This window comes from Magnolia sinica, chromosome 16 (genome assembly GCF_029962835.1).
Source record: "Magnolia sinica isolate HGM2019 chromosome 16, MsV1, whole genome shotgun sequence".
Lineage (NCBI taxonomy): Eukaryota > Viridiplantae > Streptophyta > Magnoliopsida > Magnoliales > Magnoliaceae > Magnolia > Magnolia sinica.
Window position 1 is genome coordinate 21,085,716 of NC_080588.1, and position 144,179 is coordinate 21,229,894.

At 40.7% G+C, this 144,179-nt stretch overlaps 2 protein-coding genes and 1 long non-coding RNA gene across 3 annotated transcripts; 2 read left to right on the forward strand and 1 right to left on the reverse strand.

Moving 5' to 3' along the window:
- The first annotated feature begins 49,255 nt into the window (after positions 1-49,255).
- Positions 49,256-99,909, forward strand: LOC131228951 (uncharacterized). The gene is made up of 5 exons (XM_058224785.1): positions 49,256-49,439; positions 95,166-95,221; positions 95,291-95,359; positions 98,209-98,608; positions 99,665-99,909. The coding sequence occupies exons 2-4, from the start codon at positions 95,193-95,195 to the stop codon at positions 98,411-98,413; spliced, it is 303 nt and encodes a 100-aa protein (XP_058080768.1). The 5' UTR covers positions 49,256-49,439; positions 95,166-95,192; the 3' UTR covers positions 98,414-98,608; positions 99,665-99,909.
- Positions 99,910-99,975: 66 nt separating this feature from the next.
- On the forward strand, positions 99,976-101,049 carry LOC131228952 (uncharacterized). The gene is made up of 3 exons (XR_009163106.1): positions 99,976-100,032; positions 100,711-100,816; positions 100,954-101,049. It is a non-coding gene; the product is annotated as an uncharacterized LOC131228952 (long non-coding RNA).
- A 10,635-nt stretch (positions 101,050-111,684) lies between these two features.
- LOC131229572 (ethylene-responsive transcription factor ERN2-like) lies at positions 111,685-113,137 on the reverse strand. The gene has a single exon (XM_058225575.1). The coding sequence runs from the start codon at positions 112,997-112,999 to the stop codon at positions 111,722-111,724; it is 1,278 nt and encodes a 425-aa protein (XP_058081558.1). The 5' UTR covers positions 113,000-113,137; the 3' UTR covers positions 111,685-111,721.
- Between the last annotated feature and the right edge of the window lie 31,042 nt (positions 113,138-144,179).

Consider the following 144,179-nt stretch of genomic DNA (forward strand, 5'->3'; position numbering starts at 1 on the left):
TTATAAGTAAGTAATCATTCTTTCTTCCTTGGCCTGGTACTTGCTAGCAACCTAGTTAACAATGAGTTGCAAATCACTATGGACTTTTAGAATCTGATCCCCCATTGTTATCGCTAGCCTGAGCCCAATGAGTAATGCTTCATACTCTGCCATGTTATTTAATGTGTGGAATCTAAATCCTAAGGCATATTGTCTGCATGTCTGGTTGGGAGCCTAAAGGACTACTCCGGCCCCGCTGCCTTTAGAATTGGATGAGTCATCGATGTATAATGTACAGGTCGGTGGATCAGGCTTGACTACCTGATCAACTTTGGCTTGTTGGTCAGTTTCGCTGCTCGGACCAGCTTCCAAGTTTTAGCCGCTGATGAGCTCGACAATGAAATTAGCTACTGCTTAACGTTTAATGGCGGTCTGAGGCTAATATTTAATGTTGATTACGCTGATTTCGATTGCCCATTTTGTGAGTCTCCTCGATACCTCAGGCTTTTAGAGTACTTGGCAGAGGGGTTGATTGGTCAGGATTGTGATGTATGGGCCTGGAAGTATGGTCGGAGGCGATGAGATGACATGACCAGAGATAGGGCAAGCTTCTCGATGTTTGGGTACCTAGTCTCGACCGGGACCAAGGCGTTCCTGACATAGTACACTAAGAGTTGCTTTCCCCTTGTTCCTGGATAAGGGCCGAGCTGACCGCTACGGTCGAGACTGCTAGGTAGAGTAGTAGTGGCTCCCTTTGCTCGGGCTTGGAAAGTAATGGAGGTGATACTAGGTACTATTTGAGTTGTTGGAAGGCCAACTCACAATCCTCGGTCCATTCTACCTTCTATTTTCCCTTCAACTGTTTGAAGAAAGGGACGCACTTATTAGTGGCTCGAGAGACAAAGTGATTGAGGGCAGCTATCCTTCCAGTGAGGCACTGAATTTCTTCTGTCGTCCTGGGAAAGCTCATATATAGTAGAGATCGAATCTTGTCTGGATTTGCCTCAATCCCTCTTTGGTTGACCGGAAAGCTAAGGAATTTTTTCGAGCTGATGCCAAAGGTGCACTTGCTTATTCAGCTTCATCTGATATTTTCACAGGATTGTGAACATCTCCTTGAGGTCAGCGGTATGATCTGTAGATTTGACGCTCTTAGCGAGCATGTCGTCAACGTAAATCTCCATGGAGTGTCCGATATGCTGAGCAAAACATCTTATTGACCAGCCACCGGTATGTAGCCCAAACATTCTTTAGTTTGAAAGGCATCACTTTGTAGCAGTAGAGGCCCTTGTTGGTGATAAAAGTGGTCTTATGATTATCATGTGGGTGCATGAAAATTTGATTGTAACCCGAGTACACATCCATGAAGCTCAAGAGCTCATGCCCTGTGGTGCTGTCGACCAACTGGTCAATCCTTGGAAGAGGAAAACTATCCTTGGGACAGGCTTGTTTAGGTTTGTGTAGTCAACATAGACTCGCCATTTCCTATTGGATTTTTTTCACTAAGACAACATTGGCGATCCAGTCAAGATAATAGATCTCCTCGATGAATCCAGCTTCTAGGAGCTTGCCAACCTCCTCTCTAATGATGACATATCATTCTAGTTTGAATGCTCGTCGCTTCTGCCTCACTGGTCGGTGGTTGGGATCAAATTCAACTTGTGGACCATTATTTTTGGGCTGATGCAGGGCATGTCTCGGTGGGACCAGGTGAATACGTCGGTGTGGCGTCAAAGGAGGTCTATGATCTCGTCCCGCAGGCCTAGAGCTAGCGACGAGCCAACCTATATAGTGTGGGTCAAGTTGGACTCACTAAGAGGGATAACTACGAGGTCTTCCATTAGAGAAACCCTCTCGACCGACTCTTCCCAGGGATCAAGAGAAGTAATGGCCATCGTGCAGTGTTACATTATTAAAGCTATGGAGTAGCACTATCGAGTTTACTATTGATCTCCTCTGACCTACCCGACACCGTTCTCGGTCAGGAACTTCATTGTAAGGTGGTATGTTAATACTACCACTCGCATGGCGTTGAGGGACGGTTGTCCAAGAATAACATTGTAAATGGAATGACATTCGAGCACAAGGAAGTTGACCATCGTTGTCGTCTTATTTTGTCCCTCTCCTGTTGTGATAGAAAGCTATATGGATCCCTCAGAGGTGACTTTATCCCCTACGAATCTAAGTAGAGGAGTTTTAATAAGTTAGAGTTGGGACCTTCCGACCCCCATTTTATCGAAGGCATCAGTAAAGAGAATGTCAGCCTAGCTGCCAATGTCCACCAGAATTTAAAAAACTTTACGGTTAGCTATGATCATGGCTACCACTAATGCATCGTCATGGGGATAGTGGATTCCTTGAGCGTCCTCCTCGATGAATGTCAGGTCGTAGGGGATTACCTTCTGCTCCTTTAGAGGTCTGTAGGTGAGGTGGACTTAATGTTCTGAATTGTCACGGCTGATGCTCCAAATATGGGCTTTGCGTGCTCGGTTCGAGTCTCCTCCTCCTGTAGGCCCACCAAAGATGGTATGAATTTCTCCCGCAGCCTTGTTGTTGTTTTCATTGCTGGTTTGCTCATTCTTTCGATCCGACCTTTCTTCCCTCTTATTGACATACTCCCATAAATATCAATTGTGAATGAGGGTCTCGATCCCTTCTTTAAGGTCAAAGCAATCACTGGTGGAATGACCATGGTCGTGGTGGAAGTGGTAGTACTTTTGTTTATTTGACTTGTCGGCGTCGATCTTTATCCGGTTTGGCCATTTGAGGAGTTATTTGTCACGAACTTCCATGATGACTTGCTCGGGCGTAGCGTTGAGGGGAGTATAAGAGTGGAATCTTCTCTCAGGTTGTCTGCTCGGACATTGACCCCTGGTCAGATCATCATCTCTTTTATGATTGTTGCTAGGAGCCGATGCTTGTTCCTCTTTAGGCTGTTTCTCCCTACTCGAGCTCCCTCCACTCCTAGTGGCTTTTCGCGAGCTAAAAAGCTTATTGGCATTGGAGTACTTCTGAGCTTGGTTAAGGAGATCGGCCAATGTCATTGGGGGATTCTTGCCAAGCAAGAAGAGGAATCTCCCCTCCTTCAGGCCGGCCATCATAGCAACTAGGGCGATCTGATCTGAGTAGCCCTCCACTTGCATTGCTTCCAAGTTGAAGTGTTTGATATAATCCTTCAACTGCTCATCTTCCTTCTGAGTGATGGTGGGGAGATGAGTCATTGGCTTTTGCCTTTCTTTTTATCTGATGAAGTTAGTAATGAAGGCCTTATTGAGTTGTGTGAATGAACTGATGGACTGTGGTTTCAAAAGTCGAAACCATTTTCGAGCTGCTCCCGACAGAGTTAAGGAGAATGCTTGGCACATCACCGCGGTCAAGACACTATGAAGCTTCATCCATGCCCTAAAAGATTTTAAATGCTCGGCCGGGTCGGTGGACCCGGAATAAGGAGTAATCTGCGGCATCCTAAATTTGGGCGGGAGCTTATAAGTACTTATAATTAAAGCACATATTAGTTTATCAAATTTCGTAGTCCAGTTACGATCGCAAGCTCGACTGAATACAAGCTATCAACTCAATCAAGTACCTGAAAAGAAGATTCAACATCTCAAAGCAAGATAAAAGTAATGGTTCAAAGTTCAGAACACTTCGTATGAGTCAACCTATATGTGGTATAAACCTAGTTTGACCATAGGTTAGTTGTGTTTTACTCATGCATATCTTGAACCACATTTTCTGTTAAATACACTCTAATTAGGCCAGCCCAAAGTCTAGTTCGACCAGCCTAACTACTTGGATCAACTATGCAACATTCGGATAAAAATCAGATCTCATAAGATCAGAATTTGCGGTAGGTTCGGCCAGCCCAAGATGGGTCTCGACTAGCTGAACCTGACTTCGGCCAGCCCAAGCTAGTTCTGTCAAGTTTCCAGTAATGGAACGATTTCAGAATCCAGGCTACTTAGGCCAGTCAAACTGGGTGATCGGCCAACCGAACCTGGACTTAGGCCAGCCAAAGTTTGAAAGATTTTATCCCGCGATTTTTAGATTCTGATTGGAACATAATCTTTGAAGTTAGGACATATATAGGGGCTTTCTCTTACATTCTAAATCATGAAAATTCATATTCTTTTATTTTGTTGTAGAAAAAGATCCTTCAAGCCTCTTTAAGCTATCTGTGTTATAATTTATATTTTATTATTAGTTTATTCTATTCTCCTTTTCAAAGTTAGATTAAATCGTTTTGATAAGAGTAATCTATACTCTACTTTGAGAAGAAGGAGAATCGAATATGCAGCAATAGGGTTTCATTCATTACATTAAAAATCTATTTGATCCCTTTGCATCTTTTTAGGTTGAACTCATACATCGGCTTCATCAAATATCCCAAGAAGAAGATTGCTGCACTGAAGCTACAGATACGACTTCGACTCGCCAAATCGAAGATAAGTACTATTTGTTTTAATTACTTAAGTTTTGGGTTTTTCTGAGATAGCCTAGAAATCTCAGCAGGTTTGTTTGTGGTGATCTCATAAAATCACAAAGCGGGTTTGTTTGTGGTGACCTCGTAAAATCACAAAGTGGGTTTGATTGTAATAGCCCGTGAAAATCACAATAACTGTATAAGGTTGTTAAGGTGAACCTGGAAAACCTTGAAATAGTGAAAAGCTAAAAGTGCGAGGGTAGTAATTTTGGGAGTGGAGTAGGTTGCATTGAGGCACTGAACCACTATAACTCTTTTGTGTATTGTGGCGATTGGATATTATTATTTGTGATATTGTGCTTTTCTTATTCTTTGCATTAGTTTGATACTTTGATTTCAAAAACATCGTGAAATCAGGTTGTCTTACCTAAATCTTTTAGGTGAAAGGTTGTCTTACGATCTATTTGGTATCAAGGATTAAATACTTTGCTATATTGTATTTAATTGATTCATTATTCCACATTGTATCAAATTATTTGGCATTGTCCTATTTACCCCCCCTCTAAGACATCTATAACTTGTCCTTTCAGATCTAAACTTACATGATATCATTGGTGAACGATGGATCAATTTTCTTTAACATGGCTTCTATCGAGGTCGGAGAGTGCGCGCGATAGGCCCGTCATACATCACCGATCAGGCCTCGTAGCTCATTAAGTTCGTTCTCCCAGGGATCCTTGTTCTCGGCCACCGTATCGGTAGCGGCCACTATCTTGGGAGCCTTACCACGCCTCTTCTTCTCTAATACATGACAAAGGTCGGAGGTAGCTAGTGTGATAGTGCCCGAAACATGGGAGGGTGCGCATCTCGGTGTTTTACAGGCCTGTTTGTTCCTCTAGGAGCCAACGGGTGCTTGAGATGGTGCAAAAACTTTAGTGGCTGCCCGAGCAACAGCCTCCTTGGCCCCCTGGTCAGGAGGAGGGTTTTGTCTTTCCAACATTCTCCTTATCTAATCGATGTTACTAGTCAGTGCTTCGACTTGATGCACTAGGGAAACAAGGCAACCACCCCAGTTCCGAGACTGCTGCACTGGGTCTGTAGGCACAGAATCAACTTGAAGCTGGGAATGTGAATCGCGATGGTCCACAGACTGCTCTGCAAGTGCAAGGTTGGGTGCAGTAGTAGTGGTCTGACTTTTCTTTCTCCTTTATGCCATAGTTGGATCACTGTTGATGATGGGAACGACTTTCAATGTCATTCCCATAGACAGTGTCAAACTGTTGATGTAGAAATCTGGACATCCTCCTTAGACCACTTAATACTTACAAGAGAAGACAGATGGAGACCCTGTCGGCAACGGGGGACCCTCTGATGCCAAAGTTGGACAGGAAAGCTAGGTTTAGTAGAACATAGGGTTTTTGGGAGTGATTCGTACGTTTGATTGTGTATACCTTTCACCATTAGAGATGCTCTTATTTATTGTTGAAAGGGGCGGTGGCATAGATGATGATCTCCCTGTTTAGTAGGTGCGTATTGTAGAGGGAATCGTATCTCGAGCATGTCACGGTGATCTTCTGAGATCTTCGGCTGAGATTTTGGTCAGATCGGTGTTGGGGTTATCTTCCAAGATCTTCGGCTGAAATCTCGGACATTTCTTTCTTATAAGATTTGAGTAGTCAGAATCTGAGGAAACACGTAGTAAGAGGCTGAGGTTGATCATCCAAGGTGGCCTACACAGTCATCCCGAGGAGCAGTTATCGACCTAGATTCTCTAAACACATATGCACTTGACATCGGGAAAAGAAGCATGGGACATCCTGAAAATCACCCATGAAGGAACTATCATGGTAAAAAGATCGAAGCTTCAGCTCTTAGCAACTAAATTTAAAAATATTAAGATGGAAGAGTCTAAAACTTTCATAGAATTCTACTATAAACTGAATGATATTTATAATGCCATGTGGGGTTTAAGAGAGGGGATTCCGAAAGGACGCATTTGTAAGAAAATTCTTAGATCATTGTCGAATAGGTTCACTCCCAAGATAACCTTAATAGAAGGATGTATGAACATATATGAGATGGAAGTAGAAGAACTTATAGGTTCACTACAAGCATTTTAACTATACTTTAAGGCCCCCTCTAAAGGAAAGAAATTATTCGTCCTCAAATCATCATATAGGCATTGTATAAGTGCTTATATGTTTAACACACATAAGGTTGTCAAATTTTGTTAGCCAAAAGTGATACTGGTCAGATCGCAAGTATGGTTAGATCGCAACTACTCTGCATGTCTAAAGATCAGCTCAAGATCGGCTTATCATCTCAAGAAGACGTCGCTCAGTTTCAAGACTAGTTGAACTCTGTATTTGCTAAACAACATGAGATATAAACCTAGAAAGACCTTAGATGAGGTACTTTAAAAAATTCATTCATTTTGGGTTATCTATAGTATATTTGCTCTGGAGTTCAGCCAGCCTAACTCCAGGTTTGGGCTAAAAATCAAAATCTGTTGAAAATTCGGCTAGCCTAACTTTTGGTTCGACCAGCCTAAACTTGAAATTCGGCCAGCCTAAGTGAAGTTCGGATTAAATTCCAGCAATGTAAACTTTTGTAATTCGTGAGAATTCGGCCAGTTGATTGGCAAATTCAGCCTGCCGAATTTCACCTCGGGCTAGTTGAATTTTGGATAAATCTTATCCCACGTAATCTGATAGCCATTGGAACGAATTTGGTGGAATCCAGCCCTCCAAACCTATTTTTAGGCTAGCCAAATTTTCAAACTCTTTGTCTATAAATAAGGACCTTCTCTCATTCTAAATAACAATGAAAAATCACTCTAAACCTTCTACAAGTAAGAGAGAAGCTCAGGTCCTCGTTAAGCTAATTGTGTGGTATTTATATATTTATTTTATGCTTATTCAATTTTCTTTCTCAAGTTAATCTCAATCGTATTCTAAAGAGTAGTCTATACTCCACTTGAGAATTACGAGAATTGGATCTGTAGTAGTAGGGTTTTTAATTTTCTAAAATACTTTATGAAAAGGCCGAGCTCTAAGTCCTAGAGGGGGTAACATTTAGCACCACACATACATCACAACCATCATTCAAACTCCAGGAAGTATAGTGGTTCGTGTGTGTACACCAACTGTTCACAAAAAGCCACACAATTACTCCACTCCTAATATCTACACCCACAGGATATTGGCTTTCAGTAAGAAATAAGGTTTTCCAAAGTTCACCTTAAAACATTCACAATTGTTTTTCAAATAGTTATCACAATTAAAAAAACCCCATGCACTGAGATTTTCTAGCTATCTCAGTCAAAACCACAAATAGAGATTTTCCTGGTTGAATCTCACAAACTAAAATTACAGAAAATTGAAATATAATACTTATCTGAAGATTCTTCTTCCGATGTAACCCGGTAGAACCAATTTGATGTAGACGTAGATGTTCAATGCCCAATCTCACAAATGAAAATATTCTAAGTCTAAATGATTTTTAAATTAAATTAACCTAAGCTAGCTTGATTTGATTTTGATCTTAAAAGGGTAAAATAAAGCTCCCTTTCTAATACAATAGATTGAATAAAGAGATCTCAAAATTAAATACAAAAAAGCTATAACAAGAATTTAAAATTAATAAGCAATAGCTTCACAATAGCAGGAACTTATCTCTCAGAATGATGGCTTGAGTAGGCTTGGAATGAATGGATAATTCTGAGAAACGTTCTCTATTTATAGGTAAAAATTCTGTCCTCTCGACTGGTTTAAGGGTCAGTTCAACTCGTCGAAGAACCAACTAATATTCAAAAATTCTGGCACGATAAGATAATAAACCCATTACTTGACCGATCAAGTGGCCTGCTCGACTGGTCAAGCATAGCACTCGACTGGTCATGTGGGTAAAAATCTCCTTGTTGGAGTTCAAGTCAAGCCCTGTTTGACTGGTTGAGACTGTTCACTCGACTAGTCGAGCAGTGTGCATGACTGGTCGAGCCACAACCAAAAATTTCTAAAAATTCTCAACAAATCTTGGACTGATCGAGAAACTCCTTGGACTGGTCAAGCCAGTGCCTGGACTAGTCAAACAATAACTAGGACTAGTCAAAGAAAAGCCTATAAACTTATACATTGACCCAAATTCAATATGACCTAACTTATGGTCAATCTAGGGTCATCCATACCTTGAATGTGAGTTTTAAACATCGAAACATTGATCGCTTTGGTAACTCGTTTATCTTGAAGAACGTGAAGCTTGACCTTTTAGTCTTGAACTTGAGCAGGAGCTAGTGCTTGTGTTCTTGAGACTTAAGGTGATGATCTTGAACTTTAAGTTGAGCTTTGAATTTTTGTTCTTATACTTGAGCTTCTGCTCGATCTTTGGCAATGTTCTTCAACTTGGAAATGTAGAAGAGTTGACAATGACTTGAAGGCGAACTTTTCATCTTATCATAACAAGATACTGACTCCAAGCGGTTTGGCACAACAAAATTTGAAAATACCATGTGCTCGAATTACAACATATCACTTACACTTTAGAATCCTATACTCTTTCTAGTTGGGCAATTATTACCTCATCTACATACAAGAAAGAAGATCATTGTTACAAGCTTCGACTCTTCGAATTTACATTTGAAGATAAGTACTTTATTGTTTTTATTTCATTTAGATTTTTTTGAAATCTCATGTGAAAATCTCAGTGGGTTGATTTGTGATAGCCCGTGAAAATCATAAAGTGGGTTTTTATTTGTGATAGCTCGTGAAAATCACAAAATGGGTTTTATTGTGGTGAGCCCGTGAAAATCACAAGGGATTGTATAAGGTTGTTAAGTTGAACTTGTGAAAACCTTAAAATAGTGAAAGCTAAAATTACGAGGGTAGTAATTTTGGGAGTTGAGTAGGTGTGGTTTTTAAAGCACCGAACCACTATAAGCCCTTGTGCCTTGTGGTGAATGCTTATTTTTTTTTTTGTGGCAAATTTTATTTATTTCATTCTTGTGGTGAATGCTGTAATTATTCTATCTTTTCTTGCTAGTTTGAAAGATTGATTTTAAAGTCATTCTTGAAATAAGGTTGTTCTGCCTAATATTTTAGGTGAAGGTTGTCATACGTATTATTTAGAATCAATGTTTCAATACTTGGACGATCAAGATTTTATATTCATTATATATTCCGCTTTTATTTTGATTATTTGACATTGTCCTATTCACCCCCTCTAGGACATCGATAGCTCACCTTTTCACATTCATATAAGCATAAAGAAGTAAAATCTAAAAGTGATAGTGTTGAGGAGGATGAGGAGGAGGAATTTGCTAAAACATTCAAGAAATTTCTCAAATTTTCTAAAGGAAAGAGTTATGATAAGAAAGACAAGAAGGTGGACAAGCATAAAGGAAAATTCACCAAACCATCTAAAAAGGTCCAATGTTACAACTGTGGAGATTATGGACATTTTTCCCCTGATTACCCTTGTAAACAAAATCTAAAGGCAAGGCAATGGCAGCAACATGGGATGATACGGAGGAGTCCGAATCCACTCAAGATGACTCCTCTAGTGTAGAAGATAAGAGTCACATGTGCATTTTGTTAGCTCACATCCCACCATCCCTCCCAAGAATTTTGGGAGATCATAACTCCACAAGGAGGTGACCTTAGTGATCTATTTGAGCTGAAATGGTAAATAGAGGATCAAGCCTCCTATTTTGAGCTCTATTGTTGAATTTGAGGATTTCAGCCTCATACTTAAATATATAGTTAAATCAAAGGATTCTAACATCATTCTTCTGCTTAAATGTAAAATTTGAGGGTTTAGCCTCATTTATATTTGATAATTTAAGCTTTAAATTTGTTGAAATGGATATCACATGTTTTTATCTTAGATCGTATGTGGTCATTCCTATTTTCATTGGTATATCCCTTGAATAACCTTTAATAGCATGCTCCATGAATTTCATGTTTATATGTATTCCTAAACCTTGTTAGTATAAGCTTTACTATTGTAAATCTTTGATTTCTAGAGTTGGTTCATATATGATTTTATTGGTATATATTTTTTGGACTAACCCTTTATCAAATAATAACAAAAAGGGAGAGAAAGATCAAATCCCACCAAAACAATGCATTCTTTAGTGTAGGGTTTGTTTATTATGTTGTAGGTTTGATTGGGGAAGAAATTATGGGGGAGCAATGCAAGTCTTACATGTCTTAGTGTATCAAGTTGTAAATCATTTATATTTGACATGTAATATCTTTAGTTATTTTAGTATGTCATTGGTATGGACCATGACATTGTCTTAGGTTAGATTTTTGTCACGTAATTGACAAAGGAGGAGATTTAACTAGTGCATTGATTTTTTCACCCTATTCATCAATCACGTGAGTCGTTGTGTCAAGTAGTTGGTTGAGCCTTTGGAAAGTGAAGACCAAGGACACAAGCGAAGCTGAAGCATCAAGAAAGTAACAATAGGAAAAATGGGTGCCTTGGGATCCTAACCCTTGACCTAAAACAACCCTTTCACCTCTAGATGATCTTGACCTAATAAGAATACATAATTGATCATCCCTTAGTCTTAGGAGTCCAAGAAAAACATGATAAATAAGGCTAGAACTGGTTTGGAGATGCCGTGTAAAAGTTAGCCTAAAACAACAGATTATGGGACATGTTCGATGGCATTAAGCTACCATCAAACAAGTCATCGATGACATCAAAGACCTAGCTAATGACATCGATCGAGAGTCATGGATGTTCAGCAACCAAACTGAATTTTTGGTTAGAATTCTCAATGGCATTGAGGACCCTTTGATGGCATTGGAACTTAAGTTTCGATGGCATCGATTGAGATCCATAAATGTCCAGCAAGGATTTTGGATTTTTCCTTGATTCTCTTGATGGCATCGAAGCTACTTCGATGACATTGAAGCATGATGTTCGATAACATTAAAGCATGTTGTTTGATGACATCGAAGATTGGGTCGATGACATCAAAGTAGGTCCAGATTTGTCCAGTAAGTAAACATCATTTTTGTCTGAAATTCTCAATAGCATTGGGGAACCCTTTGATGACATCGAAGACCCTTCGATGGCATCAATAGAGCCATTTTCTGTCTATTTTTTTACCATTGGAGCTTGAACCTTTTATAAACATGAATCGGATCTTGGACATGTGGATGGGTTTTTGGAGCAACCAGAGATAGGGTGATTCCATATGCATATCTCTCATCCTTAGCCTCTATTCATTGGGTTCTAAGCTATATCCTTTGAGATTACAACTCTAATGAGGATTCTAACCTTAATGTTGAGATGTGCTTGAATTAAACTCTTTCATTTCCTAGAGATTGGACTAAAGCAATCTTGGCAAACCATTATCCAAATCTTCCAAGAGACCCTTCTAGTTAAATCCCCTAGGATAAACTACTACTCATGAGTTGTTGGAGATTCAACCCACTCCCATCACTTTAGTTATCTTGAAGAAGTATCAAATGAAAAGAGATTGATCGTGGAGCTGAAGCCTTGGCGAAGCAGTGACAACATGATCGGGGGAGCATCGGGAAGCTGATTGAAGCACGGGAGAGAGGAGATCAAGCAACCCAAGAGGAGCTATAAAAGGGACTCAATCCGATAAGTAAATGTCATGTGTAAGAGTACTCCATGTTTGTACTCCTTCCTTGTGTAAGTTGGAGTGCAAAAGTTTGTGTTCAAACTCACCTAAGTTCTTTCGTAGGACCTTAGATCTTTCGTATTACCTAAATTCCGTGGTTCTTATGTAGTACCAAGGTTGTTGGTTAGCCTTGTAAGTGCTATAGTGTAAATCTAGCACTTGAAGAGTTGTTAAATTTTGTTGTGCCAAACCATTTAGAATTTGTATCATGCTTTAAGTTGAAGTGATTAGGTTCGTGCTTTTTAAAGTTGTCTGCATCTTTGTCGAACTTGCCTACATCTTCAAGTTGAAGAGAAGATTGTTGAAGTTCAAGGTTTCAAGCTGTAATTCAAGAACTAAGGTTCAAGAACTCAAGTTCAAGTTTGAAGTTCAAATACTGTGCGCAAAAGATTCAAAAACTCAAGCGTAACTCAAGCATCAAGTTCAAGAGATTGAACTCAAGCTTCACATATCACAAGTAATCAAGATTCTGAAGTAAATGATGTTTCCATTGTTCCAACTCACAAACAAGGTATGAATGACCCTAGATTGGCCATAGGTTGTGTTATATTCATTGCATTTTGTATGTGGGTCATTTCATAAGTTTATAGGTCATTTTCTCGACTAGTCTTAGTCCTTGTTCAACTAGTCCAAGTATTGGCTCGATCAGTAAAAGAGTTTTTTCGACCATTCCAAGGTTTGTTGTGAATTTTTAAAATTTTCTGTTGGACCCTCGACCAGTTCAGGAGACTGCTCGACCATTCGAGTGAACAGTGCTCGACCAGTAGCGCAGGCTCGACTCAAAGTCCAACAAGCTTTTCTAGTCCCACTTGACCAGTCGAGTGCAGTGCTCGACCATTCAAGCATGCCGCTCGACCAGTCGAGTAACGATCTTATTTTATCGTGCCAAAAAATTTGAAATTTTATTCATCCTTCGACAAGTCGAACCGACCCTTAGACCAGTCGAGTGAACAATATTTTCACCTATAAATAGAAAATGAATTTCAAAGTTTTTTCATTCATTCTAAGCTAAATCAAGACACTACTCTGAGAGATAAGTTTGTAATTTTATTAAGTTATATTGTGCTCATTTTAGATTCTCTTTAATTAGCTTTTGTAATTTGATTTTGAGATCTTTATTCCAATCTTACTTTAAGAAGGGATTTATGTTTTCCCCTTTCTTGAGATCAAAATCAAATCAAGCTAGCCTAAGTTGATTTAATTTAAAAATCATTTAGAACTAGAACCTTTTCATCTGTAAGACTGGACATTGAACATCTTCGCCTACATCGGATTGGTTCTACCGGGCTTCTTCAAAAGAAGAAATTCCAGATAAGTACATTTACATTTTAGTATATCTGTTTTTGATTTTTAAGGTTATGCCAGAAAAATCTCTTTTTAGTTTTATTTGAAGTGATTCAGAAATCTCAGAGTGTGGGGTTTTTGTAATTGTGTAAGCCCATCTAAAAACACAATTGTGAAGGTTTTAAGGTGAACCTTAGAAAACCTTTTTTCATAGTGAATGATAATATCTCTAGGTAGTGGATATTAGGAGTGGAGTAGTTGTGTGGCTATTTTCTAGCAGTTGGTGTACACACAAGCGAACCACTATAATTCTTGGAGTTGTGGTGATTGATTGAATGTGCTTATGTGTGTGAATGTTGTAATTTACTTTAAGCATTTGTGGTTAATGGTGTAATTTATTTTATGCACTTGTGGGAATGTTGTAATCACTTAGTTTATTTCCTTTGGTATTTCCTTTGCCTCTTTATTGGTTTAGGTTTTTGATATTTACAAACATTCTAGTAAGGTTGTCTTACCATAAGCCTTTGGTTTTTGGTGTTAGGTTGTCCTTAGAACTAAGTTTGTATCAACCTCTCAAGACTAGTACATTTGAGGTTGCTATTTACTTGTGCTTCTTTAATTTTTGACTGTGATATATTTCTTTCAATTTCGCATTTATTTTTTAATTTGGCATATTCCTATTCCCCCTCACTCTAGGACATTTAGCTTGGCCTTTTCAAGTGGTATAAGAGCCTAATAGCTCTTTTTATTTGGTTTTATTTCCTGAGCTAACGGATCTGAGCTTATAAGATGTCAAATTTTGATAGCCTCTCAATCACTAGGCTTCCACCGTTTGATGGCTCCAATTATGCATATTGGAAAGCCTAAATGAGGATATTTTTAAGGTCCATAGATGAGAGTGTGTGGCAGGCCACAGTGACTAGATGGACCCCTCCTACCACTGAAGTGACTGGCACTGATGGATCCAAATCTATAAAGGTTGCTCCATATTTTTCTTGGACTACACTTTAGAAAAAATGAGAGTAGTGTCAATGTAAAGGCTTTAAATGCAATTACTTGCACACTATCATCGGATGAATTCAAAAGAATTATATCCTGTGATATTGTAAAGCAAGCCTGGGACATTCTACAAATGACACACGAGGGTACGACTATGGTCAAGAAATCTAAACTTCAAATCCTCACCACTCGGTTTGAGGAGATACGTATGGAAGAAAGTGAAACTTTCATGAACTTCTATACTAAGTTAAATGACATAGTCAACTCTATGTGGTGTCTTGGTGATAGCATCCCAGAAAGCAAAGTTTGTACAAAGATACTGCACTCATTGCCTGATAGGTTCAATTCTAAGGTGATCGCGATCCAGAAACTTCGTGATACAGATAATATGAGGGTTAAAGAGCTGGTTGGTTCTTTATAAACCTACGAGTTAAACTTTAAGGCTCCTAAAGGTAAGTCCATCGCCCTTAAGTCTCCTAAAAATATTTCTCACGATAAAGCTAGTAATTCTGATTATGAGAATTCTGAAGATGATATGGCATTATTAGCCAAAAAGTTTTATAAAATTTTCAAAAGCAAAAAGAGAGTAGATTTTCAAAAACCTTCTGAAAAGAAAAAGACTAGACCTAAAACTTGAAAATCTATTAAAGACAGCCAATGTTTCCACTGCCATGTAACGACCCTGAAATTTTTAGTTTAAGTTTCAACCTGAAAAGGGTATAAACCACCTCACTTAAAACTAACAATCCAACTAGGGGCAATTACCTGGCGTGGAACACCTCGTGGCACTAACTAACACAATGAAACGAAGACTAACCGTCTAACTAAAATAATCAATGCTAAACCTCTTAGTGCGAGTCCTTACAAGAGTAGGAGCGGACTGATCTCCAGTCCCGAGCAATTCATAACCTTATAAGATAAATGGACCACTCTAGATCCATCCACAAACAATCAGAACCTAGGATAATCTACTACTAAAAGAATCTTAAGACCTAAAAAAAAAAGTAAACATTTAACCACTTAAACCTACCAACTTTTAAATTGTAACCATTGAAGGATCGTCTAAAACCAATGGACGGTATTGATCGATCTGGATCATGGTGTGGGCCCCACATTTCATTCATGCGTGTACATAGATAAGGTACACTCGTCGTGCACAAAATCTAGAGAATGGGTCAAACACACATTGACTCGATAGGAATTGAAATTCCTGTATTTCAAACAAAAATTCCCACTCGTCTCGCATTTAAACAGACCGATCGTCTGTTGCTGATGATAGCCCACTATCAGGGACCCTTTCCCACGATCTGGACCGTCCATCGAGATTGTGGTGGCCCACCGACCAACACCATGTTCGGCTTACTCATAATGGTGCACGTGCTCGTGCACAACAACTCACACCAGACAACATAGCGTCGTGACTCCCTCTTTAAACGTGGCAATCCACATCAGCAACCTCGCTGGAAAAATTCGATTGTTTGGTTGCGTGTGTCACCGTCCACACAATACCCAAAATCCTCGTCAGCCCTACAATTTCTAAAAATGTCATCCTACTCGGTAAAAGTCAGAAAAAATCTTTCCTTATTGAGGAAAGATGGATCGTAGCCACCCAAACATCTATAGGAACTTTTGAAAATGCATCTGGGGCGTCGGCTTTAGGGCATCCCTCGCCCATGATCACTTCCAACGAGAACCGGTGTGATATCTCGCCAACTGCCGTAAAAATCGAGTCGAGACATAATATCTCGCTCATCTCTAGTATATGAAGCACAAACTGTCAATTAAGGGCCCCTACAATGATCGTTAAACTGATCCAGACCGTTTACATGTGGTGGATCATAAGATAAACCCTTCACTTACATTTCACCATTAATGAAGGAGTCATCTCCTCCGTTCGTCCGAGAAACCCAGGACCTAGTGATGGGACCCATCCTCTGATCAGGGTCATCCATCTGGAAGACCTTAATGCCAGAAAATCATTTGTGACCTCTGATTAAAGCCATACAGGCTTGATTCAATTTCATGGCCATAAAAACATCATAGACTAAACAACCAAAACCGCAGCTAATTGGCTGATTAGGAGCTGATCCTTTTGGATCTCCTCAAGGATATAAATATCCTCTTTTCTTTTAGGGCAAGAGATGAAAAAAGAGAGAAAAAAGAAAAAGGGCGCCGCTATGATGTTGCACTAAGTCGGTTCACCCGAGCGTCGAGTCCTGGTTGAGTCGAGATTCTCCCCTGTCCAAGGAGAGTAGAAAGGAAGGAAAGGAAGAAGAAAGTAAGAGAAGATAAAGGAGAAAATGAGAGGAAAGGGAGGGTGTGGGTGCGCCTCTGTTACACAGTGTGTGGGGACTCGCTGACGAGTCGAACCGAGTTCGGCTAAGTCCAGCTACTGGGCGTTAACTGCAGATAGGAGAAGGAGAAGAAGAGAAACATGAGAAAGAGAAAAGAGACGTCAGAGAGGAAGAAGAAGGATGAAGAGCAAACCTGGTTCAAGTTAGCCCTTACATCAGATCTAGTTGGGTCGGACTCACTGCCGCACTCGCGCTTGAGTCTAGCCGCATCCTAGTTCAAGCCGGCGGGTCTGGTCATGGGTGAAGTCGTGCATGGCCACCAACTCAAATTGAGTTGAGTCTAGAATGAGTCAAGATGGTTTGAAGGCCATTTCTAGATATTCTCCAACAACTAGGGAGGTAGAGAAGTAGAAATGAAGGAAAAAGATGAGGAAAAGAAGATATGGGAGAAGATCAGATAGAGAGAGTGGGAGTGGGTGAGTTCACCACTTGAAGCCACACCGAGCCGAACTGAGTTGTGCTGCATCAGGCTGCTGGAGCAGGCCTAGCTCGTTGCTGAGTCAAGAGAGAGAGAGAGAGAGAGAGAGAGAGAGAGAGAGAGAGAGAGGGTCATACTCTTTCTCTCGGTTGTGTCGCTGACTCGTTCAGTTAATGAGTTATCGACTTGTTGAACCTAAATTGAGTCCAGACCATGTATAAGGCCTAGAGAAATAAAGGAAGAGAATGGGAGTGGGAAAGAAAGAATAGAAGAAGGAACGAGAGTCAAGAGCTGGAGTAAAGATCACATGACTCACTTTAGTCGAGTCGCCGAGTCACCAATCGAGTTTGGTACCGAGTTGCGCTGGGAACTAACTTATGTGAATCGCCATGCGTAGAATACAATATAAGCAAATAAATTCGACTTGAAAGGTGAGGGATATCCTACATGGCTTCATCATTTCATGGAATTCTAAAATAATTGTAGAAAGATATTATAATTGTGCAAATAGTAGTTGTGTTCCTTTAACTTTGAATTGACATGAATAAACATGTGGGACTGCCTCAATTTATATTACCCCAACATATCTTATGAGAATTGCTTTAAGATCACCATGCCATATTGAGAATTGCTTGTGTACACGTACATTCCTACTTGTTGCACATTCATCATGCCACATTTGAAATTACATATATACATCTTCTAGTTGCATTAAATGTAAGAGTCCTTACTTCCACTACAATAATAAGCTTGCTCCATTTCTCATTATATGGGTTAGAATTGTTATAGTTTGATATAAACGAATATCTCTCTTCTTAAGATGTGTAGTAATTGTGTTACTATCCAAATGTGTTTGAAATGTCATATTTGGGCCCTCCTTTTGACCTTAGGAAAGTAAATGAATTTATACTAAGTTCATATTTGAATGCTGGATATCCTATTAAAGGACTACAAGTCTTGATCATGCTTATGAGAGTAATCTTGTTAATCATATGGAATGTGCATGAGCATCATGGTACATGACATATGAGCTTTTTCGGGTGCTCAATGTAAGCCACATTCTGTTTGATTTATTAAAAGTTCCAATAGTTTAACTCACAGAACCTATACATTTGGGTAACTTTGGGTGCTCTTTCTTTTTATGAGGCTTTTCCAGGATTAGACACTCCTCGGGTGTACCCCGTGTGTTTTTTCAGGAGATATCCTTGGGCGCACTTACTTACATGACTTTTTCCAGGTAAATAATTTACCGCGGGTAGTCTGCATGGTCTTTTCCGGGCGACTAGTTCTCCTTGGACGTATCTATGAGTATTTTTTCGAGTGACTAGTTCGCCTTGGGTGACCCTTTATTTTGACAGCTGGATGTGCATCCCCAGATCAGTGACTTGAGCATACATTCATACACCCATACATTCATTTATAACTTCATGATTAGTTTCCTTGTAAATTTGAATATGTTGATTTAAACTGTTTAGAATGACATGGTATGCATGAATCCTTGCGGGAAATTCCCACTGAGTTTTCACTCATCCAATAGTGTGGTTGCACCAAATAGACACAGGTATGATGAACATGTGAAGACCCCTACGATGGGATTACAGGGACAGCTGAGATGGAGTTTGACAAGGAAAAACTCTATGTGAATGTTGTTGAGCCGTTGGAGCTCAACTGACATTTTAGGATTTACTTGCTTTTGTACTTCAGATTTTGTATTTTGCTTGAATTGTAATAATAATTCCCTACAGTGAGATTTCATTTTTCTTTCCATTACTTGTATTGAACTCCCTTGTTGTTTCTCATAATGTCCTTAGCTTACGTAGCAGTTACCTCACTTTGTGTCATGGGAATTACCATTTATTAGTTGTATGATAGTCCATTTTCTAATGTAATACTCGGGTTCTCAATGAGGAGCAGTTATCATTGGGTTTTGGGAACCAGCGTGTTACATGCCATGAATACGGGCATCTAGCAAACAAATGTCCAAAGAGGGATAAATCTAAAAAGAAAGGCATGTTGGCTACATGGGATGAATCATCTTGCTCTAAAACCTCTTCTGAGTCAAAAGATTTTGAACCCAAGTCTGCTAATGAGGTTAAAGCTTTAATGACTCTAACCAAAGTCACTTACTCAGATAGTTGTGATTCAACTAGTGATAAAAATCTGAGAAGTGATCCCGAAAATGATGAGGATTTACAAGATGCCTATGATGTCCTATACAGGGAAAGTTGCAAGATAGCTATAAAACTAAAACTTCAAAAGGAAAAGTTTTTGAAACTAAAAGAAAATTTTGATAATCTAGTTTTAGAAAAATCACACCTTTCAGATTGTTTTAAAAAATCAAGTGTGATTTAGATTTCAAAACTTCCTAAGTTGAAAACCTAAAATCTGAAAATGAAAAACTGAAACTAGAAGTTTCTTCTCTCTTGAGTATGAAGGATACTTGGAGGTATGCCCAGGGTGATCCTAACCTAGAAAGACTGTTAACCGGATCAAGGAAATGCGGCGATAGATCTAGTTTGGGCTACGATAAGTATACGCCTCCTAAATATAAGAATACTCCTCCAAAATTTGTTAAAGGTTAGTCCTCTAACTCAAAAGGGAAAAGTCTGAATCAAAATACTTTCAAAAATCCTAAAACCTTTCAGGCTATGAAACCTAAAAGCAATTATATCAAGTATAGAAATCAGAATCATAACCCCTTAGCTGAGAAAATTTGAATTTACTCAAGGAGCTTCTAAAATCTAACTCAAATGGTAGAATATACAACAACTACAAGCAAAGAAAAACCAACTATACTCCAAAACCCAAAACTTTAATGAAATGGGTCCCTAAGGTTGCTTGTCTAGTTGCCCACACTGCTTTCAAGGCTACGAGTCAATCAAAGTGGTACCTAGACAGTGGTTACTCTAGACACATAACAAGTGACAATGATTTGTTCACGAATCTTAAAGATATGGTTGATGGCTTAGTCACATTTGGTGATACTAACAACTGCAGAATTGTTGGCCAAGGTACAATTCAACTCTTTAATCTTCCTCCATTTGAGAATGTTTTGTATGTAAAGGGCCTTAAGTATAATCTCTTAAGCATTTCTCAAATTTGTGATAATAAACATTGTGTAAAATTCACCAACCTAGGGTGTGAAATTTCTAATGAGAATGGTTCTGTGATAATAACTGGTCGCAGAATATCTGAGAACTGCTATATAGTCAGTGATTCAAGCTCGTCTAATACATGGTCCAAACCTATGAGACCGAACTATGGCATAAATGCCTAGGACATGTACACTACCGTAGTCTTTATAGATTGAGTAAAGGTGAAGTAATAAGAGGTCTACCCAAGATTAAGAAATTGGATAAAATCTATGGCGAATGTCAGATTGGAAAATAAACTAGGAGTGCTCACAAGAAAGTGAACTCCAATGCCACATCCAAACCCCTTGAACTCCTCCACATGGATCTCGTTGGACCGACTAGAATGGAGAGTCGAGGTGGTAAGAAATATATTTTGATTATATTTGATGACTTTACCAGATATACATGGGTAGTTTTCATGAGAGAGAAATTTTAAACTCTCGTGAAGTGAAAAGGGTACTCAAGCATATCCAAACTGAGAAGGAAACACGTCTTTAAAATCCGTAGTAATCATGGTTCCGAATTTGATAATAGTAGTTTTGAGAAGTTCTCTAGCGATTACAGAATATCGCATGAGCATTCTACACCCAAGACACCTCAATAGAATGGTGTAGTTAAAAGAAAAAATCGAGTTCTTCAAGAAATGGCTAATGTGATGTTAAATAATATAAAACTTTCTAAAAATCTTTGGGCTGAAGCAGTGAACATGGCTTGTTATATCATTAACCATGTTTATACTAGAAAGTCCAATAATAAGACTACTTATGAATTGTGGTTTGATAAGAAGCCTACTGTCAAATACTTTCGAGTTTTTGGCAGCAAATACTATATTCTACGTGACCGAAAAAATCTGAAAAAATTCGACACTAAAAGTGACAAGGGTATTTTCCTAGGATATGCGCTAAATAGTCAAGCATATCTTGTTCTCAACAAGAGGACTAGTGTAATTCAAGAGTCCATTAATTTGATTATTGATGATCACTTGAATATACCTATCTCAAGTTCATAAGATGATGAAGTCTCTTTATTTGATAAACTAGACTCTTCATCTAGTCAAAATGACACTAAACTGTGGTCAGTTAAAGACCATCCAACTGATCAAATTCTTGGAAATCCTCTCACTGGTGTACGCACTCGTAGACAATTATAAAATATTTATAATTATGCATGCTTCACATCCAGATTGAGCCAGCCAACGTAAAAGAAGCGCTTGCTGATGAAAACTGGATAGTAACAATGCAAGAAGAACTTAATCAATTCGTAAGGAATGATGTATTGTACTTAGTTCCTAAACCTAATGATAAACACATTATTAGAACTAAATGGATCTTTAAAAATAAGTCTGATGAACTTGGTAATATTATAAGAAACAAGGCTAGACTTGTTGTACAAGGGTACACTCAAATAGAAGGCATCGATTATGATGAAACCTTTGCCCCAGTAGCTCGTCTTGAATCTATCAAACTGTTTATATCCATTGCTTGTTACATAAAATTCAAAATTTATCAAATGGATGTTAAGAGTGCTTTCTTGAATGGTGATCTATATGAAGAAGTATATGTAGAACAGCCTATTGGTTTTGAAGACCCTAAACATACTAATCATGTTTATTGCCTAAAAAAGGTACTCTATGAATTAAAACAAGCTCCCAGGGTATGGTACGAGAAATTGACTAAGTTTTTACTAAGTCATAATTTTATAATGGGGAGTGTTGATAAAACACTTTTTATAAAGAAACACAATGATCACATACTAATAGTACAGATATATGTTGATGACATTATCTATGGATCTACCTGTTCTAACATGACTGTTGAGTTTGCAGATTTAATTAAGTCAAATTTGAAATGAGCATGGTTGGAAAACTGAAATATTTCTTAGGTTTGCAAGTAAAACAGCTTACTGTCTTTATCTCGCAAACCAAATATGCTCTAAACTTGGTGAAAAAGTTTGGTTTTGAGAGTGGTAAAAATTTTGATACTCCTATGAGTACGACTCTGAAACTCTCTAAGGATTCGACAGGTAAATGTGTAGATCCTAAGTTGTATTGCGGCATGATAAGTAGTTTATTATATTTAATTGTGAGCTGACTTGATATTGCATTCAGCGTAGGAATCTATGCTAGATATCAATTGGACCCTAAAGAGTCTCACCTGATTGCTGTAAAGTACATTTTGAGATATGTCGCAAGTTCGGCCAAACTCGATCTTTGGTATCCTCATGATACTAATGTTCAATTAGCCGGTTATTCAGATGCTGATTAGGTTGGTAATATTGATGACCGTAAGTCCACCAGCGGTGGATGCTTTTATGTCAGGAACTATCTAGTTTCTTAGCATAGTAAGAAACAAAGTTCCATATTACTTTTCATAGCTGAGGCTGAGTTGCAGCCAGTAATGCATGCACCTAGCTTGTGTAGATGACAAGGATGTTAAGTGATTACGGATTTACGCAAGATTATATGATGTTGTATTGTGACAATTCTAGCACAATTGACATTTCTAAAAATCCTATTCAACATTCACGAACTAAGCATATTGACATTAGATATCATTATATTCGTGAATTAGTAGAAGATAAGATTATTTCTGTGGATTATATTCAGACTGAAAATCAACTTGCGGACATATTTACAAAATCGCTTGACAGAAACAGGTTTGCTAAGTTGAAATTGGATATTGGTATGTGCAATATGATCTAAATTGCATGTGCTTATTTGTACTATATTGCATATTTTTATTTTTGTAAATTTTTAAATATAAAAAATAGTGAAAAATATAAAAATTTTGAGGTGCACGACCAGTCGAGTACACACGTAACCAGTCGTGGCACGACCGGTCGAGTATGTACTCGACCAATCAAGCCACTTGGGTTTGGGGCTTTTTATTGTGCAAAAAATACTTTTTGTTCATTTATTTCTTCCCCAACCAGCCTTACCACGACCAGTCAAACCCACCTTTGATTCCTTCATGGTTTGTGCATCTTTTTCATTTTTCTTGTGGATTTAGGTTCTTTGTACTTCCATTTTCTTAATTTTATTGTTTATTTCAAGGTCTTTGGTGGTTTATTAGGGTTTCTAGCATAAAATCTAATTTACTTGAAAATTATCTTACCTTTCTTGCATTGCTTGTGTTTCTTGTATTCCTTGTTGCCATGGAAGGTAGAAATAAGAAGAGATCCTCTCGTGGTCCCTCTTCTTCTCGTTCCGCTTCAATCACGGTGCATTATCGTTCACCCAAAGAAGATCCCAAATATGTGCCGGATACACATCTCTACAACGTGATTGTTGAATGAACTGTCAACTCAAATCATTTAGAACCATTCGGCAATGTTCCCCTCCTTCAAATTGTAGGATGGGCTAACATATTAAATTGGGGTAGTCCTGCATACCGTTCCATTGCGCAGGCCATGTTTGCTTGCATAAGTGACTTTTCTACTGAAAATTTAACTTTTACTATTGCAACAAGAGAAGGTCCTATTGATGTAGACCGTCACTTAATATCTGGATTGATGGATCTTCCAGTTAATGAGGACGAAATTCCTATTTCTACTTTAGTGGCAAGATCTTCTGAGTCTGAAAAAAGAATGCTCACTAGAGTGTTATGCAACATGAATGCGGAATGGAATTCTGAAAATGCACTCAGTTTCAAATTTATGTTACCCAGATACAGGATTCTCCATCGTATTTTCATCTCTAATGTCTATCCTAGGTCTGGTAACAAGACTGAGCTCACTACTTTCATGGCTCACATCCTTCACTCTATTGTCACTGGTGTTTCTGTATGTCATCTATCTCTTATCTGTTACATTATCATTCAGTTTCGTCTCCATCTGGGTCATAGTGATATTCCATTTGCCTATCTTAAGACTGTCTTAGCCACCCATAGTCTTGTGGCTATGCCTGTTGGAGAAGCTCCTATTAACCATCTTCCCTTCAACAACTCAAACATTAATAAGATGAATCTGAGGTTGGCTCCTAGCCAAGTTGATGTGGGTGCTAGAGGAGCTGCTGAAGCAACTAAAGAGGAGGATGCTTTACCTCCTGATGATGTTAATATGGATGACTTATTTGATGAGATTGATGAGTCAGACTCTGCGGCTGATCCAAACTTTCAACCTTCTGACTTTGATGAGCGATTGCGATCCCTTGAGGAGAAGGTAGAGGGTCTGCATGTGTCCCAGAAAAATCAATTCAAATACATGCGCAAATATCTTAGGCGGATTAATAAGGGACTACATCAGATGGATCCTTCTATTCCTGCTCCATCATCTGGATCTGATCAGATTTTTATTTTATTCTGGACATGTATTAATACTTTCTACTCTTTGTGTGTTGGGATATTTCTTGGTCTTTTACTTCTCGATATGTGGACATGATATTATGCCTTAAGTAGATAGTATGATTATCATGGTGATGCTCTTTCCTTTCTTATTTCATTTACTTCTCTTATCTTTATATGACATTCCTTTGTCATATTATGACAAAGGGGGGAGAAATTATGGAGATGATTGTGTGATTGTGGAATATGAATTGTGGAATATGGACTGTAAGGTCATTTTTTTACAGGTTCTGCAATAGGTTCTGCAATTCAACTCTCCTGGATTAAGGGCGAGTAATGGAATGAGGGGGAGTTGAGTCTATTGATCATTTATTGCTCATATGGTGCATGATTATTTATTGTGCATATAATTGATGCATGATTCTTATTTGGTTTTGTCACAAATTTGACAAAGGGGGAGATTGTAAGTGCAATAGTGTAAATCTAGCACCCAAAGAGTTATCAAATTATGTTGTGCCAAACCATTTAGAATTTGTATCATGCTTTAAGTTGAAGTGATCAGGTTCGTGCTTTTTAAAGTTGTCTGCATCTTCATCGAACTTGCCTACATCTTCAAGTTGAAGAGAAGATTGTTGAAGTTCATGGTTTCAAGCTCAAATTCAAGAACTCAAGTTCAAGTTTGAAGTTCAAATACTGTACGTTAAAGATTCAAGAACTTAAGCGTAACTCAAGCTTCACGTATCACAAGTAATCAAGATTCTGAAGCAAATGATGTTTCAATTGTTCCAACTCACAAACAAGGTATGGACGACCCTAGATTGACCATAGGTTGTGTCATATTCATTACATATTGTATGTGGGTCATTTCATAAGTTTATAAGTCATTTTCTCGACTAGTCTTAGTCCTTGTTTGACTAGTCCAAGTACTAGCTCGACCAGTCTAAGAGTTTTCTCGACCAGTCCAAGGTTTGTTGTGAAATTTCAGAATTTTCTGTTGGACCCTCGACCAATCCAGGAGACTGCTCGACCATTCGAGTGAACAGTGCTTGGCCAGTCATGCAGTCTCGACTTAAAATCCAGCAAGCTTTTTTCATCCCACTCGACCAGTCGAGTGTAGTGCTCGACCAGTCGAGCCGGCCACTCGACCAGTCGAGTAAACGATCTTATCTTATCGCGCCAGAGAATTTGAAATTTTGTTGGTCCTTTGACCAGTCGAACCAACCCTTAGACCAGTCGAGTGAACAGTATTTTCACCTATAAATAGAGCACGAATTTCAGAGTTTTTTCATTCATTCTAAGCTAAATCAAGACACCACTCTGAGAGATAAGTTTGTGATTTTATTAAGCTATATTGTGCTCATTTTAGATTATCTTTAATTAGTTTTTGTAATTTGATTTTGAGATCTTTATTCTAATCTTACTTTAAGAAGGGATTTATGTTTTCCCCTTTCTTAAGATCAAAATCAAATCAAGCTAGCCCAGGTTGATTTAATTTAAAAATCATTTAAAACTACAACCTTTTCATCCATGAGACTAGACATTGAATATTTTCGTCTACATTGAATTGGTTCTACCGGGCTTCTTCAAAAGGAGAAATTCCAGATAAGTACATTTACATTTTGTATATCTGTTTTTGGTTTTTGAGGTTGTGCTAAAAAAATCCCTTTTTGGTTTTGTCTAAGGTGATCCAGAAAATCTTAGAGTGTAGGGTTTTTGTAATTGTGTAAGCCCATCTAAAGACATAATTGTGAAGGTTTTAAGGTGAACCTTGGAAAACCTTTTTTCATAGGGAACATTAATATCCCAATGGAGTGGATATTAGGAGTGGAGTAGTTGCGTGGCTGTTTTCTAAGAGTTTGTGTACCTACAAGCGAACCACTATAATTCTTGGAGTTGTGATGATTGATTGAATGTGCTTATGTGTGTGAATATTGTAATTTACTTTAAGCATTTGCTTTGCCTCTTTATTGATTTCGGTTTTTGATACTTACAAACGTTCTAGTAAGGTTGTCCTGCCATAAACATTTGGTTTTTAGTGTTAGGTTGTCCTTAGAACTAAGTTTGTATCAACCTTTCAAGACTAGTACATTTGAGGTTGCTATTTACTTATGCTTCTTTAATTTTTTATTGTGTTATCTTTCTTTCAATTCCGCATTTATTTCTTAATTTGGCATAGTACTATTCACCCTCCCCCCCTCCTAGGACGTTTAGCTCGGCCTTTTCAAGCTTGGAAAAACCAGCTAATGTCCTTTCGTAGGCCTCCAACATGAGAATACGTGTCGGATTCGGGAGTAGTACCATCGCTCTTGTATGGGGCATAAATTTTAGGTTCCGGAGTAGGACCTTAGCTCTTGTGTGGGGCATAAATCTTTAGGTTCTTGTATAGAACCTTGGCTTGAGAGTAGATCCTAAAATGTTGGGTTTGGAAGTAGGACCCTTGCTCTTGTGTAAGGCATAAAATTAGAGTCATTATGTAAGGCTGTAAAGGTTAGAGGTTAACCTGATTTAAAACCATTGATAGTAAAATCCGACACACTCATGGGTTGAGTGCATCCTCCAAGAGTGGAGTAGGTAAGTAGTCAAACCACTATATATGCTTATATTTGAGATTGTTATTTGTGCACTTGTTTAATTATGCATATATGTTTGAATGTTTAATTATACATGCATGATTAGATGAATATTTAATGATTGAATAGTTAGCACATCCCACACACACATGTACACTATCTATATAGATTAGTTACTTTTTTGCATATCATTTATAGTCTATATGATTGGACCCTTTATTGGCTTGAAAGCCTTAGAGTTATATTGTCTTACTAAGTTTAAATTGCGTATTAGTTTAAGTTAGATAATTTTTGTTTTTAATTGGCATAATTTTTAAATAGGTCATAATCACCCCCCTCTAGGACATAGCCTTCTTTCTCTAAATCCGTCATACTTCCGCACTTAAACACATAAGTGGTTTATCCGTAATTTCAAGCACATCCCATACACACATATACACTATCTTGTTATAGACTAGTTGTCTTACTTGCATATCTGTTGTAGTCTATGTGATTGAACCCTCTATTGTCTTGGAAGCCTTAAAGTTATTTTGCCTTGCTTTGTTTAATTGTTAATTAGTTTAAGTTAGGCAATTATCATAAATTTTAAATTGGTCTTAATCACCTCCCTTCTAGAACATAGCGTTCATTCTATAACTTCGCCAAGCTTTCACACTTAACGCATTGCCGTAAAAATCGTAATTTCAAAGGCAGCAGAACAAGGTATTTAATGCACTTAGCCACCATGCCTCACTACTTGTTATGATGAACAATGAGGTGGTCGACTTCAACTATCTTAAGAAGTTGTATGCTGAGGACGAAGACTTTAAGGATGCATGATGAGATGACAAGAAGGTCATCCCAGTGACCTATATATGCAAGACGGTTTTCTCTTCAATGGAAATCAACTATGTATCCCCTAAAGTTCTCTGAGGGAGCAGATTATCCAAGAGTTACATGAAGGTGGCCTTGGTAGACACCTTGGGTGAGATAAGACATGGGCTCTTATTGAGGAATGGTATTACTGGACATAATTAGTACGTAACATGGGTAAAACAGTGCAATGCTATCATATTTGTTAAACATCCAAGGGGTAGTAAAAAAAAATATGAGCCTTTACACCCCGTTACCTATGCCTGATGACTATTGGGAAGACTTATCTATGGACTTCGTACTTGTTCTCCCATGAACACAGGGTGGCATGGATTCGGTGTTCGTAGTGGTAGATTATTTTTCAAAGATGACACACTTTATCCCATATAAGAAGACCTTCAATGCAACACATGTAGCGAATTTATTCTTTAGAGAGGTCGTGCAGCTACACGGGGTTCCCAAGACTATTACTTCTAACCATGACACAAAGTTCATTAGCCACTTCTGACAGACTTCATGGAACCGGTTTGGTACGTGACTTCAGTTCAGTAGTGCTTACCACCCACAGACCAATGGAAAGACTGAAGTTATGAATCACACATTAGGAAACCTCCTCTAGTGTATTTTAGCTACTAAACCAAAGTAGTGGGATTTGACTTTATCTCAAGGAGAGTTTGCATTCAATAATATGGTGAACCACTTAATAAGGAATTCTCCATTCCTGATTATTTATGGTTGAGTGCCTCATCACACACTTAACTTGGTCTCTTTGCCCAAGTTCCCAGGTATGAGCATTGTGGTAGAACAAATAGCAGACCAAATCATGAGCATTCATGTGGATATGCCAGCCAAGTTGCAAGCTTTAAACGACAAGTATAAGGAGCAAACCAACAAGCATCGATAGCAAAAGATGTTTGAGGTGGGCGACTATATTATGGTGCATCTATGCAAGGAGAGATTTTCGACCGAGACCTACAACAAATTAAACAACAAGAAGATTGGACTGGTACCGATTCTCCGAAAAGATCAATGACAACGCTTATGTTATTGATCTTCTGCATGACATGGAGATCTCCCATACTTTCAATGTTGCAGACCTAACTGAGTATCATGAACTGAAGCCGGATGAGAACTCGAGGTTGAGTTCTTTTGAAGTGGAGGAGACTGATGTAGAATGGGTCACAAACACTTTCATGGCAAAGATGGACCACAAAAGCCCCGATCGGAGGCAAAAGTGATTTAAACTGTCAGAACCTTAAAACAATCATATCTCGCAAACCATGATGAGTTTTTGGACATCTCGTATAAGATTTTGGGGTAGGAGAAGCTACTTTAGCGAACCAACCCGCTATGCCAGATTGCCCACACCGGATTTGCGAGATTCCATCAGATCGATGGTCAAAAGTCCCATTTAATTTCATTTTATTATAAATAGTAAGTTTTAGTTTGAGTATAACTTTTGATCCTTTAAGTTGGACGAGTCTGCCCAACATGAAAAGGGCTTAGAAAAGTTAGGAGAATAACGTAGTTCGGCCAAATTGGACACTTACTATTTTGGCCAAAAACTATGTAGTTTAGTAGGAATGGAGACCGTCTACTATAGAAAGTTTACTATTTATAGTAAGTTACGTTTTTAGGGTGTTCGAGTTTGAGTTTGAGTCTAAAACTTTGCCTTAGATTTCAGCTTATTATTTAAAAGGGTTGTAATTTTAGTTTTTTTTTAATTGGTCAATTTATTTTGAATTTATTAGAAATTAATTTTACTTTTATCTCTTGTGGATTCGAGGAAGCTCTCCAAGGAGTCTAGAGAGTTCCGTGGATTTAAAGCAGATATCGCATGAGGAAGATGATGATCGACCTCATCACGTCCCCCCTGCGTTAGTTGGGCTCATATGTTTTTTGTTGGCTCATCTTCTGTATGCAAGGTTAAAATAAGGCTTGTCACCTAATGGATAGAATGAATTTCACATGTACAAGAGAGCTTGGCTGTCTCAGGGGCTAACTTCAAATACGGATGTAACACCCTAAAAATTGGGGGTCGAGCACAAACTCGACTCCCGAGTTCCAACGCATCACTTATGCAATATAAATAATGATGATTAAATGTTGTCCATATTAGTGCATTAAACATGAATGAGATTATACTAAAATAGCATATCATACTCCAGAGACAAGTGAATTTTGCAAGCGGAAGACTGTATTAGATATATAAGATATATGAACTGTAGTAAGTCTCCGAAGTATGATCAGGTTACTAGGTTAAACATGTATATGTATACCCACAAAATGTACAAAATAAATATATATGTGTGCTCCAAAATACAATCATAACGAGTGTAATGATATCTAGTCAGCATCCCTGTAACCCCGTCGGTCAGAACATGGTCTACATAGATCCGCCTAATAGCTGCATATAGGAGAAACCCTTCTCATCATTATAAAAGCCCAGCTCCACCTCATACGCATCGCCATCATCTGAAACTAAAATAGGGTCTGGTGGGTGTTTAAAACACCGTCCCGTAACATGGGAGTGAGTGGTAAACTCAGAGGAACCATAAAGCAAAGGTTAACATGTTATCAATTCAGTCAAGCAGTAATGATAAAGCAGACATATCACACATTCCTAGATACTCTTATTAACGCAAGGATGAAATGTAAGCATGATGCATGCCCTCGCCTACACTCCTTCGTGCGACACCATCTTACGGTCGCGGTATGCTTTCTTCCCTCTGTGCTCTTCAACCCGGGGCACATGCAGTATGATGTAATGAGCGTGATTACTGAGTTATTATTAGCCCCTTTCATACAACAGGATTGGGAATCTAAGGTACCTCCCTTATATCAATTCCCAAACAATGATCCATTTTAGGGTCGTCAGTCCTAGCAATTCTCATACGATATTGTGGTTTCTAGGTCGCTGCAAAGGGCTCGTCACCTTATCAGTGTAGGCCTAGTGTACTCTTGTTGCTACGTAAGGGCTCGTCGCCTCTACGCAGTCTTAACGTACGCTCGAGGTCACTACAAAGGGCTCGTCACCTTATCAGTGTAGGCCGACAGCTCGAATACAGTGTCCCATACCACCGTATTCGGCTCACGAGTCTGGGTTGCTCACTGGTCACTACGGGGAGGCTCGTCACCCTAGCGTAGGCCGACAGCTCGACCATGGTGTCCCATACCACCATGCCCGGCTCATGAGTCTTAGCGGATCGAGGTACCAAGGTTTAAAAGGATTTTCACTGGTGAGTTTGGTACCTTAGATTCAAGCAGTAGTGTCCATACATGGTGAACATATATCGGGTCAATCGGGTTACTTGACGAGCTCGACTAGTACGAGCGCACGTTGAGTTAATCGACATGAAGTGCGTAAGCACTCCTTGTGGCCTAACCACTGCCAACATCCCAAGTACGGCTCGGATTCATCGATCACGTCCTATGTGGCGGAGCAACCTCAGCCACCTATTCAAAGCCTGTTACCGATTGCCTGGACTATTCCATAGTCCCAAACACATTCAATGATAACAGATAATCATACAAGCTAATCAGAACAGTAATGGATCAACAATTCCAATCATACAAGCATGTGAGCATTTGATGGATTTCAAGTTAAACATGAATTTACACATAGGCATTGTCTAAGTAAAACAGACAAAGAATATAAGTTACATGGAGGAAATCATACACATCGCCAAGATAGTTGACAATCTCTTCTCAATGCCCATATAACGTATAATTTATTACACACTTGTTCATTCAGACATTTCTACAAACACTTAGACTACACATTCCAACATACATGACGTATGTTGGTGATAGCACGTCTTAAGGCAAATCCTTTCGCCAATGAGTTGTTACACATACAACTAGCATAAACATACGACAATTAATCATGGCAAACACATGTTCAAATTCCATATGTATACGATACTTTTTACATATACATGGAATACACTAAACTCAATATAGTTCATATATATCAGAACCGCGATACAAACATCGCATTTGACATGTGAAATTGCACCCACATCAATAATAAACCATTAACCGACATTGAAAGCCTTGAAAACCATAACCTATACGTTTATAGTCCGCACCTTTCGCCGGTAGACTTGTAACGAACTCAGTTTTAAAGCTAAGTCTTTGTCTACGGTAGATTGACAACCTATACCATAAATTTGGTTAGCTATTTCATAACTTACACTATCTGAAACCCTAAAACAGATTAGGGTTAGATTTTCTTACCTAAGAATGGGATTGGTATCGTCCGTATAGCGACACAGGAGTGGTGGCTAAGCACGTGGAGCGTCAGGGAAAGATCTCAACATTTATCTCTCACTCTCTCTCTCTCTCTCTTCCTCACTTTCTTCTTCTCTTTTCTCTCTTCTTTCCCTTAGGGTTTGCAAAATTCGTATGACATATGAGAGGGAGTGATTAAGGTCCACACTAGGTGGGCCCATGACGGTTGAAGGATAAACAACATTGCGGTGGGCCCTAGAAAAGTTTCAACGGAGGGCATCATTTTCCCCACTGTTCAAAAGGTGTGGCCCACTATCTATATGTTGCAGCTCACTTGAAATTTAAATGTCCCATTATAAGGCTCATGACCCAAAATGAACCTATCCAAATGGATGGGCATCATGTTTACAACACATACATCATGATGGACCCCACAACCTGGGACATGCGCTATGTAGACAGCATTCTTACACATGATGTTTCCATAGAGTGGCCCACCGTTGTGTGCCCGACAAATCACCACGGTGGCCTAAGGAAGGTTGTAATAGGTGGGTGCCCAAACAAAATTATTTCAGGTGGTGTGGTCCACCCGAGCTTCGGGTCTACCCCATGTTTAGATTGATGCACTAACATGAGCTGACAAAACATATAAACGGCCTGAATATACAATAATACATCAGCCACCTCAGCGAGCCACACCCGCTGGACCAGCAAGGTGCGCCCCCTAGCCAGCAGCATAGGTAAGACATATTAATCACGGCGGACCTCTAAGGATGATGGCCTGGATAAAACATATACATCATGGAGTGGACCACAGCGGGCCCTACTTTCCGGACAGCACAACTAATAACAAGATGGGCCGAGAAGGTGGAGGTGGCAAGTGATTCAAGTTGTGTCGTCTCCGCCATCTCCAAGCAATCCCGTCCCTCATGGTCCATGTGGTATTGGATGGTTAGGATCATGGATACCAGAGCAACATGGATGTTCGCCTCGGCCATACCTTTAGGAGGCCAACTTGGTTGCAGATGGCCTAGCCTATTTAGGGAGCAATGAGCAACAACACCGGATCTTCAATTCCTTGGGAGATCTCCCCTCCATTCGCGGCCGCTCACTGTTCCTGGACAGAGTGGGCCTGGGCAACCTTCGGGAAGCCTAACTCTTTTGTTTTTCAGCTTTCTTTCTAGCTTTACGGTAGATGGGCCTGGTTCTTTTTGTCAGCGGGCCTGCCCGGAATTTCCCTGCTGTATATGTTTATTCTTGCAATGGAAAGTTTTCTTGAAAAAAAAAAATAAAATGGGCCAAGAAGGTTTCAATGGCAGGCGTTCAAGCAGAACAGTTTCCTACAGTACTGTTTAGCTGAGCTTTGGGTCTGCTAATGCAATGGGTGGGCTGGAACAAAGGATAGACGGTGTGGATTTCTCACAAACAACGTGGGCGCTCCACTGGACAGTGAGCCCACTCAACAAAAGATGTAAAAACAGATGGCCATCGTGGGTGTCGCAAGCAGCAGGGTATTGCCCCGAGAGGTTTGCAACAGTAGTATCATTATCACAGTTGCTCGCTAGAGTGGAGACCACCTGGGTCTCAGATCTACCTCACATGTGGGCCCCACACGTCCAGAACTAACTGACCTTGTCATCAGGTTGGATGATAAATTAGCATCATAGTACACCCCAGGAAGTTTTCTAACGACAGCAGCCCAGGAAGGTTTCCACGTACAGCAGGTGTGTGGAGCGAAAACGGCTGGGAAACCAGCTGACATTTGTGTACTCCTTTCATCTAGGTCTGCATGACCTTTTGTACAGGTTGGTTGGTAAATAAGGACCACGATGGCCCCTGGAGTTTTCAACGGTAGGAGATCAATCTCCACAGCTTCAAGTATAAGGCCCACTTGAAATTGGTTGAGCTTCACCCAAAGGTGCTGGAAAAAATGGATGAGAGGTGTGGATTTCTCCCAACATCCTATGGGCCCCACTGTTCAGTGGGCCGACTCTAAAATGGGCTAAAGCAAAAATGTATGAACTGCATGGATAAAATGCAGATATCACGTTGGAGCCAAGGAGGTTCCAACGGTGGCATTTAGCCTCCACTGCTTCAGTGATGGGGCCCTCAAGTGTTCTGGGTCACGCTGATATCTAGGTGGGCCCCTCGGCCAGGACCACATGACCTGTCAACAGGTTAGATGGCAGCAAACATCATGGATGGGCCCGATGAAGGCTTTGACAGTGGACGTCATTGTCCCCATTACTTTCAGTGGTGTGGTCTACCTGAGATCTGGATCTTGGTCATTTTTGGGCCCCTGAACTAAAATTATCTGGAAAAATGGATAGATGGTGTGGATTTAATACACACATCAAGGTGGGCCCCATGCTTTGCGCCCAGCTGGGTAGCGTGTGCAAGCACGCTGCCGGCAGCGGGTCCCTTATGTTAGACCCCGGAGCTAGATCAAACTGCTATTTGTGTTTTCCCTGCAGCCAGGTCCATAGGACCTTCGCTCAGGTCTGGATGGCGAGTTACATACCATGAGGGCCTCAGCAAGGTTTCAACGGTAGGCATCATAGTCACCGTTTTTTTCTATAGTGTGGTCCACCTGTGATCTGGATCTGCCTCATTCATGGGCTATAAGCCTAAAATGATATTTCAACTTCGATGGACGGTTGGATAACACACATACAACAGGGTGGTTCCCACGAGGTGGGCTATGCAGTGTGCCCGAGCCCGCTACAGGTAGTGTGGTCCGCAATCGTGGCCCCGTGGCACCCAGAAAGGTTTGGATCAAGCTGACATTTGTGTTTTCCATTCATCCAGGTCGTGTATGACCTTATCGGATAGGTTAGATGGAAATCAACATCATGGTGGGCCTTAGGAATGTTTCAACAGTGGACATTAATCCCCGCTGTTTTTGTTAGTGTGGTCTACCTGAGATCTGTATCAGCCTCATTTTTGGACCTTGGACGTAAAATGACTTAGAGATATGGATGAAATGTCGAGATGAAAAAAATACATCATGGTGGGCCCCAAGAGGTGGGCCACAGCTTGCACGCTGCCACACTACAACAACACGGGGTATTGCCAACGGATTGTTAAATGTGTTTTTGCGGGTGCTCCAAACATAGCGCCGCCAAATGTTGATAATATAATACCGATTCTTTCTCTCTCCCTCTCTCGGCACCCTCTCTCTCTCTCTCTCTCTCTCTCTCTCTCTCTCCCCGCCCCGATTCCCTTCCCTATCTCACAAACCCCAAAAAAAAATCCTAGATCTCTCCTTCCCTTCTCCTCTTCCCAATCTTCTCTTCTCAAGCTGATTCAACAAACCCCTCTGCCTGTGGACCCACTGTGATTTATCCTTGGTACACCATCATTCATTTTCTTCCTCCCCAAACCTGACTCTCCTTCCTTAGATCCCCTCCGCAATCTGACACACCTCACTGAAGGCTACGCCTCGGATGATCCCGTGCATGCCTCTTGTTTGTCGAATTGCCACAACGAGCGTAAGAAAGGTGGAAGGATCTTTCACCTCTTTTTTTTCCTCAATTATGTTTTGTTATGAATTTTAGTTTAACTTGATTTTTTTTTTCTTGTTTTTGTTTTGGCTTTTGGTGATATTTCTTTGTTTTTCGATTTTTTCAGGTTGTGGATTTGATTTCAATTTTGATTTTTTTTTTTTTTTTTTTTGTGGAGTTTTTTCTTATGGATTTTCTATGCTTTTTGGAAATTGCCACAGTCAAGCAATGGACTTTGGGCTTCATATGATGGACCCTGAAGTTAATTAGTTTGATTGCTATTTAACCCTAAAAAACTGTATGAATATTTACTGGGTCGCACTATTGATTGGTTCGAACACTGCATGAACTCTTACAGATCAATCAGTGCACTAAAGGATCTGTTGACTATCCAATTGTTGAATAAAAGTCACTTGTCTTGAATTCTCTCTATATAATCTAGCAGCTAGTCAGATTAATTAGGCTTCTTCGTTAGCAATTTAAACTCCAAGTTTGGTTCAATTTATTTGTACTTTTTGGATCCAAGTTTGTCACCAGTAGTTAGAGATTAAGTTATACTTGATTACTAGTAGTTTAGCTTTATATACAAAGTTGGGAATCATTAGTCCTACATGTATATATGTATACAGAAATGAACCACTTTGTTGAACTTCTATGATTAAAACTTTGAGTGGTTTCTCACAAGCAGGTGAGAATCCACAGAAAAGTTCAGAGAGGTTCTGTTACTGGGTCCTCGATAGGTGGTGAAACTCCACTGAAAATCTGCCTTAGAAAGATTCCTAGGCAGAACTTTTGAAATGATCCCCTGACACATAATTGCTGACAGTGCCTTCTTACAAAAAAATTAAATTTTTTTTTATCAAGTACCTTATAATTTTGTTATATGCTTGCATCAGCAACTTTCAGTTTCTAATAGAGATGAGGCCGCTGTTGTCCACACATGTACACCATAACTTGGACAGTTTCTTAACCTATGTTGCTCAATCACCTTGGATACAGAGTGGGAAAATCGAAGATTATTAGACATCAAGATCTCTCATAAATAATCACTATTAACTAAAATGAGACGAACTTGTTTTTAGGTGTCCACCAAACAGGGCCTTTGCAAACGTTAACATTCAGTTATTTACATAAATTATGTGATATGGAGTTCAATACTGTGTATTTGCATGCTCCTATAATCCAATGTATGTAGTTCAAACTGTTCATCCACCTGACAGATGGCCCCTTGAGTTCTGTATTTGCTTGACTTGTAGTGATTATGACGAGATGCTCTTCTTGTATTGGCATGTCTAGACATTATGACAATGTTGGAGCAAGTTCTAGCTTAAGCCTGAATAATAGCCTACAAGATATAGAGGATGACAGGATTATTGCCAATATCCTATAAGAGGAACATGTCGGAGAGGATAGGAGACTTGGGAAACATCTATCTCATTTAGATTCCATCTCAGTAAGACCCAAGCTCATACTTTCTTGTAATGTTTCACATACGCCGATTTAATGAATTGCCGCGTCTTACCTTTTTTCCTTTTTTTTTTTTGGTTTGATGTCCCTTTGTGTGAGAAAGCTTTCGCTGTGACTAGTAAGTGGTTGTAAACAAGAGAATGCCTGAAAAGTTTATTTATGCTTGACTTCTATTCTGTTCCATTATACGTTGATTCTATAGATCATGAGAAGGGTGATTTCTATGAACCTTTAAGAGGTCTACTTGGGAATCTGGTTTCTAACCAAAATGTATAAAATACACATGAAACTACTAATCTGGAATGTATCACTAGCTGTCTACTCTTTCCTGCCTAGAGTGGGTCCTTTGTAACGATAAAAAACTGTAGAATGGGAAGAGTCATCCGCCACTATGGTAAGATCATTAGGAAGGGTAAGTAGGAAATGCCCAAATTATCTCCAAACTGATATGTACAACTTCTAATAGAGCTTTGAATCAGGTTTTGATCAGATTTTTTTTTTTTTTTCCTTGCTTTTTACCCTTTGTTTCAGGTTGAGAAGTTTCTAGAGATTTTAGAGGATAATGCTAGTTGATGCTTCAGTTGTTTTAGTATTTCCAAAACAGCTAAAAGAAATAGGTAAAGTAATCATCAGTCTTAATTTCCAACTTGTATTGCTGTGTTTGCATAAGATTAGAGTATTTTCCATGTTTGCACCCAACATGAAGCTTGTAGTTGGCTATAAAATAACGATAATGAATAGAGTAATAGAATGCAAAGATCCACTTGCCTCTAGAGACATAGCAGTTGTCCTGCTTCCATATCATTGCACACATGTGGCATACACCGACGAGAATGGAACAGTTTATTCAGGAAAAAAACTAAATATTCGTTGTACTTGAATTCCCTAGAATAGTGATAATCTCTACACAAGATGGCCCTAAAAATGTACACAATCAGACTGATCAGATTGGTTGGCGGCCCATAGGTATGGTTGGGGCCTATCAGGTGTATAATCCGCAGATGGATCCCAAACATGTGGCTCATAAGTGCATTCCTCAAAGAACTGTCCATGCCATCTATGGACCCCACATACCTATCCATACGATCTGTACAAAATCACTAAATCTGTGTAGGAGAATACCCACTGTATTCGAAAACAGGTTATACACAATTCATGAATCTGATTGTCCTTCTGCAAAAGCCAAGTCATGTCACGTAGCTGAACCATGTACAACATCATAACCACCCATCAAGGGCCCTTCACTATATATGATGGCACCTTAAATTCAAATGATGCACTTGGGAGTCCTATATTCAATTCAATCCATCCAACTTCTGTTAGTTGGGATAATATAGGCTTAGATGGAACTTCTCACCTCTGCCCAGGTGAGCAGGTGGCGGGTCACATGATTTTGCTTTGTGTTTCTTAATAGAAGGAGCTGCTTGATGCACATGTATGAGATGTGGCTGAGGTTGTAGCTGTCATTGCAGCCGTCCATTTTCTTCAGCTGTGGTGAGGGAAGATTCATCGAATTCCTAATGTACCACAACAAAATTATAAACATGGTGAACAGCCTAGATCCCGCTTGTAGGTTTGGAAAAGGGGAGCCACCTGTCATTGGCGCCTATGTTCACTATAAGAAAATAGGCCTTTAGCAACAATTTTTTAGCCTCAGTTGAAAAAATGGAGGCTAACTATGTTTTCTAGCCTCGGTTGCTAAGGAACTGAGGCTAAAAGTTCATTTTTCGCCTCAGTTACTAAGGAATTGAGGCTAAAAGTCTACTTTTTAGCCTTAGTTCATAGGAACCGAGGTGAAAAGTCTACTTTTTAGCCTCAGTTGCATAGGAACCGAGGCCAAAAGTCTATTTTTTAGCCTCAGTTGTATAGGAATCGAGGCCAAAAGTCTACTTTTTAGCCTCAGTTGCATAGGAACTGTTGAGATGTGGAGCTATATCTAGACAAGGCCGCTCGACCAGTCGAGTGGGCTGCTCAACCAGTCGAGTGGCCCACTCAACCAGTCGAGGGTTCGCTTAACTCAAAGTCCAGCGAGCTGCAATTTTTGGTGTCCAAGGTGCTCGACTAGTCGAGGCCCATGCTCAACCAGTCAAGGGTCCGCTCGACCAGTCGAGGAGCCTGCCAGACCAGTCGAGGTTACGCAGATTCGTTTGTGGATTTGAGGCGGACTGCGTAAATTTGAGGCGGTTTCGCAAGAGTTCGGAAGGGAAGTTGCCTAAACTATAAATAGGGGTCCTAAGGTTATTCTAGGGTATGGAAAAGGGTTTTCTAAACAAGGCTAAGGGTTTTCTCTATGCATGGGAGCATCGAGAAGGTTATTATATTGATTGTAATCTCAGTTTTTCTTCATAATGGAGGTTTGCACCCATGGTTTTTTACCCTTGTTGGGGTTTCTCCACATATATTGTCTTGTGGTTTGTTGGTATACTTTGATTCTACTTCTATATTATATTTCTTCTTGTTTATCGTTTGTGGGTAAGACTAGAGATTGGATCTTGATTCACTAGCATTGTTAGCATGCTGTGCAACAACTGGTATTAAAGCTACTGGTTTAGTTCAAGTGGGAGTGATGACGGAAGAAGGGAAGACTAGAATTGAGAAGTTTGATGGTTCAAACTTTGCCTTCTAAAAGATACAGATAGAAGATTATCTATATCAGAAGGACCTCTATATTCCTCTAGGAGGAAAAGAGAAGAAACTAAAAAAGATGACAGATGATAAATGGTCTTTATTGGATCGGAAGGCTTTAGGAACGATCTGACTCTCTTCGTCTAAGAGCGTCACCTTCAATATATCTAAGGTGAAGACCACAAAAGAATTAATGGAAGCCCTAGCTACGATGTATGAGAAACCCTCAGCGTCCAACAAGGTTCATCTTATGAAACTACTATTCAATATGAAGATGTTAGATGGTGGGTGCATAGCTGAATATTTAAACGAGTTCAATATAGTCACGAGCCAATTGAAATCCGTTGGCATTATTTTTGAAGATGAGGTTAGGGCGTTATTGATCTTATCCAGTTTGCCAGATAGTTGGGATGGTTTGGTGATTGCTGTGAGCAATTCTTCAGGGTCGACAAAGCTGAAATTTGATGATGTGGCCGGTCTAATTCTCAACGAAGAATCTAGAAGAAAGGCATTAGGAGTTTCAGGGGATTCAGGGAATGCTCTAAACGTTGAAGGAAGAGGAAGATCACTGAACAAAGGAGGCAATAAACATGGATGTTCTAAGTCAAGGAAGAAGTACAAGGGATCAAAAGATAAAAACGGGTGTTGGCATTGCGGGAAGAAGGGGCACATGAAACGTGATTGCAGGGCGCTTAAGAAACAAGAAGGAAGCTCTTAAGGCGGGAAGGATTCAGTGAATCTATCTGAGGAGAGTGACACAGAGGCATTGATCTTGTCTCTTGATGCGAGGAATGAGTCTTGGGTCATAGACTCGGGTGCTTCGTTTTATGTAAGTTCTGCGTGATTATGTTAGGTGACTCCGGAAGAGTCTACTTGTTTGATGATTAGCCATGTAGTATTATTGGAAAGGGAGATGTTCATATAAGTCAGAAAGATGGAACGACTTTGAAATTGAAGGATGTCGGACATGTACCGAGTTTGAAACGAAATTTGATCTCAGTGGGGCAATTGGCCGATACCGTTTATGTGACGACATTCATTTCTGATTCCTGGAATATCACAAAAGGTGCCTTGGTGATATCTCGAGGCAAAAAGAAAGGTACTTTGTATGTGACTTTAAGATCGTATAGTTCACTCTCAATTGCATCAACTGGAGTGAATGGACAGTTATGGCATCAGAGGTTGGGACATATGAGTGAGAAAAGGATAAAAGTGCTATTGTCAAAAGGGAAGCTAGCAGGGCTGAAGTCTATTGACTTGAAATTCTGGGATGACTGCGTGTATGGCAAGCAGAAGAGGGTAAGTTTCAAGAAGACGGGATGCGCTCCAAAGACGCATCTGTTGGAGCTTGTACACACTAATGTGTGGGGACTGGCACAGATATTATCTCTTGATAGCTCACGTTATTTTGTTTCCTTTATTGATGATGTTAGTAGAAAACTGTGGATCTATTTCTTAAAGCATAAATATGATGTATTTGATGTATTTAAGAAGTGAAAAGTTATGGTAGAAAACGAAACAGGTAAAACAGTAAAATATCTCAGATCTGATAATGAAGGAGAGTACTGTGATAAGAGGTTTGAGGAGTATTGTACAATAAATGGAATCAAACATCAGAAAACGATTCCAGGGACACTACAGTAGAACGGTGTGGCTGAGCGCATTAACATGACCATCCTTAAGCGCGCTAGGAGCATGAAGTTACATGTAGGGTTGCCCAAGATGTTTTGGGGAGATGTTGTGAATACCACCGCATATCTCATCAATAAAAGTCCCTCAGCACCATTGGATAGTGGGCTACCAGAAGAAATGTAGACTGAGAAAGAAGTGAACCTTTCACATCTCAGAGTGTTCGGTTGCACTTCATATGTACACATTGATGCAAAGCACAGAAACAATGTGGATGCGAAATCCAGGAGGTACACATTTATAGGATACGGGCAGCATGATTTTGGTTACAGGTTTTGGGATGCAGAAGACATGAAAATCATCAGAAGTAAAGACGTAGTCTTCAATGAAAAAGTGATATATAAGGACAGTGTGCAAGGAAATAAGGCCGAGGAAAATGAATACGTAGAGTTGGAAGAGTTATCGGACACGGGTGTTACAGCGCCACGGGATGATCATGCACGGGAGCATTATGAGGCAGAGCCACATACACCGAGTGTGAGGAGGTCTACTTGGAAGAGGAGATCCACGGTCCGATACTTACCTTCCTTACATTATCTACTGCTGATAGACAATGGTGAACCGGAGTGTTTTGAAGAGGCATTATAGTCGGATACACGGGTTAAGTGGAAGCAGGCCATGGATGAGGAGATGGACTCTCTTGAGTCTAATTGTACATGGGAGCTAGTCACTCTACCCAAGGGTAAGAAAGCTCTTCATAACAAGTGGGTTTACAGACTGAAGGAGGAGCACGATGGTTCGAAACGGTACAAGGCCAGATTGGTTGTGAAAGGGTTTCAACAAAAGGTAGGTATCGATTTCACTGAAATATTTTCACCTGTGGTGAAAATGTCTACGATTCATATGGTCTTGAGTATAGTGACTATAGAAGACTTACATCTAAAGCAGCTAGATGTTAAGACAGCCTTTCTTCATGGGGACCTTGAACATGAGATATATATGCGTCAACCGACAGGATACGTGACACTAAGAAAGGAGAACAAGGTATGTAGACTGAAAAAGAATCTATATGGCCTGAAGTAGGCCCCAAGGCAGTGGTACAAGAAGTTTGATAGTTTCATGTCAGGAAACGGTTTTAGGAAATGTCATGCAGACCACTATTGTTATTTAAAGAAGTTTAATACGTCATACATCATCCTTCTTTTATACGTTGATGATATGCTTGTGGCCGAATCCAGCATGAAGGACATCTCAGATCTCAAAAGACAATTGTCTAGAGAATTTGCCATGAAGGATTTAAGAGCTGCAAAATAAATCCTAGACATGAGGATAAAGCGTGACATGGAAAACAAGAAACTGATTTTGTCACAGACAGAGTTCATAGCCAAGGTACTTGATCGATTTAACAGGGGAGGTGCTAAGACATGACTACTATACGCCCTAGCGACATCAAGGTCGTGGCCTCCACAGGCACATCGTGGATGGCCAGATTGGATATCGAAAATACTAGTTCTAGCACTGTGGGCAGATACGATGTCTTTGGGTGAGTGTAATGTCCCAAATTTTTTCCAACTTGGAGTTAGACGTCCTTAGGCAATGGGTCGATCAAAACACCTTATTGACATTCCAAAACTCAATCCTAAAGTCTCAAATCCCTTTTCAACCAATTTCCTTCAAAAATCTTACCTTTCACCACCTTATTCTTCAACTTTTTCTAAGTACTTTTATATTAGACGCAATCCTAAAGTTTAAATGATGAAGAACACTAATGAAACTAAAATTTATTATAAATAGTGAATATATAAATAAAATAAGTTTTTGACCATTAACCTAATGGAATCTCACAAATTAAATAAGTTATTTAGATAGATCATCTTCTCCTACCCCAAATTCATATCTGACACGTCGCATAACTCATTCTAGAGTGGAAGATACGCCCATTTCAAGAAAATGAGTGACAAAACCATCACCAAAGGGCTGTGGTGGCACCGCCCAGACTGCGGTGCACCACTGATGCACCAAGTTTTGGTGGACCCTTGTTGCAGTTTTCTAAGTTTTCAACCGACTTCAAAAAGTCATATCTCCCTCGTTATAACTCTGATTTAGGTGATTCAAAAGTCAAATTGAAGCTTGATAAGTCTAGTTTTATATAAAAATAAGTAAAAAATATAATAAAGATTTTAATATATTTAAATATAGGCCGTTGTGACAACTATCCGAAAATCATTAATATGGACAACTGCTACTTCTAGAATTTTTAGAATTTTTAGAATTTTTTTTACAACACAGAATCTAATGAAATTTGGTAGAGATGAAGTAGACTTAATGAAAAACTACTAAAAAAATAATTAAAATAATATACTAACTAAAAGTGTCAAAAAGTGGCATAAAACTACCCTAGGACTTTATTCTGTCATAATTAGGGTAGAATTTATTTAAGTACTAAACTAAATAATTGATGGATTTGGCTTAAACCACTTTGTTTACGAACTGCAAGACCCAAAACCATTAGAATCGCTAACCCAATATTACCTAGAAATCTAGGATCAATCTCAAAACCCAGTTGCTCTCATGAGCATCTTGAAACTTCATATCAGAGCTAGACCGCGCGTCGAAAGTCTGATTACCGCAAAACTATACAGTTATGACCGCCTTATTGGGCTTGAACACCATCACAGGAATTAAGTCCAAATAGTATCCAAAAATACACAACTTGAGCCTGGAGCGAAGTGTGTGGGAAGCGCGAATATCTTTAGAAAATGAAATCAAACTTAAGTGAATTGGGCCGTTCGCTTGCAGAACAAATTCAAGGTTTCAGATCGTCAAATTCTGACCTAACTATACCTTCAGATCAGGAAAAATTTTCAACACATGTCAGTGTACTTGTGGCCTTGATCGAGTAACGATGACCGTTAAACTGAAACAGGTCCTTCACGGTCGATCCACTAATCCGATCAGACCGAAATCTTAACCTGACCTATATCCGATGTCAGGGGACTTTTCCCAGATCGTATGCAGGAAATGGGCCTCCAGATGAGTCCTGTTAGTCCGAAACACTCTTTTTGGTTATAACTCAAGTATACTATGGCCCTGGGGCCATTGAGATCAGTTCTGGGCCTATATAAGGGCCTAAACCCACCCCATTTCTATTCCATACGATTTTCTCCAAACCCTAGGAGAGAGAAGAGAGAAAAGGGGAGAAAGAAGTGGAGATTAAAGGAAGATCCTTGGAGTTTGCTGCCGTGGTTCCTTCCTGCTACTCCACATATTGAATCGCCTCTACATGTAGCTACACTGTCGAATCCAACTTCGATTTGGGTAAGAAATCCTAACCCTAATTTTATTTTAGGAATCCAATAGAGGAATCAATGAAATAGCTAACCTATTTCATAATTTAGGTAATTGTTGTGCTGTAGACGGTGACGTAGTGTACGAACTGAGTTCGTAACGAGCATACCGGCGAAAGGTGCGGACTATAATTTTTAAGGCTTTCAATGTCAGTTAATGATTTATGACTGACTTGATTACTATCACATGTGCTTAGATATGATGTTTTCCGTATATTATGCATATATATAAACCATGTTGATTATAATGCGTTCCATGTGTTTGTTAAAATGTTTGAATGAATATGGAATTTGGATTTATGCTTACCATGATTATGAATTGTAAATATATGATTATTGTATGTGTGACAACTCCTTTATAAAAGGACTCATCATAATATATGTTATAACTAATTTATTACATGTATGTTGACATATGTAGTCTAACTGTTTGATAAAATGCTTGAGTGAGAAAATGTTAGTTGAAATATGTTTAAGGAGGGTATTGAGATAGGATTCTCAATTACCTTATCTTTAGTTACACTTTCCTTCCTGTAACCTATCTTACTACTACGTGCTTTATGGATGAAATGCTACGTATGATAACATGTGTGCTATGTGCTTGTCAAAATGCTCAAATAAGATTTATATTTGAATTGTTTGTCACATGCTATTTTGAATATCACATATGAATGCCTAAAGTGTTTGAGTATGATTGGGACTACTGTGTAGTCCAGGCAATCGGTAATGATTTTCGAATGAGTGGCCGAACTAGTCTTGCCACATTGGATAAGTTCGATGAATCTGAGTCGTACGATGATTGTTGACAGTGGTACTATGTCGACTAATTTAACGTATGCTTGTACCAATCGAACTTGTCAAGTAACCCGATTGGCCTAATATATGTTTACCATGTATGGACACTACTGCTTGAATCTAAGGTACTACCTTACCAGTACAAAGCCTGTTTAACCTTCGTACAATGATCTGCTAAGACTCATGAGCCGGGCATGGTGGTATGGGACACCGTGGTTGAGCCGTTGGCTTACGCTGGGTGACGAGCCTCCTGTAGTGTCCGGTGAGCAACCCAAACTCGTGAGCCGAATACGGTGGTATGGGACACTATATTCGAGCCGTCGGCCTACCTCGGTTGTGGTCCCTAGTCGGGTTGGTGACGAGCCTTTAAAAATAGACTGCCTGTTGGTAGGGCGTCGGTGGAGTAATCTCAAGTATACACTAGGACTACGTTAAGGTGACGAGCCTTTCCATAATGACCTCGAGTATAAACTAGGCCTGCACTGAGGTGATGAGCCTCTCCGTGGCGACCTGGAACATACCTATCGTATGTGATTGATTGGTATTGACGAGCCTAGATGGATCATTGTTTGGGTAATGATATAAGGGAGGTACCTTAGCTTCCCGAATGTGCTGTATAAATAAGCCTAAATAAGAACTTGGTTAACATGATCATACATCCGTATTGCATGGTGCTTTGGTGAGGAAGCACACGTTTACCGGGAGTGTTACATGCGCGATCGTGAGATGATTTCGCTGAAGGAGTGCAGACGAGGGCATGTATCATTATAGCATATCATTCCTGCATTAACAAGAGTACTTAGGAAATGAGTGTTGTACTGCTTTATCATTACTGCTTGACTGAATTGATAACATGTTAACCTTTACTTTATAGTTCCACTAAATTAGCTACTCATTTCCACCTGGGATGGTGTTTTAAAACACCAACCAGACTCTGATTTAGATGCAGGTTCTAGCAAGGTCTGTATGACGGAGCCAGTCTTCATAGATGAGGAGGAGTTCTCCTATGTACAGCTCTCAAGTGAGTTTATGTAGACCTCGTGTTGCTTCAATGGGATTACAGGGATACTGGTTTAGTTGAACATTTACATTTTGGCATTTTGTAAGTTTGAAACAACACTTGTATATATATTCAGCCCAGCTACATGATTATACTCTGAAGGTTATGAAACACGTACCTATGCTTTTTATATTAAATTCAGTCTTTCGCTTGCTTAATTCATTAACTCTAGAGTATGATATGTTGTTTTGGTGTAATCCCATTCATGTTTAATGTACTAATACGGACAACATTTAATCATCATTATCTATGTTGCATAAGTGATGCGTTGGAACTCGGGAGTTGAGCGTCTGCTCGACCCCGATTTTCGGGGCGTTACAAATACGATCACTGAAATTCCTATCATCTTTGGCTGACCATTCCTAGGTACATTAAATGTCATCATTAATTTTAGGAATGGGATTATGAAATTAACTTTTGAGAACATGGCATTAGAGTTAAACATATTAAGTATGTGCAAATAATCGGAGAATGTTGATGATTCCCATGAAGTAAATATGAATGATTCGTCCAAAGTTATAGAAGATAGTATCTATCAGTATAATGGAAGCAAAATATGTTGCAACTATAGAAACGTGTAAAGAGATGGTGTGGATGTAAGGTTTCATGGAAGAGTTGGGAAAAAAGCAAGCAGATTGTAAACTGTACAGTGATAGTTAGAGTGCAATACACTTGGCTAAGAATTCAACCTTTTATTCAAGAACTAAGCATATTGACATTAGATATCACTTCATACGTTCGTTACTGGAAGATGGATTGATTGCTCTAGAGAAGATCCATACAAGTGAGAATCCTGCGGATATACTGACCAAGGTGATCACACGGGAGAAGCTGAAGCTCTGTTTAGCTTTGATTGGTCTTTAGGCTTGAAGACGGGGAGGTGGTACACTCTGGATGTAGAAGACGAAGGATTATGGTGATGTGTCTCCAAGTGGGAGATTGTTGAGATGTGGAGCCACATCTAGATAGGGCTGCTTAACCAGTCGAGGGTTCGCTCGACTCAAAGTCCAGCGAGGTGCAATTTTTGGTGTCCAAGGTGCTCGACTAGTCGAGGCCCATGCTCGACCAATCGAGGGTCTGCTCGACCAGTCGAGGTTACGTAGATTCATTTGCGAATTTGATGCGGACTGCGTAAATTTGCGGCAATTTCGCAAGAGTGTGGAAGGGAAGTTGCTTAAACTATAAATAGGGGTCCTAGGGTTATTCTAGGGTATAGAAAAGGGTTTTCTAAGCAAGGCTAAGGGTTTTCTCTATGCATGGGAGCATCGAGAAGGTTAGTATATTGATTATAATCTCAGTTTTTCTTCATAATGGAAGTTTACACCCATGATTTTTTACCCTTGTTGGGGTTTTTCTACATATATTCTATCTTGTGGTTTGCTGGTATGCTTTGATTCTACTTCTAAATTATATTTTGTCTTGTTTATCGTTTGTGGGTGAGACCGGAGATTGGATCTTGGTTCACTAGCATTGTTGGAGTGCCGCGCAATAGGAGCTGATGTGAAAAGTCTACTTTTTAGCCTCAGCCGCATAGGAATCGAGGCGAAAAGTCTACTTTTTAGCCTCAATTGCATAGGAATCGAGGCGAAAAGTCTACTTTTTAGCCTCAGTTGCATAGGAACCGAAGCTAAAAGTCTACCTTTTAGCCTCAGTTGCATAAGAACTGAGGCTAAAAGTATACTATTTTGCCTCAGTTCCATAGGAACCGAGGCGAAAAGTCTACCTTTTAGCCTTAGTTGCATAGGATCCGAGGTGAAAAGTTTACTTTTTAGCCTCAGTTGCATAGGAACCAAAGCCAAAAGTCTACCTTTTAACCTCAGTTACGTAGGAATCGAGGCTAAAAGTCTACTTTTTAGTCTTAGTTGCATAGGAACCGAAGCTAAAAGTATACTATTTTGCCTCAGTTGCATAGGAACTGATGCGAAAACTCTACTTTTTTAGCCTCAGTTGCATAGGAACCGAGGCCAAAAGTCTACTTTTTAGCCTCAGTTGCATATGAACCAAGGCTAAAAGTTTACTATTTTCCCTTAAAAAATGAAGGTTAAAAGTTTGCTTTTTAGCCTCAGTTGCTAGGAAAATGAAGCTAAAAATTTACCATAAAATGATCTATAAAAATATATGGAGGTCATGGATGAAACACATACATCATGGTGGGGCCTACGCGGATTAGCTACTGACAGGTTGAGTAGCGAGACTTGTTACTGAAGTGACGTCACCAAGTTCTGTGGGCCCCACTATGATGTACGTATTATATCCACACCGTCTATCCATTTGGAGAGATCATTTTAGAGCATGATCCAAAGAATGAGGCAGATCCAAAGTTGGAGTGGACCCTAACATAGAAAACATGTGAATTTTTTGCCGTTCCTTGTTATTTTTAAACTAATCATTTTTTGAATTCGTTATTTCAATCTGATGAATATAAATAATAATTTAAGCAGTATGTTTCACTGTATGAACGTCTTTGATCCTAAACAAGTTTTTATGTTGGCACGTGTAGTGCGTTTTATTTTGGCACTTGAAAATCACACGTTTGTAATTAGTATTCACCGAAGCTTAAACTTAGTCTTTGAACCACGGTTAGTTTTTTAACCCCTTCTGTCTCAATGAAAGTTGAATGAGAAGCAAAAGATTCCAAGAGAGAGAGAGTAGGAGAAGGATCGATGGAGAGAAGGTTTCAGGAGCGCTGCAATCCTGGCAATGTTACTTATTCATCTCGAATTCGTGCCGTTGATTGGTGATCTCATGTGTGCTGAAAGCTGAATCGACGGCTGTGGTCTCTCCACTCCAGTTTACCATCAGGTTTTCCTCAGATGTTAGCCTCTGAGTGAGTTGATTCCATCAATCTGTTCATTCTCATGAATCGATGGGAAAAACAAGCTAATTCTACTGGAATACACTTTTGGATCGCGATTTGTTTCAATCTGTTAAAGTAGATCCTTTTGATTTATTAGTTCTTTGAAAATTGCATGATTTCATAAGCTTTTTAAGAAATGTTAGGGTCTTGATCGGATCCTGATGTGCTCTAGTGTGGATTTGACATGAATCAGTAGGAGGATGAGCAGAATCTTTTAAATTACTATTTTTTTTTCATTTGATTAGAAGATTTTGATTTTTTTTTCTTGATTGAACTAGCTGCCAATTTTTGGAGAATACACAAATTTTCACAAGTGTCTCCTTCTCCCTCTCCGATCCAGCTTCGGCAAGGTTAGAAAACCCCTTTCTTTCTTTCCTTTTTTTTTTTTTTTTGGGTTTCCTTTACTTTCCTTTCTTTCTTTGTTTCTTTTATTTTTTCTATCGGCTTTGACGGAGGCAGTTTGGCTAGAGGTGTAGGTAATGTCCAACGGTCTATGGGGTCCACCATCTTGTATTTTTTTTTTTTTTTTTTTTTTTTATTCATGCCGTCCATTCATTATTTTGGATCGTTTTAGGGCTTGATTCCAAAAATGAGGCATATCTAAATCTCAGGTGGACCACACCACACAAAATAGTAATGATTGAAAGTCCACCATTAAAAAACTCCTTGGGCCACTGTAATGTTTGTTTCACTCCTTGGGCTGATGACTTAAAATGATTTAGAATAATGGATAGATGGTGTGGATAAAACAAATACATCATAGTGGGGCCCAAATCTGTTTTACATCATAGTGGGACCACACCACATGAAACAGTGGTGACATAATGTATAGAATTTATATCAATGCCATTCCATTGTTCATTTTGTATAAGTGGGGCTTGTTGGTCAGTGCAACTTGTCCCCAAGTAGGTCCCAAATCTGTTTTAACATATGGTTTTTTAAACACTCCCAATTTCTATTTGCATTGAGATTCCTGCACGTCCTCAGGTGTTTTGAAATTGAGTGCCCACTGCATTGTTAACATATCCAGTTTCAAACAGTCCCAAGTTCCATTTGCATCTGGATTCTTGCCTGTTGTCAAATGGTGAGAAATTGAGGGTACATCGAAGTGTTAAGATATCTGGTTTTAAACAGTCCCTTGATATTGGTCCATTTTAATAATGTCCCACTTTGAGATTTTAACTGCTAATGCAGAATTTGGTAGAAGCAGCTTCCTATGCTTGTGATTTCTCTTTAACCTATCCTTGCCAACAAGAGTCACTCCTGTGGGAAATTTTTGCCTGGATATCTTACTTCAAGTTTTTTTTTTTTTTCCTACATTACAAGCATTTTGAAAACGTGAGCCCACTTTTATGGCCCACCTGTTGATTTGTTTAGCCTAAGAATCAACCAAACTATTCATTTACATGGGCTTGATTTATTTTTTATTTTTGGATTTTATTGTTGTCGATAATTGCTTCTATCATTATAGAAATTCTTTTAACAATCGCCTTTTTTATAAGATCTGGAAATTGCAATTAAAAACCTTTGAATTTTCATGGATTTCTATTTTTTTCTTCATTTGGTTGAAGTTGCAGTGGCTTTCTGGAAAATAAACATAATCTGAGTATTGCTTATTTATTTCAATTTTTTTCTTTCTTTCCGAAACCTCTTCTCAGGGAAATGGCTATACTTATTGCTTTTTTTTTTTTTTTTTTCAACCGATTGGGAAATCATAGTTTATTTGCCTTTTTATTAGGATTTTGTTTTTTTGATGTTGTGTTTAAATTTATTTTTTCTGGGGAACTTTCATTATTGCATTGCTGTCATTTTTTGAGTAATTGTTGAATCGCATTGTTTTCCCCTCAATTTTGAGGAATGTTTTTCACTATAGATCTAGTAAAACATGTGAATTCTTAAAACAAGGTAGAAATGCATTCCGGGTTGCTGTTTCCAATCTTTGCAGCTGTTGAATATATTGTATTTCCTACTCCGATCCTTGTTTTGGTAACTATTCTGATCTCGGGTGCTTGAGCTTTGATAGTGATTTTGAATTGTGATGTGGTTTTGCAATGTCATTGTTCCATAAATACTGTGACAGTTGCTTAGTAGTGCATTTTGCAATGTCATTTTTAATGGTTTGGGTCACTGAAACAGGGGCTCCCCTTGTAGGAACTGAAAACTCGAGCTTACTGTCAGAACTCTCGCCCTAAGCATTGTATAATACCGTCTTTGATACTTTTCCTAGTATGAGGAATTGGCATCTACCATGAAGAATATGCTTGTGTTTTGAAACCTTGCTATTGGAATTCATTCCGTTTTGAAACCTTGCTATTGGAATTCATTCCGAATGACCTTGAAATGATATGCAATGGCAGGCATCGAACAATATGTATGATGTGTCGTATGTAACTTAATGAAATCATCTCAATTAATGTTGTATGATAGCAATGAGAAAAAACTTTAATACTCTGGTAGAGCGCGAGAGATGATATGGAGGCACTTTGAAAAAAAAAAACCTTAGAAATTGGATACATGTTTTAGGTGTATCATAAACCAATTATCATACTTATTTGATTATCTGCTGATCTGATTTGTGGACATGTATTTGATGGTTAAAAATGCACAATAGAGGGAAAGACTCCCCATAATAGCTTGGGACTGGATCCATTGCTCAAACAGAACATGAAATTTACATTGCCCAATGGTAGTGGACAAAATAAGAGAAACAAACTGCTTGCATGTTCTTACTTCCTCCATCCAATTTACCAAAGTAGAAGGATATTCGTTTGAGGAGGCTGCACATCTAATCGAGAAGGATATAGGAGAGCTCGAGCGGGGAAAGAAAACAGAAGAATGGATTCGGGTGGAAAGGAAAGTCCGGGACCGAAGGCAGAAGAACAAATACGACTCTCTGCCAACCTTTTCGTCAAGGGATTTCCTACGGGTTGGTTCCCCTTGAACCTCGAAAGAGTTTTTGGAAGGGCTGGGGTAGTTATGGATGTGATTATGCCTGGAGATAAAAGCAATGGTCTCTACAGGGGTTTCGCCCTCATCAGGATGAGCGGCCGATTCGATTTTTTGTACCCGTATCGGCCGATACGGTGACTTTTTTTTTTTTTTTTTTTTAGCTCTGTTTTTGCTGTTTTTTGAAACCTCTTGCTTCCAAACTGTTTCTAACTCCTTCTACTACTAATTTCGACCAACCTTAGCTAGGTATTTGATAGAAAAAAAAATTATATTATAGATTTTTGAATCAAAGCTCGGTGGTCCATTTTTCAGAAATTCGTCAAAAATAGGTATTTATACTTTTTTAATATATTTTGCTGTTTTAATGATGTCATATGATGTGTTAATCATAGTAGAACATGTTAATGTGCATTTTACAGATTTGGGGTGCCATTTAATAATTTTTAATATTTTTTTCTATTTACGCATGAATTTTGGCCCCTTTTTTAAAAATTCGAAAAATCAGTTTTTAATGGTTGTTTTGCTGTTTTAATCATGCCATATGATGTATTAATCATAGTAGAACATGTTAATATGCATTTTACAGATTTGGGGTGCCATTTTATATTTTTAATATTTTTTTCTATTTACGCATTTATTTTGGCCCTTTTTTTGAAAATTCGAAAAACCATTTTTAAATGATTCTTTTGCTGTTTTAATGATGTCATATGATGTGTTAATCATAGTAGAACGTGTTAATGTGCATTTTACAGATTTGGGGTGCCATTTTATATTATTTTTATATTTTTTCTATTTACGCATTTATTTTGGCCCTTTTTTTGAAAATTCGAAAAATCATTTTTAATGATTGTTTTGCTGTTTTAATGATGCCATATGATGTGTTAATCATAGTAGAACATGTTAATATGCATTTTACAGATTTGGGGTGCCATTTTATATTTTTTAAATATTTTTTCTATTTACGCATTTATTTCGCCCTTTTTTTGAAAATTCGAAAAATCATTTTTTAATGATTCTTTTGCCGTTTTAATGATGCCATATGATGTGTTAATCATAGTAGAACATGTTAATGTGCATTTTACATATTTGGGGTGCCATTTTATATATATTTTTATATTTTTTTATTTACGCATTTATTTCGGCCCTTTTTTAAAAATTCGAAAAATCATTTTTTAATGATTCTTTTGCTGTTTTAATGATGCCATATGATGTGTTAATCATAGTAGAACATGTTAATGTGCATTTTACATATTTGGGGTGCCATTTTATATTTTTTTCTATTTACGCATGAATTTTGGCCCTCAAAAATAATTGCAAACACCTAAATGTAAGATATTTTCATATTACATTCATTCTAATATATCTATAATTGATAGTAGATAGTTAGAAAATTAGATATATGAAATTTGTAGTCAAATTCAGGTTATCTGGTTCATAAATTCATCAGACGATCCGATACAACTTCTCACTAAAGAGTGGACCGTTACACCACCATAAACATGTTCCAATTTATAAATGAATGCATATTTGGAATGCTTAGAATATTCCGGATTTAATCCATATTTTTCATATTTTTTTGGCAAAAAAAAAATTTTGCACCGTTACGGGCCGTTACGCCCCCGTATCACCGTTACGCCCCCGTATCCGTATCGGTTGGTAGAGCAGGGGCAGTCATGGACGTCATTATGCCCAGGGACAAAAAGTCAGGAGCATATAGAGGCTTTGCTCTCATCAGAATGAGTTCTGAAATTGAGCTGTAGACATGCTGCAGGCTCGTGCTGTAGACATGCTGCATGGAGAGAGCTTCGAGGGAGTGAAACTCCTCGTGCAGTGAGCAAGGTATGGACCCGAGAGAAATCAGACTCGCACGCAGAAGACCCACATTCCATCTTTTAAGAAGATACCAGCTACTGAAATCCAGAATCCTCAACCCTACCGGGACGCCCTCCTTTGTTCGTCTCAGAAATCTTGATAGACACCTACCCCAACCGAACCGTCTCTGGAGCAGGTAAATACTCATCTCGATGGAGGCAAGATTAACCCCAACTTCATCCGGATCAATGAGGAGGAGGTTCTCAACGCTAAGGTAGCCCTATCGGAAATGTTCGTGATTGTGGCGCATGAGGGGGTGACCATAAACCATATAAATGACTGGTTTGACGAATGCACTAACATCCGCGCTGGATTCTTTTAGCCTGCGTCCTATAGGCTATAACGAGGTGTGGGTCAAAGGCGATTCAGGGGTGAATCTGGTCTTTAATTGTACTTTTTATAAATCATTAAGGAGGTGAAACCCTAGTTAGGGTTTCCTTGTTGCTTTTGAATTCTTCTTGCTCATGTTTATCGAACTGTGGAATGAAGAGTTCTTCCTCGCAATAGCATCTTGCCTTGGCTCGTTTGTGGAATTAGATCTAAAGACAAAACGGGGAGTGGAAATGGGAGTGATAAGAGTTCGTATCAGTAGAAGGAAAGGTATGCCTCTCCCTAACCACATCTCTATCATCGTGGAAGAAAGATCTATTAACCTTCCGATCCAAAGGCAAGAGCCAAACTCCCCCCTTCCGCGTTGGGGAGACCTATGGCGGTGTAAGATAAATCTCATTGCCGGCAGGGAAGAGGATGTCATGTCTTTTCGGTGTGCCCGCAGATCACTGGAGAATATCAGTGAGGTAGGTGTTTTTCGAAATCGCCCAGCTGTGAGACAGCCAGATAGATTACCACGTGGCAAGCTTCCGTCCCCCTCCCGGCTTCGAGACGCATGCCCGGTCAAAGTGCATGTCTTGAGAGAGCTACGTGGCACATATCAAGCCATAGAGCCCATCGGCGATGACGGTTCGCGGCTCGATACGGAAACACGTGTGGGCACAGTTAATAGCATCGAGAGGAGTGGCAGTGTTGACGACACCATCATACCGCGTGGCAAGAATCCAACGGCCTCTTCTCAGCCACCTATTCCGATCGAGCCCCCAGACCTTTCCGAAGCTACGTGTCGTCCTGGTTTCGAGTACGGACCAGTTACGGAACCTCATTCCTTCCTAGAGCCCACAGCCTTGGAAATTGCTTCAACGATTGCTACTCAGTCTGAGCCTTCACCTTTTGATCTGAACCGAACACCTCGTCCGGGTCCTATATCAAACCATCCCCTCTCCTCTCAGGATCATATCTCTCCCTCGTCCTCAGCAGTCTCAGATCGTGAGCGAATTCTCGCTGTCCAGAGCAGCTCCAAAACAATAGGGCTCGCCTCGTAGGAAGATATGAACCTCCAGCTGCAATTAATCCCCCCTTCGACATCCCGTCCGAAGAACCAATGTTCGACGACGACTCGTCCTCCCACCAGCAATCTCCATCATCGTCAGTGACCCTCAAATCAATCCCAGTCCATCTCCGACTCCGATATCAACCTCCTTTCTTTGTTCCAAGACCCGGCAGGCGCCAACGTTATTATTGCGGAGCCCCTCAGAAATGGCAATCCTCAAGTGACCCTGTTAGAGGAAGAGCAGAGGGAGATATTGAGCAAGAAAATTCAAAGGAATATATGGATTCTTCATGCGATGAATCACATTGGGAGACTTTTCGGGTTATCGTTCGGTGACTGCCCGGAGGATTTCCTAGCCCTCTTCCAATGTGTAGAAAACAGAGGCAGACCGTTGGATCCCAACAAAACCCCCTAGAAATGATTCTCAAAGGCAGGCAGAAAAAGGGAAACAAACAGGAAAGCCAACAAGATGGGTAGCAAATGTATAGCATCGACTGAGTCAGGTGCTGAGGGCTCACAGGGAGGTATAGTCGAATCATGAAAATCGTCTCTTGGAACGTTCGAGGGGTGGGTTCGAAGCAGAAGAGAAGTCTTATTAAGGATTCCTGTAGTAGATGTAACCCTCAGATTCTTTGCTTTCAGGAAACCAAAGTTAAAAAGGTTGATGACCGTCAGATGAAGACCATCTGGAAGGCTTCGGATATAAAATGGGTGGAAAAAGGTGCTTTAGGCATCTCTGGGGGCATCCTTATCGCGTGGAGGTCAGCCTTCTGGACTCTTCAGAATAGCTTTGTTGGTAATTTCTCCGTCTCAGCTACTTTGTCGAGTAGTGCTTTGGCGGCGGACTTCCTTATCTGCTCAGTTTACGGGCCCAATAATAACGATTATAGGGAAGACTTCTGGAAAGAACTTTCTTCCGTCATTCAAGGCTTCAGTGGCCCTATCTGTATCGCAGGTAATTTTAATTGTATCAGATTTGCGGCGGAAAAATCGTCTGGTATCAACACTAAATCTCACATGACCGCTTTCTCCGACTGGATCAACATCAATCAGCTGGTTGAGCTCTCGCTTCTTGGCTCTCGATATACCTGGACAAATGAGAGGCTTAACCCCATCTTGTCCAGGTTGGACCGTTTTATTATTTCCCGAGTGGCTGGATTGCCTTCCTTTCTCCTCCTAGTCTGTCCTACCCAGGACCACGTCTGATCATTGGCCTATTATTTTATCTGCTGAGGAGGGAGATTGGAGTCCCAAGTCATTCCGTTTTGATATTTCCTGACTTCATGTTGCAGATTTCAAAGCAAAGGTGTCTGAGTGGTGGAAAGAGTTGCACTTAAACGGCTTTGGGGGCTACAGAATCCACTCCAAGCTAAAATTGTTGAAAGAAAAAATCAAGCAGTGGGCTAAGGACGAAAGGCGGTGCTCGGAAGAAGAGTGCAACTCGATCCTGCTGAAGATTCAGAAGATTGATGCCCAAGCAGAAACCAGTCCAATGTTGAAAGATAGCCTAGCGAGAAGAATTCAACTCATTCAAGCCCTCTCAGCTAAAGTCCCTAAACAAGAAACGTTGTGGAAGCAAAAGGCTCGGGCGAAGTAGATTAAAGAAGGGGATAGGAATACGAGATACTTCCACAGCATTGCTAGTATGCACGCTAGGTTTAACCGCATCAGCAGTATGGTTATCAACGGAGATCGAACAGAGGACAAAGATACGATCACAAATGAAGCAATATCCTTCTACCAAGACCTGCTGCAGAAAGATGACTGGTCCAAACCTCGGCTGGATAACCTTCCACTTCAATGTTTGAGCGTTGAGGATGCTAATTTCCTGGAAGTGAGCTTTACTTTCGATGAAGTAAAGAAGGCAGTCATGGATCTAGGTGGAAACAAGGCTCCTGGACCCGACGGTTACCCCGTTATTGTCCTTCAGTTTTTTGGGACTTGCTTAAGGATGAAATCATGGAGTTGGGAAGACTATCGAGAAGCATCGGGGCGACTTTCTTGGCCCTCATCCCAAAGTTCCCAGGGGCGTCTGAATTCAGGGAATTCAGACCTATTAGTCTCATAGGAAGCCTGTACAAGATCTTGGCCAAGGTGCTTGCCAATCGCCTGAAGAAAGTTATAGGTACTGTTATAGCCCCCAACCAATGTGCCTTCGTCCTAGGCAGACAAATCATTGATGGAGCCCTCATTGCAAACGAATGCCTCGATTCCTGCCACCGATCAAAGAAGAAATTTATTTTCTGTAACTTGGACATGGAAAAGGCATATGATCATGTTGATTGGGATGTCCTCCTATATCTGATGACTCGCATGGGCTTCGGTATGACATGGAGAAGATGGATCCAGGAATGCATTCGTTCGGCCCATTTTTCAGTTATTTTAAATGGAGCCCTGAAAGGCTTTTTCAAGAGTACGCGCGGACTCAGACAAGGCGACCCGTTATCCCCTTTTCTTTTCCTCATCATCACTGAGGCTCTTTCCGCGACGCTGCACAAAGGACAGATGGAGGGAATTATCAGCGGAATCCAAATGAGAGGCATCCAAACTCCTCTTTCCCACATCCAGTTTGCGGATGATATTCTGATTCTATCAGAAGCATCCACGGATTATGTCTCCAACCTGCGGACTACAATCAGATGCTTTGAAGCAGTCACAGGCCTGAGGGTGAATATGTTCAAATCCAGAATTTTTGGGATCAATCTGGAACCCCTTGAAGTCAATCGCCTAGTTGAGCTGCTGGGGTGTTCTTCAGGATCGTTCCCAACTTCCTTTCTTGGCCTCCCTCTATGTCTTGGTAGACCTAAGAACCATCAATGGGAAAGAGTCATTCAGCGATTCCACCACCACCTGGCTGCTTGGAAATCCCGCTAGCTATCCAGCGGGGGCCACCTCACGCTTATCAAAGTTGCGCTCTCCAATCTGCCCACCTATTTCATGTTGCTCTTTCAATGCCCAGCTACGGTTCTCAAATCTATCGACGCCCTTCGTCGTAACTTCTTATGGCAGGGAAGGGAAGACAACAACAAGTTTCCTCTCTTGAAGTGGAAGAAGGTTTGCACGTAGACCGAAGATGGTGGAGCTGGCATAAAAGACTTAAAGCTGATGAATCGGGCTCTTTTAGGTAAGTGGATCTGGCGGTTTGGCAACGAAAAGAATAGTCTATGGAATAAAATTATCAAGGGCAATTATGGGACTTCTGTGGGAGGATGGTGGACGAGTGAGGTCTCTCCTCACAGAGTCTCTTCAATTTGGAAAGATATCTGCCGCATGAAAGAAGTGGTCCTGCAAGGTATTGGTTTTGAAGTGGGTAGGGGTGACTCTGTTTGTTTCCGGTCTGACATTTGGATAGGTGAATCCCCATTGAAAGATAGATTCCCCTCTATCTTCCGGATCGCAGCAAAGAAAAATAGTTTCATATCTGGCAATTACACTATGGAAGCGAACGTCACAGTCTGGAATATTCAAAGTAGAAGAAACCTTGAGGACTGGGAAGTTAAGGATCTTGTGGATCTCATGGAATGCATTCATCATATTCATCCTATCCAGACTCGGGAGGATAGCCAACATTACTGAAAGAGAAACCTATCCATTGGCTATAGCTGTATCAGCTCAAACGGTGCTTCCTATCCACAGCGCCCTTACTCCTTTTGGAAATACGACATTCCTCCAAAGGTGCAGGTGGGTGGCTGGCTGGAAACAACAGGATTCTCACAGTTGACAATCTCTGGAAAAGAGGACTGATCCTCCCCAATGTTTGCATTTATTGCCTTGCTGCAGAAGAAACGGTGAATCATCTTCTGATCCACTGCCTTATTTCTTCCGTCTGGGCTGACATTCTCCCCTGCTTCAACGTCCATTGGTGCTTTCCTAAAGATGTCGATATTCTCCTTAAGGCATGGCATGGCGTTGGCATAGGAAAATATCATACCTGGGTTTGGCGCATGACTATAATGGCTATTTGGTGGGCCGTTTGGATGGAAAGGAACAATAGATGTTTTCAGAACAAAGAGCGGGCTCCACACCTTCTGTCTTCCCTGATTAAGTGCACGATTGCAGAATGGGTTTCCCATATTGGATGGGTTCAATGTAGATTTTCTTTCCCTTTAGCTTTAATGGTCTCTGCCATCTCAGCAGATGCTGTTTCTCCTCTGTTTTTCTGTTGCTCTTTAAAACAATGTTACCTTTCAAAAAAAAAAAAAACCTATCCATTGCTTTGCATATACTTAGCAAGAAACCAATATGTAGGGATTATCCATGCATTGCAAAACAGCTAGGGCAATCACAATTTGCAAATAAAATATATCTATATGGTTTTAAGAAATGATCCACTGCAAATGAACAGAAATGCAAACTCCTGCAATTACAATCTGTCTAGCAAAATCGAAACACAGCATGGCAAACCATGAATAGTAGTAGATAGAGATCCTCATGGATAAAGGGAAATTTGCAATAAGAGGAAGACTGACAAGAGACTCAAACCCTGAATCCCCTGCTGTTCCTTCTCCCTCTAGCCCTCTCGTATTTCCTTCCCTTCGATCGCACGTAGGGAGTGAGTGATCAACGTAGTGGAACAATAAAGCAAAGGTTAACATGTTATCAATTCACCAAGCAAGAATGATAAAGCAATACAATCAAACATTCCTAAGTATTCTAGTTAATGCAAGAATGGTATGTATAAATAATGCATGCCCTCGCCTACACTCTCTCTGTGATCTTCATCTAACGGTCACGCATGTCAGTCACTTCCTCGGTGCTTTGCCCAACGCCAAATGGCACATGCGGTGCGGTGCATGAACGTAATTACCAAGTTCTTATTAGTCCTTTTCATACGGAAGATTGGGAAGCTAAGGTACCTCCCTTATATCAATTCCTAAACGGTGATCCATTTTAGGGTCATCAATCCTAGTAAATCTCATACGATGATATGGTTATAGGTTGCCGCAAAGGGCTCGTCACCTTATCGGTGCAGGCCTAGTTGTACTCCTGTTGCTACGTAAGGGCTCGTCGCCTCTACGCAGCCTTAGCGTACGCTTGAGGTCACTACAAAGGGCTCGTCACCTTATTAGTGTAGGCCGACGGCTCGAATACGTGTCTCATACCACCGTATTCGGCTCACGAGTCCGGGTTGCTCACTTTGGTCACTATGGGAGGCTCGTCACCCAGCGTTGGCCGGCAGCTCGACCACGGTGTCTCATACCACTATGCCCGGCTCATGAGTCTTAGCGGATCGAGGTACCAATGTTTAAAAGGATTTTTCACCGGTGAGTTTGGTACCTTAGATTCAAGCGAGCGTCCATACATGGTGAACATACATCGTCAATCGGGTTACTTGACGAGCTCCACTAGTACGAGCGCACGTTGAGTTGGCCGACATGAAGTGCGTAAGCACTTCGTGTGGCCTAACTCTGCCGAAATCCCAAGTACGGCTCGATTCATCGATCACGCCCTATGTGGCGAGACTACCTCAGTCACCTATTCAGTGCCTGTTACCGATTGCCTGGACTATTCCGTAGTCCCAAACAAATTCAATTATAATAGATAATCATGCAAGCTAATCAGAACAGTAATGGATCAACAATTCCAATCATACAAGCATGTGAGCATTTGATGGATTTCAACTTAAACATGAATTCACACATGTGCAGTGCCTAAGTAAAACAAACAAAGAATATAAGTTACATGGAGGAAATCATACACATCGTTAAGGTAGTTGAGAATCTCTTCTCAACGCTTATATAAAGTTCAATTTATTACACACTTGTTCATTCAGACATTTCTACAAACACTTAGACTACACATTCCAACATACATGACGTATGTTGGTGATAGCACGTCTTAGGGCAAATCCTTTCGCCAAGGAGTTGTTACACATACAACTAACATAAACACGACAATTAATCATGACAAACACACGTTCAAATTCCATATGTATACGACCTGTTCTACAAATACATGGAATACGCTAGACTTCATATAGTTCATATATATCTAAAACGCGAAACAAATATCGCATTTGGCATGTGAAATAGCACCCACATCGGTAATAAACCATTAACCGACATTTAAAGCCATGAAAACCATAACCTACACATTTATAGTCCGCACCTTACGCAGGTAAACGTGTAACGGATTCGTTTTAGACACTTAGCGTTTATCAACGGCGTATTGGCAACCTATAGCATAAATTAGGTTAGCTATTTCATAACTTACACTATCTGAAACCCTAAAACAGTTTAGGGTTAGGTTTTCTTACCTAAGTACGGAGTCGGAATCGCCTGTATAGCGATACAGGAACGGCGGTTGAGTGCGTGGAGTAGTGGGATCGAATCCCAGGAAGAATCTCCAACTCTCACTCTCACTTTATCTCTTTTCCTCTCTTTTCTCTCCTCTCCCCTAGGGTTTCTCAAATTCGTATGGGGTGAGAGAGAGAGGGTTTTAAGGTCCTTATATAGGCCCAGGTTTGATGGGAATGGCCCCAGGGCCAAGGTATACTTAGGTTATATCAAAATACGGACTGTTCCGGTCCAACGGAGCACTTCTGGTGGCCCCTTTTCCACGTGCGGTCGCACTTAAGCTCCCGACCATGGATTCATGGGTGAGTTTTCGTTCCGATCGGGTTTTCAGATCAGCCGTGGCGGACCAGTTTTAGTTTAACGGTCACGGGCACTAGATCAGGGTCACAAGTTCATCGACATGTAAGTGACATTTCTCCTAATCCGTGGGTGTATTTGGGTCGATTCTGGCCCGAATGCTTATATTTGGCCCCATGGCGACACGACTCAGATTACTTAAATTCGGATTCTTATTTCTAAATATTTTCACGTTTCTCACACTCTTCGCTCCAGGCTCAAGTTGTGCATTTCTAGACACAGTTAGGACTTGATTTTCAAAGGGGTTGTCAAGTCCAGTATGTGGTCATATTTGTATAGTTTCAGGGTAATCGGACTTTCGACGTGCGGTCCAGGTCCGATATGGAGTTTTAGGATGCTCCCAAGAGCAACCGGGTTTAGGGTTGGATTCTAAATTTCAGGGTAACATAGCGTCAATGATTCTGCACGTTTTGGGTCTTGTAGATCATATTTAAAGTAATTAGTGCTAATTTCATAAGCACTCTAATCTAGCACTTGCTAACATTAACCTAATTTCTAAAGGTTTTGGTCTTAAGTGATTTCTGCCTGAGGTGGAACTAGGGTCCTTGTACGGATTTTTTCGAGACGTTACAATCTACCCCCTTAAAGAAAAATTTTATCCTTGAAATTAGCACCTTTTCGTACTCCTCGAGAATATGAGGGTAGTTCTTTCGAACCTCGGCCTGTCTCCTAAGTAGTCTCTTCTTCCGTGTGATGCGTCCACACTTTCACAAGTGGAATAACTTCTACGCAGCACTGTTCCTTCCTGTCAGGATACGCATCGGTCGCAGAGCGTCCTCGCTTAATCGCACTCGCTCTCATCGATAATGTGGGAAGGATCGGGAATGTATTTCTTGACATAGAAACATGAAATACGTTATGCACACCCGCAAGTGGTGTGGGCAATGCAAGGTGGTACGCCACCGCCCCTACTCGATCAAGTATCTAGAATGGGCCAATGAATCGAGGGGTGAGCGTAAGCTTTTCCTTCTTACCAAACCGAAGGACTCCCTTCATAGGGGAAACCCCGAGGAATACATGATCTCCGGCCTCGAACTCTAGCGGTCGCCGCCTCGTATCGGCGTAGCTCTTATGTTTGCTTGTCAGAAGTCGGCGGCTGATAATGTCGACTTTCTCGAAGTCGCCCGAACTAACTCCGGGCCAATCAAGCTCTTGCCAACCTCTTCCCAGCAATGCGGCGCTCTACATCGGCGCCCATACAAGGCCTCATAGGAGCCATGCCAATGCTAAGCTGTTGTTGTAAGCGAACTGCATAAGGAAGACAATCATCTCAACTGTCCTTGAAATCCAAAGCACAAGCTCGCATAACAACACCTGATTCACCCGTTCCGTTTGCCCGTCGATCTGTGGGTGGAACGCGATGCGAACTTCAACTTCACACCCATCGCTTCCTGGATGCGAGTCCGGAAGATAGAAGTAAATCGCATGTCTCGGTCCGACACGATCTCCAAAGGAACCCCATGCAAGGCGTATGATCTCCTTGATGTACAGCTTGACCAACTCGTTTGCAGAGTTCGAAACTCGATAGGGAGGAAATGAGCCGATTTCACAACCGGTCCACGATCACCCATATGGAATCATAACCCTTCCTCGTCTTCGGTAGACTGAGATGAAATCCATAGAGATGAAGTCCCACTTCCACTCGGCAATGGGATGGGCTGAAGTAGTCCAGAGGTCGGCGATGCTCTGCCTTGCTCTGCTGGCACGTGAGACAATGGGACACGTAATCGCTATGTGAGCCTTCATATTGTCTCACCAACGACCTCTTCATGTCACGATACATCTTCGTCGACCTAGATGTATAGCCATCCTAGAATCGTGAGCGGCCTCAAGAACTTCTTTCCTCAAGTCGGGAGGTTCGGGATGCATAGGCGGCCACGGTAACGTAAGCCCCCATCCGTACCAACTCTCCACTCCGAGTCCTCATCTGCATTAACTGCCCTCTCATCTTTCCAATAGCTCATCGTGCCCGAGCCGCAATAATCTGTCATCAATGAGGGGTTGTACTCGAATATGTGCGATGCCCTCATACGGCTCCCCTAAGTTTTCGCTCAAAGTCTCGCACGAACTCTACCATGTTCCACTCTGCTACCATTAATGGAGCCGCAAATGCCAATGCCTTCTTGCGGTTCGCGTCTGCCACAAGGTTAGCCTTGCTAGGATGGTAAGAGACTTGAACTTGAAGTCCTTCAAGGTCTCCATCCATCGTCGCCGCCTCATATTTAGGTCCTGCTGAGTGAATATGTACTCGAGGCTCTTGTGGTCGCAAAAGAGCTCGAACTCCTCTTCGTAGAGGTAATGCCTCCATCTTCAAGGCAAAGATGATGGCAACTCCATGTCGTGTGTAGGGTAGTTTTCCTCATGTTTCCTCAATTATCATGCGATGCATAGGCAATAACCCTATCTTTATGCATCAAAACACCGCCCAAACCGACGCGAGATGCGTCCGTGTATATCGTATACTTGACCCCTTGCTCTAGCAATACTAGCACAGGGGCAGACGTCAACTTATCTTTCAACTCCTGAAAGGCTGCTTCCGCTTTTTCATTCCAGGCGAACTTCAGATCCTTTCGTGTCAACTGAGACAAAGGTCTAGCTATCTTCGAGAAATCCCGAATGAATCGTCGATAGTAATCTGCCAGACCAAGGAAACTCCTCACCTTGGTAACCGAACCAGGCTGCTCCCAGTCCTGAACTGTGGTTACCTTAGCAAGGTCCATAGCTATCCCTTCCTTGGACGACACATATCCCAGGAACTTGACTTCTTCTTTCTAGAAGTCACATTTTTTTTACTGTGCAAACAACTGGTTCTTTCTCAGAGTATCTAAGACTACTCACAGGTGTTCCTCGTATTCTTCCCGACTCTTAGAGTATATTAGGATGTCATCAATAAACACAATGACGAATCGGAACAGAAATGGTTGAAATACCTTGTTCATCAAGTCCATGAACACAGCCGGAGCGTTCGTAAGGCCAAACGACATTATGAGAAACTCATAGTGTCCAAAATTGGTCCTGAAGGCCATCTTCTGCACGTCCTCATCCCTGACGCGCAACTGGTGATACCCCGACTGTAAGTCAATCTTCGAGAAATACTTTACCCCCTTCAACTGATCAAACAGATCATCTATCCTGGGCAAAGGATACTTGTTCTTCACCGCCACTTGTTTCAATCTGCGATAATCAATACATAATCGCAAAGATCCATTCTTCTTCTTTACAAACAACACAGGTGCTCCCCATGGAGACACGCTGGGTCGTATAAAGCCTACATCCAACAGATCATCGATCTGTTTCATCAGCTCCTCCATCTCGCATGGAGTCATGCGATAGGTCGGAAGAGATACAAGTATCGTACCAGGCACTAGGTCTATCGTAAAGTCAATTTCACGCTGAGGGGGTAATCCAGGTATTTTCCTGAACACGTCTGAGAACTCTTGGACCACAGGAGTGCCCTCAAGTGCTGGACCATGAGCGTCCTCTAGTATGGAAGTATAACAATCAATGCGATAGGGCCAACTGACATGTACTGGGAACGTAAAGGTCGTGCCCTCTAGTCCGTAAGCTGTCACCACTCTACAATCGTAGTCAATCTCTGCCTTTACCTTAGTGAGCCAATCCATCCCGAGAATGACATCATAATGATGCAATGGGGTGATAATCAAGTCGAGGAGCGATGTCCCGCTCCCTACATCTATCGAACACCACTTATAGATCTTGGTGGCATCCGAGAAAGTTCCTGTGGCGGTAAGGATTCTCACCCCAACCATAGGACTAGTTTCTAACCCTAGCCGCTTGACTGCTGTGCACGATATGATAGAGACAGTGGACCCGGCGTCCACTAAAAAAAAGACTGGAGTACCTTGGATATGTGTCGTAACATCAAAAGCCATAGGTGGCGTAGGTGCTGCCTCTGATGCTTCAACTATAAGTGAGTGCACTCGAGCCTATTGAAAACGGTTGGGCTGAGGTCCCATAGACCGTTGAGGCGGCCTAGATCGAGGTACAGGTGGCCGGAACAATGGATGAGCTGGTGCCGTGCGTAGAGGTGGTGCCGATATAACCTAGGGAAGCTGGCAGTTGATCCTCTGGGGCGGTGAGAAGCCGCTATCCCTCATCCTGGTGAAGCAGTTCACCTCCGTGTGGCTCGGCCTCTTGCAGTAGGCACACCACACATCAGGTTGCCTCACAGGGGCAGGTGAAGCCGTCAGCCTCGGCAGCGAATATGCCCGTGGCCTCTTCCCAAGGAATGGTCTGCACGGAATCTCTGGTCACGGCCTAGGAGCCATCGGTGCTCGCATACGGGACTGCCTGTCCCCATCCTTTTCAGCTCTCATGGACATGCTCACTAGCTCAGCATAGTTAGGTATGCTAACACAACACATCTTCGAGTTAATATCTGGTCGCAGCCCTCAGAAAAACGCCGCATATGCATCGGCTCATCTGCCAAAATCAACGGGGCGTACCTGTCCAACTCTGTAAACCTGTTCTCATACTCTGCCACTGACATCCCTCCTTTTTGGAGGCGAAGGAACTCACTCTCCTTCTCGTGGGATAGGTGATGGGATAGTATTTCTCGTGGAAGCGGGTCTCAAAATCTGCCCACGTCCATACATGTCCAACCGCAACAGTACGGAGGACACTATCCCACCATAAGCTGGCCTCCTTCTCGAACATGAAGGTGACCAACTCCACCTGCTCGGGCTCTGTGCAGTGCAGCGGCTTTAGCATCTTAGAGATGCGGTCAAGCCAATACTCGGCCTCCTCGGGTCTGTGAGTACCCGCAAAGGTAGGGGGCCGTAAGCGCTGGAATCGCTCAAAGTGGCCGCTGGCACCTGCATTCCCAGCAGGGGGTGTAAATGGAGCAGGCGAAGCCACACCCATGCTCTGGGCAAAAATCCCCACCATGGTGGCCAAAAACTGTTGCTGCTGCTGCTGCTACTGCATCAATAACATCATCTGCTCCAACTTATCAGTAGGGGGAGCCGACTGAGATACAGGTGGCGTCGAGGAGGATGCACAGTTCTACTTTGGAACCAGTGGTACAACAGGTGTAGGCCCATTAGTGGGGCCAGTGGCCGACTGAGAGTCCAGTATGGTGTCAGTGGGAGACGGGCCCGAACTGGGGTCCTTATGGCTATGCATAGGGGAGGTGCCGCGTCAAACGAATCGCCAAGCGTGAGACGTGTCGCACTCCGTGTGGTCTTAGGTGGCATTCCCTATATACAACATAGGGCGCAACCCGGGTCAAATTCAGCATGCCCACAACCTCAACCACACAGTATTTACACACAACTTAAAGAAACTTCATGCATTTCATTTACCAAAATTGTCACAATTACATGAGATATGTCATAACATGAATCATGACAGGAAACGCATATGAGCTATTACAAGTAAAGCTGCAAACGTTAAAACAAGCCAACTAGCACAACATACTTTCCACCTACACTACTACTAAGCTCGCCAACATTAAAACACACACAATTTAAGACAGCAACAAAATAACCTACAGGGCAACGGCATGGATGACTAGACATCCGAGTCTGGCAACGGAGGAGGGGCGCCCTTATCCTGCAGGTAACACAATAGTTTTTAAGGTACGGGTCACCTTCTTGAACTTGTGCTTTACGAGGGTCTGGACATCGATAATCTCTTGTCGCAGGGCAGCCTGACCCTCCTCAAGTCGAGCTAAGCGGGCTTCCCTAGCAGCTCGATCAGTGTCATGCCCCAGTGCCGTAGGAGGGGAGCTCTCCTCCGTGTCCTGAGCCTCCTCTTCTTCTTCCTGTTCCTCCTCTATCTCTTTACCACTTCCTCCCTCACTTTCTTCCTCTAGATCAATACTTTCCTCCCCCTTACTATCGGACTCCTCCCCGTACTCGTCGAGTCAGGCTTGATGTTGTCGAGGGCCGATTCCCATGTTGTTAAGCGTAGCATCGTTTATGTACCAGATCGACGAAATAGCATCCATGTTAAGTCTATAGCCGACCTCTCGAGCAATCTTACATACCAGCCGGCTGAACGGGAGTGATACGTCATTCCTGACAGAGCATACGGTCTGAATTATCTGAAGTAGGGCGAACGTGGGCAGGCACAACTTGTCCCCATGTCCAACCCTGTACAAGAAGTCTACCATCAAACGAGTGCATTCAGTGCGGTTACCCCACCGTGGATGCACATTATACGTAAAAATGTGGTGAAGCAAACGGAAGTCATCTGTCAATCTCGTCGATGGGAGACAATTTCCTGGCATCTAGGGAGCCAGTTGGCCGCAGAGGTATTGCGTCCGGCGATCTCTTCCTCACACACTCTTAAAAAAATTCACATTGGCGTGTACCTCACCACGTGGAATCCCAATAATCTGGGCTACCAGATCCACGTTGACTGTGTGCTCCTGCCTCCTTACTTGAACAGTGAACTGGAGAGGCTCTAGTGATGGGTCTGTCTCGGATATGGGCGTAGAAAGCACGAACTGTATTCTCACATGTGGGAGACTTACCTTCAAACATGGGATCCCACTCAACGTCCACCAAACGGTCCATAATCGAGTGTAATCCAAACAACCTCTCGTCTATGTGGGCTTCAAGTACAACCTTGCGGCCACCAAACCGACCGTATTCGAAGCCTATCGGTAGCGCTCTCTCGATCGGGGTTTGGGGATCTAGGTCCCGCTTCAACCTGTGCTCACGGGCGGCGCTTATACTTGCCTCTACGTCCGCTCTCCTCTTTGGACGGGTTGGGCGACCAGGCCCGGCTTCATCCGTAGGAGCCCGCTTCCTTCCCATGAGAGAAAGGAAGGTGGAAATAGAGAAGATGGCCGTAATAAGCTCGAATAGAGCCATTGGAGTGGAATGATAGGTGGAAAAAAAGGATGGGTTATTGAACTTGAAGGTATGTGAGACACAAATGAGGGATTTGTGTACTTAAATCGAAGGAAAAGTGAGAGATAGGAGAGGATTTTGATTGGAAACAGTGGAGGGGTGTATGTGTTGAAGGAAAATGATGAAATAGGTGGATGGGGGAAGATTTGAGAGAGAAACAATAACTTTTGAAGGAAAAGGAGAGCTTGAAAGGGTGTAGGGAAGGAAAAGAGGGAAAAAAGGAAAGAAATAGGGATCCCCACGTGTTTTGGTGGGCCCCACATGAGTTTAGGGGTCAGCCCGACTCCGGCCCGCAGCGGCCCGACAGGCCCAGCCGAACCCGACCGCGTTCCACCGTGGTAGGCGTGGTGCCGCCATGGTGGGGCGGTGGCCACCCCCATCCTGGGGTGCCGATGGTGTACAGGGTCCACAGTGGGTCCCCCCAAACTGCGCCGATTTGGCCCCGACTCCGTTTTGAGTCGTTTCGGGTCATTTTGAGTGTTTTCTGATATAACTTCGCATTTTCTTGATTGTTGAAGGCTGGGATTGGGTAAATCATGGTCTAAATCCATCGATTGACATTCTAGAAGTGGTTCGGGGTTGACTCAAGTGATCATGGATGTGTATAGACCCGATCTCAACGATCGTTTTCGGTAAATTTCGCTAATTGGTGAAACTAGGCAACCTAAGCTTGTTTCTACATTTTTCTCACACCCACCTAGGTCTAAATGCGTCAGCGTACATCGTGTGACCATAACCCAGGTCCAGTTTAATCCAAATCATGCTTTGATACCAACTTGTAATGCCCTGAAAATCGGGGGTCGAGTAAAACTCCAACTCCCGAGTTCCAACGCATCACTTATGCAACATATTTAATGATGATTAAATGTCATTTGTATTAGTGCATAAAACATGAATAAGATTAAGCCAAATCAGCAAAACATAATTCACACATAAGTAGTGTCTAAGTAAAATAGACAAAGAATATAAGTTACATAGAGGAAATCATACACATCGTTAAGGTAGTTGAGAATCTCTTCTCAACGCCCATATAAAGTACAATATATTACACACTTGTTCATTCAGACATTTCTACAAACACTTAGACTACATATTCCAACATACATGACATATGTTGGTGATAGCACGTCTTAGGGTAAATCCTTTCGCCAAGGAGTTGTTACACATACAACTAACATAAATACACCACAATTAATCATGACAAACACACTTTCAAATTCCATACGTATACGACCCTTTCTACAAAGACATGGAATACACTAAACTCCATATAGTTCATATATATCTGAAACGCAAAACAAACATCGCATTTGGCATGTGAAATAGCACCCACATCAGTAATAAACAATTAACCGACCTTGAAAACCATAACTATACGTTTATAGTCCGCACCTTTCGCCGGTAGACTCGTAACGAACTCAGTTTTAAAGCTAAGCCTTTGTCAACGGCGGATACACAACCTATAGCATGAATTAGGTTAGTTATTTCATAACTTACACTATTTGAAACCCTAAAACAGATTAGGGTTAGGTTTTCTTACCTAAGTACGGAGTCGGAATCGCCTGTATAGCGATACAGAAATAGCGGTTGAGTGCGTGGAGTAGCGGGATCGAATCCCAGGAAGTATCTCTAACTCTCACTCTCACTTTCTCTCTTCTCTCTCTCCTAGGGTTTTCTCAAATTCGTATGGGTTGAGAGAGAGAGGGTTTGAAGGTCCTTATATAGGCCCAGGTTTGATGGGAATGGCCCCAAGGCCAAGGTATACTTAGGTTATATCCAAATACGGACTGTTCCGATCCAACGGAGCACTTCTGGTGGCCACTTTTCTGCCTGCGGTTGGACTTAAGCTCCCTGACCATGGATCTAAGTCAGGCTAAGTTTTCGTTCCGATCAGATTTACAAATCAGCCGTGGCGGACCAGTTTCAGTTCAACGGTCACGGTCACTCGATCAGGGTCACAAGTACACCGACATGTGTGGGACATTTCTCCTGATCCGAGGGTGTATTTGGGTCAGATTCTAACGGTCTGAATCCTTATATTTGACCCGCAAGCGACACGACTCAGATTACTTAAATTCGGATTTTATTTCTAAATATTTTCACGTTTCTCACACACTTTGCTCCAGGCTCAAGTTGTGCATTTCTAGAAACAATTAGGACTTGATTTCCGAGAGGGTTGTCAAGTCCAGTAATGCGGTCATATCCGTATAGTTTCGGGGTAATCGGACTTTCGACGTGCGGTCCAGGTCCGATATGGAGTTTTGGTGTGCTCCCGAGAGCAATCGAGTTTAGGGATGGATTCTAGATTTCAGGGTAATGTAGCGTCAATGATACTCCACGTTTTAAGTCTTGCAGATCTTATTTAAAGTGATTAGTGCTAATTTCATAAGCATTCTAGTTTAGCACTTGATAACTTTAACCTAATTTCTAAAGGTTTCGGTCCTGGGTGATTTCTGCCTGAGTTGGTAAACGGGTCCTTGGATACATGTTTTAGGTGTATCATAAACCAATTATCATACTTATTTGATTATCTGCTGATCTGATTTGTGGACATGTATTTGATGGTTAAAAATGCACAAAAATATAAAATAAAATCCTAAGATCCTATTTCATCAGCTAAGAACTGCAGAATGTGCATTGGGGACAATATTTTCCCCTCCCAATCACGTTTCCAAAGCTGTTGGTGGGGACATTCAAAATACAGTGGATGTCGTTGAAACAACAACTTATGTCACTAGAATGTTCTGCTCAGGTTAGAAATTCTGGATAAAATCTAGTCCCAATTGATCACGGGCATGGATAATACAAATATCTTATATTTCTAAAAAAATAGTGATTGATATTATCACGATTTCGTAGTTTCATAGTGCGCCAACCTTTTTCCCCTTTTTCGTCTTGTGCTTTTGTCACTGACGTTGTCCGATTGAACTAAGACAACTATATCCAGTATCCACCCCGTCTATCTGTTTTTCTATATCATTTTAGGACATTATGCAAAAAATTAATCAGATCCAATAATCAAGTAGACCATATCATAGGAAACAATGGTGATTGACCATTAGTGGGCCACTTGAACTTTGGATATGCTTCACTTTTTGGGCTAAAATCATAAAATTAAACGGTAAAATGGATGGATGGAGCGGATAAAATACATGAATTATAGTGGCCCCACAGAGTTTACTCACTACGTCGTTCCCACCCCAGATGCACGCGGATTTCCTACGAAAACCTTTCGCAGGGAGTTCCTACGCGGGAACCCAGATGGGGCCCACTGTGATGTTTGTGAGAAATCCTCCCCTTCCATCAGTTTTGTGAGTTCATTTCAAGACTATGCCAAAAATGAACCAAGCTCGAGTGGGCCGTGCTAAAGGAAAATGTGGTTAGGGAAGTTCCTACCGTTGAAACCTACCTGAGTTTGACAGTGATGTTTACGTGCCATCCATACCATTAATAACTTCATTCCTATAAGGATGAAATGAAATCACAAATATTAGCATGATTCAAAACTTTCATGGCCCATGAATATTTCAACTGTGGACATTCAATTATCATGTTTTCGGCCCACTTGAGCTTTGGAAACGGTTCATTTTTGGCATCATGTCCTAAAATAAACTCACAAAACGGATGAACGGATAGGATTTCTCACAAACATCACAATGGGCCCCAACTGAGTTCCCAACGCAGGAACTTGATGCGGAAGTCTTTCGCAGGAAATCCGCGTCCATCGCAGGCGCTCCTCCCGCTCAGGTTGTCTGAACGGTTCAAAGTGAAATGGGCCCCACAGTAATGTAGTTATTATATCTATACCGTTCATGCATCTGGAGGATCATTTTAGATCAAATAAGTAATATCCAAAGCTCAAGTGGACCACACCACAAATAGTTGTGGGGACAGATTCTCACCGTTAAAACATTTGTAGGGCCCACCATAACGCCCACCATAACGTTTATTTTTCATCCAATCCATTCATTAGGTCACACAAATCTAGATGAGGAGGAAAAACAAATATCATATCGATCCAAAAATTTTGTGACCCTAAAAGGGTTTCAATGGTAGACCTTTAATCTTCCACTGCTTTTTTCAGTGTAGTCCACTTGATCTTTGGATCTGTCTTAATTTTTGGCTCAAGTCTTACGACGAGCTCGCCAAATGGACGAACGGTTTGGATATAACGCATACCTCATGATGGGACCCACAGAACTGCTGGCGACGTCAACACACCATCGGTGGTGTGCGGTAAGCGGATTGCGTGCTCGGAACTCTGCAGACGCTAAGCGCATCGAGTAAACTCGTGGGGCCCACCGTCATTCATGCATTGTATCAACTCCATACATCCACTTTATTATATAAATTTAGGGTTTCAATGGTAGACCTTTAATCTTCCACGTTGTTTCAGGTGGTCCACTTGATCTTTGGATCTGTCTTAATTTTGGCTCAAGTCTTATGACGAGCTCGCCAAATGGATGAACGGTTTGGTTATAACGCATACCTCATGATGGGACCCGCAGAACTTGGTGACAATGTGGGGCTGCTTCCCTCCTCTAGAAATTGAATTGTGTACTCGGTAACTCAGTACGCTATTTCGCATCGAGTAAACTCTGTGGGGCCCACCGTCATTCATGCATTGTATCAACTACGTACATCCGCTTTATTATATAAATTTAGGGCTTTAGACCAAAATTTAATTATATCCAAAGTTTAAGTGGACCACACCACTTGAAATGGTGTGAATTGAAGTCTACTGTTGAAAAGTTCTTGGGGGCTCACAGAAGTTTTAGATCAAGATGATTTTTGTGTTTTCCATTCATCCATGTCTACGTGATCTTATGAACAGTTTGGATGACAAATAAACATCACTGGGGCCTTAGAAATGTTTCAACGGTGGAAATCAATACTTCCACTGTTTCCTTTGGTATGTTCTACTTGAGCTTTTGATATACTTCGGTTTTGGGCTCAACCCCTAAAATGATCCGGAAAAACATATGGACGGCGTGGATAGACCACATATATTCATGGTGGGCCCAACTGAGTTTACTCAGTACAATAAGAGTGTACTAAGTAACTCAGTACGCAATCCGATTTCGTGCGGTACACCACCCTATTAAAAAAACAGGGCCGGACGCCCTTTTTTTCTAAGCAGAGAGGATTCCGACCCCCAAATCTCCCAAATCTTCGGATTCCGGCGAAGATTCTCCAGATTTCGACAAGGATTTCCCCCGATGTCGTCCAAATACCCGGATTTTGACGGATTTCTCTCCCAAATCGAAGATTTTGCTTGCACTAACCTACGAAAGAAGCTTCGATTGGAATGGCCCACCAAATGGAAGCTTTCGATGATGACGATCTCTTGTATAGGTATCGAAATCCAATTTCTTGTTTTTTTTTTTTCCGGATAATTATAGTTTCGATTTTTTTTTTTCGATTTTTTCGAGGAAATCGCTCGATATCGTCGAAATATCGTGCGATATCAACGATATATCGGCCGACATCTGAATTTGGAATTTTTTGGTATCTTCCGGGGGTTATCGGGGGTGTATCGTCTCACATGGGTGCGATAACGATAATATCGGCCGATATATCGGCTGATAGTATCGATATTTCGAACACTGATCCCAACTCTGATACTAACTTGTAATGTCCTGAAAATCGGGAGTCGAGCAGCAGCTCAATTCCCAGGTTCTAACTCATCACTTATGTAACATAAATAATGATGATTGAATGTTGTCCATATTAGTGCATTAGACATGAAATGAGATTATACCAAATCAGCATATCATACTCTAAAGACAATTAAATTATGTAAGCGGAAGACTATGATAAATATATAGGGCATATATGTGATTGTAAGTCTTCAGAGTATGAGCGTCATCAGATTAAATAAATACAAGTATAACTCCAAAAGATACAAAAAATGATAAAGTGTAATGTCATCTCTTCATATCCATGCAGCCCAACTCCAGGTCCACATAGACCTGTTAGAGAGTTACATGTAGGAGAGCTCCTTCTCGTCGTTGTAGAAGGTAGGCTCCATCTCGCAAGCCTCAACGTCATCTGCAACTACAACAGAGTCTGGTTGATATTTTAAAACAACGTCCCAGAACGTGGGAGTGAGTGATCAACTCAGTGGAGCTATAAGGCAAAGGTTAACATGTTATCAATTCAATCAAGTAGTAATGATAAAGCAATACAATAATCAAGCCCTAAATACTCTTGTTAATGCAAAGATGGTATGATATAATGCATGCTCTCGTCTGCACTCCTTCTACGAATTTCATCTCACGGTTGCGGCATGCACCATTCCAGACACATGCTACTTCCTCGCCAAAGCACCGTGCAATGCAATGTTATGATCGTTTTAATAAAGTTCTTACTTAAGTTTATTCCAGTGTTTTAAATAGCGGTAGCGTGTTGCGTAGCGTTCAACCCTCCGTAGCGTGTAGCGAAATAGTGTAGCGTGTAGCGTAAGCTACACAATACTTCTATTTTTTAATTATATATATATATATATATGATAAATATATATATATATATATATATATATATAAATATATATGATAAATAATAAATAGTAAGAAAAAAATAAAATATATAAATGTCACATTCTTTAAAAAAAAACATACATCACAGTGGACCCCACAGTATAAAGAACATAAAACTAATAATAACCGGCATTTTAAAAGGGAAAAAATCAGGAAAAAATTGAAAATACCAAGTTATTTTGTCTCCACGTCGAAAGAAATTCAAAAAAAAAAAAGGAACAATGAGCCTTAAAAAGAATTTAATGGCAAACGTTCAATCACATTGTTTCCCGTGGTGTGGTCCACTTGAAATGTGGATCTAACTCATTTTTTTAGCTCATTCCATAAAATGAGTGTCCAAAATAGATGGATGGAGCAGATAAAATACGTCACATTATAATGGGGCCCATGACGCTGCGACTCATGACTGTAATATGAGCAGCGTCCCCAAAATAAAGGACACGGATTAGATACGGAGAGCTTGAGTAGCGAGTGGGCTACTGAAGTGATGTCACCAAGTTTCGTGGGCCCCATAATGATGCATGTGTTGTATCCACATCGTCCATCCATTTTGAGATATCATTTTAGGGCATGAACCAAAGAATGAGGCAAATAAAAAGCTGTAGTGGACCCCACCACTGAAAACAGTAGGGAAAGTGATTCCCACCGTTGAAACTATCCTAAGGCCCACCATAATGTTTACTTGAAATATAACCTGTTCAAATGTTCCTAAAAACACGAAATAAGGGAAAACACAAGTACCAGCTTGCTTAAAACTTTTGTGTTCTTTAGAAGGTTTTAATGGTGGGTGTCACTGTCCCCGCTGTTTTCTGTGCTGGGGTCCACTGGAATCTTAGATTTAACTCTTTCTTTGGATATTGTCCTAAAATGGTCTCTCCAAATGGATGAAAGGTATGGATACAAAACACACATCATGTGGGGCCCACGGAACTTGGTGACGTCACTTCAGTAGCGAGTCTAGCTACTAAACCTGTCAGTAGCTAATCCGCGCCTGAAAAAAAGGGTCTGATGCCATTTTCAAAAGGGGAATAGGGTTTCCCGTTTCTATCTGGAACCCAAATCCCAATCTGAGGGTTTCCATTTCGAACCCAAATCTCCGAATCGAACCAAAATTCCCAAGAGATCGCAGATTATTTGCCGGAATTCTCGTTGATTTTGAAAATTTTCATCCATTCAAAGAAAAAAAGAAAAAGGGGAGGTTTTTTCGTACTTGCGGAAGACCAAAACTCAACTGTTGTCAATTAAGGCCCACCGAATTCTTCTTCCGATCAGGCGTACCTCTTCTACAGGTACCGAAATCACCTTCTTACAATTTTTTTTATATTTTATATTTTATTTTTTGGCATTTACGATGCTCTCCCCAAAATTACAGGTAGCGCACACTACGAAGCCGTAGCGTACGCTACAGGGGAATACGCTACCTGCTACGCTACGTAGCGATTTTGCTACCGTGCAATGCAATGTTATGATCGTTTTAATAAAGTTCTTACTTAAGTTTATTTATACAGAAGGGTTAGGAAGCTAAGGTACCTCCCTTTAAATCATTGACCCAACATTGATTCATCTAGGGTCATCAATCATAGTTAATCACATACGATAGGCAAGTTCAGGTCATCAAGCTACCAACGCACTACCAATCGGCGCCTATTTTCGAAGGCTCCACCGACTGACTGGGACTACAAAGCTACACCGAGGTAGGCCTATTTCATACTCGAGGTTACTCTACTAACGCCCTACCAACTGGGTAGTCTATTTTCGAAGGCTCGTCACCAACCCGACTGAGAAGCCTTCGACGTAGGCCGACAACTCGAATACAGTGTCCCATACCATCGTATTCGGCTCACGAGTTTGGGTTACTCACTGGTCACTACGGGGAGGCTCATCGCCCCAGCGTAAGCCGACAACTCGACCACGGTGTCCCATACCACCATGCCCGACTCATGAGTCTTAGCGGATCGTGGTAACATGGTTGAGACGGGTCTTTACATTGGAAAGGGGTACCTTAGGTTCAAGCAGTAATGTCCATACATGGTAAACACACAGTAGGCAAATCGGGTTACTTGATAAGTTCGATTTGTACGAGCGTACGCTGAATTAATCGACATGGAGCGCTAACCACTGTCGACAATCATCGTACGACTCGAATTCACCGAACGCCTCAAATGTGGTGAGACCAACTCGGCCACTCAAACAGGAATTGTTACCGATTGCCTGGACTACGTCGTAGTCCCAATCACAGTCAAATGCAAGAAGTAAGCATACATGATAGTCATACGACATTTAATAACCAATTCCAATGTACATATCATTTGAGCATATTATTCAACACATAAAACATGATATTCTACATATATATTTGCTACACAAAATATGCACTTGAAATTAAAGCTACATGAAGAAAAGTATACATATAGCTAAGGTAGTTGAGAATGCTATCTCAACAACCCTCAAATTACAAAGTATCAACCAATTACTCATACAGGCATTTTGTCAAACGCTTAGACTACATATTACACATACATGTAATATACTAGTTCCAACAGACAGTAGGGCAAATCCTTTCACAAAGGAGTTGCCACTCATACAACGATCATATATTCTCAGTTTACAAGCACATCAAGCAAAAATCATATTTCCATAGTCGTTCAGACATTTCAACAAACACATAAAACACATTATTCTCAACATAGTTTATATCTATATGTAATATATGGAAAACATCGTATCTAAGCACATGTGACAGCAATCAAGTCAGTCATAAACCATTACTGACATTGAAAGCCTTAAAAACCATAACCTAAACGTTTATAGTCCGCACCTTCCATCGATAAACTTGTACCAAACTCAGTTTGAACACTATGCCTTCGTTTATGGCACAATGGTAACCTGAATCACGAAATAGGTTAGTTATTTCACCATTTACTCTATTGGAATCCTTAGATTATGGTTAGGATTTCTTACCTAAGAACGAAGTCGGAATCACTGGTATAGCGATACGGACAGAGTGGTTAAGCACGTGGAGCGGCAGGGAAGGATCCCAGGGACAGTCTCCCACTTTCTCTCTCACTCTCTCTCTCTTTCCTTCTCTCTTTGCCCTCTCCTCTCTCCTAGGGTTGCAAATTCGTATGTGAAGGGAGAGAGAGGGTTTAAGGCACTTATATAGGCCCAAAATTGAACTCAATGGCGCTAGGGCCATGGTATACTTAGGTTATAGCCAAGGACCGGCCGTTTCAGCCCAACGGAGCTGATCCAGAGGCTTCTTTTTTACATGTGGTTGGACTTAAGCATCCTGAAATTGGATCTAGCTCAAGCTAAGATCTCGGCCTGATCGGATCAGTGGATCAGCTGCGGGGGACCAGTTTCAGTTCAACGGTCACTGGTACTTGATTAGGGCCACAAGTATACTGACATGTGTTGAAATTTTTTCCTAATATGAGGATGTAATTGGGTCAGATTCTGATGGTATGAATCCTTAGATTTGGCCTGCAAGCGAACGGCTTAATTCACTTAAGTTTCAGTTCATTTTATAAAGATCTTCACGTTTCTCACACACTTTGCTTTGGGCTCAAATTGTGCATTTCTGAATACCTTGAGGACTTAATTTTCAAGATGGTGATCAAGTCCATCAAGACAGTCATAACTGTATAGTTTCACAATTATCAGACTTTCGACGCGCGGTCTAGGTCCGATACAGAGTTTCAATGCGCTCCCGAGAGCAACTTGGTTTTGAGATTGATCCTAAGTTTTTACGTGATATAGCGTTAACGGTTCTACTTGTTTTGGGTCTTACAGATCGTATCTAAAGTGACTAGTGCTAATTTCACAGGTAATCTAGTTTAGCACTTAATAATTTTCATCTAATTTCTAAAGGGTTTGGGGACATTCAAAATACAGTGGATGTCGTTGAAACAACAACTTATGTCACTAGAATGTTCTGCTCAGGTTAGAAATTCTGGATAAAATCTAGTCCCAATTGATCACGGGCATGGATAATACAAATGTTTGATATTTCTTAAAAAAATAGTGATTGATACTATCATGATTTTGTAGTTTCATAGTGCGCCAACCTTTTTCCCCTTTTCCGTCTTGCACTTTTGTCACTGATGCACCCCCCATGACAATGATTGAATTGGAAAGTCCAAGAAATTTCAACTAAACATTTTCGGTAATTTAGATAACAACCATTTATTTGGGGTTTCCATTTTGATTATGGCCAAAATTAGTCTTTCTTTGTAATTTAAGTTCAACGCTTAGAAACCTACCAGTCAATTTGGGATTTCATCTAGTTAACCCAATTTATCTAGCCTTCTGTATGGAAATCCAAATGTTGATTTAAATAAAACAGGACGATCAGTCGAATTAGGGGACTGAAATACCAAGTTTATATCATATTCCAAGTTTTTTTTTCCATATTCCTTTCAGAATTCCTTTTTTTATTCAATATTCTGCTCTTTAACTGTAGGTCTGGGTGCATAGAGCTTTCAATTAATTGAATAGTTAGTGATCCCTGTTATCATGTGGAAAATCATTGAGAATTGGATATTGTCAGCACTTTATAATTATAGGCTTGCCTTTAGGGATCTTGATATGTTTGCTGCATAATGGAAAATACCCTCATGTATTATTGAACATCTGTCCTTTGTATTATAAATTTAAGTATACGTTTTCACTGGTGTTTATTACAAATGATGTTATTATGTCATACTTTGTTTCTTTCTATACGTCTTGCAAGGTGAGTTTTAGACTGAAAACTGATACAAATAGCTTGGAGTATGTATCAATTTTTGTATGGACTTGTCTGAACGCTCAAACTTCTTTTCATTCCCTCATCAGCAATCCTCTTTCTCATCTATTTTGCAAACCACCACTTGCCTATTCCCACCCCAGTATCTGTTCCATCTCTCACTCGTGCGAAATGAATGAATCGTTTTCGTAGAGATCTATTTTGTAGCTCTTATTGGAACTAGCCTTCTTTGTTGAATTGTACTGTTTTTAGATGGTGAAGCTTTAGTTTTTTCTTTTGTTGTAGTTTCATCATGCTATTACCTTTTTGCCTATAATAAATGAAGCTTTATTGTTCAATGTTTTGTGATGCAAGTGGAATGGAATGATGAATTTCACCTGATAGATTTGATAATTAATTTGTTGCTTGTTACTTCTATTTCAACATGGATTCTCAGCCAAAGGTTATTAAAGGTTTGATTCTAACGTCTCAAAAAATTCGTACAAAGACCCGAGTACCACCTCAGGCAGAAATTACCTAGGACCAAAACCTTTTAGAAATTAGGTTAATGTTAGCAAGTGCTAAACTAGAGTGCTTGAGAAATTAGCACTAATCACTTTAAATATGATCTGCAAGACCAAAAATGTGTAGAATCATTGACGCTACATTACCCTAAAATTTAGAATCCATCTCAAAATCCAGTTGCTCTCGGGAGCACACCGAAACTCCGTATCGGACCTGAACCGCACGTCAAAAATTTGATAATCGCAAAACTATACAGTTATGATCGCATTAATGGACTTGACAACCCCTCGAAAATCATGTCCTAATTGTGTCTAGAAATGCACAACTTGAGCCTGGAGCAAAGTGTGTGAGAAACGTGAAAATATTTAGAAATAAAAATCCAGATTTAAGTAATCTGAGTCGTGTCACTTGTGGGTCAAATATAAGGATTCAGACCGTCAGAATCTGACCCAAATACACCCTCGGATCATAAGAAATGTCACCCACATGTCGGTGTACTTATGGCCCTGATCGAGTGCCGGTGACCGCTAAACTGAAACTGGTCCACCATGGTCGATCAGTAAATCCGATCGGAACGAAAACTCAACCTGACCTAGATCTATGGTCGTGAGCTTAAGTCCGACCGCACATAGAAAAGGGGCCACCGGAAGTGCTCCATTGACCGGAACAGTCCATATTTAGATATAACCTAAGTATACCTTGGCCCCGGGGCTATTCCCATCAAACCCGGGCCTGGACCTTAAACCCTCTCTCTCTCTCACCCCATACGAATTTGAGAAACCCTAGGGAGAGAGGAGAGAAAAGAGAAGGGAAAAAGAGAAAGTGAGAGTGAGAGTTGGAGAATCTTCCCAGGATCCGATCCCGCTATTCCACGCACTTAACTGTCATTCTTGTCGCTATTCCAGCGATTCCGATTTCGTTCTTAGGTAAGCAAACCTAACCCTAACTTGTTTTAAGGTTTTCGATAGTGTAAGTTATGAAATAGCTAACCTAATTCATGCTATAGGTTGCCAATCTGCTGTTGACAAGGACTAAGTGTAAAACTGAGTTCGTTACGAGTCTACCGACGAAAGGTGCGGACTATAAACGTATAGGTTATGGTTTTCAAGGCTTTCAATGTCGGTTAATGGCTTATTACTGATATGGGTGCTATTTCACTGCCAAATGCGATGTTTGTTTTACGTTTTAGATATATATATGAACTATATGGAGTTTAGTATATTCCATGTATTTGTAGAAAGGGTCGTATACGTATGGAATTTGAATGTGCGTTTGCCATGATTAATTGTCGTGTGGTTATGCTAGTTGTATGTGTAACAACTCCCCGGCGAAAGGATTTGGCCCAGGATGTGTTACGGCCAACATACGTCATGTATGTTGAAGTGTGTAGACTAAGTGTTGTCGAAATGTCTGAGTGAACATGGAATCAGGATTAATACTTGTTATGATAGATGTTTGTTAATACATGATTGTTGTATGTGTCGCAACTCCTATGCAAAGGGATTTGCTATAATATGCATTTTAAGTAAATAAATCTATGTATGTTGGAATATATAGTCTAAGTGTTTGTAGAAATGTCTGAATGATCAGGCATGCAGTATTTGTACTTTACATGGGTGTTGAGATAAGATTCTCAACTACCTTAACGATGTGCATGATTTCCTCCATGTAATTTGTATTCTTTGTCTGCTTTACTTAGACATTGCATATGTGTGAATTCATGTTGTAGTTGAAATCCATCAAATGCTCACATGCTTGTATGATTGAAATTGTTGATCCATTACTGTTTTGATTAGCCTGTATAATTATCTGTTATAATTGAATGTATCTGGGACTGCGGAATAGTCCAGGCAATCGGTAATAGGCACTGAATAGGTGGCTGAGGTTGTCTCGCCACATAGGACGTGTTCGATGAACACGAGTTGTATATTGGTTGTCGACAGTGGTTAGGCCACACAGAGTGCTTACGTACTTCATGTCGGTCAATTCAACGTGCGCTCGTACTAGTTAAGCTCGTCAAGTAACCCGATTGACCCAATGTATGTTCATCATGTATGAACGCTACTGTTTGAATCTAAGGTACCAAACTCACCAGTGAAAATCCTTTAAACCTTGGTACCTCGATCCGCTAAGACTTATGAGCCGGGCATGGTGGTATGGGATACCGTGGTCGAGCTGTCGGCCTACGCTGGGGTGACGAGCCTCTCCGTAGTGACCAGTGAGCAACACAATCTCGTGAGCCGAATATGGTGGTATGGGACACTGTATTCGAGCTGTCGGCCTACACTGATAAGGTGACGAGCCCTTTGTAGTGACCTCGAGCGTACGCTAAGACTGCGTAGAGGCGACGAGCCCTTATGTAGCAATAAGAGTACATACTAGGCCTGCACTGATAAGGTGACGAGCCCTTTGCAGCGACTTAAAACCGTAACATCGTATGAGAATTACTAGGACTGACGACCCTAGAATGAATAATTGTTTGGGAATTGATATAAGGGAAGTACCTTAGCTTCCCAATCCTGCTGTATGAAAAGGACTAATAAGAACTTGGTAATCATATTCATGCACCACATTGCATGTGCCGTTTAGTGATGTGTAGAGAGCATAAGGAAGTGACTAACATGCGCGACCATTAGATGAAGATCGCTGAGGGAGTGCAGGCGAGGGCATACATCATTTATTCATACCATTCCTGCATTAATCAGAGTATCTAGGGATGTTCGATTGTATTGCTTTATCATTACTGCTCGAATGAATTGATAACATGTTAACCTTTGCTTTATTATTCCACTGAGTTGATCACTCACTCTCACGTTACGGGACGATGTCTTAAACACCAACCAGACCTTGTTGTAGGTTCAGATGATGGCGTAGCCTGCAAGGCGGAGCCGAACTTTGAGGATGATGAGGAGGCATTCTCATATATGCAGTATTCAGGCGGGTTCTTGTAGACCGTTCTGAATCGACGGGGCTTCAGGGTTATACTTGTAGTGGACTATTACATTTTTGATATTTTGTATTCTGAAACAATACATGGAATTATTGACCTGACAATACATACATACTTTGGGGACCTAAACTAGTCTATCAAGTTATACATAGTTGTTTTAGTCTTCCGCTTGCATATTACAACTGTCTCTGGATTATGTTTTGCTGATTTGACTTAATCTTATTCATGTTTATGCACTAATACAGATAACATTTAATCATTATTAAATATGTTGCATAAGTGATGCGTTGGAACTCGGGAGTTGGACTTTTACTCAACCCCCGATTTTCAGGGCATTACAAGTTGGTATTAGAGCATGATTTGGATTAAACCGGACCTGGGTTATGGTCACACGACCTATGCTGACGCATTTAGACCTAGGTGGGTGCGAAAAAAATGTAGAAACGAGCTTAGGTTGTCCAGTTTCGCCAATTGGCGAAAGTTACCGAAAACGATCGTCGAGATCGGGTTCGTACACATTTGTGATTGCTTGAGACGACCTCGGATCATCCCTAGACCATCAAGCGACGGGTTTAGACCATAATTTGCCCAATCACAGCCTTCAACAATTGAGAAAATATGTACTTACATCAGAAATTTCTTGAAATAACCCGAAACGACTTAAAACGAAGTCGGGGGCCAAACGAAATAATTTCAAGGGGACCCAGGGTGGGTCCCACACGTTTCTGGAGTCCAGGGGGTAGGAGGACCTTGCCCAAAGGGCGAGCCCTCGCCGGACTGTCCAGAGACCGTCGAGGACCTCACCGGTTCCGCGATGCCTCGCCGGCTAGTGGGCCTAGCCGGGCGGGCTGGCTCGGGCCGACACTCCTAGAGTGTTGTGTGGCCTGCTGATGTGTGTTGGGATGAATTTAAACCCTCCAAACACACCTCCCCATCATAATCTACCCCTCCAAGCTTTCCTTTTTTGTCAAAACCCTTTGTTTCTCTCTCAAATCTCTCCTCCATCCTCTCATTTTATCATTTTCCTTTCAACACACATACCCCTCCACCCTTTACATTGAAACTCACCTTTCATCTTCTTATTTTTCTCATTTGTTGAGCTTACAAATTCCTTTGTAGCTCAACATTCCAAAGCCTAATAATCCCTCTCCTATTTTCTTCATTCCTTCTCATTTTGAACACACAAATACCATTGTGTGCTTCAACAAGCAGTGGGAACCCATTCAACCATCCCATTTCCCTAATTTCCTCCCTTTTCCATGGCCTTATTCGAGCTTGTGATGGCCATCTTCTCAATTTTCATGCTTCTTTCTCTCATGGGGAAGAAGAGGACTCCTACGGATGAGGCCGGGCCTAGTCGCCCTACTCGTTCAAGGAGGCCTAGAGGTGCCGCTACTAGTGCTAATGTCGACCACGAGATACGGACCAAGCGGGAGCTTAATCCCCAGGCTCCCCTTGAAAGGATCCTCCTGACAGATATGTCTCATGGGAGATTTCAGGGTCGCAGGGTCCTCTTTGAAGCTCATGTGGATGAGAAGCTCTTCGGATAATATTTGGTGATGGACCGCTTGGTCGAAGCCGGGTGGGGTTCTGTGTTCGAGGGTGAGTATCGTGCAAATGTGGGCACAGTCCGAGCCTTCTACGCCTACATTCGAGAGCCTACGCTGGAGCCCTTGCAGTTTAATATCCCTGTTGGTAGAGATCGGGAGGCCACAATTGATGCTGGGTTGATAGCTCGGCTTATGAAGATGCCGCTTGTCGAAGTGCATGCAAGCGAGAAGAATTTGAAGAGTGTACGTGAAAGGGATCGCCGCACGCGATTCCTTTATGGACAACTGGCTCGCTGAAATTCGAATAACAGTCTCCTAGCAACTAATATGATGGACGACTTTCGCCTACTCCACCATATCTTCACATACAACGTGTACCCTAGGTGGAGCAACCGTAACGAGTGCACCCGTCTGATGGTAGATTTCCTGTACCAAGTGGGGCAGGAAGAGAAGTTGTGCATGCCTACACATGTTCTACGACAGATAGTTTTTATCGCACGCTCAACTAGAGCGTCTGATTCGCTTCCATTTGGTCGACTCATATGCAAGATTGCACGTGAGTTTGGCTATAGACTTGGGGCGAAAGTGCCGGTGCCGACCCATTACATCAACGAGGCTACTCTCAACCAGATGAAAATTGGGCCACGGCAGCGACAAGCCCGCCTCGATGAGAGTGAGGACGAGACGGCTAGTGAAGAGTATGATAGCGAGGAGGAAAGCAGAGAGGAGATAGAAGAAGAATAGAAAGAAGAAGTGGAGGCTCAGGACACGGATGAGAGCTCCCCACCTACGGCAACGGAGCATGACCCTGATCGGGCTGCTAGGGAAGCCCGTCTAGTTCGACTTGAGGAGGGTCAGGCTGCCCTGCGACAGGAGATCATTGATACTCGGGCTCCTGTAAAGCACAAGTTCAAGAAGGTGACCTGCACTTTGAAAGCTATCCTGTGTTGCCTGCAGGATAAAGGTGCCCCTCATCCATCGCCAGACTCGGATGTCTAGGCATCCATGTTGTTGACCAGTAGTTTACTTTATTGCTGTCTTAGAATGTCTGTGTTTTAAGGCTTAAGTGCTTGTGTTTGTGTTTGTTGGTTATCTTAATGTTTGCAGCTTTACTTGTAATAGCTCATGTGCGTTTCCTGTCATGATTCATGTTATGACATATCTCATGTAATTGTGACAATTTTGATAAATGAAATGCATGAAGTTTCTTTAAACTGTGTATAAATGCTATGTGGTTGAGGTTGTGGGCATGCTGAATCTGACCTGGGTTGCGCCCTATTTGTATATAGAGAATGCCACCTAAGACCACACGGAGTACGGCACGTCTCATGCTTGGCGATTCGTTTGACGGGGCACCTCCCCTAAGCGATAGCCATACGGACCCCAGTTCGTGCCCGTCTCCTTCTAACACCATGCCGGACTCTCAGCCGGCCACTGGCCCCACCAATGGGCCTAAACCTCTGTTGTGCCACCGGTTCCAGAGCAAAACCGTGCGTCCTCCTCGATGCCACCTGTATCTTAGTCGCTCCCCCTACTGATAGGTTGAAGCAGATGATGTTGTTGATGCAAGCAGATAGCAGAGCAGAGCAGCATAACAACAAAGTAGCTTTTGGCCACCATGGCGGAAATTTTTGCCCGAGCATGGGTGTGGCTTCGCCTGCTCCTTTTCCGCCCCCGGAATGCAGGTGTCAGCGGCCACCTTGAGCGATTCCAACGCTTACGGCCCCTTACCTTTGCGGGTATACACCCGAGGAGTCCGAGTAATGTCTTGACCGTATCACGAAGATGCTAAAGCCGCAGCACTGCAGAGAGCCCGTGCAGGTGGAGTGGATCACCATCATGTTAAAGAAGGAGGCCACTTATGGTGGGATAGTGTCCTCCGTACCTGTTGCGGTTGGACACATGTGGACGTGGGCATTTTGAGGCACGCTTCCACGAGAAGTACTATCCCATCACCTACCGCCACGAGAAGGGGAGTGAGTTCCTTCACCTCCGACAGGAAGGGATGTAGTGGCTGAGTATGAGAACAAGTTCACGGTGTTGGGCAGGTACGTGTTGATTTTCGCAGATGAGCCGATGCGTATGCGGCATTTTTCCGAAGGTTTGTGACCAGATATTCGGTTGAAGATGTGCTACGCTAGCCTACCTAGCTATTCTCGAGCTAGTGAGCATGTCCATGAGGGCCGAGCAGGACGGGGACAGGCAGTTCCGTATGCGAGCTGCGATGGCTCTAGGCCGCGACCTAAGATTCGAGCAGACCATTCCTCCGGAAGAGGCCGCGTGGCAGATTCACCGCCGAGGCCGATGGCTTCACCTGCGGTGACGCGATGTGTGGTGTGCCTACTGCAAGAGGTCGTGCCATGCAGATACTTGCTTCACAGGATGAGGGATAGCGGATTCTCACCGCCCCAGAGGATCAACCGTCAGCTTCCGCAGACTATATCACCACCACCTCTACACTCCGCACCAGCTCATCCATCCTTCCGACCACCCGTACCTCGATCTAGGCCGCCCCAGCGACCTGTGGCTCCTCAGCCCATGCACTCACAGCAGAGGCGCCTGATTCTACAGCTATCGTGCCTTTGGCCTTCGAACTCACTGCCCACATTAAAGGTACCCCTATATTTCTATTGGTGGATACGGGATCCACTATATCTTTGATATCGTGTTCTGCAGTCCAGCGCTTAAGGCTGAAGACGACTCCGATGGTTGGGGTGCGAGTTATCGTAGCACCAGGGACTTTTACGGATGCCACTAAGATGTGTGAGGGTTGCTTGATAGATCTAGGGAGCAAGACGATATGCATTGACTTGATTGTCACTACGATATACCATTTCGACATCATCCTTGGTATGGATTGGCTGACTGAAGCGAGGGCCGAGATTAACTACGAGACCCGATTGGTGACAGCTCACAGACCTGAAGGCACGCCCTTTACGTTCCCCGTGCAGGTCAGTTGCCCTTTTCAAGTCCTTTATTATGCTTCCTTACTGAAGAATATTGACGGTCCAGTACTTGAAGACACACTAGTGGTTCGAGAGTTTGAGGATGTGTTCAGTAAGATACCTGGACTACCTCCTCGGCGCGAGATCAACTTCACTATCGACCTTGTACCCGATGCGACACCAATATCTCTTCCGATGTATCGCATGGCTCCATGTGAGATGGAGGAACTGAGGAAACAGATCGACGATCTGTTAGATGCTGGCTTCATACGGCCGAGTGTGTCTCCTTGGGGAGCACCCGTGTTATTTGTGAAGAAGAAGGACGGTTCACTGCGATTGTGTATTGATTATCGCAGGTTGAACCAAGTGACGGTGAAGAACAAGTATCCCTTGCCCAGGATAGATGATCTGTTCGATCAGTTGAAAGGGGCGCAATATTTTTTGAAGATCGATCTACAGTCAGGGTATCATCAGTTGCGCGTCAGGGATGAGGACGTGCAGAAGACGGCTTTCAGGACCAGTTTTGGGCACTATGAGTTTCTCGTGATGTCGTTCGGCCTTACGAACGCTCCGGCTGTGTTCATGGACTTGATGAACAGGGTATTTCGGCCGTTCCTTTACCGATTCGTCATTGTGTTTATTGATGACATCCTGATATACTCCAAGAGTCGGGAAGAGCACGAGGAACACCTGCGAGCAGTCTTGGATACTCTGAGGAAGAACCAGTTGTTTGCACAGTACAAGAAGTGCGACTTCTGGAAAGAAGAAGTCAAGTTCCTGGGACATGTGGTGTCCAAGGAAGGGATAGTTGTGGACCTTGCTAAGGTAGCCGCAGTTCAGGACTGGGAGCAGCCTGGTTCGGTTACCGAAGTGAGAAGTTTTCTTCGTTTGGCAGGTTACTATCGACGATTCATTTGGGATTTCTTAAAGATAGTCAGACCTTTGTCTCAGTTGACACGGAAAGATTTGAAGTTCACCATTAATGAAAAGGCGAAAGCTGCAAGAGCTGAAGGACAAGTTGACGTCCGCCCTGTGCTAGTATTGCCGAGCAAGGGGTCAAGTATGTTATATATACAAACGCGTCTCGTGTCGGTTTGGGTTGTGTTCTTATGCAAAAGGACAAGTGATTGCATATGCCTCGAGATAGTTGAGGAAACACGAGGAGAACTACCCGACGCACGACCTGGAGTTAGCAGCCGTCATCTTTGCACTGAAGCTCTGGAGACATTACCTCTGCGGAGAGGAGTTCCAGCTCTTTTGCGATCACAAGAGCCTCAGATACATATTCACTCAGCGAGACCTGAATATGAGGAAGCGACGTGGATGGAGACACTGAAGGACTTCAAATTCGAAGTCACTTACCATCCTGGTAAGGCCAACCTTGTGGCGGACACACTAAGCCACAAGATGGCATTGGCATTTGCAGCTCCGTTGATGGTAGGAGAGTGAGACATGGTAGAATTTGTGCGAGACTTTGAGCAGAAACTCACGGTGGAGGAGTCGTATGAGGGCATTACACATATTCGAGTACAGCCCCTCATTGATGACAGGATTATCACAGCTCAGACAGATGATGAGCTATTGGCGAAGATGAGAGGGCAGGTTAGTGCAGATGAGGACTCAGAGTGGACCGTTGGTACGGATGGGGGCTTATGTTACCGTGGTCGCCTATGCTTCCCGAACCTCCCTGACTTGAGGAAAGAAGTTCTTGAGGCCACTCATGATTCTAGGATGGCTATGCATCTAGGTAGTACGAAAATGTATCGTGACATGAAAAGGTCATACTGATGGAATAATATGAAGGCTCACATAGCAGATTACGTGTCCCGTTGTCTCACATGCCAGCAGGTCAAGGCAGAGCATCGCCGACCTCCTGGTTTGCTTCAGCCCATGCCCATAGCTGAATGGAAGTGGGACTTCATCTCTATGGATTTCATCTCAGGGTTGCCGAAGACGAGGAAGGGTTATGATTCCATTTGGGTGATCATGGACCGGTTGACGAAATCGGCTCATTTCCTCCCTATCAGAATTTCGAACTCTGAAGATGAGTTGGCCAGATTGTATATCAAGGAGATTGTACGTCTACATGGAGTTCCCTTAGAGATCGTGTCGGATCGAGACATGCGATTTACATCTATCTTCTGGACTTGCATCCAGGAAGCGATGGGTGTAAAGTTGAAGTTCAGTACCGCGTTCCACCCACAGATAGGTAGACGGAGCAGGTGAATCGATTCTGGAAGATATGTTGCGGGCTTTTCGGATTTCAAGGACAGTTGGGATGATTGTCTTCCTATGCAGAGTTCGCTATAATAACAGTTTCCAGGCGAGTATTGGTATGGCTCTTTACGAGGCACTGTATAGGCGTTCGTGTAGGGCACCGTATTGCTGGGCAGAGGTTGGCGAGAAGAACTTGATTGGCCCGGAGTTAGTTCAGGCGACTTCAGAGAAAGTTGACATTATCAATCGCTGACTTCTGACAGCGCAAAGTAGATAGAAGAGCTATGCCAATATGAGGCAGCGACCGCTAGAGTTCGAGGTCGGAGACCATGTGTTCCTCAGGGTTTCCCCTATGAAGGGAGTTCTTCGGTTTGGCAAGAAGGGGAAGCTTACACCTCAATTCATTGGCCCATTCCAGATACTTGATCGAGTGGGGGCAGTAGCATACCGCCTTGCTTTGCCCACTCCACTTGCGGGTGTGCATAACGTGTTTCATGTTTATATGCTGAAAAAATACGTTCCCGAGCCTTCCCACATTATCAAATGGGAGTAGGTGCAGTTGAGCGAGGACGCTACATATATACTGCGACCGACGCGTGTTCTAGACAGGAAGGAACAAGTGTTGCGTAGCAAAGTTATTCCACTTGTGAAAGTGCTATGGACGCATCACACGGAAGAAGAGGCTACTTGGGAGACAAAAGCCGAGGTTCGAAAGAACTACCCTCAGATTCTTGAGGAGTACGAAAAGGTACTAATTTCGAGGATGCAATTTTTCTTTAAGGGGGGTAGATTGTAATGTCTTGGAAAAATTCGTACAAGGACCCGAGTACCACCTCAGGCAGAAATCACCCAGGACCGAAACCTTTAGAAATTAGGTTAAAGTTAGCAAGTGCTAAACTAGAGTGCTTATGAAATTAGCATTAATCACTTTAAATATGATCTACAAGACGTAAAATGTGCAGTATCATTGACGCTATATTACCCTGAAATCTAGAATCCATCCCTAAATCCGGTTGCTCTCGGGAGCACACCGAAACTCCGTATCGGACCTGGACGGCACGTCGAAAGTCTGATTTCTCCAAAACTATACGGATATGACCGCATTACTGGACTTGACCACCCCCTCGGAAATCAAGTCCTAATTGTGTCTAGAAATGCACAACTTGAGCCCGGAGCAAAGTGTGTGAGAAATGTGAAAATATTTAGAAATAAAAATTCAGATTTAAGTAATCTAAGTCGTGTCGCCATGGGTCAAATATAAGGATTCAGACCTCCGACCCAAATATACCCTCGGATCAGAGAAATATCCCACACCTGTCGGTGTAGTTGGGGCCCTTATCGAGTGCTGGTGATCGTTAAACTGAAATTGGTCCCACGCGGCTCTCAGAACTCCGATCGGAACGAAAACTCACCGACCTAGATCCATGGTTAGGGAGCTTAAGTCCGACCGCACGTAGAAAAGGGGCCACGAGAAGTGCTCCGTTGGACCAATGACCCATATTTGGATATAACCTAAGTATACCTTGGCCCCGGGGCTATTCCCATCAAACCTCGGCCTATATAAGGACCTTAAACCCTCTCTCTCTCTCTCACCCCATATGAATTTGAGAAACCCTAGGGGAGAGAGGAGAGAAAAGAGAAGGGAAAAGAGAGAAAGTGAGAGTGAGAGTTGGAGATTCTCCTAGGATTCGATCCCGTTATTCCACGCACTCAACTACTATTCCTATGTCACTATACAAGCGATTCCAATTCTGTTCTTGGGTAAGAAAACCTAACCCTATTCTATTTTAGGGTTTCAGATAGTGTAAGTTGTGAAATAGCTAACCTAATTTATGCTATAGGTTGTCAATCTGCTGTAAACAAAGACTTAGCTTTAAAACTGAGTTCGTTACGAGTCTACCGGTGAAAGGTGCGGACTATAAACATATAGGTTATGGTTTTCAAGGCTTTAAATGTCGGTTAATGGTTTATTACTGATGCGGGTGCTATTTCACATGCCAAATGCGATGTTTGTTTTGCGCTTCAGATATATATAAACTATATGGAGTTTAGTGTATCCCATGTATTTGTAGAAAGGGTCGTATACATATGAAATTTGAACGTGTGTTTGCCATGATTAATTGTCATGTGGTTATGCTAGTTGTATGTGTAACAACTCCTCGACGAAAGGATTTGGCCCAGTATGTGTTACGGCCAATATACGTCATGTATGTTGAAGTGTGTAGACTAAGTGTTTGTCGAAATGTCTGAGTGAACATGGAATCATGATTAATACTTGTTATGATAGATGTTTGTTAATATATGATTGCTGTATGTGTCGCAACTCCTATGTGAAGGGATTTGCTATAATATGCGTTTTAAGTAAATAAGTCCATGTATTTTGGAATATGTAGTCTAAGTGTTTGTAGAAATGTCTGAATGATCAAGCATGTAGTATTTGTACTTTACATGGGTGTTGAGATAAGATTCTCAACTACCTTAACGATGTGTATGATTTCCTCCATGTAATTTGTATTCTTTGTCTGCTTTACTTAGACACTGCATATGCGTGAATTCATGTTTTAGTTGAAATCCATCAAATGCTCACATGCTTGTATGATTGGAATTGTTGATCCATTACTGTTTTGATTAGCTTGTATGATTATCTGTTATAATTGAATGTGTCTGGGACTACGGAATAGTCCAGGCAATCGGTAACAGGCACTGAATAGGTGGCTAAGGTTGTCTCGCCACATAGGACGTGTTCGATGAACACGAGTCGTACATTGGTTGTCGGCAGTGGTTAGGCCACACGGAGTGCTTACGTACTTCATGTCAGTCAATTCAACGTGCGCTCGTACCAGTCGAGCTCGTCAAGTAACCCAATTGACCCGATGTATGTTCACCATGTATGGACACTACTGCTTGAATCTAAGGTACCAAACTCACCAATGAAAATCCTTTTAAACCTTAGTACCTCGATCCGCTAAGACTCATGAGCCGGGCATGGTAGTATGGGACACCATGGTCGAGCTGTTGGCCTACGCTAGGGTGACGAGCCTCCCCGTAGTGACCAGTGAGCAACCCAAACTCGTGAGCCGAATACGATGGTATGGGACACTGTATTTGAGCTGTCGGCCTACACTGATAAGGTAACGAGCCCTTTGTAGTGACCTCGAGCGTACACTAAGACTGCGTTGATGCGACGAGCCCTTACGTAGCAACAAGAGTACACTAGGCCTACGCTGATCAAGTGACGAGCCCTTTGTAGTGACCTAAAACCGCAACTTCGTATGAGATTTACTAGAGCTGACGACCCTAGAATGGATCATTGTTTGAGAATTGATATAAGGGAGGTACCTTAGCTTCCCAATCCTACTGTATGAAAAGGTCTAATAAGAACTCGGTAATCATATTCATGCATCGCATTACATGTGCCTTTGGCGATGGTAGAGAGCACGAGGAAGTGACTCACATGCGCGACCGTTAGAGGAAGATCGTTGAGGGGTGCAAGCGAGGGCATACATCATTTATACATACCATTCCCGCATTAATCGAGTATCTAGGGATGTTCGATTGTATTGCTTTATCATTCTTGCTTGATGAATTGATAACATGTTAACCTTTGCTTTATTGTTCCACCGAGTTGATCACTTACTCCCATGTTACGGGATGGTGTCTTGAACACCAACTATACCTGTTGTAGGTTCGAGATGATGGCGTAGCTGCGTGGCGGAGCCAGACTTTGAGGATGATGAGGAGGCATTCTCATATATGCGGTTCAAGCGGGTTCTCGTAGACCGTTCTAATCGGCGGGGCTTCAGGTTATACTTGTAGTGGTATTACATTTTTGATATTTTACATTTTGAAACAATACATGTAATTATTGACTGGCAATGCATATATACTTTGGGTACCTAAACTAGTCTATCAAGTTATACATATTTGTTTTAGTCTTCCGCTTGCGTATTACAACCGTCCCTGGATTATGTTTTGCTGATTTGGCTTAATCTTATTCATGTTTTATGCACTAATACGACAACATTTAATCATCATTAAATATGTTGCATAAGTGATGCATTGGAACTCGAGAGTTGGACTTTTACTCGACCCCCGATTTTCATAAAGGTTTGATTCTCACAGAGGCTTGATTTTGAAGGCTTAATTAGAACTTCTATTCTAATTAACAGTTCTTTTTAACTTCTATTTATACATTACAAGCTAGAAAATGCTATTTATTTTGAAACTTCAACTAATTCATGCTTTCTCTGCTGGATTTACAACTTGGGTTGGTCAAATCTATTTCGATCTCTTTAACAAGGGCTTGTTTAGACACATCTCTCGAAAGAAATTAGGATTTGTTTGGATTTTTTCAGAGGAATCAATGATACAAATCCACCTTATCATTTGGATTGGGTCACAAAACAGGAAACACATTGGGCAGGCTCCTGTTTTCTTGATTTTTCTGCTCCAGAGCAGTTGCTTGCCTCTCGACATGCTATTGCTAATAAAACCATTATCTTGTGTAGACAACATATGGCTTGGACTTATGCATCATGGGAGAAGTTTGCTATATCGTCTCCAGGTGTGGGAAGTGTAGGAATTATTTAAACTGCTCCAATTTTATCTTTGTTAGCTATAGTTTGTGTTGCAGGTTGTGGAATGTGAGTTGCTGGTGGTCCCTGCAAGCGAATTACCATACGAGGGACATGACCCAGTTGAGGTATGCTTCTGTTGACTGCTGAGGTTCAGGATTCTCTTATTTTTATGGTCCTTCAAGAGCATTTTTATTTATCATTTGGGTATTTAAATGGGCCCTAGGAATGTTGCCCAAGATTCTATCTATTGTGAAGCTATTCTATTATTTCTGTTTTGGAAATTCAAATAGTTTCATGTTTGAATTTATTTTCATTCTATTGCTCAATCGGGCATTGTGTACTTTTTTAAAAAATAAAAATAAATTGGAAACTGGTGAAACTTGCAGTTTTCTAGAGGGAATCTTATATATCTAGCAAGTGAAACAAAAATGAGATGATCAGAAGAGTAAAAACCTCATCAAGAACTCTTGCAAGAAACCATACCACATGCCTTGCTTTAGGATACATTTGGATGTTAGGTTCTCAAGGGTGACAAGATGTGCTGCGTCAGTCCAGGGTTGAGATATGAAATGCATGTCGACCCAAATTGAGGGAGAAAAGGAAGGAAAACACTAGTCTGCATAATGCAGGCTGTGTTTTCTGCATTGGTCCAAACACCAAGTGCATTAAGGACGCTTGGGAAGCTCCACAATACACAATTTGATGGCACTTATATACTATCAGAAGGTTGAATTCAAGTTGAAGTAGATTTTTCAAATAATTACAGAACTATATTATGTGTATTTGTGTGAAAAAAAGGTATTTATTTATTTATTTATTTTAACCTGAGCAAGGACTATAGTTGAGGGTGTGTTTGCTTGTGAGTTTATTTTAGTGTTGTTGAGTTGTTTGGCTGGCCTAACTATATCATTAGTTTTCTTATAACCATACTAACTGCGAGATTAGCCTAATAAAAGTTAACACACTTTATACTCTTTCTAAATAGATAGAAAGCCAAAAGTGCAAAAGTAATTTCTCATAGGGATAACTAATCTTTTGTAATTAAATTTTTATTAATTAAATTAAAAATCTCATGAGAAGAAAGTACATTTATAAACCACTCACTCCTTCTCTGTCGGCCTCTTTTTCTCATGCAAAGCACGTTTCTGCATTGCTGAACACCCATTTCCAAATAGAACTGGAGGAATGCTAGTAGCTCCCATTATATAAGTTCACGGAGCTAGCTCACTGATTTCGTTGACTCGGCTCTCCTTAAAAATTGTACAAATTTTGAGCACTTAAAAGGTTAAAGATGAAGCTCTATTATATCTGTCAGCTTCTTAAACTCATTACCTTGATGCAATTAAAATTTGGATCTGTAATTCCCTTTGGTCGGTCTGCAAAATCTATCTTATGAGATATCTATATTCCTTCTAGAGGTTTGCTAGCCATATGCGCCCTTATCAGACCTGCAAACCTGGCGAGTGTCTCATGTGCAATATCTTAGCAGTGCATAAAGTGGCCCTCACCGCGAAGATGGGCGTAAGGTCCACTCCTCAGGTGGGACACCTTATACAGAGAGGATGGTTTAAAAACAAACATGCCAGCGGTCCGCATCCAATGTTCACTTGTGGCCCTCCTAATGCGCAGAGTGGCCTGATTCTGCACATGGCTACCTTGATTGTGGGGCCAACTTATGCACCGGTCAGAAGTCACATGCACTTGGCGTGTCTTCTACATGTAATGTGGGTGCAGGGCTAGCAAACCTGTGCTTTGTATATGTTCTTTTTGTTTTGCTGGATTCCCAGTACTTTAGTTGGTTGAGTTTGTACTTGTAATGTTTGAAGTTGTAGTGCCACTCCCACTTTGAAGAGTGATCATGCTTAGGACTCCGCTCCCATTTCCTAACATTTCTACTTATTATCATTTTGAAACAGATGCTTCCCCACTCCTGCAACTGAGTCTATTGCCACTTCATTTCTTGATCTGTGCAATTAACAATTGTTCAATCATGGACTGATTTTGTCCATTCACCTTGAATTCATTGCATTTTTCCCCGTGTTTCTCTATTGCATGACACATTTCTGCCAATGCCCCATACTAGTTCTCATGACTTGCTTCTCCAGGTGGGAGCCGTTCGACACATACCCAAGAACTTGCGATCTCTTGCATGCATCTGGCCTCTTCTCCATCGAGTAAAAATGGTAGGCTTACCCTTACATTAAATGTGCGATGCCATCATATATGACATATTTGCAAATTTTTTGTCTTCTCTGCATCATTTTAGTACACAATTCTAGGCTTTAGCATACAATTGGTCCATGTTTGTAGCTTTTGGTTCTCACCAGCGTTATGTACAGAGGATCTCACCAAGTTGGGGGATGCTGCAAAAATATATCATGTCCTGCAATCCCATCCATCCGATTGTTAGCCTGCAGATGGATGATTAAAAAATAAACTATAGCCAACATTCCACATGTACCCGAAAGCACACCTATCTGACAGGAGGGATTATGTGATGAATGTAATCAGTCATCCAGAAGTTTGCCAGCCCCATGTGTAGCTCTCTCCACAAGCATCTTTACACACAGCGAAAGTGCCAACCAGAGAATGCATGGGACATGTACGGTGGACCACACATTAAAATGAAACATCATCCGCAAAAATCAGGATGGTTTACTCATCGAGCTGGTGACACGGGTACGTTGGATGTGAATGTTTAGCATTTCTTTTTCCCTTCTTCTAAAACCATGCAGCCAGGTTTTGTTCTTATGTTCCCCTCATGGTGGGGGCCATCTTGCCCCACACTCCCCTGATTTTGCACAATGCTACATATGGAGGTGCTTTTTGGACAGGGTGCATGTGGGGCTAGCTAATCTCTAGCCATCCAACAGCTACATTGCGGTCCACTGGATGGACTAGGAAATTACTAGGTTTGGCCGAGCATGTTCAATAGCTTACAACCCTCTTTAACAATTTCTCTGTTCTGTCTCAGATGCAACATTTCCAGCATCATGCTTGAGATGGATCAGATGCTGAGACCCGGCGGGTGTACCTACATTCATGTATTTTCTGGGTTCTCGTTGCATGTTCCAAGCGGCATGATTGTGGCTCTAGTTGGAGAGAGCGGCAGTGGGAAGTTGACAGTGATCAGCCTGTTGGAGAGGTTCTTGACCCCCAAGCTGGTGAAGTGCTCATAGATGGCATCAACTTGAAGAAGCTGCAGCTTGGATGGATCAGAGAGAAGATCGGTCTTGTTAGCAAAGAGCCCATCTTATTCACAACTACTATAAAGGAGAATATCACATATGGTAAAGGCGGGTGCTACATTGGAAGAAATCAGAACAATAACTGAGATTGCTAATGTTGCAAGGTTCAAAGACAAGATGCTACAGGTTGCTTGTACTCTTATTTATTTTATTTTGGTAAATTCATACTACTCTCTCAAAGATGTTGTGGGTGGAAGGCTAGGAAAGGAAGACATTTGTAGTTTGTTTTGGTAAATTAATTGTTTTGTTAATATTGTGCTGATTATTGTCTTGATGAATGTTAAACGGGTGAAATATGCATAGGTTCAATCATTTGTTGATTAGGTTAAAAACTGAATTTAGCCTCGGTTGATGCCAAAAGAGGCTAAATCCATCTTTAGTCTCGGTTTTGCCTTAACTATCTAAACAGAGACTATAACTCCCGTAGCTAAAGGCTTTAGCCTTGATTGTTGAGAACCGATGTTAAAAATAGTTTTAGCTTCGGTTGGAGGCAATTGATGCTAAATTTGGATTTAGTCTCAGTTGGAAACAATGGAGGCTAAAATTTTGATTTAGCCTCATTTCGAGAAAACTGAAGCTAAAAAGGTCATTTTAGCCTTGGTTGCTAAAACTGAAGCTAAAGCCTTTAGCCTTGTGGCATACCTGGTGCTAGGCCTGACCTGATTTTTGGTTTATGGTTAATTTGCTGGGATCTACCTGGTGAACAGCCTAGATCTCGCTTATAGGTTTGGAAAAGGGGAGCTACCTTTTCTTGTAGTGGTTGAATTATAGTCAGTGCTCTTGCCATTATATAAACTGGAACAAGAATTCCAACAGTCCTCAACAACAACAGCTGTTTGTCAGACAAAAAAGAGAGGATCAAAACATTATAATTCAAGGATGAATGTTAACATTGGATGTTGTCTGCACTTCCATCTGGTGGGTCCCATCACTAACATGCCTTGGCCCAAAAATCAGGCCAGTCAGCTCATCAGGTGGGCTACACATGCAAATCAAATGTGGATTGTTGCTTAAACATGCAGAACAAATTGCTGAGCAGAGAATCCTATTTCCAGGCAAGGGCCCATCTAATGTAGATGAATCAACTGTTAGTATTGACCCTAAATGCAGAAAAGGCAGTGACCAGTGCAATGGTTTATCGGCAACTGAAGCTTTTCTCCATTCTATCAATGGCGATTGCAGTCATGCTGAAGCAATGCGAGCTATCAACTCTGACGTCAGAGAAGACAACCGTCTGTCAGCCATCCCTGGGTTGTCGTGTCTCTCTTTTGGGGAAGATCTCTATAGTATTGAAGCTGGTTGGCAGATATCCTTGTTAGTTCAATACCAGGAAAAAAAATTAGAAAGAGAAAGAGACCCATTTATTATAAATTTTGAATTACATCATTGTCAGTCCAATACTATGGAAAAAAAAAAAGAAAGAAAAAAATAGCCCCATTTGATATAGTATTTGATTTCTCCCCCTATTTCCTAATGGGTTAACAATGTCAAAACAGGTCAGCCCAGATCTTTATGGAGATAACAACACAAGGCTCTTCACTTATTGGACTGTAAGCTTATACTTCTTTTTTTTTAAAAAAAAAAAAAAAAAAATCTTTTATTGCCCTTTAGTATGATTCATGTTTCCTTTACAAGTAATGAGCTCTCTCAAATGACATGGGTTATTTGTATTTTATTAGTTTCTGTTAGAAGTTGGGTCTAAAGTAACATGGATTTTTCGTGTCTCTCATTTTCTTTTCTTTTTTTGCTCCCCTTTCCTCACTCCCTGTAGTAACATGTGCATGTACTCATTTTCTCCTTTTTATGGTACTAATGTTAAGTCTATGATGCTGATGATCCCAAATCTAATTCGTGAAAAAATCTTTGTTTGGTTATTTTTGCACAATGGGTGTCAATTCCACTTCTGCAATGTATAAGATTGTTCTACACTCTCTTTTAGGAAATCAATATTACGCTTACATTTTAGGAAAGGGCAACACACACAGAGAGGATTCCCATATTATCGACAAGACTGCACTCAAGCTGCTACTAAGTTGGGATTGTGACTGAACTTTTCCTCCATTCTAAGACCTCTCCTTAAAATATCATCACCCGTCTTTCTAATAGATATGCTTCCTAGCTGTTTGTACTTGCTATAATTTTGAAATAGATGCTTGCCCACCTCTATACATGAATCTGCTCCTCTTCCTGTCATATTTTGTGCAACCATATTTTAGATTTTTCTCCAGGTGGAAATTAATTTAGAAGTGCAAATGGGAAATACAGGAATGGCAATCCATATCCTGTCAACCTAAGTGCAGTTGTTGGTCTAAGTGGCTGGCTTCCTTGTTCAAGGTCTGCCTTCTAGCCCTTCTCAGACCTTTCTATCTCTCAAGCTTAAACACGTTCGTCAATGGGCTTTTTCTACGTTTGTATCTCGGGTTCTTTGTATCATGGCTCCATAATCAGTCAATTATTATTATTTCTTTCAGGGGCTTGAAGAACAAGATAGAAGGGTCACAAGAGGCTGCAAGGCCTGCTGCATCTCTGCTACTTTTGTAGTCAATGGGGAAGTTTAATCCAATAGGCACTACAAGAAAGTTGGGCATATCCGACGCTTTTTTAGCGGCGGCTCATTTTCCCACTTTATCTGCCCCAAATCAGGATGATACATGAAATGTATGGTAAGTTTCTGAATGTATCTCATCCTTATTTTGGCTCTTAACCTATTGTATCAGCCCTGGGAACTGGAAATTTCCAATAGTGGCCTTAGTTTGCTTTGGCGCTAACCTATCATGTCTGCCTTGGAACTGGAAATTTCCAAAGTAGCCTTAGTTCATGACACTGTTGAACTTTACATCTGAAGTTTGGCATCCATCATTGCTTTAAGTGATTTGTACACTCTATACAAGGCTTTATTTTGATGAATTTCAAACTAGCTAGATGCAATCTTATGCAGCTACATGGTGCTACTAGTTTACTCCTAAAACACCAACTGTTATGATCTTATGCAACTACATGATGTTACTAATTTATTTGCAGCTTGACAATTGAACACTATTATTGTTGAGACATGGATGCTAAGAAAATGACTAAACTGCCCTGAGTACCAATGTATAGCTTACTTCATATCAAAGTAGTTAACAAATATTTCAAACAGTTGGTATATGTTTCTTCTTAACCGTTGGATTCATGTCTACCTAATATAAATTCATGATAGGGGAGTTATTCGATGCTCTGGCAGATTATGACATTTGATACACAGGCACTTGGAAATTGTATACATGACATGCATGAACTCAAATTTGTATAAATTTGTTGGTACTAAAGGTCCCAAAATAATATTAGTTGAACGGTCCTAACCTCTGATTCATGGACACATGGTTGTTGAAAAAAGGCCATGAGATATTTTTTGTTAATGGTCTAAGAAATATGCACTAATCCGATGGACTGATAATCAAACAAGCACAATTTTTGGTCCACAACACCACTAGATTGGGACCATAACTTGGACAGTTTAATTTGAATTATTTATATGCCATTATGCAATTTCTTACTAATATCTAAGTGCATGTGTATCATTCGTGCTGCGTCAGTGTCTCAGTTTTCCTCTCTAAAGTAATGTCCATCCAGGTACAACTGCCAAGCTTGCAAGATTCTTGAGAGCATCTTCCCCTTACACGTGACACACTTGTAAGGCATATCGATGAGATAATTTGGTGGGTGCAAAAAACTCCCATGAAAACACAAGCAAGTAAATAAATAAATAAAAATCACACAATTTCACAATCTTAGCCCTCGGTTAGTCCTGCAAAATACAACAAAAAAGAAAAAAGAAAAAAAGAAAGGAGCAAAAAATGGTTTTGAAAAACTTTGATACTCTTAGAAATTGCATACTTGGATTACAAATTATTCAAGTTAAACTGTCCAAGGCAAGAATCATGCTTATTTGATTATCTAACTATGAGATTGATGGACATTTATTAGACGGGTTAAATGAAGCATATCCAATAGTTGCATTTCAAACAATTGTCTAAGAATTAGTGATTAAGATTGTTCAATGAAGCTGATTTTGATTTTGGGACTTTGAGTTAGCGAAAGTGAGTTTTATGATTTAGTCAGCTTAATTTGTGCTGATTTATGACAAATGCGTACTTGCACATCAAGCATCATGCTCAACCAGAGAATCAAATAACTCCTAAAAATCATTATTCTGTCTACCAAGAGGCACACAAGCTCTGTTTAGCAAAGCTGCTTTTGTATTCTATGAAAATAGGAATAGGATTAAAGCACAATTTATTTGGACATAATTATTTTCTAAGCATTGTCTCTTTCTCTTATTTTTGTCTTTATTTTGGTGTGTTTTTTTAAACCTGTCTCACTTTTGGAAGGGGGATTGCTTGGCTACTGGATGTGGCGGGAGTTGATTGTCCAAGAACAACTCAGCTCCATTTACTAGCATGACTAGTACATGTCATGAAGCAGCAGGCAAACGATGGCCAACTTCATTACTGTTGATTTCTACAAGGTAATGCATGAGATCTCACTTTCATTAAAGATGGAAATGGAAACATGAAAGCATGATAAAGAATTGTGTTTCTTTTATATGCATTTGGGTCTTTGTTCATGAATTTTTATTATGATTATTATTTTTCTAATTCTTTAGTACATGTGCCTATTTGTATGTGGATCTTGTGTTGCAGAGAAGCAATGAAGGGGGAGCCCCACAAGCCCCACGAGATAATCACAGCCATCAGTTTTTTTATTTTTTTTATTTTTTTTATTTTTTTTATTTTTCTTTCTTTCTTTTTGGACTTTTAACCATAAACTCTTCTTAGTTTTTTTTGCATTCTTATTCTCTTTTGCAAACACTGTTAGAATTAATGGCCAGGGAAACTTGGCCAACCCCATGGACGGTTCTGATTGTTTAGTTATACGGGGGTGTTATACCATATTTCCGTTGTACCAGCTCTACCCTATCATATACTTCTTTTTTATTTAAAAGGAGGAAAGATTATATATAGGGTGTATGTCTACAGAGTAGCAAAAGTATATCTTCTTCCAATTTTATTTTTTGTAGTATATATACAGTTGTAAACAGTTGTACAAGGGTCTAATGGGGAGACAGGAATAAACACCCACACCTACTACAATTGCAGCTTTTAGCACTTGTATTTTGACTTGAAAGAAACACGTCTCTCTCTCTCTCTCTCTCTCTCTCTCTCTCTCTCTCTGTCTCTGTCTCTCTCTCTCTCTCATTTTGGCTATTGGACTAGAATCTTAGATTTGGTTAGTCATGTACAGGTTGTTTACATATTGGATCAAGTCCGTGCCTTAGAGAATGAGATGCTTTTGAGAATACAAAAGCAACATTTTTTAGGTTTCAAATATTAAAAATAAATACAGGTTTCAATTAAATTAAAATTAAATAAATTTACTGGCCTACACTGCAAATTGCACGGCTTTGAACCCGGGCCTGTCAAATCTTTGCTGCCCTTCGGAAGACTTTTTCCAGCACTTGCATAAATTTTTATCGGCATTTTTTGGTGATTAATTGTTGTTAAAACCATGATTTGAAATGCTTTTACTGGCGCTTGTACAGACTTTTGCCGGTGCTTTTTTAATTTTTGTCAGCACTTTTCTAGTTATTACTGGTGGCGAGCAGAATGTGCCGGTAAAAAGCAAGATGGGCGCCGGTAAAAAAAACTACTAAATTACAACGACTGAAAAGCGCTGGGAAATGGTGATTGGGCGCCGGTAAAAAAACTACTAAATTACAACGACCGAAAAGCGCTAGGAAATGGTGATTAGCGTTGGGAAAACATTTACCGACACACCCCTTTGCCAGTGTTTGTTGGGCGTAAGAGAAGGTTTTGCCGGCAGTTTTTTTGGCCTTTGCCGACTCTTTTGATCGCTGACAAAGGCATTTTTTGTTGTAGTGCGAGCAGTGTGATCCACGTGGGTGGCCTCCAAGAGTTTTGGATTAAGATGATCACTCATGTATGTGTGACCTATTAACAAGATAGGTGGGAAATAAACCTCGTGGTGGGGCCTAGGAAGGTTTCAACGGTGGACATCATCGTCCCCACCATTTTATGTGGTGTGACCCACCTGAGATCTGAATCTTCCTCATTTTTGGGCCCCAGCCCTAACATGATATGGCGTAACAGATGTACAATGTGGATTAAATGCATACATCAAGGTCGGTCCCATGAGTGGGGCCCTCTTTAACACTTAAAAAGGGTTAAACAAACAAAAGCGTCTCTCTCTCTCTCTCTCTCTCTCTCTCTCTCTCTCTCTCTCTCTCTCTCTCTCTCTCTTCTAGGTGGGGTCCACACGTGGACAATCCACTCCGTTCATCAGTTTGTCCATCCCCTGGTGGGCCTAAAGAGCTTTACATCAAATCTAATCTTAATATTTTCCTTAAACCAGATCCATGTGATCTAATGAACATGTTGGATGGTAAATGAATATCACAGTGGGCCACACAAGGTGGTCTACACTGTGACAGTGTACGATGCACGCTGACTCATGGCATGGCTCACTTGTAGGCCCCACAACATTCCACCAAGAATATAGAAGAAGAAAGAAAAAGAAAGAAGAAAAGAATGGGAGATTGGGCCATCGGGTGTGCCACCCCACTATGAGGGCCTCCATACACACCCAAACAACTCATCAAGGTGGCAAAATGAAAGGAAAACAATGAAAAGGGGAGATTTTGTCCTCCCTTGCATTCACTTTGACGGACGGATGGAGTGCGATCAAACAGTTCACCAAGCTCCATTCAAAACTCTTCCAATCCCTCTATAACTCTCTCAATCCTTCTCTTTAATATCTTTATTTTTCTTTCACTCTCTCTTTCTTTCCTAATCTCTCTTTTTTTTTCCTCTCTTTCCTCTCACTTTCTTCCTAGCTATTATTGGTGAATATGCATGGGGCTTGGGAGTGCTTAGGGAAGTGTAGAGATTTGACAAATAGAGAGGGAAAAAGGAAAAGAGAGAGGGGTAGGAAGGGGATGTGAAAATGGAGAGAGGGATGGAGTGGTATGGATTATAGCATGGGTAAGTAATGAGAGGAATGGGCTAGGAATGTTATTTGTTGATTAACGGGGGGAGAGAGGGATGTGGGTTGTTGGAATGGGTATAGGTAAGGGTGTGAGGGTGGAATGGATATTTAGAAAAGTATCCTTCACGAGATTATCATCAAGATTCCTTGCAAATGCTCCCCACTCGCCATGCGGATGTGCATCGTAATGTGTGCCTACCTCAATTTGTGCACATGTATGAATCTCTCAAACCGGGTATCAGAATGGGACTTGTCGCGTGGCATTGGAATCGCAGCACCCATGGATTCGTCGAGGTATAGGTCTCGGGTCGTTACGGTACTACAGATACGGTCACGATCAAAACTTACTCATTCAATCCGTCTAAGACATGTAGACACCGAAGACAAAGCGTATAGTCGGTTAATCAGGGTACTGGTTTTACAATTTGTCTCGTATCTTTTAAAGGAAAAGCTTGCAGGTTGCACCAATCTGTTGGGATTTTGGCCTGCGGAACCACACAGATCTAGATCTAGGATAGCAATCCAATGGCACCAAGCACACAAGAGAACACACAGATTTAACATGGAAAACCCTTGTGGGAAAAAACTACGGCACAAAGCGACAGAATTCCACTATGAAAGCATCAATTACAAAGAGAGAGGACTTACCCGATTCGAACAACCTCGAATCTCACCCTTGCTACACCCTTTGATAACCCTAGAACCCTTTAGAATACCTTTAGGAAGCCTTAGAATCACTTAGAATAGCCCTAGGGACCCCTATTTATAGTTTAGGAAACTTCCCTTTCGCACCCTTGCGAAACCGCCTCAGATTTTCGCAGTCCGCACAAGATCCGGACTCGAATCTGCGTAACCTCGACTGGTCGAGGGACCCCCTCGATCGGTCGAGCCATCCCCTCGACTGGTTGAGCGGCCCAGACACTAAAAATCATAAGACGCTGGACTTTGAGTCGAGCAATCCTCGACTAGTCGATGCCCACTCGACCGGTCGAGTCAGGCCCTTAACCAGTCAAGCAGTCCAAAAAAAACTGTCAGATTGTAAGGCATCTGACAACAATCTCTACCATGCCTTTAATCTTCAATCGTGTAGCTTATTGACCTCTTCTCTTATCTATGCATCACATTATAGCTTCTCGTGCACACTCCATCCTTCTTTTCCACCATCGCCAAGCCAAGAGAAGTTGCACAGAACTTGAACTTCTCTACAAGAACGATCTAGGTGAAGATGCCTGTCGGATTTGAGTCCACGTGCCCAACCACCTTTGTTCCTGTCTTCTCAAAAGGAAAGACTAGTCTTCTTACTATCTCACCGCTACCCAATATTGCTTGCCGGGGTACTTACTCACAACATTGATAGCCTGTGAAATAACCGATCTAATCCAGACCCTGGCATACACCGCCAACAGCATTCGAATAAGGCTCATGAAATATCCTGCTTTTCCTCATCTGTTTTGGGACATGTCCTGAAGAAAACTTGAGGAGAGACGCGTATGGAATGCTCTCCGGCTTTACCTGGCCCATTAAATCCTTGATTAATACCTACACACAAGGTATTCCTCTTGTAATTACCAAAGCATACTCCTTTTTCAGTCTCAATGTCGAGAACCATCTTCGTAACCCCCGATCCTTTATCCTGAATATCCCACTTAACCGAGTCTTCAGTACATTGATTTCAGACATGTCATAATTGATGATCTATATATCATCAATTCCTGACTCACCATGAAGGAATCAAAACCACTGCCTAGGCAACAGGTCGAACCACGACTTCCTACAAAGTCTTTTTTCAGCCCTTTTAACTTTGAACTACTCTGGTTGCTTCATGTAGATCTGCTCTTCTAATTTTCCTTGCAGAAGTGCGGACTCCACATCCATCCTTCTAGCTCAAGATCACATTGACCAACCAGCGCTAATCACGGATCTAATAGACACCTGCTATATTGTTAGTGCGAATATCTCTTAGAAGCCAATCCCTTCTCTCTGAGCATAACCCTTCACTACCAACCTCGCCCTGTATCTATGCTGTATCCTTCTAAAGATCCACCTGCATCCAACCTCTCTCCAGCCCACTCAAAGCTCCACCCGTTCCCATATGTCGATCTGGTACAACGAATCCATCATATCACCCATAGTCACCTTCCACTTCTCAGCACCAGGCTCACCTAGAGCCATCAGAATAGAAGACGGATCCTCCTGCGATATTGGAGTCGTCCATGTACCTCGCCGATATCCTGCGATCATGCCGTGTGATTCTTCTCACAGGTGGCTGCTCCACCTGCTCTGTATCCCTGTCCGCACGTCTCAGCCTTCCTGCCCTGCCCGCTCATGTGGCCATGCCCAACATGCCACACATGTGCAGAGGTGGAATCCGCTACATCCACTGCAGCTCCACCTTTTGAAGTGCTCCCGATCAACCTGTACAAGTTACCAAGTCGTTGCGCTTTCATGATTTCCCATGCTCCCTTAGATACTACAAGAGCACCATCAATACCTGTGTACTTGCATCCTTTTGCCTCAAGTACACCAAGAGAAATCAGATTCTGCTTCAAATCAGGAACGTGCCTGACATCAGTCAAGGTACGCTCCACCCCATCAAACATCCTGATGCGCACCGAACCAACAGCCACAACATTACAGGCAATGTCATTGCCCATAAATACCTGTCCACCATCGCACTCCCTGTAGCTGGTGAACCAACTCCGATGAGGAGTCATGTGAAAAGACGCTCCTATGTCTAACATCCACTCGTCCCTACGATCATCGTATGGTCGCTTGATAGTAGACACAGACAAAACATTACCATCACATCTACTCGATCCACCTGATGTGGCAGCATTGGCTTCCCTGTATGAAGCCTCAGAATCTTCTCTCTTAGATTTAGGATTTTCACAATCCTTCTTTACATGTCCTTCCTTCCCACAATTCCAGCACTTTACCTTTCCTTTGCCCTTGCCCTTGGATTTGGATCTAGAACCTGAATAACTTGTACCTTGTTCAGAATTCCTACCCCCTGTAAACAGTGCATCAGAAAATATCCCCATGTCGACGTTGAGCTTTCTCATGACCTTCCCTTGAAGGGATGAGATAACAGTGTCGACACTCAGGGTTTTATTCGTGGAGTACATTGTGTCCTTGAATGACTCATTAGACGTCGGAAGAGAATTCAACAACATACATGCTTGTTCTTCATCTTTCATCACTTCCTCCATATCCAGCAATTTGCAAACCAATTTATTAAAGTTGCTGATGTGAGCCTCCAGATCTCCACCCTTTGCCATCTTGAAGTTATACCACTGACGCTTCAAGTGTAGGCGATTTTCAGAGAATTTTTTCGCATAAACATCCTTTAACTTCACCCATAACCTAACCACACTTTTCTTCCTCATGATGTTGTAGACAACCTCATCCGTGAGACATAAACGGATCGATGATAAAGCCTTTTTATCAAGAGTATTCCAATCATCATTAGTCATAGTAGACTTTCGCTCCTCAAGAGCACCATCTTCGCCTTACTTGATTAAGGAACTCATCGTCTTGATCTTCCATAACTCAAAATTATTTTTCCCTGAGTACTTCTCAATCTCGTACCTAGTACTTCCCATTATTACTAATCCCTCAGATTCAGATCTGTGCCCCAACGATTGCTTTGATACCACTTGTTGGGATTTTGGCCTGCGGAATCACACAGATCTAAATCTAGGATAGCAATCCAATGACACCAAGCACACAAGAGAATATGCAAATTTAACATGGAAAACCTTTGCAGGAAAAAACCACGGCACAAAGCGATAGAATTCCATTATGAAAGCATCAATTATAAAGAGAGAGGACTTAACTGATTCGAACAACCTTGAATCTCACCCTTGCTACACCCTTTGATAACCCTAGAACCCTTTAGAATACCGTTAGGAAGCCTTATAATCACTTAGAATAGCCTTAAGGACCCCTATTTATAGTTTAGGAAACTTTCCTTTCACACCCTTGCAAAATCGCCTCAGATTTTCACAGTCCGCACAAGATTCGAACTCGAATTTGTGTAATCTCGACTGGTCGAGCCATCCCCTCGACTGGTCAAGCGGCCTAGATACCAAAACTCATAAGATGCTGGACTTTGAGTCAAGCAATCCTCAAGTAGTTAAGATGCCACTCGACTGGTCGAGCGGCCCAAAAAAAAACTGTCAGATTGTAAGGCATCTGACAACACAGTCTGCTAAATATAGTTCTTTGAACTTTGTAGGTAAGTCTTCATACGAGCTTAATTTGGCCTAGAAATTAGTCAAGCCCCAACTAAGGTGATTGGTTTTTCCTACTTATATGCTCTCATTTTTGGATTTTTGTTCCAAATTAATCCAAAATTATGCTTTGGTAGACAGCCCTCAAATGATTTTATTAACAATATGTGAGCCAAAGGGGGCACATCGAGCCTCATCCACGCTAATCTCATTTCAATCACACTTATCCTATGAACATACTGTTCTCAATTGATTAAGATTTTGTTCCCTAAAGTATGGTTGGTCTGATAGCTATCCTATAAAATTTTCCTTTTAGTTTAAATGATATGCGACGATCGCATGAAACCTCATAGGAAAGTCTCTATTTCTTTCTTACATCTCTCTTACCTTTGCTTCTTTTATGTATTTATTTGTTTATTTGGCTGAACAGGTTGTGCCTTCTTTCATGAACTTCTGACACAGGGATGAATGCGATGAGGTCGATCACCGTCTTCTTCAAGGATAACTACTCCGAATCCACGGAGCTTCTCTGGACTCCTCACAGAGACTTCTCGAATACACAAGGAAAAAGCAAGAAAATAGGAATAGTATTCATGAAAATTCATAAATTGATTGATTGATGATTAAAAATGAATTTACAACCCTTTAAATAGGGATAACAAGCTTGGAAGAAATTTTAAAATTAAACTATAACTAAAACACCCTAAAATTTGTAACTTACTATAAATAGTAAATTTACTTTTTATAGAAAGTATCCTATGTGGCTTAACCATGTTATTCTCCTAATATTCTAAGCACTTTTCATGTTGGACACAACTCCTAAAGCCCAACGGATGACGAGTTATAATCAAACTAAAACTTATTAAAAATAGTAAAAATGGAAATAAACATGGAGGTTGGTTGGCTAAAGTAGCTCGTCCTACCCCAAAATCATATAAGGTATGCCGAGTAACTCATTCCGGTTTGCGAGAAATACCTGTTTTAAAGTTCTGATGGTCTTGATGACTTCTGCATCTGATCAGGCCTTCTCTGATCCATCTTGGACATGAAAATGTCCGCGACCCGCTCTGCATCAACTTCTCATCATCTGTAGACAAACACAAGGAATTGTTTTCCAATCCACATGAAAAAGAAAAAAAAAAAACAAATTTGATTCACGGGAGAGAAATCCGAGGGCCCATTCTGTTTTAAGACCTGCTTTAACTTCAAATACTTCAGATCTTCTGGAATTTCAGTCCCAAAATCTTATAATAAATAAAAAGAAGAAAAAGTAAAAACTTCACTTCTCCAGTTATCATATCAGAAGCTTACTTGTCCCTTTCCATCAAACCATTTGAAGATTCATTGAATTCATTTTCGGAACCAGGAGAGACTAACAAAAGATTCCAGAACTGATCCTTAAATCTTTGTGTAATTCTCAGCACAAATGATGGCTTTAAAAAATTAAAAAAAAAAAAAAAAACCGGAAGGCCTAAATTGTTATGAAAGAAATATAACCATTTATTGGTGAGTTTGATTGAACCAAATTAGACCGATAAATGGTGAAATATCATCAAATTTTGTGATGTTTGGTGCAACCAAACTCACCCTTCAAGATTCTTTTTTCCCTTAAAAGTGGTAGTTTCTTGAGCATTAGGAAATGAATGAGAGGCCATTAGTAGATACAGAGAATCCAATAATCCCTTATTACGTGCATGTTAGGAAATGGGTGAACGGCCATGAGAAGCGATCTTCCATTTTGTTTTCGTAAATTTGATACAAATCTGTTAGTTGTAAGGTAATCTTCAAGAGAAAGAGACTGAAAATTTGCAGATGTTGGGAATGTTATAGAGAAGTTAACTAATAATTGCATATGCTTAATAACATAAGATCCAGAAGCGAGCATAGAATGCTTTAACATAGAGTGCTTTAACCGTTTACATAAAATTGGAGTTTGCAGTGATGCAATTAAACATTGCTTCTCTTAACTAAGTAGAAGGCAGATGGGAGGAAGATCAAGAGAGCTCCACAGCAGTGATTCACCATCACTGCCGGAAGTAGTAGTAGTGACAACACTCGAACCAGTACTCGCACTCATCAAAATGGATGAGGAAGAAGAAGAAGAAGAAGGTCCTACTTGGGTTGATATTTGTGGCTTCTCGACTTGCATGTTAGCATCTTTCTCTTCATGTTTCGACTCCTCTCCTCCCTTCCTAGCAGCGTTGTTGGAGTTGCTTATGTTGGTTGAGGGATCAGACACTCTACTTTTTCCGGTGCCCAATCCAAGCCTCAACTTCAAGCACTCCGAGATCCCGTTGAGAGCATAGAGAGATGCCGAGATCTTCCTCTCGTACTTCATTCTTTTCATGGCTGCTCTCAGCATCGAAGGCTCGTCGCCTATGTTCTCCTCCTCTATTGGCTCAACAATCTCTTCTGCAATCTCAAATGGGGAGCAGTAAGAGGAGGACCCAACAACATCTACAAATCGGAAATCCATTACCCCAAGATCCACACTTTCTTCTTCTTCTTCTTCTTCTTCCAATTGGTCTCCTTCTCCACATATGCTACTCCCAGCAGAGATCTGACCGGCATCGCCCCAGTCATACTCCACATCAGTTTCTTTTACGCCGCTTCCCTCATGCTCCATATCACTTGATTCTTGCATTGCATTCACAAGCTCACTAATACCAGTACAAGCAGTAATACTATTAGCGATGGTGGAATCGTTGCAACAGTTTAAATATTCAGGGACTTGGGGTTCTTGTGCCTCTTCAGATGCTATAGTATATTGTCGTGGTTGTTGTTGTTGTAGCTGTTGTTGTTGTTGCTGCTGATCTCTGGGGAGAGTTGAAGAAGAAGAAGCAGAAGCGTTGTTCCTGGCTTTGAGCCTGTGGAGGAGAAGATTGGAGATCTTGGAGGGAAGAGCTGGAGAAGAAGAAGATGATGGCGAACACGGCCAGAAGTTGGTGCGGGTATTGGAACCACGGAGCAAGCAGGCGGCCTCGTCATAGGCCCTGGCTGCATCCTCAGCGGTATCGAAGGTGCCCAACCACACCCTTATCTTCTGTATCGTGTCCTTGATCTCTGCCACCCATCGACCGGATGGCCTTTGCCGCACCCCCACGAAGCGCTTCCTTGCGCGCTGCACTCCACCAAATGCAGCTGCCGCTGTTGCCTCCTTCACAACCTCCTCCCAACCGGCGCTGCCATCTCCATTCTCCTCTTCTTTGCTGACCTCTCCGGTTTTCCTCTTTCTGGCCATGTCTCAGTGCTTGTAAATCTAGTCTACCACTTTCCTACTACTTGGACAAAAGAAATGAGATGGGTTTATAAGACGAGAAGAGAAGTTAAACGAATGAGAAATGGAGGTTTGAAGAGGTCTTTACTGTTTGTTGTTATCTCTTTGTTTTCTTTATTTTTCGGCTTCTCGCCAAACAGACCAAATGGAGGTCTCTCTTCCATGCATAAGAATTCGTATCATACACGAGCGGACTGGAATCCTATAAAACACCTAATTTATGCAGTGCGAAAAAACCCAACTCTATGCTACATATGTGAAATCCGCTCCGGTGATCAATTTCTATCATTGATGTTAGGTCAGAAGGCCAAAAATCTGTAAAACCCACATCTCAAATAGACCATGCCCCATGTAACAATGGAACCGTCAATCGGGTGTAACTTGCCGCCCTATATGAGTTCTTAATGTGGTTTATCTTCTGCTTGCACGGCCCAAATAATGGTTATCATTTGATGAACGGAGTGGATTTTATGTATACGGACCCCAAAGAGCTTTCATGTTTTTAGGGATTTTGACCGTACTGACCCCGAAGTTTGGTTAAATTACCTTGGGAGCTACGACGTTCCAAATATCCCAAGAGTGGCCTTCGGACAACTTTTGAATATTGTTATGGACGAAAATGTCACTGTCCTTGGTTCAGAAGTCAAACGGTCTTAGAGTGAATAAGAAGTTACCTTCTGTTTCAACATCCGAGAAAGTGACGGATTGGCTACTCCCCCTGTCACCAGCCAATGGCTGGTGCTCGGTGGTCTGTGGGCCCCACCATCATGTATGTGTTTCATCTATGCCGCGGATCCTTCTTGCCATGTCATTTTAGGGCTAGGGCTCAAATATCAGATCGATCCAGTGCTCGTGTGGCCCACATAATAAAAAATAATGGTGACCGTTGAAACTTAATTTCCAGGCTCACAGTGATGTTTGTTAGAAGTGTACACTGCCCATGTCAGGACTTTTTGGGCCCATGACGATCTAGCTAACAAGGTGGATGGATCGGATCACCCCATTGTGGGGCCTTAAGCTATGGTACCAATGGTTTGGTATAAAAGGAAGTGAACACGTGAAACCACGATCCATGTAACATGATAACCACGACCTGTATAATACGACAACTACGACCCATATAACATAACAACCATGGCCCATATAACATGACAACCACGACCCAGGCCAGTTGTTATGGATCATGGTTGTCATGTTATATGGGTCGTGGTTTTAATGTTACACGGGTCGTGGTTGTCAGCTGATTTCCTGTGGTGTGTTCCACCTTAGATTTATATTCGTCTCATTTTTGGGATCAAGACCTAAAATGATCTGTAAAAACCAGATGGACGGTATTCCTAGCATTGAAAAATCCTTCAGAATCAGCGCCACATTCTTTGGATCCACGACCCTTCGGAATCAGTGCCACATTCTTTAGATCCACAACCCTTCGGAATCAGTGCCACATTCTTTTTTAGAAAATCGCATTAATGTCGCTACTTTCCCGTAATCCCGAAAAATGGTTCACCAGCCTATAAAAGTGGTACTTGGGTTTCAAATTACTTTCATAAGCCAATCCTAAACAGAATCCTTATTGCAACACCTTAAGCATTCATGAATTTCTTTACTCTTTCACTCAAAATAATGGATGAGATATTCGAAGAAGGCATCGAGTCCTTCTCGCGTTCTTCTTTTATGGGTGATTCCTTCTCGCGTTCTTCCTTTGACGATCTTCTTGAAGATCAACGGCCTCCACAAGAAATTTTGAAGACAATTTCAGAACTCCGACAGCTCGACAATTTCATAATATAACAACCACGACCCATATAACACAACAACCACGACTCATGAAAACTACGACCCATGTTAACATAACAAGCACGACTTCCTGGGAAACAATGACCCATATAACATAACAACCACGACCCATATAACATGACAATTACGACCATATTACAATAAAATATGAATAACAGTTCTCTTCAACGGGCATCCAGCGAGTTGAAAAACTCTGTTGAGAATGTCTTGTTTGAGCCTGACCAAGTTGGTCTAGTTGTAAATGGGTTTATGGTTAGGCTTAAACAAGACATTCTTAACAGAGTTTTTTCAGCTCGGTGGGTGCCTTCTGAAGAGAACTGTTCTTCATATTGTATTGTAATTAGGGTCATGGTTGTCATGTTATATGGGTCATGGTTATTATGTTACATGGGTCATTGTTTCTCATGGAGTCATGGTTGTTATGTTAACATGGGTCGTGGTTTTCATGTGAAATGTGAACATGCAACAACCGCGACCCATATAACATGACAATCACGACCTATATAACATGATAACTACGATCCATAACAATTACAACCCATATAACATGACAACCATGACCCATATAACATGACAGCTACGACCCATGTAAACCGCGACCTATATAACATGACAACCATGACCCATATGACATGATAACTATGATCCATGACAACTACAACCCATATAACATAACAGCCACGACCCATATAATATGACAACCATGACACATATAACATGGCAACTTCGACCCATGCAAACCGTGACTCATATAACTTGACAACCACGACCTATATAACATGATAACTATGGTCCATGACAACTACAACCCATATAACATGACAACCACGACCCATATAATATGACTACTTCATTATACAACCGCAACCCATATAGCAGGACAACCACGACCCATATAACATGATAACTACGACCCATGACAACTACGACCCATGACAACCACGACCCATACCTCATGATAACCACGACCCATACCTCATGATAACCACGACCCTTACTGCATTACAATCACCTGATGCGACCTATGATACCATACAGATATCGTTTGCATGACTATGGTGTGACTTGCACCAACTTGGTGAGTAAATGGGATAAACGATATCTACGTATGTCATGTACTAACTTTGATAGACAGTAAAGATCTTATGTGCACCAACTTGGTGAGTACACGAGATAAACGATATCGACGTATGTCATGTACTAACTTTGATGGACAGTAAGGATCTTACAATCACGACCCTTACCACATTACAACCACGACCCTCATGGTTGTCATGTTATATGGGTCGTGGTTCTCATTTCCTGCTTCCAGATTACATGACAACCACCACTCATACATGCACATAAGATCCTTACCGTTCATTAAAGTTAGAAAAGTAACGTGCCCATCCATACCAAACTAGTCTAGCATTTTTCGAATATGAGATGACTATTGATTACCGTTCATCAAAGTTAGAAAAGTAACGTGCCCATCCATACCAAACTAGTCTAGCATTTTTCGAATATGAGATGACTATTAATAGACCACAGGAGCAGAAAATGCAGGCTATATGGGTCGTGGTTTTCATGAGGTAAGGGTCGTGGTTGTCATGTTCTACGGGTTGTGGTTGTCATCTTATATGGGTCGTGGTTGTCATGTTATATGTGTCATAGTTGCCATATGGGTCGTGGTTGTTATGTTATATGTGTCGTAGTTGCCATGTTATATGGGTCATGGTTATCATGTTGCTTGGATGGTGGTTGTAATTTTTAACGTGTTCACTTCCTTTTCTACCAAACCATTGGTACCATAACTTAAGTCCCAGAATAGGGTGATCCGATCCATTCACTCTGTCGGCAAGCACGCTGTGGGCCCAAAAAGTCCTGACTTGGGCAGTATCCACTTCTATCCACCATGTCGGCTGATATTTTGGCCTTACCCCTAAAATGACATGGCAAAAAGGATGGGTGGCATGGATTATGGATGACATGGATTATGGACGACATGAATTATGGATGGCATGAATGCCTTACTCCTAAAATGACACGGCATGAATTATGGACGACATGGATGCCTTACCTCTAAAATGACACGACAAAAAGGATGGGCGGTATGGATTATGGATGACATGGATGAAACACATACATCATGGTGGGGCCCACAGAGCACCGAGCACTAGCTATTGCCTGGTGGTAGTAGGGAGTAGCTAATCCATCTCTCCAGGATCGTACGACTTCTGAACCAAGGACAGAGGCATTTTCGTCCGGAGCAATATCTAAAGTTTGTCAGAAGGCCACTCTTAGGATATTTGAATGGTTAAATCTCATTAGCTAATTTACCCAAACATCAAGGCCAGTACGGTAAAAATCCCATGTTTTTACAAGCTGCGCAAAACAGGCGTCGGAGACCGTCCCGTTTCATACGCGCCACACATGTATTCTTACCCTACGGAGACGTTTTCAGTTATGACAAGTGGGGCGCGTTGACCCAAAATCGAGACCAGTGGTCCGTTGATTCTCATCTTGGATGGGCCATTTCCCGAAAGTCTCCGAAATAGCCAATGTTGGGAACATTTTCAGATGGATCTCACCAGTATTTGCATTTCAGTTCTTGACCGCCCATCGATCTGTAGGCCACTAAACGAACGTTTAAGATTTTTGCACTACGGACATGTTTTGAGGACGATCAACATGTAGAATGATTCGGATTACAACCTGTAGTGTCGTACATGTCCAGCGTGTAAAGGTTCGTGGGGGGGAAACCGATTGGCTATTCCCCTTGCCACCAGCTCATGGCTGATGGTCGGTGCTCTGTGGGATCCACCATGATGTATGTGTTTCATCCATGCCGTCCATCTATTTTTATAGATCATTTTATACTATGAGGCCAAAAATGAGATATATTTCATTCTCAAGTGGACCACATTACAGGAAACGGTGTTGAATGAATGTTGACAATTAAAAACTTTTCGGGGGCCATAAAAGTTTTGGATCAAGCTGATCTTTGTATTTTCCCTTCTTCTGGGTCTGTATGACCTAATCAACAGATTGGATTTTAAATAAACAGTACAGTGGGCCTTAGGAGGATTTTAATGGTGGATATCCAATCATTATTTTTTTTCGTGTGGTGTGGTCTATCAGAGACTTATATCCTTCTCGTTTTGAGGATCAAGCCCTAAAAGGATCTGTAAAAATGAATGAACGGAATGGATGCAACATATACATCATGGTGGGGCCCACAGAGCACCGACCACCAACCACCAGGCTGGTGGCAAGGGAACTAGCCAATCCATTTCCTGTGAGGGTAAGCTACTTGCGTGTCTAGCTAACATATATCATTTGACTGGACTAAGAACCTTTCTTTTCCTTGGTCGATGCCTCTATATCTTTTCCTATTAAATAATTGATTGTAAGTTAGAATCAGTCATTGGGGGCTTCTGATCATTAATTAAAATAAATACCTGTTGCCTTAAAATAAAAATAAAAAGTATTTGCGATTTCTTTTTATTTTTATTTTTTTGGAGTTCTGCAAATGTAATATTTATTCATGCTTTTCGTTTAGCTATCATAACCTGTTTTTCGTCGGAGACTCTTGCACGACCAAATTACAGTTGGTTTTATAGAATAAGCTTATTTTATAATTTAGTTATTCACCTACGCCATAAGAAAGTTATCATCTACATACCTGATTATTCATATTCATTTGCTTAATCCTGCCTCCGTAAGATCTCCGTTTTGTGGGTACACAATCCAAAATCGAGATGATGACATTCCCCCAAAATGAACTTGCATAATCATTAGGTAGCCACTCCATAGAAAGCAACAGGCAACTATCCAAAAGCCTTCCAATCATGTGGTGGCCTACATGATTATTGGAGTGGTTTTCAGGGCTCCCAACTTCCTTCGCATGGTAACCCTTCTCGATAAGCTGCAAGTCATTGTTGGGCTAAGGTCAGTCATGCGCCCGCTGGGCGTACCAGATTTGAATATGGCTCCAATTGAACCAAACGTGACCTGAAGAGAGCTTGAAAGGATAAAGGGAAATAACCCCATCTTTCTGAAGTGAATAAAGCCTTGAATTCACGGGGCATCGAATCCACGTGAGTTAAGAAAATTCAAAAATACTTTATTGAAATCTTCCTCAAACATGATTACAAAGTTTTAAATAATAAACAAAAATTTTAATTAAGAATCCTAATACAAATAAACTAAAACTTTTTTGAAATAGTAAACTTACTAATAATAGAAAATTTTAATCTAATTGTACATGATGATTCTTGACATGATAAGAAGCAAACCTTAAGAAAACACCAAATATTAAAACTCTAAGAATAAAAAGTTATGTAAAAAATAGTAAGTTTTCTGAAAAACGAGAGACTTGAGTAGGAAGGAGTCGTTTCTCATGAACAAAGTGACGCGACCCACTTACGGTGTCGATTGGACCCAAAATGAAATTTCAGTCAAATAAGTCTGTGAACTACTCTACCTCAAAACACTTATGACCCAAGCATCGAAATAGACCAATAAACCAAGTATGGTATAACTTAGTCATCTATCCACCTACTGATCATAAAAGATCAAGCTATTTATAAAGGGAAGGGTTCGTCTTTTTTGTAAGTTCATTTTACCTTCCAAATGGAAGGATGTTCAATTCAACGCGTGATAACAATCATAGTTCAGGAATAAAAATATAAGTATAAAGAATATCAGGACTAAAGTTAAAAGTATTTTATTAGTATTAACAATGGACGCTTATAATCAACTTTGATAGTCACGACAATTTGTTTGCTTCTTAATAGGGAACTGAATTTCATGGTGAAACAGTTGTGTTATGAGACGACTGTCTTTTCATTGCTCGACATAGAGTTGAGGTTCATGGCGAGATGGTCGTCATGTGTGGCACAGTCATTTATTCGTCGCTCGACGGAAACTCAAACTTCTTGGCAAGAAAGCAAATGGTGGGCGGATCTTTGACAGTCTGTTTGAGGACCTTGCCGAGGGATCATGCATGTAACGAGAGAGTCGATAGGGCTGATTGTCTGGAGAACTCAATGAGAATTAAGCAAATAGTGAGACAATCGGTGATTCAATTGTTTGTTTGTCGCTTTGGTGAAAAAAAACAAAAAACCAAGCTTCGTGGTGAGACGGCTGATAGAATCACTTAGCATGTATCAAGAAAGTCCCATAGCCTTTCGTTTTAGAATGAGTGATCCAGTGGTGTGTTTGTGGAAGTAGGGTGGAGGGATGGATAAGTAATCTAATTAATTCATGCTTTCTATGGCATTGCTCTGGCTAGCAGTGGAGGAGTTAGATCTAAACTAAACTAAGGGTGTCCCTAAGGGATGAAGGATAGGCAATGTTGCATTGTAGAGAGGAGTTGTGTTGGATTGGTGTGAAACTTAGAGCTCTTCGATCTTTTTCTTTTTTTATAGACATGTAAGAGGGTGTTGGCGTGTAACCTTAGGAATTTCTTCCCTGATTTTCGCTTCAATCTACTAGCCAATTAGCATGCATGACCACTTGCACCTTTTAATCAAAATCATGCTCCATGATCTTCTCATAATTAACTAGCCACCAATTAAGTGTGGCCAGTTCTATTCTTCCATGTGTAGTGAAGAGAATTCCTACCAACTAGCCATGCAATCATGCGTACTTTTCCAAGCCATTATGTAAATTATGGTCTTTCATGTTTTGCCACATGTCTATATGACATTACTTGCTCCACGTTACATGTGACATGTGTCCCATGGCAGCAATCATATTAGCTTCCCACAATCTTCCTTTTGCTAATCACATAGGATGTAAGAAGCATATCTCCTGAGGAGACAAAAAATAAGACTAGTCAAAGCTATAATCCTTTCAGGAGCTCTTATCTCTAAGAATATTCACATGTATAGACTTAATCATCCACAACAATGGACGATGAACCATTTCATACACTTAAATCCCTAAAGAGAGAGAGAGAGAGAGGAGGGGAGAATGTCCACTACATTTAGGCATAAGATCTCATGGGCACTTATATATAGAGTTCTCCCGAACTTTAAGACCATGATTCTACTACATGCATGTGGGCATCAGTAAGCACTTAAACATAAGATGTCTCTACACGTGAACTCTATTCTGTAGCATTTCATCCGTCCAAACATTCTTCCACATCATCATTACCCTATGTGTGCCCAACCTCAAACATAAATCTCACGTTATAATCTTAAACATCCACCATTGGATATATATATATATATATATATATATATATATATATAGAGAGAGAGAGAGAGAGAGAGAGAGAGAGAGAGAGAGAGAGAGAGAGAGAGAGAGAGAACCAATAAAATGTCTTCATTTGTAAAAACTATTTACTAAACATATTTGTAAGCCAAAGATTGCATGAGCTCATGACTGGCTGAGTTTACTAATTCAAGCAATCTACCATGGTTAGCAATAAGTTATATATGAATTGTTGATAGAGTGCCTTTAATCTAGCCCGGTGTTGTTTGGTTGACCGAAGTACTCTGTGATTTTCCCAGTCGACTAGGGTCTGCTTTGGTTGACCAAGAGACTCTATTGATATCTCGATCGACTGAATGTGCGACCAAGCAAAACACGTAAGTGCGTGGTTTTGTTTCTAATTCTATATGGGGTTATATAAATCGTGTTAATATGGGATTATGGTTACTCTGAGAGAATGAAAGGAACTTAGCATATTTTTAAGGGTTTTGAGAGAGAAGATATGGTTTCTCATCTGTAAGTTGTTACATCTCTTGTAACTTTCTATTCATAGTGGATTGTTTTATCACTTGGTGCCATGAGTTTTTCCCACAAGGGGTTTTTCACATAAAATTCATGTGTTCTCTATGGTTCTTTAAAATTTTCTTTTCCTATTGCATTGCGTGATTCTATTTGAGGTTGGTTCCATGCTGGATAAGTTGTGTTAGGGCTTGTTACATCCCTAACAAGTGGTATTAGAGCGAATGTTGGGTTTTCAGATTGAATCTGAGACATGTCATCAAGGTGATCGAATGTAAAGTTCAAAAGATAGAGAAGTTTATGGGTAAAAATAATTTTGAATTATGTAGGTTGAAGATGAAAGCCCTCCTAATTCAGTAAGGGCTGGAGCAAGACTCCTTGGCAAAGCGAAACTTCTTGAACTGATGAAAGAAGAGGATTGGGAAGAGCTTGATCAAATAGTGATTAATGCAATTAAATTATAATTGGCTAATGAAGTCCTTTACAATGTCATTAATAAGACGACTACCGTGGGCCTATGGACGAAGTTGGAGAGCATTTACATGACGAAATCACTCTCAAATCGTCTATATCTAAAGAGACAACTTTACAATATGAAGATGGTGGAAGGGTCAAATTTCTCTAAGAACATCAATGCCTTCAACAAACTGATTTGCATATCGACAAGTGTATAGGTGAAGATCGAAGAAGAAGACAAAGCGTTAATTTTGTTGACATCTCTTTCAAATTCCTACAAGTATATGGTGGATACATTGTACCAAGGTACAGATACCTTGGAAACTTGATAACATTATCTCATCCCTTCAGTCAAAATAGTTGATAAGGAATAACGGTGATGAAGGTACTTCTATGGGTGCACTGGTTTCTAAGGAAGAATGTCTGGGTGAGAGAAATGGAAGTTGTAATCGAGGTCCAAGTCGAAAGGCAAAGAGAAGTTGAAGTGTTGGAATTGTGTTAGGATAGGACATATGAAGGAATGCACAAATCCAAAAACCTAAGAGGAGAAATAAAATGATTCGTCAAAAGAAGCTAAATCAACAAAATCTGATGTAGAAACGAGTGGTTGTGACTGTTGTCGTTGTACAAGGTCAGGCACTTGTGTAATGAGTGAATTTTGAATATGATGGCACCGAACCATATGTGTCATCATCGAAGTTGGTTCATCATGTACAATGAGTATGATGTTGATATAGTTCTTATGGGCAATGATAAGGCCTGTAAGATAATAGAAATTAGTTCAATTCGTATTAGAATGTATGATGGGGTGGAGCGTACTTTGATCGATTTGAGGAACGTTACGAATCTAAAGAAGAATCTAATATCTTTGGTATCTCTTAAGGCACTCGGATATGTAAGTGCTAAGGTTTCTAGCTCCTAAATTGTCAAATTTTGTAGTGCCAAAACCGCTTTTGGAATTTGTGTCTTGTGTAGCTCATTTACATAATGAAGTCTGTGCATCTCTCAAGAACAAGGGTCTTGTGTTCAAGAACTTCAAAGGCAAGTGTACTAGTTCATGTTTATGTACAACGTCAATAGTGAATCCAAGCTTTCAAGATTCAAGAGTTCAAAAACTTCAAAGCTTCGTACAAGTTAAGACAATGTTCCTAGACTTTAATACTCAAGTTCAAGCTTCAATGTTAGTCGATTTCAAGCTTCAAGAGTCTCAAGTCAAGCTTCATCCTATGACAAGATCTCAACCTTCGCCAACTTCAAAGAACGACTATCAACTTAAAGAAAAAGAATCTCAATGTTCATACATTACTTTTAAGGTATAAATGACCCTAGATTGACCTTAGGGTAGGTCATTTTGAATACATAATTCAATTGACTCATTTTATAAGTGAATAGACTATTTCTCAACACTAGTCCTAGACTCCGTTCGACTAGTCCTAGCACTGGCTCGACCAGTCCAATAAATTTCACGACCAGTCCTAAGTTTGTTGTAAATTTTCAGAATTTTTTATTAAGCCACAACCAGTCCTGGAGACTGCTCGACCGGTCATATAAACAGTGTTCGACTCGTTCACGGCCAGTCCTGCAACTATGAATCAAAGTTTAAGAACCATTCCAGGTTCCACACGACCAGTCGTGGAGGTCCCTCAACCAGTCGTGAAGGTCCTACGACCAGTCATGGAACGACTTTATCTGATCGCGCTCAAAATTTTAAAAATCTGTTGGTCGTATGACCAGTCGTGTAGACCACAAGACTAGTTGTGAATGTGATTTCTTCACTTATAAATAGAGCATGACTTTCAGAGTTTTTTATTCAATTCAAGCTAACTCAATATGCCTCTCTGAGAGATAAGTTAGTAATTTTTTAAGCTATATTGTTTTAATATTCTCTTTTAATAGTTTTTTTTGCATTTGATTTTGAATTTCCACATTTTAATTTTATTTAAAAGAGGGATTGTAGTATTCCCATTTCTTGGAATCAAAATCAAATCTACTTTAAATCTAAAATTAATTTAGAACTTAGAACCATTTCATAAGTGAGTTTGGACATTGAACTTCAACGTTGAACTTCTACTCCGACTTGGTTCTTCCGGGCTGTATCTAAAGGAGAATATCCAGGTATTTTACAGTTTTTGTAAATTCCTTTGTTTTAGTTTTCATTGAGATTGAGCCAGAAAAATCTCTATTGTGGTTTGTCTGAGATGATCCAGAAAACTCAAAGTGTGGGGTTTTTGAGTTGTGTAAGCCCACTTAAAAGACACAATTATGAGGGTTTTAAGTGAACGTAGAAAAACCTATTTTCATAGTGAACGCTAATATCCACTGTGTGGGGATATTAGGAGTGGAGTAATTGCGTGACTATTTTTCTAAACAGTTGGTGTACACACAAGCGAACCACTATAATTTCTGGTGTTGTGGTTTGAATATTTATTTCTTTTTGTGGATGATTGTAATTTCCCTTATTACATTTGTGGAGAATGCTGTAATCTTTATGTGGATGTGTGGGAATGTTGTAATAGATTAGATTTCCATTCTTGCTGTTTATTTATTTATTTATTCCTCTATATCAAGTTTAAGTTTTTGATTCATAAACCATTCTAATAAGGTTGTCCTGCCATAAACCCTTGGTTTTTATGGTATAAGGTTGTCCTTAGAATAGCATTTGTATCAACCTCTCAATACTCATACATTTGAGGTTGTCTTTAAATTCAGCATTGTGGGATTATCTATTACTATCTGTATTTAATTTATTTAAATTCCACTGTTAAGTTTCTAATTTGGCATAGTCCTATTCACCGCCCCTTCTAGGACATATAACTTAGCCTTTTCAGGATATAAATTCGTTGGTTACGAAGGTGTTCTGAAAGTTTTAAAATGGGCACTTACTGTTATAAAGGAATAGAAGAGTAGAAACCTTTACAGGTTGATTGAGAATATTGTATCGGGTGAATCCGCAACATATATAGCGGAATCCATGCCAGCACATATGTGGCATGTATGTCTAGGACACGTGAGCTAGCATGGTATAAAGGTACTTCTTAATCGTGGTTTGATTCCTAGCTTAATTTTTTTATTATTTAGATATACGTGAACATTGCATATACAGGAAAAAGTCAAGGTTATCTTTTAAAACTAAGAAACATATTACTAAATGATAGCTTAATTATGTGCACTCGGATGTGTGGGTGTTGACGCTTGTTGTTTTCGGAGGATGGTCATCATGCTTTATTACATTCATTGACGATTTCTCTATAAAGGTGTGGGTTTATTTCATGAAACATAAATCTGATGTTTTCTCTACCTTCAATATATGGATAACAATGGTAAAAAAGCAAACATGGTGAAAGTTAAATATTCTAACGACCAATAATGGTGAAAAGTTTACCTCTAAGGAATTTAATCAGTATTGCAAGAATGAGGGGATTGTGAGGCATAACATAGTGAGGCATACACTAGAGAAAAATGGTGTGGCTGAACGTATGAATCAAAATCCGTTGGAAAGAGCTTGAAGTATATTAAGTAATGATGGGGTAGGTAAGGAGCTATGGGTTGTGGCTATTAACAAGGCTTGTTATTTAGTGAATTGATCTCTATCTACAATGATTGATTGTAAAATTTCATAGGAGGTATGGAGTGGTCGGAAGTTGACTATTCAGGGCGGTGGATTTTTTTATTGTGATTCTTACTCTCATGTAGCATCAATTAAAAGGGATAAGCTAGACTAAAGGGATAAAAAGTGTACTTTTATCGATTATGGTGATGGCGTGAAAGGATACAGACTGTATGACCGGGTTTTACACAAGATCATATTTAGTTATGATGTCAAGTTTGATGAGGGTTCCTTGTTCCACAAAGATGAGTATATGAAAACGAAAAAATTGGTCGTTGACATAGAAATAGATGAAGTTGAAATAATTGAAGAATTTGAACATTATAAAGAAGTACATGAAGAGGTGGTGGCACAACTTGTTAGAAGAAATCCACTAAGGAATTGTATATTATCGTTGAGATATAGGGATGACTCAAATATTATATTTACCCTCATTATAGATGAGGGGGATCTGTCTACTTTCTAGGAAGTATTAGATGACACATATGCAGAAAAGCGATCGAACCCAAGGATTGACTAGGGCTATGAAGTAGTAATAACTTAGTGAGACCAAGGTTGATCCGCAAGGAATGTGAAACACAACTAGTACTAGTGTAAAACTTAATGGTTTGTCTACCTTTTTAATCTAGCAAATATGTTAAGGGTTAAAACAATAAAATAAAGTACTAAGGATCCAACAATTCACTTCTAACAATCACAATGTTTAATTCATCAATTCATTTTTAATAAGTTAGCTAGAACCAAATTTTAATTCGTTCTAATTAGAAGATCAAACATTTAAACCAATCTCGACATCCAACAAGGTTTGATTTCAATTAAACGATTCTCTCATGAAGCACTCTGACATCAATTGCAGGGAATTCAAAGCATATATTATGCCCAGAGTCTACAATTGATCAAGGAATTTTACTGATTGATTCCTTCTCTAAACAATCTAAGAAATTGCACTTCAAAGCATCCGATGTCCCCAGAGTTCACAATGAATTCATAAATAAACAATTCAAAAGCCTTAAATTAAAATCTAAACCAATTTTTATTAATTATAATCATTCAATCCAAAGTACAAATCAATAAACTAAAACATTAAAATAAAGTAGAAGCTTCTTCCCTTAGCCTTAGCTAAGAGATTAGCTAGACATAGTTAACTCTAGAACAAAACAAAAACAATTCATCTATTAGAACCCATAAAGACATCAAAGTGGAAGGACAGTGTTGGTGCTCCACCTGAGATTTTTCTCTCTCCAAACCTTTGAAGATACCCAGACACATTCTAGAGACTCTTATTTATAGTTTTGGATAGACAAGTTTCACACCGCCTTAGAAAAATCACAAACCGACTATGAATTTAGGTAGTTGCACGAATCGTCAAACAATCGATCATACCCATCACTCGAGAAGTCTCAAAACTATCCAGCAACAAACTTTTGAATTTTAGACCCATGTTGATTGATTAAACTTCCTTCCTTGATTGATCGAGAACAACAAAAAGTGTCAAGAGAGTTTCCATTGAAATTCGACAGTTTTCAATCACTCGAGCCTTCTGATTGAGACAACTCAATACATCCTCAATCGATTGAATCCTGAGTTCAATCGATCAACACACAGATGATACTTTTAGATCTTTCGCAGCTTGATTTCAGTTACTTTAATTGTCTCGGTACTTGATTTCTTCATGTGTTTGGCTCTTCAAGTCTTCATACCTTAGATCCAAATCTTCGATTCTTCTCTTGCATTTTCTTGGGTCTTAATTCTACCATTTTGAGCATGTATTAATTTTTTGTTCCAGAATTACCTCGTAAGCAAAAAACATAACTAATTATATTAATTAAGCACCTGAATGTATGGAAAACTAATGCAATTGAGAGGATTAATAGGTAATATTTGAGTCTCAACACACACACCCCAACCAACATTTTGCTAGTCCTGAGCAAAACATGCAAAAGAATTTCAAAATCCAAAATGAATAGGATTTTATAAAATCAAGCAATCCTTAAAAACAATCCAAATTATAGAATCCAAGACACACTATTGTTGAACATGAATCCACCTATATTCTAGCACTTAGTATGTATCCCAATCAAGTTCAAAGCATTAAACCATTAGAAATTCCAAAACATTGAGTTTCATGGGTGCATAGTGAAATCTAGACTTATCACTACTAAACTTCAGTTTCATACCTTCATATTATCATTGATAATCACAGAAATGTTTAGAACAATCGAAACCTAAACCAAAACTTGCCTTACAATTTAGCACTCTACTTCTCTAGCTTTTAACTTTTCCATCGATAACTTCCACTTTATTATCTCTCTTTCTTTTTAACAATTTTCACTCAGACAATTCAATAGGTAGCCCTTTTTGATGACAACTACTTTTTATTGGGTATTATGTTTCTTTTTTTTCTTGAACATGATGGAAAAATTCTCCAAGCTTGGTTCCTATCATTCTCAATAATCATCAAGTTAACAATTCAGTATCAAACTTCTCTCTAGAAGTGTGAGCTAGATTTGAAATGTAAATTTTCATGACTCAATCAATATTTAAAATTTCCTAACTAAAAATTAATAAAAAGAACTAAACTTTAAAATTTACCAAATAACTAGGTCTAAGATTCAAAAATTCTCATAACCAAGTGTCATATCAATCTACATTCAAACTAATTAAAAATACTTGAATTCACATAAATTCATTAACTAATTTTTTTCCTAAAAATTCAGCCCAACTCATAAAAAAAAAAGCTCAATTAAAGAATTTTTCTAAACGAGACCCACCCCCAACCTAAATGATACATTGTACTCAAAGTTAGAAATATCAGTAATAAAAGCAACGTGAGATCAATTCAATTGTGACCAAGTAGAGGGTAGACAATACTGGAAGCGGCAAATATATAGAAGTTCTTGAATTCTCTAAGTTGGTGTAAAAATATGGAACTACCTAAACTACTAAAATAAACTAATCCTAAGAAAAAACAAGATAAACTAAAAACTAATGTCCAAAATATCCATCAAATTAGAAGATCAAAGGGTCTCTAAGAGGTATGGACAACTCCTCTGAAGAACTTCTTCACCAATTAGTGACAAACGATTTCCAACATATCAATGCCCCAATACTCTAAAATTTCCACAATTAGCATGATCTATAGAAGCATTCTTATATTAGGGATTTCAGAAAAAAGAGATGTTAGAATTTTGCTCATTGGGTTCCATCTCCATCCCTTTAAGCATTATAGGGTGAAATAAATCCTTGACTAGTACACTTTCATAGTTGGGCCTCTCTTTAGGCAAATTAAACATCAAACTTTCAAATTTCTCCATAACAAAATTTTCATATCAAATTTTGGTCTCTTCAATTAAAATTTCAGATTTTATCTCTCTCAAGGCATTAATGATATCTATGATCATGAGATCATTAGAATAAGATAAATGAGCTAGACAAGCTTCTAATGAGTCCGAGCAAAGGTTGGCAAAGAGGTACTCTTTTACAATTGTTTCAATCATATCCACCTCTTGGATGTCCTCCTTCGCTTAAAAGTCTTAAAGTACGGTCATCTACTCACTTGGCCTGAACCATACAAAACCCTAATTTAAACCTAAATCTAAATCCTTATGTGAAATAAAAACAATTCATACGGCAATTAAGAAGGGAAGGGAATGATGTTACCGGTCTGGAAGAACTAAAATTAGAAGAAGCCTATAAAACAGAAACAAACAACTACATTAGTGATGTTAGAAAATCTAAAAAGAAAACAAACCCTAAAAATTCTGAATTAAAAACTATAAAAAAACCCTACGTTAAGGAAATTGAGAAAAAAAGAAAAACCTAACCTAAAATAAAAGTTAAAACCTAAACCTATTGTGTTCAACGCCACTCCCCAACAACGACACCAAAAAATTGATCGAACCCAAGGGTGACAATCTCAGGTGCAGGGTTGCGATGTAGCAATAAGATAATGAGAACAAGGTCGATCCATAGGGAATATGAAACACAATTAGAACTAGTCTTAAACTAAATGCTTTGCCTGGTTTTTAATCCAATGAATAGAGTAAGGGTAAAAATGATAAAATTAAAGCACTAAGGATACAAGGATTCACTTATAGTAATCATAATGTTTAATTTGTCTATTTATCTTTTATAAATCAACTAGAACTGAATACCAAATCATTTTAATCGGAGGATCAAATAGTTAAACCAATCTCAACATCTAACAAGGTATGATTTCAACTAAACGATTCTCTCATGAAGCACTTTGATATCAATTGCAAGGAATTCAATGCATCTATTGTGCCTGGAGTCTACAATAGATCAAGAAATTTTACATATTGATTCCTTCTCTAACAAGCTAAGCAATTACACTTTGAACCATCTGATGTACCTGAAGTTTACAACAGATCCAGAAATAAAAATTCAAAAGCTTTAAAGTAAAATCCAAACCAATTTTAATTAATTATCATCATTCAATCCAAAGTAGAATTAATAAACTAAAACATTAAAATGAATTAGAAGCTTCACCAATTATCCTTAGTTAAGAGATTAGCTAGACATAACTAACTCTATAACAAAATAAAAACAAAACATCTACTAGAACCTGTGAAGAAATCAAAGAGGAAGAACGTTGTCGGCACTCCACCCGAGTCTTTTCTCTCTCCTCAAACCCTAGATGATACTTAGACACATTCTAGAGACTCCTATTTATAGTTTTGAGTAGCCAAGTTTCACACCGTCTTAGTAAAATTGCAAACTGACTTTGAATTTATGCAGTCACGCGAGCCATCGATCAATCAATTAAACCCATTGCCTGAGAAGTCCCAAAACTATCCAATAATGAACTTTTGAATTTCAGACCCATGATCGAACTTCCATTCTCAATCGATCAAGAATAACAAAAAGTGTACAAAGAGTTTCATTTAAATTTGACATTTAAAAAAAAAATCATTTGAGCATTCCAATCAAATAAGCTTGACACATCCTCGATCGATCGAACCTTGAGTTCGATTGATCGACACTCGCTTATTCCTTTAGATCTTTTGCTACTTGATTTTAGTTGCTTCAATTGTCTCAGTACTTGTTTTCTTCAAATCTTCATTCCTTACATATAAATCTTCAATTCTTCTCTTATATTATCTTAGGTCTTAATTCCACCATTTGAGCAAGTATTCATTCTTGGTTCTAAAATAACCTTGCATGCAAAAAAATGGAACTAATTAAATCAATTAAGCAAATGAATGTATGAAAAACTAAATACAATTGAGAGGATAAATATGTAATATTCAAACACTTGATTAAATGCAAGGTTGACAAACCCAAGTGCAGGACTGGGAGGGTGAGAACAAGGTTGATCCACAGGTAATGTGAAACACAATTAGAACTAGTTTAAAACTAAACTATTTGTCTAGTTTTTTCAATCTAGTGAATATAGGTTAAGGATAAAAATAATAAAAATAAATCAAGGATTCATGGATCTCACTTCTAGTAATCACAATGTCTAATTTACCGATTCATCTTTTATGACTCAATTAGAACTGAATTTCAATTCATTATAATTGTAAGATCAAACAATAAAACTAATCTCAACATATAACAAGGTATAATTTCAATTGAATGATTCTCTCATAAAGAACGCGGACATCAATCGCAGAGAATTCAATGAATCTATTGTGCCTGAAGTCTACAACAGATCAAGAAATTTTATAGATTGGTTCCTTCTCTAAACAAGCAAAGCAATAGCACTTCAAAGCATTCAATGTACCTGGAGTTCACAACTGATCCAGAAATAAATAATTTAAAAGCTTTAAAGTAAAATCGAAACCCATTTCAATTAATTATCATCATTTAATCCAAAGTATGAATCAATAAACTAAAATATATAAATAAACTAAAAGCTTCACCCCTTAGCCATAGCTAAGAGATTAGCTAGACATAACTAATTTTAAAACAAAACAAAAACAAAACATCTAATAAAACCGGTGAAGAAATCGAAGCAGAATGACATTGTTGGCACTCCACCTAAGCTTTTTCTTTCTTTGCAAACCCTAGAAGATACCTAGACACATTCTAGAGACTCTTATTTATAGGTTTGAATGACTAAGTTTCACATTGCCTTAGAAAAATCTCAAACCAACTTTAAATTTATGCAACTGCACGAACCATCAATCGATTGAACCCATCACTTGAGAAGTCCCAAAACTGTCCAGTAATGAACTTTTGAATTTTTGACCCAGCCCGTGTCGATTGATTGGACTTCGATCCTCAAACGATTGAGAATAGCAAAAATTTTCTAAAGAGTTTTTGTTAAAATTTGACGGTTTTTTTTTTAGTATCACTCGAGCCTTTCGATTGAGATAGCTCAACACATCCTCAATTGACCAAACCTTGAGTTCGATCGATCTATGCTCTACTGATTCCTTCAGATCTTTTGTAGCTTAATTTCAACCACTTTAATTTTCATGGTACATGATTTCTTTAGGTCTTTGGGTCTTCAAGTCTTCATTCCTGACATCCAAATCTTCAATTCTTCTCTTGTATTCTCTTGGGAGTTAATTCCACCATTTTGAGTATCTATTCATTCTTAGTACCAAAATTACCTCGCATGTAGAAAACGCAAGTAATTGGATCAATTAAGCAACTAAATGTATAAAAAATAATGTAATTGAGAGGATAAATATATAATATTCAAAAACCTTTTCAAACCTAAGAGTTGACAACCCCAAGTGCAGGGCTACATTGTAGTAATAACTTAGTGAGACCAAGGTCGATCCACAGGGAATGTGAAACACAACTAGAATTAGACTAAAACTAAACAGTTTGTCTGGGTTTCTAATGCAACGAATAGGTTAAGGATAAAAATAATAAAAATAAAGTACCGCGGATCAAAGGATTCACTTCTAGCAATCACAATATTTAATTCATCGATTCATCTTTTATAACTCAATTAGAACTGAATTTTAATTTATTTAATTAGAAGATCAAATAGTTAAACCAATCTCAACATCCAATAAAGTATGATTTCAATTGTATGATTCTCTCATGAAGCATTCAGACATCAATCGTAAGGAATTCAAAGCCCTATTATGCCTAAAGTTTACAATAGATTAAGAAATTTTACAGATTGATTCCTTTTCTAAACAAGCTAAGCAATTGCACTTCAAAGCATTTAATATACCCGTAGTTCACAATGGAACCATAACAAAAATAATTCAAAAGCTTTAAAGTAAAATCCAAACCAAATTTAATTAATTATCATCATTCAATCCAAAGTATTAATTAAGAAACTAAAATATTTAAATAAACTAGAAGCTTCACCCCTTATCCTTAATTGAGAGATTAGTTAGACATAACTAACTCTAGAACAAAATAAAAAATAAAATATCTACTAGTACCCGTGAAGAAATCGAAGTGGAAGGACATTGTTAGCGTTTCACCTAAGTTTTTTTTTTCTCTCCCTAAACCCTAGAAGATACCTAGACACATTCTAGAGAATCCTATTTCTAGTTTGGATAGCCAAGTTTCATACCGCTTAAGAAAAATTACAAACTGACTTTGAATTTACACAGGTGTGCGAACTGTCGATTGATCGATCAAACCCATCACTCAAAAAGTCCCAAAACTGTCTAACAATGAACTTTTGAATTTTGGACCCATGTCGATCGATCGAACTTCCATCCTGGATCGATCGAGAACAATAAAAGGTGTATGGATAGTTTCTTTTAAAATTTGACATTTTTTTTATCACTCAACCCTTCTCATCGAGATAACTCGACACATCCTCGATTGATCGATACTCTATTGATTCCTTTAGATCTTTTGTAGCTTGATTTCTATTGCTTTAATTATCTCAATACGTAATTTCTTCAGGTCTTTGGCTTATCAAATCTTCATTCCTTACATCCAAATCTTCAATTCTTCTTTTGCATTCTCTTGGGTCTTAATTCTACCATTTTTGAGCATGTATTCATTCTTATTTCTAGAATTACCTCGCATGTAGAAAACCTAACTAGTTAGATAATTAAACACCTAAATGTATAGAAAACTAATGTAATTAAGAGGATAAATATGCAATATTTGAGTTTCAATAAGAAGTTGATAGAGACGATGTATGATGAAATGGATTCCCTGTATGAGAATGAAATGTGGGAGTTGGTGGAGCTACCCATTAGGCGGAAAGTGATCGCGTGCATGTTGATTTTCCACAAGAAACTGGATAGGCAAAGGGTGAGACTAGTTGTAAAGGGATATGCTCATAAGGATGGTGTTGACTTCAATGAGATATTCGCACATGTGGTCAAGTAAGTATCTATCATATTTATATTGGCATTGGTTGCCTAATACAATCTGTAAATAGAATAGTTAGATATGAAGACTATGTTTCTACATGGGGAATTAGAAAAATAGAACTATATGAAGCAACCTAATGGGCTCAAGGTGAAGGGAGTAGGGAATAAGGTTTGAAGCTTAAAGAAGTCATTGTACAACCTAAAACAGTCGCCTAAGCAGTGGTACAAAAAATTTGAGTCTTTCATATTGAGCCAACAATTTTATTAAAAGTGAGTTTGATGATTGTGTCTACTTTAGATCAATAAGTGAAGGAGAATTCATTATTCTAGTATTTTTGTTGATGATATGCTTATCTCCAGCCATAACATGTCCGAAATCAACATATTAAAGGCTCAGTTATCTAAGACATTCGAGATGAAACATCTGGAGGTTGCAAAAAGGATTCTTGGCATTAACTTACACAGAGACAGGGAAATGAGCGGGCTATGGTTGTCTCTAAAAGAGTATCTTGAGAAGGTATTGGTCGACTTCGGACTTAATAAGGCTAAACCGGTTAACACACCATACGCTGATCACTTTTAGCTTTCTTCAAACTAATGGCCTATGTCAAATGAAGAAAGTCGGTATGCCTTGTGTGCCCTATTTGAGTGTGGTTGATAGTCTTATGTATGTCATGGTCTGTACTAGACCGAACATTTCAAATGCAATGAATATTATATGTAGATACATGTCAAACCCTAGCAAACAAAATTGGGAGGCAGTGAAATGGTTATCGTGTTATATACGAGGTACACCAGACTATGTCTTGACATTTGTTCAATTTGAGGAGAGAATTGTAGGCTATTTAGATGTGTATTATGTAGGAAATGTGGACAATATAAGGTCGACTTTCGCTTACTCATTTTTGTTAGCGAGTGGAGCAATCAGGTATGTTATGGGTAAAAATGGGCTGACCAGATGAACAGACTCGAAGACTATGGATTGATTGAGGGATGAAAAATCACCCTGTTTTGACAAGAAACTAATGGGTTTTGATAGGGAAATTATCATTCAATAATAACGAAGAAAATAGAAGAACATTTATCATCATAGATTTTATTGATTCTGAGTTCGTTTACATCCTCTTATTTTCCTTGATTTTGAAACAAAGTACAATGAACAAGCACAATGCCATGAAAAAGAAGCAGTCCAATATCAAATTTGGCAGCATTTTAGCGTATTTTGCATATGTCGGAACGACAGAGGGGTTGTATGGGTTCAGGATCCTTGCTTCAAGCTGAGATTCGATGAATATCTATATATATATATATATATATATTGGAGGTTGGACTGTAAAAAATCCATAAAACTGTAAAGAATAGAGCTATGAGGACACTTGTTGTGCTTATATGCAGTGTACCCTATTGCGTGGGTGTGTACAACACAACTCTGTTGTGTGGATCCGCACAACTCATCTTCTATTGTGCGGGTCCGCATAATTCATCTTCCCAATACCTACTCTTTCTCTCTCTCTCTCTCTATCCCTCCCTCCTTACTCCTGGTACCTTTCTGAAACTTATAAATCATGTAAATGAGAAGGAGAGGGGGTATTTATAGGCTTTCACATGTGTGAGACCTCAATTTATGTGCCATGGTGTGAGACCCGTATCCTAGCCCGTACCATTCCATAGGCTTCTGCGGTCCTCCTAGTAGAATTTCGGTAACCTTCGACCTTAAATAGGTATTTGCACACAATCCTATGTCACATCCGGTGATTCTGAGTTGGCTTGACCCAAGACTTGTACCCTTGCGACCGCGTCGTCACCGCGGTTCCGATGCTGCATCTCACATGCTGAGGCGATACCCAGGCCAGGAGATGTGGGCTCACATTCATTTCAAGAAAACACCACGCGTTTGCAATCCGTAGAGAATCTCTACAACATGTCCCATCAATCAAGTGCACATCAATCACCTTATGTCAAGTACAAGAGCAACTCCAAAGTCAACTCTCTCTTACATACCCTTACATGTCAAGTACACATCACTCACCTTTTCACTCATCACACCCATCCCTCCCTCTCTTACATCCCATCCTCTCTCTCTCTCATTTTCAAACTCCATCTCCCAAGCAACCATCCAAGCAAGAGCTTCTATGAGAGAGAGCTTTGTGTGTGGCCCACCTCCCTACCTCCCATCTCCACCATCCAAGCTTCATCCTAACCCTTGAATCATGATCCTTAGGAGCTCAAGGATGTGTTGATGAAAGAAGAAGTTCAAGAAGAAGTAAAGGTGGGTGATCTAACCATTAATTTTGTTATTTGAGGGCCCACATATGGTGGGACCCATATTTATGTATGCTTTGTATTTAGGGAGGGCCCATAGTGGTGGGGTCCCTCCCCTTCTTACCGATCCCTCTCTCTCTCTCTCTCTCTCTCTTTCCATTTTGTGGCCCACCTTGATGTCGATCCTCACCGTCCACGGTGTGGGACGGTGAGACCCATGCAGCCATGTAGTTGCTGTATTACATCAGCAACCGTGGGCCCCACTAATGTGTGGGGCCCACACAGCTCGAAATCATGGGACGGACTCGTGAGGTCGAGCGCATAGTACCTTTTCCCTATATATATATTAAAATATTATATTATATTATGGTGGGCCCCATGTGGGACCCACCTGATGAGGAGTGGATTGGCTAGGATCCCTCGCACACCAACTATATGGCTGAGGGAGTGATGTCAGCGAGATCCGTGGAGCCTACCATGATGTATTTATCTGCACCGTCCATTTGGACAGTGCTGTGTAGGGCCACCTTGCTGTATCTATTCTATTTACGCCGTCCATCATCTGACGATGGGCCATCCCACTACAGGACATCCGCAAGTTCTGTGGCCCCCACCTCTGATGTATACGTTTTATATCTAAACTGTCCATTCAGGACAGTGGACCCCATTATAATGTATGTGCTTTGTATATGTCGTCCATCTATTTCTGCAGAGACGGGGTCCCACTACTGCTGACGTCAGCGATCCATAGGTCCCACACGTGATATTTGTATATCCATAGTCGTCCATCCATCTGGACAGAACCGTGGGGCCCTGATGTATGTTTCCCTTCAACACCGTCCATCCAAAGGGGCCCCATGTGACGTATATGTTTTATATCCATGCTGCCCATCCAGGGCTGGACGCTAGGTCTGATATAATATATATGTGTGAGATCCACTAACATGTGGGATTTCACCATGATGTATGAGTTTTCATCCACTCCGTCCATCTGCTAGACGAGCAGCACAACTATTGTATTTGGTCACCAAGCTTCGTGGGGCCCACTGATGTATGTATTGTATTCCACACCTTCCATCAGTGTGGACTCCACCATGATGTATTTATAATATACACCGTCCATCTAGTGGTGCCATAAGGGCCACTGTGATGTATGGGTCATATCCACACTGTCCAGATGCATAGACGGTGGGACCCACCATTGATGTATTTATTCTATATCCACACTGTCTATTAGGTGGACCACTGCAGAAAACAGTGGAGATTGAACGCCTACCATTAAAATCCTTTTTAGGGTTATAAAAGTTTTGGATCTATATGAAATTTATTTTCCCTCTTAATCCAGGTCTTTGTGACCTTATGACCAGATTGTATGGAGAATATGGTGGGCCTTACCTTGATGTATTTATGGCCCATCCATAGGGCCCACCTGGATGTATTTGTGGCCCATCGATGCAGCCCACTTGTAGATGGTGCGACCCATTGGTGCGGTCAATAAATGCAGCCCACTTTGATGTATCTATGGCCCATCGATGAGGCCCACCTTGATGTATTAGTGGCCTATCCGTTAAGGCCCGCCTTGATGTAATTGTGGCCCATTTGATGCGGCCCATTGTGATGTATTTTTGACCCATTTGGTAAGGCTCATTAGTGTGGCCCATTTGATGCGGCCCATTGTGATGTATTTTTGACCCATTTGGTAAGGCTCATTAGTGTGGCCCATTTGATGCGGCCCATTATGATGTATATTAGGCCCATTAGTGTGGCCCATTGAAGCCCACTTGATGTTTATGAGGCCCATTAGTGTGGCCCATTAATGCGGCCCACTTGATGTATGAGACCCTTGTGTGAGGCCATGGGCCCACTATAGGTTTGGCTCTATGTAGGCCACTCTTTGAGAGCAATGATGGTTAAACGTCCTGATTATCGATGCTAATTGCTGAGGCCGATTCTGATTATCGAGGCCGATTGTTGAGGCTGATTCTGATTATTGGGGCCAATTCTGATTATCAAGGCCGATTTCAATTGTCGAGGTCGATTATCGAGGTCGATTTTGATTATCGAGGTCCATTCCGATTATCGAGGCTAATTTCGATTATCGAGGCTGATTGTTGGGGCTGATTCTGATTATCGAGGCTGATTCCGATTATCGAGGCCAATTCTGATTGTCGAGGCCGATTCCGATTATCGATGCCGATTGCTGAGGCTGATTTTGATTATCGAGGCCGATTCTAATTGTCGAGGCTGATTCCGATTTTGATTTCGATTATTAAGACCGATTTCAATTTTCGAGGCCGATTATTGAGGCCAATTCTGATTCTGATTATCGATTCTAATTCTGATTATCGAGGCCAATTATTGATGCTGATTCTGATTCCGATTGTCGATGCCGATTATCGAGGCCGATTCCGATTGTCGAGGCCAATTCCCATTCCGATTCTGATCATCGAGGTCGATTCCGATTGTCGAGGCCAATTCCCATTCCGATTCTGATCGTCGAGGTCGATTCCGATTCTGATTATCGAGGCCGATTATTAAGGCCCAATGTGATGTATATGCGGCCCATATTTAAGGCTCGTTGTGATGTGTATTCAGCCCGTGTTTAAGGCCCAATGTGGTGTATTTGAGGCCTATGTGATGAGGGCCATTGTGATGCATTTGAGGGCCAGACAATGGAGCCCATTGTGATGTATGTTAGGCCCATGTGAAAGGCCCATCGTGATGTATATTAAGCTCTTGAGTGAGGCCCATGGTGTTGTATATTTGGCCCTTGTGTGAGGCCATGGGTCCACTATATGTTAGGCTCTATGTGGGCCATTCCTTGGGGGCAATGTTCGTTAAATGTACACATTGTCGAGGTTGATTGTTGATGTTGGTTATTGATACTGATTATGAGTATGAGACAACATAACATCATGATACATGCCCATATGCATCAATTGCATGTTTATTATGAGATGTGATTGACCATTGCATATGCTATAGTATAGATGGTTTATGGGACTCCCTAATAAGTGGAGTTATCCCACATGAGTGCACGGTATGCGCAGGATTGATGCATGATTGGACTACATGACTCATGCATCTTACATTGTGCGATTATAATTACTATATGCCTTAGCGACATCAGGGCTATGACCTCCACAGACATATCGTGGATGGTTAAATGAGACACTAAAAATGTTTGGTTCGAGTATCTAGGTACTTTGGATGTTCGTGGGTGAAAGTCCCTAAACCTCCGAGGTTAGGAGATGTCCCAACATCTAGACCGAGTGGATACATGAGCGCCTGAGTGCCGAATACTTGTAGGCCGTGTCTCCCACTGTGTCCTGGTCGGTTGAGAGGGGGTGTGGCCTTATCTGCCTGAGTGAGGGTGCTGTAAGCTAAGCTGAATTTGACCAACTCCTAAATGGGTCCGCTATCAACTAGCCGAGTAGGCATTGGTATACTACTGGCAGGCAGGTAGTGAAGTCTTTTCCACTGCTGGGCTACGTGGCTGGCTGGGGCGGTAGCCAGCTTGGAGTGTACTAGACCCTAGTGATGATCCCAAAGATGTACGGTACTGATATGTGGACTTATTGAGCAAGAGTTGTACATTCACTCATTCATTTATTCATTCACTATCCACTCGGGTTGGTGGTGCGCAACTACTTGTTACGTGTATCTTTGTAATGGCCACGATTTCGGTTGGGGCGTGCGACTAACCTAAGATCAGGAGTCTACCACATTCAGTCTGACTATCTAAATTTAGGTATGAGACTTGTTTGGATAGAAGTCCCTTGTGATAGACCCCATAGCCTGTGATACTGTGTACTATCATCCCGACTTCACACTCCGGCTTGGTCATTTCATTCGCATCACATATTGCATTACATCTACAGGCATATGGCATTTTGGTTTGCTATGTTTCTACACTTATATGGCATAGACGGACTTAGTAGGATTTATATATTGCATTGTACCCTCGACATTTGATATGGCCGTTAGCATTCATGCCTTGCATCGCATAGCCTTGGTACGGATGATGGCACTCATGGACTTGTTAGTATTTCCGCTTACTCTGATATCGTACGATTTATGATCTTGTTGGTATTTTCGCTTATTCCAATATTATATGGTTTATGGCATTGTATTGCATACTTGGTACTTACCTTGTGCACACACTTTCACCACCCTCTAAGTTTTCTATAAGCTTATGCACGATAGATGCGTGCAGGTGGCGTTAGGTTGCAGCAACGTTGAGTTTGGAGTATGCAGCAGACCTTTGGAGCTTTGATTTTTGATATATGTATTTCCCTTTCAGCAATGTATTCAAATGTTTATATTAGTGGATATGTGATGATGATGATGATGTTGCCTTTATGATTTGTGCATACTTGTAGTTATGCTTCATATGAGATAAATGTACGTTGAAAAATCCTCCTTGTAAGATCCCAGGATCAGAATCTGGCGTATGGACGCTGGGAGCTGAGAATGGGGTACTATAGAGGTTGTCGCCACTGGATTCAACGATCGAGATTCCTATGAGTCCGATCTCCGGGTTTGGGACGTGACTATGGGCCTTCATGTGCAACAATATTCATGCACAACAGATCTTTTAGAGAAAGAGGGATGATAGAGAGAGGGCCACACGATGGGAGAATACTTAGAGATCCACGGAGATAGAGAGGATCGCGTAATAGGCAGGCCTGCCTATCTTGGAACCTTGATGCGCAATAAACCAAACTCTTGTTAACTCATGCAGTTTTTGTGCCCCGACACACCCCGATCTCAGCCTCCGGTACCAACCTCGGCCTTAGAGGGCAGGCTCGGATACCGACCTTAACCTCGGGAACCAACTTTGGTGGTCGGCCTCGGGAACCGACCTCGGCCTCGGGATAAAATTACACTTAAAATATACAAAGATAAGATTATCTTTCGAAATATTCACTATAAATATAAGATTATCCTTCTAGATATTTGTCGAGGGTACAAGGAAATCAATCACGATACTTCTGGAGGAAGATCTATTGCACAATAAGCATCCACCATAGACAAGTATTGCCATATACGCCACAGCCCCCAAAAGGCTATAAATAAGAACTCCACCTATGGTTAAAGGTACGCAGAATCCCTCACCCAAAATCCCTCGATACCACCAGACCCAGATTCCTAGTTTGACTTTGGCATCAGAGGGCCCCCTACTTTAACCAGGGTCTCTTTTGTCTTATTCCTCTGCAGGTACTCGAAGGTCTAAAGAGGGTGGACTAGATTTTTGTATTAACAATTTAGCGTCATCGGTGGGAATGAAATCTAAAGTCGTTCTCATAATCCATGAAGGTTCAACAATGACTGTTGATGCAGAATTCTAATTGATCTTGCCTTAACTCCTGTTAGCAGGAGTACTTGTGATTTAATGAAAAATAAGAGAAGACATTGAGGGCACCAGTTAAGGCCAGCGACTCTCCAATGCCTAAGTCATGATATGTATTTGCAGTAGTAGAAGAATCAGGTGTTGCATGTGTACCTTTCACCATAGGCGGAGTCCTTATTTATAGCCTTTTGGGGGTGATGTCGTATATGGAAATGTCTCTCTATGGTGGATGCGTATTGCGGAAGAGATCTTCCTCCAGACGTGTCGTGATTGATTTCCTTATATCCTGCGAATATCTTGGAGGATAATCATATCTTTATATATTGTAAGTGTAATTCTATCTCGAGGCCGAGGTCGATAGCTGAGGCACCGAGGCCGACCTCCAAATTTAGTAAACAAGGTCGAGGTCAAGGCCAATGTTGGTACCCGAGGGCAAGGTCGAGGTGATTTTTTAACCCTTAAGCAATCCATAGTGTTCAAGTCTGTTCATCTGGTCAGTCCATTTTTACCCATAATAATGGCAAAGGGGAGAAGAAAAGCTCAGAACTCCACTGCTGCACCGCCAAGCAGTCCACCGACCATCGGGATTCGTCTTCTCAACTTCAGGCCGACTTTGCTCCCATAGGATCGATGCAACGGTCCCAAAGTTGGGGAGGATGGTTTGTCTCCCTCGAGCAGCAAGTTGAAGCACTGACTGATAATATTAACTTGATAAAGTGACTTTTAGAGCAATAAAACCCTCCCCCCGTCCAGGGGACTGGAGAAGCAGTAGCTCGAGTGGTTACGAAACCCGCCGGCTATTGAAGGAGAAGGCATATCAGAGTATCGAGGTCGATGCCCTTTCACATCTCGGGCACTGTCACACTGGCTGCCTCCGACTTATGCCATGAGTTGGAGAAGAAGAGGTGCGGTAAATCTCTCGAAACCATAGCTGAGGCAGTGGTCGAAAGTGAGGACCCTTGGGAAGCCAAGCTCAATGAACTGTAGGGATAAATCAGCGACATAAGGCAGTCTTATCGCACACACAATCTGACCTTAGTAGAAGCAATACTAGAAGAAACTGAGCCACCGTACACCACCGATATAATTCATGCCTAGCTCCCACGTAGGTTCCGGATGTCACAGATCGCCCCTTATTCCTGGAACCACCGATCCGGTTGAGCTCTTAGAATCTTTCAACGCTTGGATGAAACTTCACAACGCATCAACCGCAGTTATGTGTCGGTCATTTTCCTTAACCCTAAAAGGAGCATCTTGGAAGTGGTTTTGGCAACTGAAGCCACAGTCTATCAGCTTGTTCACAAAGCTCACCAAAGCATTCATTACTAACTTCATAGGGGGAAAGGAGAGGCTCAAACTGACTACTCACCTCCTTACCATTATCCAAAAGGAAGACGAGTTGCTTAAAGACTACATCAAATGCTTCAACTTGTAAGCAATGTAAGTAGAAGGGTACTCGGAAGAGATCGCCCTGGCCGTCATGATGGGAGGCTTGAGGGAGGGGAGGTTCCTCTTCTCACTTGGTAAAAACCCGCCGACAACATTGGCTGATCCCCTCAATCGAGTTCAAAAATATACCAATGTCAAAGAGTTCTTTAGTTCACGAAGAGCTACTCGAAAAGAAAACAATTCGGCTAAGGATAGGAAGCGAATGGAAGAAGGGGAGCCCTCTACCGTTAACGCCAAAAGAAAGAAAGAGGATGACCAGCATCGAGGCCAACGTACCTTGACATCAGATACTAAGGAGTGTGTCGACTGACTGACCTACTCGACTAAGCAACCTCACTTTTTAAAAGGAAAAAAGGTGCTCATGATTTTACTATTGTATTTTCTACTACTTTATAGGCTTCTATAATGAAAGAACTTCCTAGGTTAGGGGAAGAGAATTCTTTTAAATGATTTCTTGACTATTCGAACTACACGGTCCACTGAGGACTTCCTTTAGTGCAAGTAAAAAATCATCTTCAATTCCCTACTATCTGATCTTACAATCGACTATGAAGACTTCCCTTAGTATAAGGGAAGAAAGTCCTTTTACCAAGTGCTTGGCCTACTACTATGGGAACAACTGGGACTTCTCTCAACTAAAGGGAAGAAAAGTCCCTCTTATTAATTCTACCATGCGCGATCTACCATTGAATAATATACTTATCAATCTTACGGTTGCTCAACCCACTAGATCTACTTCGTCTGACCTCTTTGGCTCAAGGCATCACATAGTGTTAGTCCACGCTAACTTACTTCCCGACCTCCTAAAGAACGCTTGGAAGTAGGGGGCTACTGTTATGGGGTAAAAATGGATTGACTGGATGAACAGACTCAAAGACTATGGATTGCTTAAGGGCCAAAAAATCACCCCGACCTCGGCCTTGGAGGTCAGCCTCGGATACCGACCTTGACCTCAGATGCCGACCTTGGCCTGGGATAAAAATACACTTACAATATATAAAGATAGGATTATCTTTCAAAATATTCCTTGTAAAGATAGGATTATCTTCTGAGATATTCACCAAGGGTATAAGGAAATCAATCATGATATATCCAGAGGAAGATCTCTTCCGCAATATGCATCCAGCATAGAGAGGCATTGCCATATACACCACCGCCCCCAAAAGGCTATAAATAAAAACTCTACCTATGATGAAAGGTACGCAGAATCTCTCATCTAAAACTCCT

Bases quoted from the DNA above. Each gene is read 5' to 3' on its own strand.
- LOC131229572 (XM_058225575.1), bottom strand. From the start codon at position 112,999: ATGGCCAGAAAGAGGAAAACCGGAGAGGTCAGCAAAGAAGAGGAGAAT.
- LOC131228951 (XM_058224785.1), top strand. From the start codon at position 95,193: ATGGGAGAAGTTTGCTATATCGTCTCCAG. The intron at 95,222-95,290 runs GTGTGGGAAGTG...TTTGTGTTGCAG, and splicing joins GTTTGCTATATCGTCTCCAG to GTTGTGGAATGTGAGTTGCT. The intron at 95,360-98,208 runs GTATGCTTCTGT...GTTCTGTCTCAG, and splicing joins AGGGACATGACCCAGTTGAG to ATGCAACATTTCCAGCATCA.